At 29.3% G+C, this 105,259-nt stretch overlaps 3 protein-coding genes and 2 non-coding genes across 6 annotated transcripts; 1 reads left to right on the top strand and 4 right to left on the bottom strand.

Moving 5' to 3' along the window:
- Window positions 1-1,712: 1,712 nt before the first annotated feature.
- LOC129919843 (myosin-2 essential light chain) lies at window positions 1,713-14,214 on the bottom strand. 2 transcript variants are annotated; one of them, XM_056000931.1, is made up of 3 exons: window positions 14,072-14,214; window positions 13,980-14,007; window positions 1,713-2,198 (listed from the first exon to the last, which is right to left on the bottom strand). In XM_056000931.1, exons 1-3 carry the CDS (start codon window positions 14,072-14,074, stop codon window positions 1,786-1,788), a joined length of 444 nt encoding a protein of 147 aa, XP_055856906.1. In that variant the 5' UTR covers window positions 14,075-14,214; the 3' UTR covers window positions 1,713-1,785. The 2 variants fall into 2 exon arrangements, with proteins under 2 accessions (XP_055856906.1, XP_055856899.1); XM_056000924.1 differs by lacking the exons at window positions 13,980-14,007; window positions 14,072-14,214 and adding an exon at window positions 9,686-9,841.
- Window positions 14,215-17,030: 2,816 nt separating this feature from the next.
- Window positions 17,031-83,338, top strand: LOC129908969 (F-box/LRR-repeat protein 20). Its single transcript, XM_055985824.1, has 10 exons — window positions 17,031-18,054; window positions 37,740-38,867; window positions 58,749-58,865; window positions 77,093-77,176; window positions 77,254-77,348; window positions 77,414-77,591; window positions 81,853-82,041; window positions 82,106-82,399; window positions 82,453-82,665; window positions 82,742-83,338. Exons 2-10 carry the CDS (start codon window positions 38,478-38,480, stop codon window positions 82,847-82,849), a joined length of 1,668 nt encoding a protein of 555 aa, XP_055841799.1. The 5' UTR covers window positions 17,031-18,054; window positions 37,740-38,477; the 3' UTR covers window positions 82,850-83,338.
- Window positions 41,314-41,386, bottom strand: Trnar-acg (transfer RNA arginine (anticodon ACG)). The gene has a single exon. It is a non-coding gene; the product is annotated as a tRNA-Arg (tRNA).
- On the bottom strand, window positions 46,259-46,330 carry Trnaa-cgc (transfer RNA alanine (anticodon CGC)). Its single transcript has one exon. It is a non-coding gene; the product is annotated as a tRNA-Ala (tRNA).
- Window positions 83,339-93,284: 9,946 nt separating the features above from the next.
- LOC129905931 (uncharacterized) lies at window positions 93,285-94,679 on the bottom strand. Its single transcript, XM_055981559.1, has 2 exons — window positions 94,240-94,679; window positions 93,285-94,060 (listed from the first exon to the last, which is right to left on the bottom strand). Exons 1-2 carry the CDS (start codon window positions 94,406-94,408, stop codon window positions 93,294-93,296), a joined length of 936 nt encoding a protein of 311 aa, XP_055837534.1. The 5' UTR covers window positions 94,409-94,679; the 3' UTR covers window positions 93,285-93,293.
- Between the last annotated feature and the right edge of the window lie 10,580 nt (window positions 94,680-105,259).

Raw genomic sequence — 105,259 nt, 5'->3', positions numbered from 1 at the left:
TCAAAGTTTGTAACGGTCAATTACTAATAAATGTATCATAGTTTTAAAATGAAAAAGAAGGTTCCAAATAATTTTTCATTGACTTTTGGTTGTTCTTTCTAATTTGACCTGTTCAAAATAATAGTAGTTAAAGTTATTTTTGAAGAATTTAAAAGCGGTTTATAACATAGAATATTTATTTTTGGTTTAAAAGTAAGTACTCATATAATATGAACAATTTTTCAACAAAAAACGATTTGTTTCGGTTTTAATCTATTTAAAGTTCGAAGAGCAAAACACTGCAGTTCGGATAACGGAAACTTTTACGAAAGCTGCTTGAAGAAGGGAAAACCTACTTGGAAATTCAAGGTCTTATGAGGATGCTCCCCTGCAATGGTAGCCAATGCAATAAACTCAACGAAAAACCCCAAACGCGCGGTAGAAAAAGAAAAAAGACCGTCGTAGATGACAGGCGTACTGTCCAGATGAGCAAAGCTGAGCCTTCAGCATCGTCGTTTCGAATCCAGAAGGCTTTAAGCCTGGATTGCAGTGCAGTGAACATTCGGAGGCGACTGTTAGAGACTAATTTGTACGCTTGAAGTCCACGAAAAGTTCTGTGAAACATGTTAAAAAGCGTATCCAGTTTGTAAAAGATTACATAAACTGGCCAGCGAAGTAATAGCGTAACATATTGTTTACTGATGCGAGCAAATTTGTCCTCTTTGGTGGTACTGGATCTCCAGAATACGTCCGACGTCCACCCAATACGGAATATGTTCCAAAGTATACGACGGAAAAAGTTAAACATGGAGGGTCGAAAATTTTAGTATTTTAACATATTTCTTTGTTAACAGCGGTACTTTATGTGAACTTCAAGCGTACAAATTAGTCTCTAACAGTCGCCTCCGAATGTTCACTGCACTGCAATCCAGGCTTAAAGCCTTCTGGATTTGAAACGACGATGCAGAAGGCTCAACTTTGCTCATCTGGACAATACGCCTGTCATCTACGACGGTCTTTTTTCTTTTTCTACCGCACGTTTCGGGTTTTTCGTTGAGTTTATTGCATTGGCTACCATTGTAGGGGAGCATCCTTATATAACCTTGAATTTCCAAGTAGGTTTTCCCTTCTTCAAGCAGCTTTCGTAAAAGTTTCCGTTATCCGAACTGCAGTGTTTTGCTCTTCGAACTTTAAATAGATTAAAACCGAAACAAATCGTTTTTTGTTGAAAAATTGTTCATATTATATGAGTACTTACTTTTAAACCAAAAATAAATATTCTATATTATAAACCGCTTTTAAATTCTTCAAAAATAACTTTAACTACTATTATTTTGAACAGGTCAAATTAGAAAGAACAACCAAAAGTCAATGAAAAATTATTTGGAACCTTCTTTTTCATTTTGAAACTATGATACATTTATCAGTAATTGACCGTTACAAACTTTGACATCAAAGAAACTAAATTTTTAACCGTAGAAGCACCGTAATTATAAAAAATGTTTTTTTGATGCAGCCACTACTATTATTTTGAACACAACTGTATATTTTAAATGGTTTTTTATTTTATTTTTTAAATTGCATATTATTTGTTCATTGTCATTTAAAATATATATATTTAAAAAAAGACAAAATAATTTAAGTATAGGGATGATAATAATTATAATAATACCCAACGTCATTTAAAAATTTTACATACTTTTCAGTATAAAAGGAAAAAAAAAAAACGGAACAACTTTTTATTTTTTTTTGTAATTATTTACGTGGTAGAAAAATTATTTTGGTGCTTTTTGTTGTTTTTTTTTTCTAACCGCTCATCACCATTCGGACGAATTCCTCATAATTGACATTACCCTGTGAGTCCTCTTGATTGGCGAGCAATTGTTCGACCTCTTCGTCGGTGAGCTTCTCACCCAAAGTGGTCAATAAATGCCGAAGTTCAGCTGTCGAAATGAAACCACTAGCATCTTTGTCGAAATGACGTAGACCTTCGATGAAATCATCAGCGGTATCACCGGAACGTGCCTTCGATATGGCCTGGTAAATGGGTAAGAACACTTCGAATGAAATACGTTCGTCGGGCTTCAATTGATGAGTGCACTTCTTGACATCGGACTCAGTGGGATTTTGCCCCAAAGCACGTAGACATTCACCAACTTGGCTTAGTTGAATTTTACCATCTCCGCGATTGTCGAAGAGGTTGAAGGCTTCTTGGAATTCTGTAAATAAAAAATAATATGAAATTTAAAAAACATTTTTTTAAGAATTATATGTACTCAGCGTACTGAAAGAATACAAAATCACTATGTCCAATAAAATTTATATGTATTAACCTCTGATTATTCCCATCACCCAATTATTTATCAATATAACGGAAAAACTTCTAAACTCTTTGCAGAATTTTTAACTGCAAGCTACAAAAAGTTGTAGACATGTATATAAAAATATAAGGTGACACTAAAGTCTCAAGGCAGGTAACGCATGTTTAAAAACGGCATGACACCACCACATACGGGAACTTGAAAAATATCCTATAACTGACAAAAAGATCACAACAGATTTACTGCAGAAGATATAGGTACTTATATTCGAAAAAGCACAGTGAAAATAAAAGCAGGTTTTTTAAAATCATGAACAATTCTTTCTTTGGTGTGGCAAAATCGCATCGTCACCTCCTCGCGGTGCCCGCTGGATATCCAACTAACGACGAGCGTTGGATCCATTCGATCCACGAGCTGAGTCACCTGAGTTATCTTTTCAGGAACTAGGAGCAAAAGAACAGAAATATCGCTCTGAATGCACCAGCTCACAATTAAATCCAAGAGCGTCTGACACATATTGTGCGGCACACTGGTCAGCGTCTGTACCCTGTGGGGCGGCTGAATATAAACTATGGATAGAAGTAACTGAACTATTTATAGTACGAATACTAAGTTAAAAAAAATTATGGCAATGAACAAAACGACTAGATTAAGTACCCCAGGTGGCACTCCAGTGAAACTGGTAAATCCACCCTCTTACGAGGTCGGTCCTATGGATTCTGGGGAGGACCAATTATTGCTTATAAATATTGAGAGACGGAGTTCAAAGATGCAAAGAACTCCCCCAAATAAATTAACTTCAGGGGTTACATCATCGACAACCTCAAACAATACTACAGATGTTAAAAACATCAGCGAAAAAGGAACCAAGATCAATGAAGAGATCGACATCACAGATCAACAGAGTTCCATCGAAGAAAAAGAGAAAGACCAATCAAAAAACTACTTTGATGAATGGCAAATTGAAATAGCGGCAAGAAAACAACTTGAAGTTCTAGTCCAAAGTCTTCAGCTACAAGTGAAAAAACTCGAAGAGAAAGTTTCTTTGCTTAGCAAGAAAGATGCAGAGTCCACGCTTCAGTTAAGTCCAAGATATATGGAACCTGAATATCAAACTGATGAAGAAGAACTCTTGTTCGAAACTGAGAAAAAGAAAAATAAGCGTATCACAAAGAAACGTAAAGCAACAGGTAGTCCCGAGATTTGTTTAAGAAATCAGAAAAGCTCTGAAGCTGTAAATAATAAAGAGTTGATTACAGAAACTAAAAAAGTGAATAATGCAGTAGCTGATGCTAAATCAAAATCTCACGCTAAAGGCAGCAAAAAAATTACACCACCACCAATTATGATCTCAGGATTTCCAATTTTTGGAGATCTCAAGAAAATAATAGAAAAATGTACTAAAAAAGCTTGCAAATACACATCGTACAACAAAGACAACTGGAAAGTCATAGTCGAAGAAGCCGATGAGTATAGATCTGTCACTGAAGAACTGAGCAAACACAAAATTCAATGGCACTCATACGAGAACAAAGCTACAAGGCCAATAAAAGTAATAGCCAGAGGTCTTCATTCCTCGTGCTCTCCCGAGGAAGTAGTGGAAGATCTTGTACAAAAAGGCTTCCAAGCCCTAGATGCAGTCAATCTATTTAAGAATGAGACAATAAAAAACTCCTCTGGAGAATCGACGACAAGTAAGAGGTTACTACCTTTATTCATGCTAACTTTTGATAGTAAACAAAGTGTCGAGGAGATTTATAAAGTAAGATCAATCTTGGGCATAGCTGTTAAAATTGAACCACTCCGAAAATCTAAAGTTGTTCCGCAGTGCAAACGTTGCCAAGCTTTTGGTCATACCCAAAAATACTGCAACCGCGAGTTTGCTTGTGTAAAGTGCGAAGGAAAACATGCAACTAAAAATTGTCCGATGAGCAAAGATCAGAAAGCAAAATGTGTGAACTGCCAGGGTAATCACCCGGCGAGCTATAGAGGCTGCCCAGTTGCCAAAAAATTCCAAGAGTTCAGAAGCAAAAATACATCTGCTAGAGACAAAACCAGAAACACAGTAAATACCGTTTTAACTGCTGAAAACAATACTAAGAATGAACCGCCTAAAAAAGCTGTTCAAAGTAAAAGCGATGAAAATAAAGCCTATTCTCAGATTCTAAAAAATGTGCGGAAGAATGAAGAGACTTCCATAAAAGAAATGCTACACCTCATTCTTCAAAGAATTGATAAACAGGATTTGAATATCAAACAGTTAAGCGAAAAAGTCGCTATTAACAAACAATGATGGACAGAACACTTAAAATCGCTACATGGAATGCAAACGGTCTTTTACAACACTTATCCGAATTAAAAATCTTTTTAGATCTAGAACATATAGATATTTGCCTGGTGTCCGAAACTCACTTCTCCAATGGGCAAAGTCTAGATAATGTAATAGAAAACTATTCATGTTACCACGCTCCACATCCAGCTGACAAGGCAAGAGGTGGATCGGCGATTCTTATAAAAGAAAGCTTAAAACATTATGAAGAAACCAAGCTTACTAATGAGAATATGCAAGTAACAACTATTAGTATTGGTATGAAAAAGAAAGAGTTTAAGATAGCAGCTATATACTGCCCACCAAGGCGCTCCCCGACAGAAGATGACTATACAGATCTATTAAATCTTCTTGGGCATAACTTTCTTGTTGGTGGAGACTTCAATGCGAAACACACCCATTGGGGTTCAAGACTTATATCAACAAAAGGCAAAAGACTTTTCCAAGCAGGCCGTAAATACAATTGCGAATTCTATTCCTCCAGGTCGCCTACTTACTGGCCTTCCGATACTAACAAAATACCAGACCTTATTGACTTTTTCGTAGCTAAAGGAATCAAACGAAATCACATTAGTGTCGAAGGTAATTATGACTTGTCATCAGATCATACTCCAGTGATTCTAACACTAAGTGAATCGGAAGTAATAGAAAAAAGTAATCCAAAGCTTGTAAATAAGAAAACAAACTGGAGTGACTTTAGAGAAAGGCTTTTAAGTTTTATAAATTTAAGATCTCCCATGAATACAATCGAGCAAATTGACCATGAAGTGGAACAATTTATTGCTGATGTGCAACAGGCCGCTGAAGAAAGTACTCCAACATTTTCTAATAGAAGACAAAATGAAATAAAATATCCTTTAGAGATAAGAGAGTTGATAATAGAGAAAAGAAGAGCTCGAAGAAAATGGCAAAATACTAGATTTCCAGATGATAAAACAACGTTTAACCGTATAAGCAACAATCTTAAAAAACAAATTTATAAATTCAAAAATGATTCACTCAGTACATTCCTAAAGAATTTAACGACTGATGCTTCAACCGATTTTTCGCTATGGAAAGAAGCCAAGCTCCTGAAAAGACCGCAGTTACTAAACTCTCCCTTGAAATCTCAAGATGGGAAATGGATCGGTAACCCAAAAGAAAAAGCTAACCTTTTCGCGGAGCATCTTGCGAATGTTTTTAAGCCATACCCAACAAACGCGGCTGAAAATAGCTTACAGTTAGTTGATAAGATAGATGAAAGTGAAATACCAATTGTAAGATTAAAAGAAATAAAAAGTATGTGTTTACATCAACTATCAAATAAAAAATCACCAGGTTACGATCTAATTACTGCTCAGGTTATGAAAGAAATGCCTTTGAAAGCCTTCATAAAACTACAATATATAATAAATGCATGCCTTAAGCAACGGTATGTCCCACACCATTGGAAAATTGCTGAAGTTATTGTCATACCCAAGCAAGGTAAGCCACCTACAGAAGTGACGTCTTACAGACCAATATCGCTTATACCAATTATGGCAAAAGTTTTTGAAAAACTGCTTCTGAAGAGACTTAGCAAAATTATAGAAGAAAGAAGGTTAATCCCAAATCATCAGTTTGGCTTTAGAAATAAACATTCCACGATAGACCAAGTTCATAGAATAACGGATGTAATAGAAAAAGCATTAGAAGAAAAACAAGTCTGTTCAGCTATTTTCTTAGATGTTGCTCAAGCCTTTGACAAGGTTTGGCATGAGGGACTTGAGTACAAACTGCAAAGGGATCTTCCCAGACAGTACTATGAAATATTAAAATCGTACATCTCAGACCGATTGTTTAGAGTAAGGTACGATCAAGAATATTCGGAATTGAAGAAAATAGAAGCCGGTGTACCACAAGGAAGTGTCCTAGGTCCTACCCTGTATTTACTATACACAAGGGATATCCCAGTTGGGAATCACACCATAATGGCTACTTTTGCAGATGATACCGCAATTTTGGTACCCGACAAATGTGTCTCTAGGGGAGCAGTAAAGCTGCAATATGCCGTCGACACAGTCAGAGATTGGACCGAAAAATGGCGTATCAAACTCAATGAAACAAAATCTTCACATATAAACTTTACAAATAAAAAGATAAACAATATTCCAATATTCATTAATAATCAAGCTGTACCTTACGCCAATACGGCCAAATACCTTGGAATGACTTTGGATGCAAAGCTAAAGTGGAAAGAGCACATCAAAAAGAAAAGAGAAGAACTAAACTTGAAATATAGAAAAATGTACTGGTTACTTGGTAACAACTCTGATTTATCAACCCAAAACAAAATAATGCTGTATAATCAAGTACTAAAGCCTGTTTGGACCTATGGTATCCAATTATGGGGCTGTACAAAGAAAACAAATACCGAAATCATCCAAAAATTCCAAAACAAAGTCCTTCGTGGAATAGTTAATGCACCTTGGTACATAAGAAATAGCGATCTACATCGTGACCTACAAATAGAAACGGTTACAGAAGTTGTTAAAAAATACGCTGTATCGCATAATCAGAGACTGCAAAGTCATACCAATTCTGAAATGGTGTCCGTCTTGAATACAAGAAACCATGTTCGGAGATTAAGAAGAACCAAGCCTCATGAGCTTATGGTCTAAAAAAACATGGGAAAGTATTAAAAGTTTAAACTTCCCCCAAAGTGATTTTACAAAGTTAAGAAAGAAAAATCTGATGTCGATCTCTCAAGATTGGTCCTGATAAAGAGGTGGTTTTAGTGGTTAAGAGTCCCACACTACTTGGTGTCGAATACTGCCAAGTGTCTTTTGAAGATTTCCTCCCGTCAAAAAAAAAAAAAAAAAAAAAAAATGAACAATTCTTTAAACCAGCTGATAAATGGGAATTAACGTTCCATTTCGAAGTTAGGAAGAAGTCTGAATCCTTATAATAAGTCAAAGCTTCAACGAAATGCCTAAATTGAGATGAAGCCATAGAATGCTTAACCTGGAGAACCTAATGTTTGGTGATATGATAGATAGAACTAAATCACAAGGGGCCCTGTTATTTGTTTTGAAAACTTTCCAAATATAGAGCAGGCATTGTTAGTTTTTTTTTAAGCTTATATCTTGAGCGATTACATCACACCCCAAATCCTGGAGTTTTCTCATTGCCAAATCACTTGTGAACTTCTACATTGTTTGTGTTAAATATTTTTTTCTTCTGCAAACAAGGTTGGAGTTATACAGTTTGTTTTACTCTTTTCAAGATAATCGTGCAACATTTCGCATCCCAAAAAATGCTGTCATTATATACTTTCCGCCAGAGATGATCAACTTTGCTTTTATTGTAGCGATACCACTGGCTTCTATCCACTGCTGTTTTAATTTTAGTGGAGCCATGGCTCACCAATGGTTACAAATCGCCGCGCAATAGCAGTCATATCGTACTTTAAACGGTGCAAACGTTGATTTGAAATTCTTTTGCAAGCTAGCTCTTTTTAAGCATTAAGCAAATGGGTGCCGGGGGCAAACCAAAAATTTTAACACAATTAAAAGAAAATAACTTTTGTTGGGTAACCCTTATTGTCAATCACAGCATAAATCTGGCGGTTAATAGACGAAACAAGACTCCGAAATCGTTCAACAGGTACTGACTACCAAGCTCGTTGAAATTCCTGCCAAAGTTTGTCTAAATTTGAGGTATCAGATCTATTAATTGCTTTTTCCACGTCACTCTACAAGTTCTAAATAGGATTCAGATCTGGGGACTGGCCTGGCAATTCCATAACACCGATTTTTTGGGCGGATAGCCGTTGTTTCACAGACTTAGTCTTATATTTTGGAAAGTTATCCTGTTGACATGTACACTTTAAAGGCATTTCCTCCTCAATAAGCGGTAGAGTAGTGTCCCTTAAGATTTCCTTGGCCCCACACCATGCCAAGAAAAACATCCCCAAACAAGTATACTAGCCCCACCATTATTAACAGTCTTTATGTTATACTGCGGGTCACATTTCAATTGCCCCACGCGGGAAATTTCCATATGGGTCATTTTGAAATGCCTCTTATGTGAAGTTAAAAAAGTGCGAAAAACTTAGATTTTAGAAATTTGTGCTATTTATTTTGTCGCCACTGTATATCGGCAGGGCAGATTGAAGAAGACACTGTGTAAACGTCCCCAAAAACTTTTTTAGGTTTTTACGCCATCAGTGTACGAATTCATTTTTCAAAAAAATCATCAGGTTGCCAATAATTGGATCTTGACTTGGAAAATGCTCCCAAAAAAATAAAAGGATAGAGAATCGGACTGCTTTTGGATTTAGCAATCAATTCAATGAAGTTATGCTCTTGTTTTAAACGTACTCAAGCTGAAGCTGGAGAGATTTCCTTGTTATTCATCGTAAAATCCTATTGAACATTCTATTTTTCATTTCAAGTTGTATAACTCTAAAATTAATTTATATATTATGCAATTTATAGTTTTTGTTATTTTTTTATACAATCATCAAATATGGAGCTATCAAGATTGCAATCTAAAGGAGGTTGGGTTGGCACAAAGCAGCTTAAAGATGTCGATAAAAAAAACATCTATCATTGACAAAATCCATCTTAGGAAACCATGCGAATACAAAAGTCTCTAAACGATTATGCTTTACAAAAAAAAAAATCGAATGATAGAAAATATAGTATAAACTGAATGTGCAGCAATAGTTCAACCACCATTTTTCGTAACTAATCATTTATGGGCAAACTGGTCAGTCAATAATATTGCAAAGAGTAGAAGCCACATAAATATCTATAATTCAACTATGAGCAAAAAGGCAAAAAAATGCAATTTGAACTTGTAACAGTTAATAAGGAAAATTAAACACATCCCTTCTTTAGAGTGGAATGTCTTTTTGAAAACACAGTTTATTTTTTTTTTTTCAAATATTTTCCATTACAAAAGCGATGAGTTTTTCTATGAATTAATTTATAAAAATATTAGAAATGTAGATTCATTCACAAACGATTTGAACCCATCCCAGAAAAAACAAAAATTCAAATTAATAATCGTTATTTGGAAATAAGAAACACACCTTCAACAGTGGTAAAAGTATTTTTACTCGGTTGTTCGTACATATACATGATTCTTATTTATTATTCGATTCAACTACTATTTAATTCCTTGTTTAAGTTTAAATAGATTAACAATACAATTTTTGAGCAATAATTTGAATTATTATTTGATTTATTATCACTTGAGACAACCGACACGACACGATGCGACTACGACTGAATTGTGTCGCAGACAACTTTTCAATAAATTAAATTCCCAACAACTGTGTAACTCAAAGCGAGGTCTTACGTGAACAACCGCGAAAAATTCGCAACAAGAAAATAATAACAAAATACAAAAAAAAGGAGAAGAAAACAAAAAATAAACAAGAAAAGAATTAAATGTTAAATCGCATAAGTGCTGCTTGTTGCTGCTGCAACAGCAGCAGCACTGTGTGAATAGAGAGTAGTAAATAGACATAAAAAAGGTGTAACAACAAAAACAACACAAACTGAGAATTAAGATGTGAGAAATTGTGTGTGTTGACAAAGCTAATGTATACCAGCTGTTTTGAGCGATGAGCAAATTGTTAAAAATATTCATCAATTTAATTAATATGTATATCATCTACTCTCCGGTTGGAAGAAGCAGCATTTTATTAATTATCGAGTATAATCGGCAAATATAGAGCCATTTATTTACAGGAGTGCGATAGAAAAGCAATAAGATTTAAGTTTATTTTGAGGAAAAGCAATACGCATCTTATTTTAATAAGTATGAATATTATATTAAGCCTTTTAAATTTTATAAATTGTGACTAGAATTTAAAGGAACCCCTAGCTTCAATCATATCATAAGGAAATTGATCATGTTGGGACTTACGATATAAGTAAGTCCCAACTCAGAACTTCAATAGATTTGACATCTTAAAAAGCCGGGTCTCAGAGAAAGGGACTTGATATGATCAAATAATACAATATCGAGAAAAACTTCCAAACAAAGTTTAGTAGCAAGGCAGAGTGGGTAAATGAATCCACGAGTTAAACTCTTAATGCAAACGGTGTGATACGCTGATAGAACTGGAACAGAAATATTTGGGACTAGAACCATAAATTTCATTCCAATGGATCAATTTCTTAGCATATTTCGGAAATAAATGCGATAGAAAAATATGCAGAACGAAATTTAGAGAGAAAAAATTATAAAAACCCAAGTATTGCCATCATATCAGTTAGCCAAGCTTCACTTAAAGCAATAAACTCCTAAGCCATTAACTCCAAACTCCAATGGAAATGTGTGAGAAAACTAAACGAACCTGACAAGAAATAATAACATAACCCCTCTGCTGGGTTTCTGGAGTTCACAGAAACAAATCCAGAGCAAAGGCAGGTGCCACTTTGCGGCTTTGGAGTTAATAAGATCAAACAAATAATGATAAAAATTATGAGGAGTTCAAAAGAACAAGGATTTGAAATGACACTCAGACGGTCAAAGCTTTTACTTTGGAATTAAAACCAAAAAAAACGCATCCATCTTATCAAGAACAACCTAAGAATCATAACGGTTCCTCAAAGGCCACTCAAACTGAGAAAACACCTCTACAACCTTGGTCTGGCAATCTAGTAAAAGATTTATCGTTTCTTGAAATGCTCCAAATAATTAAATATGTACCAAAAAGGTATCAACTTGGAGGACTAACTTGCAGCTTAAAATTGGGGACGAAATAGACGGTCGCAGTGCAACTTCCCGACGTCCATTCATTCTTCTTCATTTTATCGATAGTAACTTGACTTGTATGTATAATGCAAAAACAGAGAGCACTATTGTTTAATTGGCTTTAGTTTGTTGACATATGAGACAAGTGTTGGTTGATCAAGAAGTTTTAATCCATAGAATTATGGTTGCGAATTGGCCTCTTGTTATCGGTCTCATCAACCTCGCGACTTTGGATGTGATTCTATGACATAATCATTAAAAAAAAAATTTTTATCAAAATCGTCTTTGAAATTTAAGTTATCTAACACCTTAATCTCGTCTTTTGTCATACTTATATTACATGCGTAAGACTTTTTTAAATAACAAGAATCAGATTTGAAATTCATTCCTTTTTGGATTTTGCATATCTGTAATCCCATGAAACCCATTGCGGCATGACGATTAATATACGGACCTCACAAAGATTAAACAAAATTCTTTGTTGTCGATTCGATAAAGCGCCATCGAGGCCGGAGAAATAGAAATAAAAATATCTGAAATTGGGATCAATAACTTGTTTGCAAAGCCTTTTGGGCAATCTTAAAAAAAGTATCAGAGCAGATTCAAAGCAACCATACATAAAGATACTTCGGAAGCAATTTCAAAGCTTGAGCGAATAAGAGGTACAACAAATTCAATAAAGTTTTTAGGGAGAAAAATAGGCGAAATTCGACACGACGACTAATCTGGTCAAAGACATCTGAATTTAGTTGACCTCAGAGCTGGGTTGGACTACCCATATAACTGATATGGCGATTGCCACCCGGGCCCTCAGCTATCCCATAGTTACATAATAAAAAGACATAAAGAACATGTAAAAAAACAGTAAAAATAAAATTATCAAACATTAAACAGTCTCTCAGAGTTCAAATTGGGGAAATGTAGGAATATGACAAAAAAAAATGAAAAAATAAACATTAAATTCATGTTTCAATAGGAAAATCAACATTTTTAATCGAATTGAGCTCGAAAACAAATGTATTGTTTTATTAAGATGCATTTTTGGAATAAATAATTTCAAAATAGAGAATTTATAAAAAAAAAAAAATGGGTGGAGCTCTGAGACGCACCAGTTTAGCTTGTGGATGTTGTTCAATCCAAATTGATCCCAATCAGTGAATAACCGATTTCAACGATCAGAGCAACAAGTACAAGTTGCGAAAGATTAAATTTTGTTGAAGGAAATGAACCGTCAATTCAAATTTCGACAAGAAGTTAGAATAATCAATTTTATTTGAAAAAAAAATCTTCATATCCTTATCACTTGCCTCAACGGTTTTTTTAAATTATTTTTGAATTAGAAAAATAAAAATAGAAAATATGACTTGATTCTTTAATATAAACTACCCTTTTTCTTCCACACACATACGCAGATGTCGAATCAATTGATTCAACACTTATCTAGATTAGAATCAAATCAGTTATTTACGTTCATTCCCTTATCTCTAACCAATCTATCGATTGGGTATATTATGAATTATAAAAGTATTGTAAAATTGAAAACAGAAATGTTTTCCAACAAATATTATCTACATTTCTCTATCAAGACTAGAATCGTACCCCATCGACTAAAGATAAACTTGTTGCAAACCAAATACTACATAATACCATATTGGGTAGTAAAACAAAACGAGGTTACACAATCGCAATATCCAATGCAAGGTAAAAAGAAAAAAAAATCGAAAATGAAGAAAAAAACTTAATCAACAACCAAACACATAGAAGACGAGATAGATTTATACAAAAAAAAAAAATTAAACAAACAAAAAAAAAAAAAGAAGTTTATTCCTAATTTAGAAACAAAATGTAAACATAGAATGGGCCGAGTGAAGTGATGTGTTAGCAAAAGAGATGTTGGAGACTTGGAAAAAATTACAAAAAAAAAAAAAAAAATACCAATAAGGCAAGTAGAGAACTCCTAGCTCTTCCATCCCAATCCTATCATCAGCAAGAGTTGTCTACTTGTACATTCGCATTCGAATTGCAAATACAAATCGGTTTTCTAGTTTATTTATCTCTGGTTTTTAATTTATCGCAATTTTTATAAATAGCTCCGATCAGAGTGGCAAGCAATTGCCTCTGACTCTTTGGCCAAGACCAACAGCAACACCAGACGCAGACGGCAACGATCTTTGTGTTGTTGGTATTAATTTTTTGTTTTTTTTTTTTTTTTTTGGATTCGTCATTTCGTTTTCTTGGAAAAGAAGTGTGAAATTTCACTTTGTTGAGTGGTATTGTGATTTGTTGGCACATTTGCATATTATATAGAGTTTGCCTTAATGCATTGCAAAAGATTCTTTGTTTTTTTTTTTTTTTTGGAGAAATGAAGGAATATCGACACACTCATCAAAAGACAACTAAAAAACGACCGACGTGTTTGCGAAGTGAGTCATCGTAAAAAAAACGATAAGATTTTAAGTTTTTAGCAGTTAATATTGAATAAATGGGTGTGGAAGTATATGAAATTAATTGAATTGTTTCAATTTATTAAGATAAAATACGCAAAATCAGAGAAAACAAGAAAAAAAACAAGAAATGAATAAAGTTGCAGATGTTTTTTTTGTTTCTTTCTTTCTTACCTGCAAGTTGATCCTCTGTGTAGTTACCCTAGAAAAAAAATACACAGTAATTAGAATTTAGCTTTAGGTTTTTTGTTTTATGGAATAATTACCATTTTATTTGATATGAATTAAGTGATTTTTTTTTAAATGATTTGTTGTAAAAAAAAAAGAAAATATCGTATCGTCGATGATGGTCGCTGGCTGAACTATACAAAAGAGTTCACCGTTTTCAATTTTGGGCAAGTCAGATTTTCGAAAATTGAGATGAATTTTCGATATCGAAAAAAATTTGCAGGGATGTTATAAGATAGTAAATGTCATACATGAAGGTGAGTGCACAAGGTTTATAGTGGAAGCGTTCATAAATAGAGCGAAAGAATTTGAGAGCGTTCATTAATTAGAACGTTGATTGTTGTAGACTTTGAATTCCTCTCCGAAACCATAGTATAAATAAACAAGGTATCATTAGCGTTTTCATTTTTGTTCTCTTCTGCGTATCAGCTCAAAATTTGCTAGATGGAGTTATAGGTTTATGACGTTTGATTTGTCAAAGTCAAAAGCAACAACAATTTAAAAGACAAACAACACAAATTTCAATAGGGCAACTGTCAAAAACTTAGGAAGCTACCTTTTTTTATTTCATCTGATACTTCATGTTAGTGACTAGATTAGATTAGACTTTATTGAAGCATAAAAAAAAATAAATTTATAAATACAATATTTAAATACAAGTCGATTACGACCTGGTATATAACCGTCGGTCAAGTTAGTGACTATTAAGGCTTGGCCACACCGGACGGTATGCGGTAGCGGTACGGGTAGAGGTAACGGTACTTGTATGAAAAAAATTCCAAACTGACATATCAACGTTCAGATGTGGAATTTTTTTCATACAAATATCGTTACCGCTACCCGTACCTCTACCGCATACCCTCCGGTGTGGCCAAGCCTTTAGCTCATGAAATTACCTCTTTCGAAACTGCGGTAGTTTTACCAGTGAAGGCTTGGCAACAATTATAAGGTATTCGGTAGCAGTACGGGTAATTGTATGAAAAAAATTCCAAACTGGAACATCATCAATGTGTGGATTTTTTTGTGGTCAAGCCTGGTACGCTGCTCGCGCTAAATTTTAGCTCCCATACAAATTATCGAAAAATTTTAGCCGAGCTAAAATGGATCCCATACAAATTATCGATAACTTGTTAACTTGGCTAAAATTTAGCTCGAGCAGCGTACCAGGCTTCAAGCCGCATATCGCAAATAGTTTTGAAACCGGTCTAAAATTTGGGGCTCGTGGATTATCGTGCATCAGAATAAACTGTTCGATATGTATCCTTTTGTTGTAACGCCGACTTTTTTACCAGTCGTTTTTAAGAGCTGAACAGAATGCGTCGCTCTGCGACTAGAATGACAGCTATCAAAAATGTGAAATTTGTATGGAAGTCGCCCATCGGCAACAGAAATGCAGGGGGTACATTCTATAAAAAACGAAACGAAAACGATCGTTCGTTTTTGAAAAACGAAAGAAAATTTGCGACAGATACAGAACAAATTCTTTCGTTTTTCAAGTTGTATGAATCAAACCTTTCGCACACACGAAAACTATTGTTCGTTTTCGCCATACAGAATCTCCCCAGTTGCTCGTCACTCAGCGATTCGCTCAGAAGATGAATTTTTTCAACTTCGACGCGCGACGAGTTTGATGCTTATGGTTATTTTTTCACTAGCTCCCTTTTGTTGACTGTTTCTTATTAAAAAAAACTAAATAAAAAAATCACAATGATTACTGAGTTTTCATCGAAGAAAAAAAAGATTTTGTATGCGTATTTTTTTTTATATGTAATTTGACAGCCTATGGCGCAACTGCATTCTGTTAACTCATTCTTCGGCGGTTTTGGAAAGCGAATTTTTCAACAGAAGTCATTTTAGTCGCTGAGCAACGCATTTCTGTTCAGCTCTTTAAGCCATGACTACAATGACCTAAAAAGTGAAAAAGTGGGAAATTTACAAAAGTAAAACATTTTTATTTCTTTTTAGCGCTATTTGTTTTAGGAAAAAACTAACAAAATTGTTTTTTTTTTTATTAAAAAATAAGCTTATTCTGCATCATTTTTTTTAATTTAACAACAAAATGAGTTTGAAAATTTTCACGTTTGACTTTTTGCAAAAAGTGGCCGTTTTGTAGTTATACCTTTAAGGCCAGTTGTACAAACGTGGTTCAGCCTCGGAATCTGAACCACGGATTAATATTTGTACAACTGAACTGGCCCTCAGTGCCAGTTGTACAAACGTGGGTCAGCCTTGGTTCAGGAATTTAACCCGATTTCGGCGGATTAGCTCTGCGGGTCAACAAGCATGAATGTGGCTATTTTTACATATATGGACCTTGAACCAGTGGTAAAAATCAGCTATGCTTTTGATTTCAGGAGATAAAAGTTGCTGATCCATGGTTTAAATATTTGTACAACTAGCCCTTAGCCGCACAATATGTCGCACCGCTAAAGTGGACTAGGATTCTTCTATGCGGGGATTATTGTCACTTTACTCACCACCGGCCTACGATTCTAAAATTCGATGACCCAAATTTCACCTAATTATCTCACTGAATTATTTGCATCAAAATTTCTGAAATTCGTGAAATTTCGCTGTTATACGGCGGCTGTAAAAATCGATTCGTGAAAAGTTGGCATAATTTTCACCTCCAATCGATGGGATCAAAAAACACCTGAAGATTTTCCTCTCAAAACTTTGTCTTCGTCAAAGTTGGTGCCTTGGCGGCATAGAGTAAACGCAAGACTTTTTCAAAATCTAGTCTACTAATTTGTTTGATCGTATATATAAGATCGTATCCCACAAATCGATCTCTTATATGTTTTTTTTTTTTTTTTTATCTGAAAATGCACAACATTTAACTCATAACACCCCTGTTCTTATACAAAAATGAATCAACCATCAAGTGCATGCGTTGATGAATTTTTTTTTCCCAATTGCAATGAATTCATCGCCCACTCAACAGAAGAAACCACAACAACAAAAATAAGATTGCTGAAAGAAGAAAAACACAGACGTTTTTTGTCCGTTCCGTCGTACCTGCTCGTCTCGTTGGAAAAAAATATAATAAAAAATTCTTTCTCCCTTGCAGCAGTAAGCCCCAAAAAACATGAATACTTTCTGAACCAATAAAATATAATAAACTTTTTCGAAAAGAAAAAAAAAACAAGTACAAAAAACCATGGTTTTACGGAAATATTGCAACTTTTAACATTTTTCTTTTCTTGCTAATCAGAATCGGAGAAAAATAAAAATTAACCATAAACTTGTTTCGATTTTGTGTTGAGTTTGAGAGAAAAAAAAAAAAACAAAAATAAGATAAAAAATCCATCGTCGTAGGTATTTTTTTTTTTATTTCTCAAAGAGAAACAAGAAAAAAAGTTTAGTTGCCAATGCAAAAACACAGAAATAATTTACAATCCCCGATAAAAGTCAAATGAAGTGACAAAAAAAAAAATAAATTATATATAATGAACTAAAAAGTGCAATAAGCGAATAAGAAAAAAAAATTAGATAAATCGCCTAGAAAAAATTGCAAAGTGCAGTGCAGCAGCAAAGACGGCGAAAAAAATATAAAGGCGAAAAGATTAAAATTTTATATTTATATTAGTGTCATTGAAAATATTCGCAAGAGCAAATCGAATAAAATTTAAAAAAGAAAATAAAATAAAATTTTATATTTTTAGTTCGAAATTCGGAAATATATTGTGTGTTTTTCTTCTTTTTGTTGGTATTTATTTTTTTTTTTTTTTTCTTTTGTATGGATAAATTTTTAAATGAAAAATTCATCCTTATCTATGTGGTGAGTGACAGACAACGGTGTTTTGTCAATAACAAGACGACGACAACAACGATTCACGGTGACGAAAACGATTATCGACAACGGTTACGGTAAATCTTAAAGGCTAGACCAGAAACCAGCAAGGATTCTTTTATTTCTTCTTTTCGAAGTAAATACAAAGAAAATTCTTTGTTTTTCTTTTTGTTTTTATTTTCGATAAATTTGGTGGAAATGACAAATTCAGGACGAAATCGATATGATGTAAGTATTTTTTTTCTGCATTGCATTCTGTTGCTATTTTTTTCTTTTACTTTGTTATATTTTTTTTTTTAAATTAAAAAAAAAATGAATTTACATTCACTCTTGGTATAAATCATTATTCATTGCACATTTTTGTTCGCTTCATCCAGAGACAGAGAATAAAGTCGATAATTTTTGTGTGAGTGCAAGTGCATTGTGAATATTGCATTTTGCCAACCATTAAGTGCAACAAAAAAGAAAGAAAAACTAATAATTATTATGAAAATGAAATAAAGAAAAAAAAAGTAAATAACAAGAAAATTGTTATTAATGGAGAAAGGGTAAAATATATTTTTTGTTAGAAAAGAGAAGGAGGGGATGGGGAAATGGATGATATTTTTTGTAAGAGAATTTGACGGACATGTCAAAGCTCAGCTGAATGGATGAACAAGAGGAAGGCAGGTTATATCGAGAGGTGGTGGGTGGTTTTTTTTTTGGGTGGTGGAATTTACATTGACGAAATTTTCAAAACAAAAACATACCCACTGTGTTTTTGTTTTTATTTAATTTTTTTTATATGTATATTATTGTTAGTTTTGCTTTATTCCGTTATTTCTTTTTTGAGTGGGAGTAGATGTGTGCGTGCGTGTTAATAAATTTGTCTCTGTTTTTATTTTTCTATTGAGAGATTTTTTTTTCGAAAATGAGAGAAAAGAAATATTCTCTTAAGAGACGGTTCTCTTATTTTTTAAGGGATGTTTATTTTGTGTTATTTTTTTTTTACCTCTAAATTCTAATAAAGCTGTTTATGTATTTGTTAGTTTTGCATCTGTGCACCTGTCATATTTTAACTTTTACCTGATTCATTGACGTCTTTTGGTTTTGATTTTTTTTTGTACATTTGGAATTTCCTACCTACATTACTCAAACTTTAATCGCATCTGGAAAACTTTAAATTCTGACTTAACACCTTAGTAGGCACCTGGGAGGAAGAGGGGGAATTAAAAGATCAAGAATTTTCAGCTAAATCAGTGTATGTAAATTGTTAAGTCACTATGGCGTATGCGTAACCTTTTTAATAGAAGAAAGCAAATTTGTACATATCAGTCCAAATCGTTTTTACATACGAAATAAAATGCACGACTGGAGCGCACGTACTTGCTCTTATGGTTAAAGTTGTTTAAAATACTTAAGCTTTTCAAAAATTCATAATTTAAATTAAAAGAAATTTTTACTAACTAAAAAATAAATAAATTATAAAAATTGTTTTTAAAATTTGAAAAACATCTTAGTTTGACCTTCAATAAAAGGATGCGATAAAATTTCTTGTTAACAAAGAATATTAATTTTTATTTTGAAAATCGTTTTGGTTTTTTAATAGTTTTCAAAATTTTCTCAAAAAACATTTATATGCCAATTAAAAAAATCTACATAATAAAAACAGAGTTTAAAAAAAATTCAAAAATTATGGTTTGAAAGTTTTTCGTTATAATCGGTCACGTTATTTAAAAAGAATTCAGAAATCAAGAAAACAGAACAACCTTTTACATTTTGGTCGTATGGAAAGTACTCCTGATTATGATCGTACAGACAAAAAAAAAAAAAAAAAAACAATTTCGCCTCTAGGATATCACCAAAGACATAATAATGTCATGCTTGATTGTTATCTGTAGTTCGTTTGTTTTACGAATCCTAATCTTGCTTAGTACCCACCCATAAAGTTCAGAGTTTCAATTTAATACAACTAGCCTACTTTTGTTTTATTTTAGTGTGACATAGAAAAATATTAACGGAACTTTTTGTCGCTCTTTAAAGTTCATCTACCCTCAAATTGTTTCATATTTTTTTTTTATTAACAAAAAAAAATTGAAGGAGAATGGAAAAAATTGTATGTTACCTACGAATTTTATTTCCGATTCGTCTTGCAATCGCCCGTCATGACGATCAATAAATCAAAAGCCCAATCCTTTCGGGTGCAAGACTCTTGACATTCATTTTAATCAAGTTAAAATGTTTTTAATTTTTCAAGTCACTGTGGTGTATGCGTAATATTTATTTTCTATAGAAAAACAAAAATCATTTGTAAAATTTCTAATTCTTTATTGTCATGTTTTGTTTTTTACTGACTTCCAAAAAGGAGGATGTCAAAAACGTGATGTGATAGAATTTTTCTGACTTCAGATTCGAGCTCAGCGCACAAAAAACCATTAGAAAAATATACTAGTGAAATTGAACAGGGCAGAAAAAATCGAATGCCTTGTTCGATTTCACTAGTCAAAAAGTTTTTTTTTTTTATAGAAATCAAAGTATATTTTTCTAATGGTTTTTTGTGCGCTGAGCTTGAATCTGAAGTCAGAAAAATTCTATCACATCACGTTTTTGACATATTACCATGCCAAAAATCAGAAAAATAGTGTTCGGGACGTTCAAAATTCAATATCTCAAAAACTTTGCACGTTAGAGCTAATCTAGTGCTTGATTCAAATTGAAAAGGTCAATGACCATTAGAAAAGTATAATTTGGTTTCTATGGAAAATTATTTCTCGCCAATATTACTGTCATTTACGGAAAAATCAATCTTAAAAATTGTTTTTTTGTTTTTTTTCCCATTTTTCTCAATATTTTCTAAAACAAAAGTATAGTTTTTCCACACAATCTTTAAAAAACGGTTTTAAGCTAAATAAAAAATTAAAAATTTTTTCGTTAACTTTTTTGATTGAAAAATAAGCTATTTTTTTCAAATTAAATTGGTCAAAAATCCAAAAATTTACTTTTTGCTCAAAAAACGTTTTTAATTGATAGAAAACATAACAAAGTAGTTTTTAACAAGTTTTGTTAAAATCCAACTGGGTTGGGGTCAAAATTCTGCCGGGGTCAAAATTCTTTTGTCAAAATTCTGCTTTCAAAATTCTGCTTTACAAAATTCTGCTTTCAAAATTCTGCTTTTCAAAATTCTGTTTTTCAAAATTCTGTTTTTCAAAATTCTGCTTTTCATAATTCTGCTTTTCAAAATTCTGCAAAAAATTAAAAAAGGGTTTGGAAAATGTTAAAAAGCGCGCGCTTTTAAACATTTTCCAAACCCTTTTTTAATTTTTTGCAGAATTCTGTAAAATCATCTTTTTGAAAAATTATCTGCTTATTTGATTACTTACCTATGTACATAATTTGTCATTTTTTAAATGCGAATTAATTTTTGTTTTATAAAAGAATAAATTTGAAAATATTAAGAAAAGGTTTTTAATATTAAACATTTCCGAAAATAACTAAAAAATTATTAATTTATCAAATAAAGATGAATATTCAAAAATTTGAATAAGAAAAGAAATATACAACATCGGTTCCAATTAGTATACATATTTTATTTGAAAGAAAGTCAGTATATGCATTTCAAAAAATATTTGCGACACTTAAATAAAAAAATTTAGGAAAGTACCAATGTTAAATTGCATTAATGAGGTGTATTTTTCTTTAGCCAGCGCATATGCTATAAAAAAAAAAACAGAATTAGCAGAATTTTTTTTGTTCAAATATAATGCTGGCAGAATTTTGAAAAGCAGAATTTTAAAAAGCAGAATTTTGAAAAACAGAATAGAAAAAAAGCAGAATTTTGAAAAACAGAATTTTCGCTGAAAAAGCAGAATTTTGAAAAGCAGAATTTTGAAGCCAGAATTTTGACCCGATCCCAATCCAACTATTTTTGTAAAAGATAAAAATAAAAATGAAAATCGTATTTTTGAGTTTTTTTTCAATATTTTTGAGGTTATAGAAAAAAATTGTATTGTCGTTGTTTTTGAATAAAAAACATACTTGAAAATTTTTACTACTGAAATTATGTACCTATGTATGTAAAAATCTGTTGAACTGAATAACTGAAATAAAAAAATCAGTACCTCTGCTTCGTTGCTGTGGCACAATCAAGTAGCTTTCGACTAATTTGGATTAAGTGCCTAATTTTCCAAAAAAAAAAATTACGAGATTTTCAAAAAAAAAAAAAAATACTCATTTTCTATACAAATCCATGTTCTGCAAACTTTCTCAAAAATTTCATTTTAATTCAAATCAGTGGAGATATTATTTTCGAATATAACAAAAAACATTTTTTTTTAAAATTATTTTTGGATTCGTTTTTTTTTTTTAATTATATTTTGCACCTAATCTAAATATAATACTAAACAATATTTTTATAAATTTTCTGGTAAAATAAAGTGTGAAAAATAATAAACGAATAAGAGACACATTAGAATAACCTTGTATAAAAATGTTTTTGTTTTAAATCTTAATCATTAATCTAATTAGTCAAATTAATGGTTACTTTTATAACCTTGATTAAAAATTACAAATAATCAAATAACGTATCGATTACTGTAATTAATTCATAACTGCCGAGGCTGCTTTAGATTATTTGAAAATAAAATCTAAAAAAATAATTGATTTTTTAATAACACTGCTTTACAGCCAAAATGGACACTCAATCCCACTATTTTTTTCTTACGTACTTTGACCTCAGGAACTCGGAAATCACTTTAAAAAAAAATTACGATAAATAAGTTTTCGAGATATAATTTTTCAAAGTTTCTTGTCGTTTTTTTTCAGCATACTTATAGTCGGAGAGGCGACCGTCGAGTTCAAGTAGTGTCAAATGAAAGATAGGTTGATACTAAAAATAAAAAAATAGGGTTGCCACATCTAAAATGGGGACTTCCATGTGGCAACCCTATTTTAAAGGTAAAATTGTCACATAACTAATACATTTATATCTTAGTTGTTTGGCCAGATAAAAAATTTTTTGAAATGTCAAACAAAAGTCAAAATAGTAAAAATAAATAATAAAATAATTCAAAGAACGTAACCCTACAAATGTGACAACCCCATCCAAATGAAAACAACACTGATAAAAAACTTCTTTGAACAAAACAGTATAACTTTTTATGCACTAGAAAGCTAAACTATACACCATATTTTAGATAACATTCTCTTCTATCTAAAAAATGTCGGGTGCCACCTCGCAAATGCCGACAAGTACTTGGCAACCCTACTCAAATGCAAAAAAAAAACACTAAAATCACTTGTTTTTTGGCCTGATCAAATAAGCAACAAACACTGGAATAACTTTTTTGGGTCACTCGAAAAGTTCAAGTGCATTGTATCAAAACACTTAAAAAAATTTTTGCAAAAAAAGAGTTTCTTACTGACATAAAAAATCTAAATCTTCCGAATCCTCATAGTTTTATATTTTTTATGTGTAGTACACTTTCTGGCAAAAATAGCAAGATAATTTTCTTCAAAATCTATGGATAAGTTATAAAGATATGATAATTTTTGTAACAATCAATATTTTTTGACTTTTTTTTGTTATTTTTTGTGTTTTCGTCTATAACTTGAAAAGGAAGCCGAATATGAAAATTTTTATTAAGTAATTTTTTGTAGATAATGTTTACTTATCGATATGTTTACTTTAAAAAAATTTAAAATTAATTTGAGCCATTTTTCTTTAATTTGATCAGCTTTCAGGAACCGGTTTTTCTGTTCATATTAGTTGTTTATTACTCAAGATATAGCCCGAATATAAAATATGCTGAAAAAAAACGACAAGAAACTTTGAAAAATCATATCTCGAAAACCTATCCATAAATATTTTTTTAGATAAGATTTTTGAGTTTTCTGGGCTCAAATCTATACGAAAAGTATAACAGCACTTGGTGTCCAAAAAATTTTTATTTTTTTTTGTAAACTAGTGTAATTTTCAGATTTCCTGACAAAATGGCTTAAGGGGGGAAATCCCTCCAGACGACACCTTTTTCACTATTTTTTTTATGAAAAACTGAAAGCACTTATTGAAATTTGGAAAAAGACAAGATATTACTGACATTATCAAGAATTGAAAAAAAATTTTTTGAAATGAAAAAATAACAAAATGGCGGCTCTGGAGCCTTTCAAAGTTGACGCCTCTAGTTTGCGCCGTGCAATGTAACTCAAAAACTAATGAAGCTATCGACTTGAAATTTGAAGCAAATTACTCCTTAAATCATTGGCCACAACATGAACCTAAAAGTTGAATAAAATTTGTACAATAAATATTTTTTTTTAACTACTTCTTTGTAAAAAAAAACACGTTTTTTTTCGTTTTTTTGATTTCTAATTTTAATTTTTCATTTAAAAAAAATAAATTTAGGTTCATGCAATGCGTACTAATATCATCTAACGGAAAAAAATTTCCTTTTTGATTTAAGATGATTTCCTGGACCTGTACATTGCACGGCGCAAACTAGAGGCGTCAACTTTGAAAGGCTCCAGAGCCGCCATTTTGTTATTTTTTCATTTCAAAAATTTTTTTTTCAATTCTTGATAATGTCAGTAATATCTGGTCTTTTTCCAAATTTCAATAAGTGCTTTCAGTTTTTCATAAAAAAATAGTGAAAAAGGTGTCGTCTGGAGGGATTTCCCCCCTTAATTCGGTTTTTTCTTGCAAAAAATTAAAAAATTTTCTTTTCCTGTATAATTACCTAGTAAACGATGTAATTTTGTTCAAAATTTGCCAATCAGTTGGCATTTATAGGTATTTCAAACGAATATTTTTTCACCCATTGACTTTTTTTTTTCCTTTTGCAAAAATTTCATTCAACCAAAAGCTCTGAAATCTTCAATTCTAAGTTTTATTTATTATAACCTTGAACTAGATAAAATGTTTTAAAATGTTCAAGGTTGTTTGAAAAAGAGATTTTATCACATACTCTATGGTACTAGTTCGTATTTATCAACTGCAATGGCAATACTTGACATTAGTATTAGCTACTTTCGTACGAGTTAGCAACATTGCTTATTTAAAAATGCACTTCAAACATTTTATGCACTTTCAATTTGCTTATGTGCACTTATATGATGATGCTCTTCTAATTAAACTATTATTTAGATAAAAAAAAAAAGGTGATTCAAGAGAGCAAAGAATTTTGTGTAGATTAAAATAAAATGATGGAAATTCTCTTCTTTTCTAAAAAGCTCTCAATTTTATGTGATATACGAGTATGTATAAAATGAGAATAAAATCACAAAAAAGACGTTTTAGATTGTAGAATAAAATTGGAGCTCTATTCTCTCTTTTTTGATTCTAGTCAAGTTTTACACTCTTTCTCTCAAAAACTGGTAAAGCCCCAACAAGCAAAATAATACAAACTTATAAACGAACAAACTTCCCATATTTGTGATGGTAAAACGAATGAGACGTAAGGGTTGTTGATATAAAAACATTGTGGTGACGAAGAGGGATGAAAATGATGATGGTGATGAAAATTATGTACAAAAAAAAAAAAGAAGAGATGTTCTTCTGTTGCGCGCTGGTGCTCTGTTGTTGATTATATTCTTTGTGTTGTTGTGTAGCTCTAGGCTCCGCTCCACTCTATCCAAATCTGTTTTGTGTATTCATTTCGTATTTGTCCGATAGTCAAAGTCGTCGTTCAGAGTCGACAGAGAATCGCAGAACTCTCCTCAGAACAGAAAGTTAACGTCGTCAAAATCGTCGCTCGCAACACCACCACCAAATGCGTTCTGCTGCTTGTTTTCTTTCTTTTTCATTGTTTTGATATATCTCGCAATTCCATTACCCGTTCATCGTTCTTTCTCCCAACACACACAAAATACACGGAATCAGAAAAAAAAAATACACAGAAATCCATTCCAATCAGCTGTTAATATAATCTATAAAACAAATTTTTCTGTTCCGTGCTTTGTTGGACAAATATAAAGTAGAAGAAAAAAAAAAAAACAAAAAAACAAGTGCGAAGTTACTAAAGTTCAACGTTTCGCGAGATACGGACGCATACAAATGAAAATTTAGAGCTAAATTGTTTAAACAAATAAACAATATTTTTTTTTTGTTGTTTTCGATTTGTTATTTAAAGTATTTTTAGATTTTTTCTCAGAAAAAATTAAAATTAAACAAACCGCAAATTTTGGTTTGGGTTTTGTTTTGTTTTTGACTTCGCAGAAATTTTTACAAAATTAAATTAACCTAACCAAAACCTGCCTACATTCGTGACGTTTAGTAAAAAATAGTTCATCTATAAAAAACAAAAAAAAAAAAAATGACTTGGAAGAAGCCTAATACAAAAGTGAGCTAAATTTATCTATTTGACATTTTTAATAAATTTGTTTAATTAAAAATTTATATCAAATTTAGCTTTTTTTTTTATTAAGTTTTCTATAATTTCTTTGGTATTCTTTTGTTTCCAAGTGTCATATGCATTCAACTATATACATTTGTGATTTTTGTTGTTGTAGATAGAGATGGTGGAGGAGTTCCAGTTCCATGCACTTGGAAGAGTGCATAAAGCTCTTAATTCATCTGGAACTGGAAATCCTTGTGTGATTTTTTCTTTTTTTATATTTTTTTTAGTAAAAGAAAAAAAAAAACTTCATGTTTAGTTTCGGTTGATTTACTGGGCTGCTCTTTGTTTGAATTTTTATTGGAATTAATTGTTAGGGGGAGAGAAAATCATGGGAAAAAATGCATGTTATTTAAGACCTTAGAAGAGAATTAGGTCATGGACAGAATGCATTGGGGATAAGTCCACCAACAGATTCAGTACTAGCAGACTAGCACCACAAGAATAACATTAAACTATATATGCAATCCCAGATTGAATCTCTCTTTTCTTCAACCCCTCTCTCATTATCATTCTCTTTCTATTTTTTCTCTATTCTGTCAACTTGATTGTCAAAATGATTTTGTGTTAAAAATTAAGGAAGTGTTATAAAAAAATATACATAAATCTGCTTTTGAAATGCATTTTCTGTAAAATGCATATTATGATGTTTTTGGAAAAATTGAATGTGTGTTATATTTTATATATCAGCAACAGACAGACACTATACTCTCTGACAGACAGAAATAGAACGTTAAGTAGGTTGTGTTTGGTTTTTTTTTTTTTTTTTTTTTCATTTTGTGTGGTGTAAGTTGAAATATGTATCTGTGGTAGTTACATTAAAAGTGCATGTTTCTTTTATGTTTTTTTTTTTTTATTGTAGAGAACAACAACAAGGAAGCAGAAACACAATAATGCTGAAAAATATTCATCCAAGAGAAGAAAAATAAAAAAAATCAGCTGTGTGAATGAATGGAAATGAAATGAAGTGTTGTTGTTTGAGGGTTTTTTGGTGAGCGCAAATTAAAAATTTGAATTTGAGTGTTGCCGTGAGGATGTTGCTTAATTTTTAACTGTATTGTATTTTATTTGTTGTAACATAAAAATCTGAAGAATATCAGCTTTTTTTGATCTCGGGGGTTAGGTAATAAAGTTTTGTTTTTTGTATTATGATTATATTCATTGAAAATGTCCTACTACTTTAATAACACTGGTTGTAAACTCTAAAAAAAAATTCGGGAGAAAAATCATATTTGTAGGACTTATTAGAATTAATTTGTTTTAAAAACCCTTTCCTGAATTAACTTAATTTTAATTTAACAAATATGAAAAAGCTTCTAGCTATTTAAAAATGTATATTTAAATATTGTAGGTGTTGCCGTTGTTTTCAAATTATTTTTTTTTTTGTGTTTGAAGTCAATTTGTGAGAAAATTGTATATATCGCCTAAACGATGGAAGATTGTCCTTCGTTCCCATATAATTTTTTTCCTTTAATTGTCTAGACAATCTTTTGGCATTAGTAAATTTATGAAATTTAAGCAAAATTTTTGGAACAAAATTTTTGTTTGTTCAGAAAAATCTTCAATTAAATTAAAAAATCAAAGCGGCAAATTTTAATCTATAGACTTTAAAGTATTTTTAATTACCGACGTTTGAAAAAAATATCATCAAAGTAAGAGCCGGGTTCCGTAATATTGCCATTTTTTGAGCTTTAGTTACTATTCTAAATTAATCAACTAAATTTTCAGTTTGTATTATGATAACAACGTAAACTTTGTACACCACCCGTGACGATAATGACAATGAAATGTCCCATTTACAAATTGTGGCATTTTTTATATCAGGTGAACAATTTTGTTAATTTCAAAATTCTGAGTTGAACCAGTTAAAATGACAGAAGACATTTCTGGCTTTTTTTCTGTTTAAAGTCAACTTAAACTGAGCGGATTTATTGTCCAGGAAAGAAAATTCTTTCTAAAAAATCGTAAAGTTCAAATTTCGACCTTTAATTAGAGTGTATACATATACACTGAGCGAAAAGCCACCATAAAACAACGTAAAATCAATGAAAACCACATTGATTTCACTAATATTCGGATTGATTTTGCGTTGAAGATGAAAATTTTAAAATCAACTAGGAAAAAAGGTTAATTTTTGATGGTTTCGTTTCTTAAAGTCACATAATTTTGATTTTTTTGACCCACCCTATTATACATATTAGGGTGGGTCAAAATATCTTTTAAACGGTTAAAGCAATCAATTTGATTCCAACAAAATTTTTGTAGAACGTTTAAGCCCTTACAAGAATATATCTTGCGAATTTGAAAATAATGAATTTTCAGTGAATTAGAAAATTTTGAAAAGAAAAAAATGTTTTTATAATTTTTTTTTAATTTTGACCTCGAATATCTTTAGAATGGTTGGAATAATGAAAGAAGTTAATAACACATTTTTTGTGGAGCAATCTATTTCCTAAAAGAATATGTCTTGCGCGTTTGATTATTATAATTTTTCAATTTGTTACAAAATTAAGGACAAAAAACGAATTTTTAACCACGCAAAATAATGCAATAACCAAACTTGGGGTTCGCGCGAACCCCAAAGCTTTTATGCACCTCTAATTGTTCATTACCAACAATTTGATGCATTGTCTCTTTCTGTTATTGATTAAGGTGACAGTTGCGGTGTCTTTTTATGATAAAAATTGTTGAAAATAGTCCATTTAAAGTCTTGGGGTTCGCATGAACCCCAAGTTTGGTTTGTGACTTTTTTTCAGAAAAAAATTCCAGAAAATTATATAAAACCGCTTTTATGGAAAAAAGACAAAAAAAACGTAAACAAAAATGAATATCGTTCACTGAGTTTTCATCCCAGGTCGAAAAAACGATTTAAAAAAAAGTTATAACCATTTAAAAATGCGTTGGGGCTCGCACGAACCCCAATTTGTAAACTAGGGTTAAAGATTTTCTCGATTTTTGGACCTCAAATATCTATTAAACGGTTAGATAAACGAAAAAAGTGTACAAGGCCTTTTTTGTAGAGCGTTCAATTTCCTACAAGAATATGTAAAGAAATTTGCTAAAAAGTCGAAGCTTGATGTAAAAATGGAAAATTGCAAAGCGGAGGACCTTCCCATTAATATTAAGAGCTCATATTTGGTGTGTATATTTTAGAGGTGTCTAGCAATCGATTTTTCGGAGTACCACATAAAAAAAAATCGAAATTCTTTTTTTTTTCAAATAAAAAAATTAGCCTTAAAATCAAATGGAAAAAAGGTCACTGTAACACGTTGCTGATCAGGACATCTTCTTTTTTTTAAATTAACGCGAAAAGTCAATATGGATTCAAGAAATATGGCTCTCACGATGAAAATCGAGAAAAGGTTTTGTGGTCCCTGAGGACCTTAGCGGTCCTGAAATCTATGTAATGTGAGATATTTTTCTGTTATACGTAACATTATAACTCTTACATTTCAAAAATAGTCCTGAAATATTCATAACGTAATAAAAATAACTTATAAAAATATAAAAATTAAAAAAAATAATACAAAACTCTAAAAATGGCAAAAAAGAAACATTAAAAAAACACCAAATAGACCAGGGTCGATAATTTTTGAAACCAAAAAAAATCATAGTAGAATGAAACCCATTGGAAAAGGAGGTGAATATGATAAAAATGAAAGGAAAAATAAATGACGGGCGAACCAAGTTCGGGAAGTGGGTGGGTTGAGTTTTTAATGGTAAAAAATGGTATATCTCGATTTCCGGAAAACCTACAAATCCTATAGAAAAAAGTTGTATGGCAAAATTGTAGGTAATAAAAAGATCTACAACTTTTGTATCAACAATTTTTTCACATAACCTCAAAATTTATGTGAAAAATTCAAAAAACCGAGTTTTTGGTTTTTTATTTTTATCTTATTCAAAAACAAAGATTTTTCTACGAAATTTGGTGAAAACTTACCTTATTATGTCCCAAATACACTGTAATTTATTTGATTTAAAATATTAATTTGTTAACCTTATTTTGACTTAATACCAAAAAAAACACCCTAATTTTCAATCGAAAATTCACGTGTCAAAATATCAGCTTTTTTCAAAAAGTAGTCTGATGGTGTAAAAAAAATTTACATTAGTATACTATAAAAGATGTTCTCGTAAAATTCAAAAAATGAAAAAAGCTTGAATTCGAAAAAAAAAATTTTATCATTGTTTACAATTTTGGCCTATTTATTCAAATTTACACTTTAATTACTCAAAAAACGTAAGATTTATCAATGTTACATGAAATCTTTCCAAAAAGCTATAGGACATTATAATGTGCTTTTGTTTTTTGTTTAATTTTTTTTTTCCCCAAATGTATATTCATATATGTATAATGCCTGTAACTCAAAAAAGGGATCAGGTACGATTTTGAAATTTACAAATTAGAAATCCTAAGATCGATCGTTTGGAACAAATCCGCATCATTACTTTTGGGTTCCATTTTTATAAAACCTGCCGCGTTTTCAAGACCACCGTGAGGGGTCTCCCTTAGTAATACAAGTTTTCTATAAAAAAGGTTAGTACGGTCTTTTAATGATTAAACCTTTTAGTAAACTTTTCCACTCACCGCAAACATTTAAATACAAATCACAAATAGAAGCCAATACACTTAAATAGTGATATTTGTTTTTTTTTTTGTTTTTGTTTTTAGAGGCTTTCAATCATTAAAATGTCAACTTTGAAACCAAAAGAAGTAGAAAAGTCTATATTTGTCCAACTTAATTTAAATATCTATACAATTATAGCCATACCTTATATTGTGTCCTTTGTTCGATTGACCTTTTAAAAAGACACTTCCCCGTTACTTTACAACGACATTGCATTAATGCTCTGTGATGTTGTTAATTAAACAGGTTTCTTATTACCCTCCAGCTGGATAAACCAACAGTAAATTAAAAGTTAATACCATTATACTAGTTTATTTATAATTCTGTCTTTATAAATAAAGTGTGCGGTAAAGTGGGCAGTCTGTCTGTCTGTCTGTGTGGCAGGATGGAATTGAGCAAGACACAATTTCCTAAACAAAAATTTATTCAAAAACCTACCCTCTGTGTGTTTGAAATTATATTCTCAAACAAACAAACATTGCCAGTGTTTGATTAAACAAAAATAAAAACACAAACAATGTATACAAAAATTAAAAATAAAAACAGAAGTAAGTGCTCGCAATTACCGTAAATATTGAGTTAAAGGTACAAAAAGTACCAGTTGGTATAGGTTATATCAACTTTTAAAACCAACTATTAAGTACCAACACATAGACTTCGTGGAGGTTGGTTGGTTCATTTGTTGGTTGTCTCTATATCTCTCTCTAGTAGCTAGCTGCTGCCTTGGCTTGGTTTGGTTTTGGTTTAACTTTGCTATGGCATGTTGCACGGGTTCTGTGCTTCAACAACAACAATTTCCTCTTTGGTTGCATTCCTCCGTGCTGTCTGTCTCGACAATTTATATGCTTTTTTTTTACTTCTCTGGTATCACAGTACCTACCCCCCGTCCAGCCAGCAGCAGCCATCAGCAAGCAAGACCAAGAACCCACACTCTGCATGAGGTTATGGTTATGAGGGAAGGTAGTAGTATAAAGTACACACAACATACACACAAGTACTGTGTAGTATTTTCAACTTAAGTAGTTTTTCTTCAACTTCACTGGCGTGTATTTATTTTTGTATTATTTGTTGTATTTCAGTATACACACCAGCCAGAGACGGTCACTCGCCACCGCCGTGATGTGTACACATCAGCACAACAAAGAAACTCACTGAAGTATAATAGTGATAGTGGTATTTTTGTACCCTATTCTCACTTGGGGTGAATTAGTTTTGTCACTTAATAAATGTTATTTTTAGTTTTTTTTTTTCTTTATCAAATAAAAAAAAAAAAATAATGAGCGAAAAAGGTCTTGAATAAAAGTTTAAAAATAGGCTAGATGTGATTACTGGTCTAATATAAACAAAGATACAAAACACATTATTGGATGTGATGATGGAATTGGAATTCAAAAAAAAAAAAAAAACATCCCTCAACAATCAATCTAGATGTTTCGTTGATCATGTAGAAGGTCAAGTATTTAGAATGACTTGAAACGTTTGTAATTGAGTTTTGAAAGATTTTGTAAAAAAAAAAAACTTTTCGGATTTCGCATTCCATGCTAGAAGCAATTAATTCTGTCATCCCATTTCCATCCATGTTGTTTTGCATTGAATTCTAATTTTTCTAATTTCTAATTTACAAATTCCGTGCGGTTCAGCTTAACGAACAATACTCACGGCATAATGCTTAACGAAAGTTAAATTAACCACGTATATAGGCGCATTATAGCCAGTCTTATGAAAATGTGGGTTTTCGTTAATTTTAACATGCTACATTTGACCTTTATGTCAAGTTTCAAAAATGGCGAGTTTCAAAAAATACCTTTTTTTCAAACTTGCCAAAAACTATCACAATTATCGACTCCACTGCACGCCGATTTTTTTTAGGATTGTTTTATTTTTATTGTATTTTAAATTCTGAAATTATCTATGTAAATAACTTTAACCAGTGTCAAATTAAATAATTTCTTAAGTCAAAATCAGGGAAATTTTGAAATTGTTAAAGGGTATACCGAAAAAAAAAACAATATCAATTTAACATTTTTTAAATATCATCCAAAAATGCTATAAAATGTGTGTTATGATAATTAAAATATCAAATCAATATTTTTATTGTCAGGATGATATTTAAATATCAAATTTTTGAAATTTTCTTTCTCATTCCACATATTGAAAAAATATTTAATATACCTAAAAATCTCTTAATGTGTACTAATTTAAATGCACTTTGTGTTTTTTCGGAGTAAAATGTATGATTTACTAAGAAAGTTTGATCGGCAATAAGATTTTACTTCACATAGTTTGGGAGAAAATAACAAAACAATAATTGTATCACCTATAACAGCAAAAATAATATCACCACTATTTTATAAAGAATATTCACTTTCAGTAATGTTTTGCAAAAAAAGAAAGAAATTAAAATAATAAAAATATTAAAAAAGAAAACGAAAGAAATATCAATACAATAAACTGAAACGTAAAATCTAGTCAAACATTGATATTTTAATTCTTTGATGCCGGGTACAAAGGGGTTAAGTAAAAAAAAAATCGATTTTGGGATTTTAGTTGGACTTCAGTCAGTTTTTGTTTTCTCTTTCGTTTGGTCCTATCGCCATAGCTGTAACGTATCTCTTTCCGTTAGAAATGATTCGGTACAAAGGGTTTAAGTCAATTTTTTTTAAAAATTGTATGGTACTAAGGGCGTAAGTTGACTTAACTCCTTTGTTTTTGCATTCATTTTTAATTTTTAAATACAAAAATTGATCCTAAAGCGTTAAGTCAAGAGGAAGAAAAAAAAAAACCAAAAGCGATTTTTCTAAAGTATTATATTATTTCAAAAAGAATTTTCACATTTAGTAATTAATTACATTAATATTTCCAACTTTCTTTTATAAATTAAACCTTGTTATCAATGTAAACAAAGATTTTTCTTGACTTAACACCTTTGGACCAAGTTTATTTTTGAAGATTAAATGGCTCTAAAGTGTTAATTCAACACAAATTTTTTTTTATAACGGTCATTTTCTGGTCAACAGCATATGGATATTAAAATAGATCTTATAAATGATGTTTCTGCATCATTACTTTTTTAAAATAATAGTATTCAGATTTACAAACAAAAATTGAAACTTCAATTTCATTTTCCTCAAAACTTCATTTTCTGACTTAACACCTTTGTACCCGGCGCCAAAGAATTGTCATAGTGAAATTTTCATAATCCACCTAAAATTAAAAAATGTCAAAATGATATGATTGATAATCATATCAAAATTGATGTTTTAAATGTTGGACGACTTTTGTCACTTAAAAATGTTAATTTGATTTAATTTGATAGCTGTTATTATCAACTTTTTTTTTTGGTATACAAAATGTATAGTAATTTTTGTCAATTTTAATATAAATTGATACGAACAAGCTCATGAATTATTTTATTTTTTTATTTTTAGCATTTTTTGAGAAAAAATAAAATATTGTTAGTACTCATTGGTTTTTAACATGCTTTTCTTTGTTCAATTTGCTTATATTATTTTAATTTATTTTTTTAGAAAACAAATTTTTTCACTATATCAAATCATTTTTGTATGGCTAAACTGCATGATCATAAATTCTCTAGCTTGATCAATCGTAATCTCCTACTTTAATCTTGCACTCACACCATGAGATTTTGGGGGACTTTAACATTAACAGTAGGTATTTAATGTATTAAATTTCATAAAGTGTTTAAATATATTTTTAAAATCATTTCTATACTTTTAATACCTATATAAAACAGATTAGTAAAAAATTATAGCACGTATACGACACAGTGTACGTGGACAACTTGCAAATATATAATATGAATAACACTCTTAATCGAAATTAACTAAACACCTTTACTCAATAATTGAACAAAATCTTTATCTTCCATTAATAAATAAATAATAGGCCATTGATTATGTCGAAAAAAACAGGGTAATAAGGAACTAAGACGTTCACGGGTTTTTATTGCAGGAATCGTTCAATGGGTTATAAAAGAAGATAAAACCGCGGAGCGCTATTAAATGAGAGGGTGGACACTGAAGATAGGGGTGCAAAAGCCCCCTTTTTGGTTTTTTCAATATACCTCGTAAACCAAGCAAAATTTTGATATATTGCACATAAAACTTTTTGTAGAGAATTAAATTTCCAATTGGAATAATGTTTTTTAAAAATTGAAAAAAAATTTCCATACCAAAATAGTCGAAAAAATCATAAAAAAAATATCAAAAAAATCCATATTTTGAGTTTTTTTGCTTTTTTAGGTGTACATTTTGTTTGGGTTGAGATAGACATAAACGTTGCTCCAAACAAAAAAAGAAGATCAAATTTCCTTCAAAATGCTGTACTCACTAAATTTTTTCATTGAAAATTGACCGAAGTATGGCCATTTTAATCTATCTTTTTTTTTCGCATTTTTAGTTTTACTCAGTAAAACAGAAACATTTGAGGGGAAAGTATGATTACTTAAGCACCAAGAACTGATAATGAGATTTTGTAGAGGAGTTAAATACAATCATTGTTTACTATGGGAGGGAGGGTCAATGTCCCCCCGTTTTGGAGGGAGGGGCAATTTTCTAAAAAAAATACTTAAAATTAAAAAAAATTATTAAAAAACAACGGCAACACTTACAGTTTTGATTGATACTTTTTTCAAAAGCTAGAATTATAAACTTAATATTAATTTTAAAATGAATTTATAAGTAGAAAAACAAAATCCTTATAAAAATGAATAAAAATATAAAAATATTTTCTTAATCTAGTATATAAACAAATACAAATCTAACACAAAACAAAACTAAAGAGATATAAAAATCATTTTTTGATTATAGTTTTGGTTATTTAGTAACCAAAAAGTCCTCTTCATGAAATTTTGGCTGTTAAGCAAGCAACCCATTCAAGCGACTACGGCGCCACATCTCATTCGTAGCGGTGTAGGTAACCTCCATAGTTGAATGATTCTTAAATCTGTAATTACAAAGTATCTACAGAAATTTTCAAAACTCAGCCTTTAAGAAAAACTAACAGAAAGTATCGGCAAGAAAAGGGATTCAAATCTAAAAAAACAAAATTAAAGTTCGTTGCACTCGATTTTCGACATAAATCAAAATACTTATAAAAACATCCCCAAAACAAAAATTTTATACACAAACATGTTGACAAAAATCAGTTAAAAATATTTATTCCAGTCATGCCCACAAAGCATTACGAGATACACCATAACTTATTTCAAATTCATCAAATAGACAATAATTTTTGCTCTTAAAATTGTCTTAAAATTGTCTGATTTAGCAAAAAATCCTTTGTTTTGTTTGACAAAATTACATCCAAACCACCAAAAATATATGTAATACCCGCAATCAAAACGCAGCAATATAGTCTATAAAAATCTTTTAACTTTCAAAGAGAGTATCGTCGTCTAGCAATTTGAAGTTATATATAGCTCTAAGCAGTAAGCACTTTATTATTTCCATCACCATTTTCCTTCTAAATATCTTTAAGTCACATAAAATTCCTTTGTCCATATTTTTTATTCTTCACATTCAATAACATAAAAACAAAAAATAAAAAAAAAACAAGGAATAGAGTAGAGTTACTCAATCTTTGCACACTCTCTGTTGTCTGCTGTCTACTCTTTCATCGTTTTAATTTCCTACTACTTCACAAAGAACTTTAAGGTATTTCCCCATAATATTTATTACAAAAATAAATTAAGGAACTCCAAAACCAAAAGAATACAAAAATAGAATAAAAAAAAGAAAAAAAGTATACAAATTCTCATGTCTATCTCCACACTCTCCCAACTTCTATCTTTTTCAACTCTGTTTGTTATTAGGAACAACAACAAAAAAAAAAATAAAAAAAAAAAGATAGAAATGGCATTGAACTCAATATACTATATAGAATTTATACAAGTCGTTGCTTTTTGGTTCCTTCTTTTGCAAATATACTTATATTGCAAATCTATATACATGTGAAAGAAAAGAACCAGTGTCTCTAGTGTGAGACGACCAACAAGACCAAAACCAACGACAAACGAGAAAGTCTCCAGTAAGTCGTTTCGTCGTTTTCAAGTCAACAACAACACGACAAGTGTATAAAAACTTCTAAGCTAAAAGCCAACCTAACCAACCACCAAGAAAGGAGGGTGTTGTTGGGTGCACTTTCTATAGATATTATTACCTCTCGCCTAATCTATCTTTAAGATTTGTTGTATTTTTTGCAACACTGTAAAAAGGCACACAAAGGCAACAAATACCTATCTAGAATGTGAGTATAATATACATTCCCTTGTTGTCGCTTTTAGCTTATAAAAGATACTTTCGATAACGATATTATACTACGACTTGAAGCTTTAAGTGCATACCATTTGACTCTCGCGTAATAATAACTCTTGTGTCGTTTAATTTTAGAGAAGATTTTTTTTTTTATTTTTATTCTCTCAAATCTTCATCCGTATTTTCGTCTCTTTTTTTGTTTTTTTTTTTTTGGTTAGTTCATTCACTTTTTCGGAATATTATATTATACAGAGAAAATGTGTGTGATTTGGGTTTCGTTTCGGCAACAAACGTGAATGAGTTCAATCCTCCCTGGCCGTTTGGGGGTAATAACTTTAACTCAATCGAGACAATTTTGTTGGGTGTTTTTTTTTTTTTTTTAATTTATGTAATTTTTTGTGTGTGGCGACCAGCAGAACTTTTGTCTTCTCTTCCTCATCAATAAAAAAAAAAAAAATCATCAAGCAACATCATCATTACCATCATCATCGTTATCAACATCGTCATTACCATCATCATTATGATCTTCATAAAAATTAAAACGAAATCAATCATCAAATCAAATTAAAAAAAAAAAAAAAAAACACCAGAGAATAATTTAGTGAATTATCTCCTTTTTCTCTTTTTCTTGAAACCTTAAGGGGCATTCACATTGCTGCAACAGATAACAACAACAACAGCAGCGCCATCATTGTCGTCGTTGTTGAGCAACATCAGAGCCAACAGAGTCCATCATTATCAAATAAATCGCCATCCAACAACCAACCAACAAGGACAACTCTATTTTACTCTTTCTCTTCAAGATAAAAAATTTTAAATCAATGAAGATTCAAAAGAAAAGGCATATAAATTTAACAAAAGGATTAAATTAAATTGTGTAAAGAAAATAAAAAACATTTAATTAAATAAAAGAAAAAATAAAAAAAAAAAAGAAAAAAAGTGTGTGCGGGGTGTAAAAATCTTATTCGCAATTGCAAATTGGTCTCGGTCGTGTAGTTGTCATAGTCGCCGTTGCACGTCGCCACCGGCTTCTTGGTTTGTGGAAACAAAGCTTAAGTGTCAGTTTCGATTTCACTTACCGGCATTTCGCATCGAATCCTCTCTTCTTGTTCTTCTCTGTCTCTTATTTGTCTATCGAGTGTGTTATCGATAATTTTTGTAAGATATCAAGAAAAAAAAAAGAGAAGTCATTTTGTGATAAAAAAATATAAACAAATTACGATTTTTTTTTGTGATATATAATTCACGGTTTGTTTTATTCTTCTTCTTAATCTTCATAATTTTTGTATCATCATCTTCTCTCTTTCTCTCTCTTACTCTCTTTGACTCGTGGTGGTCTTTGTGTTGTAAAAAAACATACAGAAAAAAAATATAAATAAATGTTTATCAAAAATAATTCACACCTTGATAGCGAGCTGTTTTGCGGCAGCAGTGGCAGCAGCAGCAATAACAGCAGCAGCAACAATACTAACGGTACAACAAATAACAACGGCAACAATAATAACACAAACAACAATAAAATTGAAAAATATTTGCGACAGACAACAATAGGAACACCATCATCCACAGCAACAACAACAACAAATTTAATAAAATCATCAGCACAACGAGCTGCTGCAATACCAATAGCAACATTAAATATCACAAGTGCAGCGCTAGTAGCTACATCATCATCATTTGCTTCGGCGGCAAAGCAAAGAAACAGCAGCACCTCATTAATAAAATCAACAAAAATGGATGACGATTCAATGGAGGAGGAAATAGTACCTGTAAATATACTTAATTTTTTTTTTTAAATTTTTTTAAATTAAAATAATTTTCATATAAATTTTTTTTTGATTGGTTAGTTTGTGTGTGTGAATTTCTTTTGTAGTATAATTTTGTTACCGGTGGTTATGGCGATGGTGCACAGTGGTGCCTTTGGTGGGTTTTTGGTGTCAAAAATTATTTGCATGGGCCATTGCTTGATGGAAAGTTAGGAAATTTGGTACACTGAAGTGTATAGAGAATACGAAAAAACAGCCAACTTTTTTGTATTCAAAATGACAGCTCCAAATTGGCGGACAGAAAAAACGTTTAAATAGAATTTTCTTTTTTCAAAACAGTTTAAAAGCTAAAAATTTGGCCTAAATTCATGCCAGAAAGGTGTTTAGTTAAGTTTTTGTTTATTTAGTTTTAGTACAATTTTGACATCTTTCTTCTTTAAAATTTTAGGGTTATATGGTTGCCAACTATGTTTTAAAGTAATTATTATAAAAAAAAAAACATGATAAATGAACAAATATAATGTTCAACAAAACTGAGTATTTATTATATTTTTCTAATTGATTTTTATATTCTTAGTTCAAATATGAAGTCGAAAAAAATCTATGACTCACGTTTTTTGAGATACATATAAGAAGTTCAAGTTATTTCACAACGTGACGTCATAGATTTTTTTTACTTTGAATTTGAATTAAGAATATAAAAATTAATTAGAAAATTATATTTTGGTTCACCGAAAAAATAAATACTCAATTTTATTGAATATTGTAATTTTTCGTTTATCATGGTTTTTAATATTTCCTAGTTGGCAACGATATAACCACAAAATTTTCATTTTTTTTTTGTGCAAAATAAAAAAGAGAGATGTCTAAAACTAAATACACTAAAATAAAGTATATTTCTTAGTTTGATGATTATTCTATATTTTCGTCGACGTTTTGAAATTTCGATATTTGAAAACGTCTTTTTCAAGACATTTTTATTGAAGTTTTAAAATATTTAAGCCACCAAAAAACCATTATAAGAATTTAACTGAGAATCATAAGAAACCTCTTACTAAAGAAGATAAGTATTTATTTCATATTTATTAGCATTTTTTAATTATTTTAATTAATATTAATAAAACGTCGACGAAAATATAGAAAAATCATCAAACTTATACCTATAGCCTGCTTAGAAGAAATTTATTTAATCTTAAAAAAGGTCACAAAGATAGGAACAATAATTTAAAATACAGAAAATTAAATATTTACTTTGAAACATAGTTGGCAACCATACACCAAAAATTTTGAAAAAAATATACATATGAATAAAATGTCAAAATTGTGCAAATTTAAAAAAAAAAAACATGAAATAGAATATTAAGAGGTCTAAAAGCTTGTTTTACTTATTTGGGACTTTTTGGTCTTTGTTTTTAAAATTATCGATTTTTTGTCATTGATGTGAACAGTTTAACCTAAATCAAACTTTTAACAATTTTTTAACATGAATTTAGTCAATGTTAAGCTTATATACTGTTTTGAAAAGAAAATTCTGTCAAAACTCTTATTCTGTCTGCCATTGAGAAGTCGCCATTTTGAATAAATAAGGGTTGGCAGCATTTTCGTATTCTTTTTCATGACATTTCGTCAAGAAGTGGCCATTCAAAAGATTTTAACGCCAAAAACTAACAAAGGCTCCACTGTGTGGCGATGGCGGTGTGTTATATGTGCATTTCCTGTTGTGAAAAGAAATGTCTGCCATATCCACCCTCTTCTTTTTTTTTCTTCTGTGTAAGAGAGAATTTTTCTTTGTTCTCTCCTTTCTTTGTGTTTTTTGTTGAACAACGGTATTATACCTATACCATATGTGTTCCTGTTTTTTTTTACAACTCTACTACAATCAGTTATCTCTTATTATTTTATTTATAATATTAATCTCTTTTTTTTTTTGTTTATCATCATTTTTAATCTTGTTTTTACAACCCTTTTGATGAGAATATTGTACAATTTAAAAAGAGATAATGAACTGTGAACGAGTATTAACCGGAAAAAAAAAATAGGAAATTTGACACTGGTTGGTCAAATCAACACACAATATTTTATTTATTCTATTTTATTATCAGTTTTTTTTTACTTTTTAATATGATCTCTATAAAAATATAAATGTTTACACAGAAAATTTCACGGTGATATCAAATTGTAAACAAAAAATGCATTTAAATTGTTTTTTTTTTTTTTTTTATTTTGTGGACGTGAACAAGAAAAAAAATGAAACTATTTATTTTGTGGTTGTGGTTAGATTTATTAATACGATACCTATAAATCTAAGCATGTATAAATATGACGATAGTGCAGGCAGAGATAAGGTTTTTTTTTTCTTAGACGAACTGATGGAAGTTGAAAATATTTACTCAACATTTTGTGTAAAAAAAAAATAATAACCGTGAATAAAAAAAAAAAAACTTTGTTTCGATCTTGCCAGGAGTCGAACCTGGAATCTTCTGATCCGTAGTCAGACGCGTTATCCATTGCGCCACAAGACCGTTGAAATTATTCATGTCAATGGGGATACATAGTTATAGGTGATGGAGTGATGATTGATGAATACAAAAATAATCTTTGTTGTTTGAAAGAAGAATTATAAATTAATAAAAAAAATAAATTAATTTAATTGAAAAAGAAAATTTGAAAAGTTTTGAAAATATTTTTTGAAGCACTAGACAAAGTTATTATAATATTACACTCCCTTCTTATACTGGTGAAGCTTTCATTCTTAGACTCTATACATATGAAGCTAGTCTTCGTTGGTTGTGATTTATATGTACTTCTCCGAAGCACAATAGATACCTACATATATTTATCTACTGAAACAAGTTTCTTTATTTTTGGTGTAGAATGTTATCCCTCGACTGAGCAAGGGTGTTTTTTTTGTTGCATATTTTGATATTTTAGAGCCAATTAAATATTAGTTAAGTACCCAAAAATTAAATTAAGTAGTCCAGCACTTAATTATTCTAGACGAATTGTTTTGAAAAAAGATGACATTCAACAAAGTTAAACAAAATAGTATATAAAGTTATGGTTTGTTATAGTACTCCGTAGATTTCTGGGTTTTAAAAAGTTTTAAAAAACCATTTGTTTGAATAATAAATTTGCCTTTCATTAAAAATAAAACAAATAGGTATTTATCAAATAAATAAAATTTGCATTGAAAAAAAAAATGTTATTTGCAAATGAAAAAAAATTGCATTAAAATAATAATTTAATTGCAAATAAAAAAATATTGTATAAAAAAAAAAAAAAAATACATAAAATATGTGCATAAAATATTTTATGATATTCTTCGATTTTGTAGGTATTGATTTTTTCTTCAATAAAAAAAATTTATTTCATTTCAAAAAGCGTCTCACGGGTCGTTTGAACGCGACACTACTCTAAGTGTCTTGCACTCCAGATTTTTTGATGCAGAAATGTTCCTTGGGGTCTAAATAGTAGGAAAAAAGCTTTTTTAAAATTTTCTATCGAGCTATTGGTTTTTTTACGAGCTTAATTAATTATAAAAAAAACGTATTTTTACGTACTTTCACTCACGTTTTTGTTAATAACTCTGTTAAAAATAATGGTAGAAACTCAAATAATGGCTCTGTTTTTAGAAAAAATATGCCTCTTTTTAACGTCGTTTAAATCAAATTGCCATCATTTTTATATCTTCAGATATTCAAATCTAAATCCATTCATTTTTTCTGCCCAGTTCGAAATCGAAAAGTTTTTTTTTTAGAGAAGTCAGAGTATACTTTTCTAATAATAAAATCTGTTTAAATCTTTTTGATATCGCTTTTCTTCTCCGAGAAATCCATGAATTCAACATGTTTGGTGAATATTCTCTATGCAAAAAAAATCTAATGTTCGTTTGGGTTTCATGGAAAATCGCAAAAAATATTTGCATTCCTTTAAGTTTTTTGGTAAGTTTATTGGTAAGGAAATTTTTGAAATTTTTCGATTAGTGTAATCGAATTGGGCAGAAAAAATTAATGGATTTAGATTTGAATATCTGAAGATATAAAAATGATGGCAATTTGATTTGAGCCATTATTTGAGTTTCTACCATATTTACAGAGTTATTAACAAAAACGTGAGTGAAAGTACGTAAAAGTACGTTTTTTCATAACTAATTATGCTCGTAAAAAACGAATAGCTCGATAGAAAATTTAAAAAAAGCTTTTTTCCTACTATTTAGACCCCAAGGAACATTTCTGCATCAAAAAATCTGGAGTGCAAGACACTTCGAGTAGTGTCGCGTTCAAACGACCCGTGGTCTCTCATCTGTTATTTTAATATGTAATTTTCAGCATTTCCCATGAGTTGTGGTTCAAAATGAAAGCAGGGAAGTCTTTCAGAATTTTGAAAATTTTTCATGTCGACTTGATTTAAAATAAAAAAAAAAAAAATTATATATAATAATAATAGTGTTTTTTGTTTAAGAAAAAATTCAAAAAAGTTAATGGTTTGACTGTTGTTTTTAGATAAGTTATTAAAGGTAGGTAGGTTTTATCCAAAAACAGTTCTTTGTAATTACTGACTTTTTCCAATATGTTTATCTAACTCTATTTCAACGATAATTTAATTTGTATGTACAAAAGCGTGGGAATACAATTAAAATAAAATATTATTTTCATACAAAAAATGGTTTGAACGTTTTCAAAGTAAAAAAAACTAATTTTTTTCACAAAATGATCCAATTAAAAAAAGTTTACCAACAAAATTCGTCTTAATATTATGAAATATATTTTATATACAGGGTGTCCCACAGTCACCGCCCCAAACGAAAACCATGGATTCCTGAGGTCATTTTAAGTATAAAAACTTAAGAGGTAATTTTCTCGTTTTCGTCCCGTTTTCGAGTTACCACGGTTTTTATGATTTTTGTTCTCTTTTCCCTTATCTGGCTTTATCTTTGCCAAACTATGTTTGATTTGAAAATTTTTTTTTACAACCAATCAAGAATTTATTACAGTTTTAGTTTGTCTCAAAACTTTTTTTCTGCGGACAACCGTTTCTCAACAATTTTGCATCAAACACAATTTTCTTCGTTTCTTAAGTTGTTCTTTACACTTTCATATCATTTAAGTAAAAAAAAAACATGTTAATGAGTATTAATTTTTTGTGCTTTTTATTAAAGCCCAGTTTATTTTCATAAAAAAAAAATAAGTTTTATTTCATAAAAAAGGCTACTGAAAGTAATTAAAAAAATAAACAAACTGAGTGAATTAAAAAAAAAAAATAATTTTTAAATAAAAATTAATTTAAATGAACTAAAAACTTTTTCTGAGCTATTGTGGTTAAGAAAAGAACAAATAGATAAAGCTCAGAAAAAGTTTCAATTCATTTAAATTGATTTTGTATTTAAAAATTATTTTTTTTTTAAATTCACTCAGTTGGTTTATTTTTTTTAAATTACATTCAGCAGCCTTTTTTATGAAATAAAACTTATTTTTTTTTATGAAAATAAACTAGGCTTTAATAAAAAGCACAAAAAATTAATACTTATTAACGTGTTTTTTTTACTTAAATAATATGAAAGTGTAAAAAACAACTTAAGAATCGAAGAAAATTTAGTTTGATTCAAAATTTTGGAGAAGCGGTTGTCCGCAGAGAAAAAAGTTTTGAGACAAACTAAAACTGTAATAAATTCTTGATTTTTTGTAAAAAAAAATCTTTCAAATTAAATGTAATTTGCCAAAGATAAAGCCAGTTAAAGGACAAGAGAGCAAAAATCATAAAAACCGTGGTTACTCGAAAACGGGACGAAAACGAGAAAACTACCTCTTAAGTTTTTCGACTTAAAATGACCTCAGGAATGCATGGTTTTCGTTTGGGGCGGTGACTGTGGGACACCCTGTATATAATGAAATTAAAAGAAATATGAGAAATATTGAGCTTTTCAAAACTTTAGATTCAAAAAATCTTGAGATTATCTGATGTTATTTGCATAATGTAAGTTTTCTTTTCTTTTTAAAAAAATCATGCAAATTAAAAGATGACATTCTAACTTTGACCATACGAGATTTTTGTTGTAATTTGTTGGTTTTGACGTTCTTTCAAACATTCAGACTAAGAGAATTGTTCTCCACATTATGATTGAATCATACGGTTGGGCCAGCTTTTTATCTATGAATTATAAGTAATGAATAAAAAATACCTAATAAAAAAAAACACATCACAAAATATTCAAGCATGAAATTTATATTCAATATGCGAAACACAACAAATAGCTTTACGCTCTGAATATTCATTCATTCAAACAAATAAAAAATAAAAATAAAGCGAAATAAAACAAATCAAAGTGTGAAAAATGGCAAAAAGTAAAACGATTATCACTCATTGATCATCTACGAGTAGGTACTTATAAATAATGTTTACACTGTTAACCGATAAGACTTTGAGAAAAAAAAAAGACTACAACTTTTTTTAAGTCAACTAAAGACATGAATTAGAGAAATAATTTGTTAAAGTAAATTACATTAACATAATTAACTAGCTTGACGATATTCATAAATTTTTTTTAAGAATATGTAGTTGTCAAAACTTTGATTTAAGTGAATGTGAACTAAAATCACCGAAATGAAAAAATCGTATGAAAATTTTTAATTTTGTAATTTTTATTGTAAACGAATAAATAATATTTACAAGTGCAAGGATTTTTTTGCAAAACTAAATTTACTGCAACTAGGGAAATATTTTGTTTGATTAAATCACGAAAAATTATTCTTGTATCATGATATTTTGTAGAAAAAAAAACATGACAGGAAATCAATAATAGGTACACATACGAGAATATAGGTAATCAAGAAACTACTTAATCACAGAGATTTTAATTAGTTTTTGCCAATTTTCTCACGTCGCGTTGTCGTATCGTTTTCATTCTTTTCGCCTTCGGACATAACACTCGTAAATCAAGGGTTGTTAATAGTGCAGGCAGCATAATGAAGGGTAAATCGGCGTATCGATTTCAACCACAAAGAAAAAAAAAACTAATTATTAAGTTGCTTTGCTATTATTTGAAATGTCATCGGCATTATATTTGCTGACTGTTATTGGTAATATTGTATATCTACGTATTTTTTTTTTTGATAACAGTTAAATTAGTTATTTGCTTGTTTATTGAAAAATTTTATTAATTAGAATGATAAGTTGAATGAAAGAAAACTTATACACTTTTTGATAGCTTACTGCAAATGAGCATAACTATAGTTTTGATTGACGATCGAATGAAACTTGTTGTGGGTGTTTGATGGAAAGTTTTGTTTATTTTTATAATTGATAGATAGATATCAATCGTATTGAAATATATCAATGGAAGTATTTTTATTTAATAAAATAAATAAAAAAAAAAATACATACGACACTTCTACTATTGGAGATGCCGGGGTTTGAACCCGGGACTTCTCACATGCGAAGCGAGCGCTCTACCACTGAGCTACATCCCCAACGAAATGTTGCCTTGTTGGCAGTTTAATGTTTTTTTGCTTTATTCTTGCCTTCGTCCTTATATAAATAGGGCCAAAAAACAAACAAACTATGGAAACAAATGGGGGACTTTTAAGGAATGTTTTATCTTATTTTTCGTAGGGAAAAAGTAGTCCTAGAACTTCTTGTCGGGAATTTTGAACGAGTTTAATTTTTGTTTTGACAACTATGGTAATTTAGTGTTACAAAAAAAAAAAACAATATTTCTAATTTTGATGAATTACTAAAAAAATCATATTTGGAAATAAAAAGAAAATACATGTATTCTAAAAATAAATATTTGATAATCAAACTTAAATTATGTTTTCGACAATTTATGTTTTTTTTAAATAAAAATATCTCTTTAAATATCAGTTGGAGGAAAGTCTCAGCATAAAAAACTTGATAAAATTTGTCGATAGCTTTTACCTGCAGCAAATTAGTACAATTAGGCTACAATAAGTCATTACAAAAAATTAAAAGATATAATATAAGTACATAAATCTACATATTACACTGGTCTACAATATTTAATTTTTTTTTTGTGCGGACACTAAAATATACTTTTCTATAGGTTTTTTATCAGCTCCCGTTTTTGAAATATTACCTACCGTTAGAAAGTTTAAAAAAAAAATCGTTTTTTTGACTTATTTTGAAGTTAACAAGATTTTCCCCACATGAACCAAAATATACTTTTCTGAAAGTTTTCGGTGTACTGAACTCGAATCCGAAGTCAAAAATATCCTATCAGCTTCCGTTTTTGAAATATTTATTCATGTGGGCTATGTAGTAGGTTTGTACAAACTTTTACTTTGTACCGTATCAAACTCCGGAAACCCTACGTCCCAATTTCTTTTCTTTTTCACGTTCAACTTCTTTTATAGTATATGATGACTACTATGGCAACTTTCTTGCACCCATATTCAACTTTTAAGGCAAGGTTAGGTTAGGTAAGATAAGGGTAGGTTAGGTACTGTATCTCCCATATATCTATAAAGATTTCGAAAAATTGTAAAATTCTCGAAACCAACTCTGACGATTTTGATTAAATTTAGCGTGTGTAATGCTCTAATTTAACCAAAACTGCTCGGCAAACTCAAATTCATGGATGCTTTATTTTGCGAAAATTTGCATGTGTTTCGACTATTCGTGAATATCTCGCGGAACTGATTTCCTTCAAAACTTACCTTTCTAATATAAAAGGATAGTGCATATTTAAATTTCCAAAAAAAATTTTATTTGAAAAAATAAATTTTTTTTAAACCCCCTAATAACTCCAGTCAAAGCGTCGGAAAAAAGGGCCTAACCTTGCGCACAGAGGCAATGTCATTTTTTATTTCATGGATCGATAGGGGTATATTTAAAAGGCTTAAACACAATTTCTCACCACCTGATCATTCTTTTTAGCGGAGTTATTCACAAAAATGCATTTTTTTTGGGATATTTTACTTCTAAGCTTATATCTTTGCTCCAGATTGTCGTAGACCAAAAAATAAACATACATTCTCTTCCTTATAATATTTTCTATCGTTGTATGTAATTTCATTGTATTTGAGTGAGTAAATACAAAATGGCAGCCATTTAAAGTCAAATTCTTGTTGTTAAAAAACACATTTTTGTCATTATTTCGAAAAAAGCTTATATCATGTTTGACATTTTTCTAACCTATTTTGTAGCCCTATTCATGTCTTGCTCTTAGCTCTTTATCACCAAAGATAGCCGAGCAATTGATAAATGAACGCACGAAAAAACGGTGCGAAAACACCAAAAAATATCGTTTTTTAGGAATAACTATTGATTGTTCGTTACAACATTTTCTATCGATTTGGTGCACATTATTTTTGTTTTGAAACAAATAAAAAATAAGTAATATTAACACAAAGACGTTTTTTTGTTTAGCAAACTCTTGCCTTATTATTTTGTAAACGGTGCAAGTATTGGCTAACAAAATATAATACTGTTGTAGTCCTTTAAATTATCTACAATTTAAAAAAAAAATTTAGCTCTCTACGACGACTCGATATTCAAACAAAATAAGAAGTTTCCGATATGTTCAAGATGTATATTCTGGGTATGGTAGTCATGAATAGGTCAAAATTGTGTATTAGTTTGACAGTTTAACACATTAACGATTTTAGTTTTTTTTTGTACCTTAATTATTCATATGTGAGTTTTAAAATTATTTTCGTCTAGACCTTCCAATCTAATCACAGATCATCGGATTTGCCAACTTTCGTCAGACAATATATCGTTCATAAGTGATTTGAGTTACTAATAAATGTGCGGTGTTTAATATAATGATTATATTTTCTAATATTGATAGATGATGGATGAGTTAAACAAAGTATAATTTTTTCTCTATCCTAAACCATATTTATCTCTAAGGCAAATAATGTATCCCCAAAATCGATTAACTTTAATGAGAAAAGTTTACAAATAGGTACTTTTTTTTTCAATTCTTAGCTTCAATAAAAATATATATTCAAGGTTATCAAATAAATCTATAAGATTAATAAGAGTACCCGTCTCGTAGCTACTCAAATATTGTCACCAACTCTCTTCGTCAATCGTCTCGTCTGTCTTTCACAAAATACACTGAACAAGCTTTTGTCTCTTAAATACAAATAAAATGATTGATGCGAATGCAATTTCATTTGTGCTTTTTTTTTTTTTAATTTGTTTCACTTTAAGTTATAATATGGGAAAGCAAGTATCACAGCTGCTATATTGCTGTTGACTGCCTGTTGGGCTATGTAAGACTCGCCTCAATCATTCAAATAAAATAAAGTTAAACAAATAGGCCAATTTGCACATATCGATTTTTATCTATTTGATGTTGTCTACTGCTAGAAAATGAAGGCAGAAGCTCTAATTACAAATCGATTCTACGGGTTAAATGTATAAACACACAACATATATAGCCACTTTTACCGCCCATAGTTCCTCAAATTATCTATGTTTAGGAATAGGAAAAAATATACACTATGGCTTGTTTGATTAGGTTTAGTGATAATTGCATTTTGTTTGTTAAAAATGTATCACAGGTATTGTATGTATGTTTGGTGATAATTTTTGCCCAGATAACCATTTGCCATGTTTGGGAACTATTTAACCTACAAAAAATGAAAGAAAAATATAAAAAAATTAATAAAATGAATAAAAAAAAAATAAAAAAAAAATATAATAAATAATAAAATGAATAAAAAAAAATAAAAAAATATATAATAAATAATAAAATGAATAAAAAAAAAAAAAATAAAAAAAAATATAATAAATAATAAAATAAAAAAAAATAAATAAAAATAAATACTAAATATAATTAAAAAAAAAAAATATATAGGTAAAAAAAGTATTTGTGAACATTTGCTTAGAATGTTAAGACTTTTTAGGCAAAAATAAAAAAAAATTATTTAATCTTAAATAAAAATTTAAAAAAACCATAAAATTTAATGGAAACTCAAAAAATGTATGATGATTTATGATTTTATGATGATTTATTTTTTGTTATATACAAAATAAGTTTTTTTGAAAATTTTAGATTTTAATATTTTGGGTTCTCAAACTGTTCTGTACTGTTTTAAGTTGAAGTTAAGTCATTTAGAAAAAAATCTAAAAAATGTTATTTTAAAAATAAAAATATTATCTGTGGTATTACACACATTTGTTTAAAAACATGATCATAAGAATGGTTTTTGAGAAGAATCACCTTTTTCATATTGGTGACATGCATATACCGTTAGTTTTAATCCTAAAAAAATAATTTCTCCTCACTTTTTTTGGTTTGGTATGTAGCTCGAGATAGAGCGAGACCCACAAATATATACTGTAATGCGAGAACCACTTTTTTTTCGCATTTTCTTTCTCGACTCTTTTACGAATCTTAAATGTTCCCTCAAGTTCCCATATCACAGATAAAAAAAACGGAAGAAAACTATTATTAAAAAAAAAAAAATTAAAGATTAAAAAAATAAAATACAGTACATCGAAAAAAATTAAAAATCAATGAAAAATAATAATATAATAAAAATAATAAATAAAAAAAAAAAAATAATTAAAATAAAAGTAAATAAATAAATAAATACCAAATAACTTAACAAATAAATAAATAATAAAAATAAAAGAATAAAACAAAAAAAGTTAACAAAAAATAAATAAACAGGAAATAGGAAATAAAAAAAAAAAACAGTAAATTTAGAATAAGAGAAAATGAAAATAAAAAAAAAAAACTAAAGAAAACAGCAAAAAATATTAAATAAACATAAACAAAAATTAAAAACAAGTAGGTAATACAAAAAAAAAAATTGCTTAAAATGTGAAAAATAAAAAAAATTAAAATTAACATAAAAATAAATAAACAAAAAATTAACTGAAAAACAAAAAAATGTAAAAACCATATAGAAACTACAATACATTGACACAGTTAAATAAAAAACAGATTAATAAAAAAATTAATAAAAAATGAGATTATGGGAAATTAGTAATTTAAATCACATTTTTCGCGGGACAAAATTTTTTTCATGGAATGTGTTCGGGTGGTTGTCCTTATCATAAAAGTCAATTTGTTGGGAAAATTGGAGGTTGGGAACAGCCGCCATCTTGGAAAAGAGATTGGTATCGTTTTTATTGAATAGCTCCATTGTTATTCATTTTAACAAAAAATGACAAAGGTAAGACTTATCAACAATAAGATTATCTAAAAAATGATATACAAAACAATTCCGTAAGTTGATTAAATAAAATTTTACAGTTGGTCAAAGTGCGGGTTTCTATCGCAAGGTTGGGACAAAATGACATTTGTTCATATATCTGACGAACTTTTGATCTGTTTGGATAATTCTTCAAGAATGAATTATAGTACTTATAATTACCTATAAAATGAGCCCACAATCGTTATTGTAACCATCGTATTGTAGAAGTAATCCAACTCCGAAACTCTCCATGTACTAGTCCAAAGTTAGAAAAAAACTAGTTTTTTGCTAGTAGGCCGAGAAAATTTTGGGAGTAGAGGTACAACCATAATATAAGTACGCAGTTTTGTACCCATGCTCGTCTTTATATCGAATTCAAAGGTTTGAAAGTTCTAATTTTGTGCTTTATACGGTTTTCGGGGGGTTAAACAACGTAAGTTTTCCAGTTAATGTGAATGAGCTAAATTTACATTATTTCAAATTATGAATATAAAAACTGATGCTCTGTCATTTTTCCTAAATTTGGACACCTCAATCTTGGGGATGTGACCAATAGAACTCAAGATATAAGCCGTTTATACGATTATGTTTTAGAGGCTTTTTTGTTTCGATTTTTCTTTGTTTATTTGAATTGAAAAGCCTGATATGGTTAGTTAAAAAAGCTTATATCGTGAGTTCTATTAACCCCATAGCCAAGATTGAGGTGTCCAGATTTAGGAAAAATGATAGAGCATCAGCTTGTATATTTATAATTTCAAATAGTATAAATTTAGCACATTCACGTTAACTGGAAAACTTACGTTATTTAACCCCCCAAAAACCGTATAAAGCACAAAATTAGAGTTGTCAGACCTTTGAAATCGACATTAACACGCGTATGGCTGCAAAACTGCGTACTTGTATTTTGGTTAATGCACCTCTACTCCCAAAATTTTCTCGGCCTACTAGCAAAAAACTAGCTTTTTTCTCACTTTGGACTAGTACATGGAGAGTTTCGGAGTTGGATTACTTCTACAATACGATGGTTACAATAACGATTGTGGGCTCATTTTATAGGTAATTATAAGTACTATAATTCATTCTTGAAGAATTATCCAAACAGATCAAAAGTTCGTCAGATATATGAACAAATGTCATTTTGTCCCAACCTTGCGATAGAAACCCGCACTTTGACCAACTGTAAAATTTTATTTAATCAACTTACGGAATTGTTTTGTATATCATTTTTTAGATAATCTTATTGTTGATAAGTCTTACCTTTGTCATTTTTTCTTAAAATGAATAACAATGGAGCTATTCAATAAAAACGATACCAATCTCTTTTCCAAGATGGCGGCTGTTCCCAACCTCCAATTTTCCCAACAAATTGACTTTTATGATAAGGACAACCACCCGAACACATTGCATGAAAAAAATTTTGTCCCGCGAAAAATGCGATTTCATGCCCATATTTTGACTAATTTCCCTGAGCTAAGAGAGAAAACTAAAGTTTGGAACAACAACAGCCCTTATTAACATATTGAAGGTAAAAATTGAAAAAAATAAACAGGAAATAGGAAAATAAAAACAAACTTTAAATTTAAAATCAGAGAAAATGAAAAAAAAACTAAAGAAAACATCAAAAAATATTAAATAAACATAAACAAAATTAAAAAACAAGTAGGTAATATAAAAAAAATTGCTTAAAATGTGAAAAAAAAAAAAATAAAAATTAACATAAAAATAAATAAACAAAAAATTAACTGAAAAACAAAAAAATGTATAAAAACATATAGAAACTAAAATAAATTGACACAGTTATAAAAAACATAGATTAATAAAAAAATGAATAAAAAAGAAAACAGCCCTTATTAACATATTGAAGGTACAAATTGAAAAAAGCTTAAGTATAAATCGAGTTGAAATAAAAAAAAACAAAATTTTTATTAATAATTCTATTAAGATACAAAATTAAAACTTTATACTTATATAACTTTCATCAATGTCATAACAGTAAAAACTTTTAGAAGTGCTGATGAGAACAATAGGACGACCATATAAAGGTTTCCAACTCATAGAATCCGTCGCCTGCGCAACGTTGAAGTTTTAAAGTTGCAAATCGAGGATAACTCCAGCTTAATGGATGGATTGGTCTTGTAAAATAATTGAATCAACGAGTTAATAAAAGAAACTATATTTAAGCTAACTGAAATCCATTCAAACAAGTGGACCGCAGTGTCGTGTTCATGCCTTATTTCTTGGCTTACACAAGACCTTTGACGACATCGTATAGTCGGTCGTGTGGTGTTGTTGTTGTAATTTTCTGGTGCTCTCAAACAATTTATTCATCAATCGACAACCCAAGTACTTGAAGCACATGAAATCGAATCTACTGTTTATATGATGAAGCAAAATGCGGGTTCAAGGCTCACCTTATAAAAACGCTGGTTTCATTTTGCCATACGGTGGCACTGCTGTGGTGTCGTGTTCTATACTGCATGTACTTTACTCTCTCTCGGATCTCGGTTTTATTCTCGGATCACATGTACACTCAATTGAGGTCTGCCTTCTGCCATTCCATCCCAACCAAGTTGTTCTATTGTGTAACGAGTAGGTATAGTCGTAGTCTCCATATCTGCCTCCCTGCCTTCTTGCATGTCTCGAGTATAACGAACGAGAATAATATGCCCCTTTTTTTTGAAGTTAAGTGCACAATTTAAGTCCAGGTGTAGACTTAAAAGTCTCACACTCTACATACTTTGCGCGTGATTGTGTGCGTGTTCTAGTAGATAATTGAGGACTAATTAGTTTTTCCACTCTGATGAGGTATTTTATTATACCACCAGTATTTTCATTCATTCCTTTTTCTCTAACTAAAACCAACCCAACACTAAATGCGTGAAGAAAATATAATAAGTTTGCCCAGGTAAATTTTAAATGGAGAACAAAAAAAAAAAAAAGAAATCGTTGGAAGTAGAAGAAGAGAAAAGAAAAACCCATGAGTAGATTAGAATGCCAGTGAAGTGAAGTGAATAAAAAACCCTTAACTTTTTTTTTGTTACAATGAGAAAAGCCAGTTAAAACAAAGTTCCGCCAGAGGGAGACACATTTATACTCACAGCAGTGCAGAACAATGTTTAGTTAGAGTGCACGATTACTGTGCATAATGAATTAACGACTTGAAATGCTGAATGCTGAAATGCAATGTTCTGTTGCATGCCATTGTACTCAACTTGTCAGTCGTCTATATGTTATTAAATAAATGAATCTTGTCTGTTTTTTTTAATTTTTTTTTATGAAAAGGGATATTAACCCTGCAAATAATGAATTTTTGATTAAAGAAGACACACATAAAACTAGAATAGACATAATGTTTGGTTCCGTAGACAAATTAAAAGACTTACTTTGAGTCATATGATTCTGAATTTTTAATTGTGAAAGATAGAAAGAGCCCTTCATCATATCCGGTAATTGTGATTTTTCGCTGACTTAATTTTATGAAGTTGGTGAAGTTGAGTCTTAGTTAAACATAACACTGTTAACCAAAATTGCAATAAATCCATTTTTACCTTTAACTTAATTTTCTACAGTTTATAAATAAAACTGTTCCAAATTTGTTAATAACCTAATTATTGCTTTAAATGGTCACAACCATGCCCATATTGATCTTTAGAAAAATCAGATATTCGTGGCATTGATTCTTAGCTGAAAAGCCTGCTCTAAAGATTAAATATTGACTCTGAATATTTTGAACACTATTCAGAAGGCAATGCTTCTCGATATAGAAAATAAGAGTGAAATTAAAACCAGTTCTTCTTGAAAATTGGGCTTTAGCCAAATCCGCCATCTTGGATTTAGGGAAAAACAAGTTTTAGTTAATAACTCGGCCATTTTTGATTTTTGACAGAAATGATTGAAAACATTTTATATATTTAAATCTAAACAAAATAAAATGAGTTTAAGGCCCGATTTATCCAACCTCCATTAAAATTAAATATAATGGAGAGTGAATTAATTAATAAATATTTCTTTTCGAATCGGAGATATTTCAAAATCAGCGTGAATTTGTCCTTTTCTCATTTAAAACAGTGCATTTCCAAATGATCTTATATTTTTAGTTTTCTGAAAAAAATCAAACTTTTCTTTTAAAAGCTGAAAATTATTTGCTTTTTTGCAGTCACTTGATTAAAGCAGAAATGGGACGTTAAAATAAAAAAAAATAATATGCGAATTTCTATGTGGCAGGCCTAGTTTAAAGAAATATCTTTAAATAGTAAAACAAAATTAATAAAATAATTGGAGGAATGCGGTCTACAAATAAAGCAACAATATTCAAATGAAATAACACTAAAAAAAATAAAAAAGTATGATTTTTTTATACACTCAAATGTTAAAATATACATTAAACTTTTGCTGACATGGTATTATTGGCTGGAGAAGCTGAATGAATATTTCCTCAAAGCCTTCAGAACAAAGGCTTGGAATACATTCTAATCTCAGAGTTGTATTCATACTGTAATGGATATCACTGAGGAAAAAAACAACTTAAAATCAACAGAAACCATGTTGATTCAAATATTTTTCGGAATGATTTTGCGTTGAAAACAAAATTTTATGTTAAACCAAAGTAGAACATCGTTATATTAAAGTGGTTTGCAGTTAGAAAACATCCCTAAAATAAAGTTGTTTCAACTTAAAAAAAAACATGAATTTAAATTAAAAAAAAAAGAAAAAATTGGTAGCGGCTGCTGGGGATCAAACCTACAACTCTTGGGTCACTTTTACTAGGCGAACGCTTAACAAACGTGCTATCTCACTGTTCGATAAAGATTAAAAATGTTTTACGTTGTTTCAATTTTAATTTAAAGATGTTTTTAGTTTTTTTTTTTAGTTTTTTCAACATTAAATCAACGTTGACCATATTAGATTTTACGTTGCGTTTTTTTCCTCAGTGTATTAATTTTTCCTTTTCGCTGGAGCAATTTAGTGTTCTGCACAAATTAAGTCATATCAAGGATCTTTCTCCGACATAATCTTCATAATTCTTTGCATAGTTTGGCAAGCGTAACTTTTCTTCTGTGTTACTTGCACTTGACGCTATATTCATATTTAAGCTTTTTAATTAATTCAGTACTTGGTTTATTGACTTGTCTATTGAACAATGTGAATGTGTGTATTCAAAGAAATTGGCGAAAATGTATCTACTTATCGCTCAAAGATTTTTGCATCTGCCTACTTATCTTATTTGAGGAGTGATTTTTCAAAAGGAAATCAAATCACTGCGCTCTTTTTTCAAACGAAGTATAAAATTCTGTTCTCAACATTCCAACTCTTAATTTAACCAGTCCAACTAAATAAAAACAGCAAATTTATCCTACAAATCGGTCTCTGAAAAAAAAAAATGGTGAAGACCGAAAATCGTATGAAAAATTGAAATTTTTTGTGTTAGTTTTTTTTCGATTTTCTGAACAATGACAAAAAGTGTTTTTATCCCCTTTTGAAAAGTCAGTCGTTATTTGATTCTGAAGAAAGTACCAGTACTTAAGATACAAAAATCAGTCTTATTATAACAATACAATAGCCAAGCACTGAATGTACCTAATGTGTGTTTGTTATATGGGTCAAAATCATGGAGGTGGAATATATATATTTGTCTCGGTTAGAAAAGTTTAAATTTCTTTTTTATTGCATCTAATATACCCAAAAATAGCGTTCCCGGACATGTCCATAACTCAAAAACTGATGACTTAAAAACACATTAAGGCCAATTATTTATTTTTAAGTATTTCTTTTCTAAATACAACTTATGCACAATACTTTTTATAAATTGGTACATCTCTTACAAAAAAAAATTAAGTTTTGTTATTTTTTTATACATAAATAAAAGTTGTCCCAAGAAAAATGATGCATAAAACCAACATTTCTTAATGTATCAGTATTTTAATCATCTAACGTACAAATTTTCCTGCAAGCAGTTTTTAAAGTTGAATTTATATAGATTTATCATTCCAAGCTTATTTTTATGGATAAATATATAAAATGTATGTAAGAAGCTAGTTTTAGTATCATTTTTAAGTAGCGTACATCAATTAACCGTCATTCCGGGAACGCTTGTTTTTGGGTATATTATGATCAAAAATCGAGGCCACTACAATATAATCTCAAAAATATTTCGTTTTACTTTGTGACATAAAAAATAAAAATAAATTAAGGTCAAAACTTCATTTCCGGGAACGCTCTTCGAATCTGAATAAATAATGTAGTTTACACTCATAATTTTGCATTTTCTGGGTATTTTTACTCAGTATCCTATGTAAGTATGGCTGTAATATACACTTTTATCAAAAAAGTTACAAAAAAACAAAAAGAAAAAATTACTTATGCCCTAAGTGTTTCGGGCGTGCATATCAGCATTTTTTTTTTTTTTTATCGGTCTCTGCCCCAAGAAATAAAGTTATATTTCATTTATTTAAGACCCACTATCTTAATAAAATAATATATCATTCACATTGAGCGGTACGATTGATCGCAAACTAAAATCTCTTATAACAAAATCTCGCATTTTTGCAAAAATCACGCAAAGCAAAATTTCGCATTTTTAACATCTCACATAACAAAATCTCGCATTTTCAAAATCCTGCTTAAATGAAAAGAGAAGGTCGAATACGACAAGTTCACATGCATTAAGTCCTTTTGACTCCAACATTCAACAGTTGACCCTGAACACTTTAAAAAACGGGCATAGGCGCCTGACAGTTAACAAACCTTTTCCTTTTCTATTTATCTCTTCAAAACAAAACGAAAAAAAAAAACAGAAGGAGGATGTTCTGGGCTTTCCTAAGCTAGCATTCGCGCGCGCGAATTAATAAATATTTTATTTCAATGCGAGATTATAAATTTCGAGATTTTAGTTTGCAAGATTTTAATGTTGCGAGATTTTGGTAAACGAGATTTTGAAATTGCGAGATTTCGATAAAAAAAGATTTCATAATGCGAGATTTTAAGATGCGAGGTTTTAAGAACAAGATTTTAAAATGCGGTCAATCGTACCCAACCCTCATTCACATTGATACTATTTCTAGACTCCTAAATTCGTTTTGAAGAGAATACCACCATTTCTAGGAACGTTTTTCTAGTACTAATTTTTGGGGTTTTAGTAAATTGAAAAATATACATTTTTGTGCTCTGTCCGTTCATGAACCGATCGAATGGCTAAAGCGAACATTTGAGCATTAAATTTTTATCATGAAACAAAGTTGATTTTTTAAGAATCCGGTCATCGAAATTTTCCACCTGTGCAGTGATTTCAGATCTGCGAGTGTAGTTTCCTATTTGTTTTAGTGCTGTTTTCACGATAGTGTAAGAGGCGTGGAGTTATAATGCGTTTTCTCAACTGTCAATATTTTAACTTTTCTCTAAGACCTAGATTCCGTTAAAACCTCACTTCAAAGGCTTTTTTTTTTGTTATTGATGAAATGTTTCTATCATCACTATCAATCCTTAAATAGACCACTCTATGAGAAGACCATAAATATTCACACGATCTTATTCCCCGAAATGAATATCTCAGCATTTTCAGTTCAAATACCTACAACACAATAATCTAACATCATCTTGCATTGTTTGTATATTTCTTTTTAATTTAAACATTTTCTATATTTTGCCTTCTGGTCGTTGTTCCTAATGATATTTATAAATTTTCTTTGTTTGTTTATCTTTATTTTTTTTCTAGCAAACATTCCTCAGTTCACCTGAATCGGATGATGAACCTATAAAGCAACTGCCAAAGGAAATCCTACTTCGCATTTTTTCATACTTAGACGTTGTTTCGTTATGCAGATGCGCCCAGGTAAGCTATATTATATAAACCTAGTGTCTAACATCTTCTATACTATATTAAAACTGCTTAAACAAAAAACAACAATAAAAATTGTTGGTATATCCAAGATGAGTTAACTAGTGCATAAGTTATAATCGTTTATGTGGGCCATTTGTACACTACACATTTTGCATTTTTTTATATTTGCACAACAACAACAAACTTAGAAAATGTTTTCGTTGTTGTTGTTGCTTCCATAAGTTGTTATATCGTTGCAACAAAGCAGAAAATTGTCTTTGTATGCAGAACGTGTAGATTAACACACATACATATTTATATGATGAATGCAAATTCAAAACGCATTGACATTTGAAAAAAACAAAATGGTAGACAAAGCAGCATTGAGCAACATCCTTGCAAGTCTTATAGGAGTCTTATACGAGTCTTAGTGGATATATAGTTTATGTGTGACAGATGAATCGGAAAGACAATACAAGTATTTCCGTAGAATTAGCTTCCTCGCATCATCCTCATAATGATGCAAAATTTTCTCTGAAAAGCTAAAAACAAAACTCCTTGAAATGTCAAAAGTAAAAGCTAACAATTTACTGTGTTGCCTGTCATTTTGACATTCATGTTAACAACATGTTGCCACTTACAATTAGAATAAAAATAAAATTGACACTTTTTCTCAATTTTTCAGTTTGAATGACACATTTTTATTTGTTTGAAGTGTGCCTCTGTTCCATTTAGTAGTTGGCGGTGGCGGCAGCACGCATCGTATTCATGTGGCACAATTACAATGCTTCTGTATAAATAAATGGACAAAGAATGCTTGATATCTTTTATTTTTTTTAAGTGATAATAACCGTTGAGTTCTTCAACTATAAAAATGTAGTTGATAGATAGATTGAGGGTTATTGTTTGAAACTCATTCTCGCATAGTGACACTAATTTTTTTGTTGATGTTGTTTTTTTTACCTACTTTTCAAATGTGTGACCTCAAAATAATTTGCAGATAATAAGAAAGAATTAAGATTAGATGGATAAATGCGAAAAATATATAATTTAATTCTAAGCCATTAAAATTATTAGAATTTTAAATAGAAATTTCAGATTAAGTGGAAACCCCTGATGAATACTTTTCCAGAAAAAAAAACTATTTTTTTATAAATCTGTTATATTTTAAGGAATAATACACAAATAACTGCCTTTTGGTTCAAACAATTGAATATAACACTTGGAAGGCACTTTAACATCTGGGTCCGAACAATAACACAGCCACACAAAAAAATATAAAAGTTCTGACCTGGGGTTGCGACTAGGTTTTTCATATAGTTTTTGGGTCGCTGAAACCGAATCAAACAATTTTTTTCTCTGATCTGGATGTGCGAATATGTTAATCATATAGTTTTTGGATCTCTGAATCCAAATTCGGAGTCAATTTCGCCCTATCACGTTAGGTTTCTGAGATATCCTCAAAAAAATGTCAAAACCAAAAAAACAAAAGTTCTTATCTGGAGTTGCGACTAGGTTTTTCATATAGTTTTTGGGTCGCTTAAACCGAATCCGAAGTTTATTTTGCCAGGTTTTTGAAAAATCCTCAAAAAATGTCTAAACTCAAAAAAAAAAAGTTCTTATCTGACATTTTTTGAGGATATCTCAACAACCTGACGTGATACGGCAAAAAAGACTTCGGATTCGGTTTAAGCAACCCAAAAACTATATGAAAAACCTAGTCACAACTCCAGATAACAATTTTTGTTCTTTTGGTTTTGACATTTTTTTGAGAATATCTCAGAAACCTGACGTGATAAGGCAAAATTGACTTCGAATCTGGATTCAGCGATCCAAAAACTATATGATTAACATATTCGCACATCCAGATCAGAGAACAAAATTTTTTTTTTCGTGACATTTTTTGAGGTTATCTCGAAAACCTGACGTGATGGGGCAAAACGGAATTCGGATTCGGTTTCAGTGACCTAAAAACTATATGAAAAACATAGTCGCAACCCTAGGTTAAGACTTTTATTTTTTTTTGTGTGGCTGTGTAATCAAAATCAAACGTTCTTAGCAAAAATTACAAATGTAGTTAGAAAAAGTATATGAATTCGTTTATATTCATATAGAGCACCTGCTCAGAAAGGCCTAATAAACTCTAATATGCGCCGTTTTGATAAACAGCAAATGTATCTAGTATGATATACATAATTTAATTTTAAATCAAACTGTCCAGCTTATATAAGAGTTAACTCATAGAAACAGTAATATTAATCTTTTTTTTTTTGTTCTATAAGTTAAAGTTGTTACAAAAAAACAGAATTGCAACAATTTGTTTTTAGACCTTTGCCTACTTCTCTTCAAAATATAATAAAGGTCAAAATATAATAAATTCATAATATAAATTAAAAAAAAAAATTAAATTGAAAATGGTCATACAAATTAATTGGTTTGGTTTGATAGCGATAGAAATTTTGAAACAGTTAAACATTATAGTTGTAGCTATCATTTGGATTTTTTCAGATTTCTAAGTATTATAATTTCGGAGATTCAGCTTGGTAAAAAAACATTTTTTTTTCTATTTTTTTTTTTAAAAGTCGTTCTTTTCATATTTAATGTCAAAAAAATAAAACTTTAAGTTTGAATATCGTCAGTACGATTCACTAAGATTTTTTTGTAGAGCGACCAATTTACAATGCATTATTGTAAAACTACAAAAATTAGAAAAATAAAAATAATTTTTTTTCCAATGTTATTTTATTTATATGGAAAATTGACAATCAGAAATAGGCAGTCAGAAATAGAATTAACAGAGCTCTGAAACAATCTGTTTTTTCAACTAATCTATCCTCAAGCATATACTTGATTTTCAAAATGTTAAATTCATCTTCGATAGAAATTGAATAAACTTTTTTTATTGATACAAATGTTACGCATACACCACAGTGACCTAACTTCACATAAAAAGAAGTACATATTTAAAAAAGTTTCTTCAACAATAAAGATATCCCAACTGAATTAGTTTATGCTTTAAAATTGAATACATTTTACATAATATTGTATTTTGAAAAGGATGTTTGTATGTCTTTTTATAAGAACAGTGAGACTATTTTACTTTATTTTGACAAATTCTCAAGAAGAAAACAACCCAACTTAAAATTTTGCTTGTTAAGCTTTACTGAAGTTTCACAGTATCATCTGTGAATCTTAAAAAAGTAACAGGGTATTTGCATTAAATTTAAAGTAAAAAATGTTGTGTATACGTACAGCGACCATATTTTTAGGGGCAAAATTCGGGACAGATACAAAATTCGTTGGATTGTTTTGAAAACATTGGGTTTTCCAAAAAAAAAAAGTTTGTTTTAATTTTTTAATTTTTTTTTATTTAATTTTTGAAGTTTGTTTTAAATTTTTAATTTTTTTTTATTTAATTTTTGAAGTTTGTTTTAATTTTTTTATAAATCCAAAATCGAATTTATTATGAAAACGTGATAAAACTTATCACTTCACAGTTTCACAGATCGGAAATTGACCCCCCTGATATTTGAGCTTTATTGATCATTTTCATTGGGTTTCGAAATTATACCTACAGTTGTTCATTTGAAATATTACTAATGATTTGTAAAGTTTTGTACCCACTATTCCATGTGCAAAGTAAATCATTAAACAAAATAATTGAAATTGAAGGAACGAATGTCAACAACTTGAATTTAAAAATACCGAAAAATTATAGTTCCTTTGTCAAAAGTTAATCAATGTTTGCTTATCTTACAGTTGGCTTTTGTATCTCATACTCATTGTTAAAAAAAATTGTTTTGTTTAGCAAACAGAAAATGAATTCACTTATCATCACAAAAACTAAAAACGATAAAAAAAAACATAAAAACGAAGTTTTCATTCAATTAAAACGTATCTACATATATGTCTTATAACCTGTTTCGACTAGAGCAAATGAGATGATTTTGATCATATTAGCTTCTAAATAAAATAATTTTCTATATACGATTTGACATTCGAAATGAGATAATTTGCGAAATTACCTCATTTGGGCTCTAGTCGAAACAATCAATAGCTCTGAAATGATGATCAAACTTTTAAAATCGTTTATCCACCGATTTTTTTTCCAACTTTATTTAAAAAAAAATCCTCCCGAAAAGGTTTACAAATTTAATAATTAAAACTTAAAGCATTCAAGTATATTGACCGCAATGTCATTAAGCAAAAATAGTCCTTTGTTGAGCAGTTGACTAAAAATACAAAATTTTATGATACTTAATTTAACATCACAAAAAAGTCAAATACACAAAATTTAATCTTAGTTATAAAAAATCCAATTAATATTACAATGTCAAGAGACCTAATGACACTAAGAAATGAAGTCATTAGAAAAGATGTTAGGGTTAAGATGCTCTATTATCAATTTATAAGTCTCTACGTAATAAAGGATAATTAATAAAACCTTAACGCATCTTATACTACACACATCAAATTTTATTACAAAGAGATACTTTATATACAACAAACAAAGAGATTGTTCCCACATAATACTCGTACTTAAATAAAATAAAACAAAAAAAAACGAAAACAAATTAATAAAAGTCAAAAGCTAATGTCCTGTCGTTCATAAAAATTGTATAATAGCACTTTTTTTCTGGGAAAGTTCATTGGATGTGTTTATTACTCTCTCTAATAAAAAAAAAAAAAAACAGTAATTCCCACCCCCCTTCATAAATTCATTAAAAATGAAACCTAATACTGATATAGCAAACTGTTTAATGTTCCGTACATGACACATTCCCTATAGATACTTTAGAGATACATAATGTACCCGATAGAGTACAATATCCGTAGACAACCGACAGCAAAAAGAAGTTTGTTACTCCCTAATAAACGGAAATTCCAGACCAATGACCCATTATACACTCTTTTATAGACTCTCGTACACAAATCTTTAGAGTGTCTTCTTTTGCAAAGTGTGATCCAAAGCTAAACAAAGGAAAACATTTACATTTTTCTCCATGGAAGCAATAAATTTCACCCTCCTATATCCGAGCTATACCTCTGACGTTTCTTTGTGTATCTTTTTTTTTTTTTTTTTTTTTTCTAAACGTGAAAGGTTTATATTTACCACACATACACCATGTAATGGACACATGACAGTCGTGACAGCTTTAAAGCGCTTTGCACACAATACGGGCTGCTTCACAAGATCCACAATGCTGGTATAGTTTGCACCCTTAAAAATGTTTCCACATAATCAACAAAGGAATTTTCTCTAAACTAAACTCAAAAAAGGAAAAGGAACTATTGAAATTAGTTCTATACTCTAGCTTGGGAAGAAGCTTGAAACTTTTCAGAATGATATTGCACGCTTGCATGTTACTCAGTAGTTGGCAATTATTATAGAGAGAAGGGGGGAGAAGTGTTGAAATGTTATCTTGTAACAAAGGGAGTAATGTGCAGTCAACTGCTGTTACAAAGTCTCCAGGTTTTTTTTTTTACTTCTTTACTGTTTTTTTTTTTTGTTTGAAATCATACTTAGACGACAGTCTGACTGGGATAAAGGTTTAACTATTCCCGACAAGAAAATAAGAGGAAAATATTAAAGACTGGCAAAGTATCATGAAAGAAGGCAACCATCAGAGTAGGAAGTAAAGTTACAAAAAAAAAAAAAGGAAATCATGGAAAGTACAAGTATACTAAACTTTGTTGTTCAAGTTGTGTTGTTGTCGAGGTCAAGCGAGGACACAATATACTCAACCTCCGACAGTCTCCGTCTCAGGCTGTAATTAAACTTTTGTATGTTTTCTCAATTAATTTTGAACAGCAGACATTGAATAAACATGGAAGATTTTTTTGGGTCTGACAAAAGTAATTTATATGCATCTCATACTCTTTGTATTATTAAAATCGCAGACTTTTTTTTGTTTCTACAAAATTTTGATAAACTTGTATGAGTTTTTGCTGACAGATTGGACAGACGAAATAATTATGATATAAGCATTAAATTTGATTCGATGAAAAGCGACGTTTGAAAGAAATAAGGTTCATTGGACAAAAAATAATGAAGGCAAATTTAAGTCAATAAGGATTTAATAATAAATAGAAGAAGGTAATTCAAGAAGTCCAATACTGGTTATGCCATGGAAATCTATGAATAAAATAATAGTCCAGCTAAAGAAATATGTATGTAGGTACGAGTATGTCACTCATTGGTGATATGCATAAAAAATAGTAAATACTTTTACTAGAGAATTTTCAAGTATATACTGTTTTTCATATGCATAAAAATCAAGTAAATGCTGAAAATTAAGTATTTACTATCATTCATAGTAACTACTTTTTTGGATGAACTTTTTCAGTAAATATTTTATTCCATATGCATAAAAACTAGTAAGTACTTTTTTTCTTTAGGAATTACTAGATTTTTTCAAGGTTACAAAATACCAACTTGTAAAGTTGATAGTATATACTTTTTTGTGTTAAAACCGCAATTATGAAGCCATGAAACTTACATTTTGACACAATCTTTTCATGGTATTTGTATTTCTTAAAAATGGATGGTTGTTAATATTTGTCGAAATGGCAGAATTTTTATGTATCAATTACCAAAAAGTTTAGAATGATCGATTATCGGGCTCAGAGTTAAATTTAAAAAAACTTTATCAATATAGCCCAGGGAAATTAGTAATTTAAATCGCATTTTTCGCGGGACAAAATTTTTTTCATGAAATGTGTTCGGGTGGTTGTCCTTATCATAAAAGTCAATTTGTTGGGATAATTGGAGGTTGGGAACAGCCGCCATCTTGGAAAAGAGATTGGTATCGTTTTTATTGAATAGCTCCATTGTTATTCATTTTAACAAAAAATGACAAAGGTAAGACAATAAAATTATCTAAGAAATGATATACAAAACAATTCCATGAGTTGATTAAATAAAATTTTATAGTTGGTCAAAGTGCGGGTTTGTATCGCAAGGTTGCGACAAAATGACATTTTTTCATATATCTGACGAACTTTTGATTTGTTTGGATAATTCTTCATGAATGAATTGTTGTACTTATAATTACCTATAAAATGAGCCCACAATCGTTATTGTCACCATCGTATTGTAGAAGTAATCTAACTCCGAATCTCTCCATGTACTAGTCAAAAGTAAGAAAAAAGCTGTTTTTTTGCTAGTAGGCCGAGAAAATTTTGGGAGTAGAGGTACAACCAAAATATAAGTACGCAGTTTTGCAGCCATACGCGTGTTAATGTCGATTTCGAAGGTCTGACAACTCTAATTTTGTGCTTTATACGGTTTTTGGGGGGTTAAATAACGTAAGTTTTCCAGTTAATGTGAATGGGCTAAAGGAGATGGGGCAAAATTATATGGGACTTGGGCCATGAGCGTACATTAATGAGACTAGTCTCGAATTGAAGCTGGAGCTTAGTATATTCAATATATGAAGTTTTTTTTTAAATCGAAAGTCAGGGTCCTGAGATATAAGGCTCCAAAGTTCGTTCTGATAACCATTTTCTGTCCCTTTTATATGCAAATATCATTAGAACTATAAGAGCTATATGTAAGTTTTTGATGTCAAATGAAAGGTTTTTTTTGTGCCTTTTCAACAATATATAACACATATTACACATAAAAAAGAAACGGCGAAAAAATAAAGAAAAAGTAAAATATTTATGAAAAAGAGAGTAATCCTGAACAAGTTTAAGGTTGACCTGAAAAAACGACAAAAACTAAGGATGAGGCTTTGTTCCTGAAAGCCTCTGCAATAATAATCCGCTTTTACCAAAATCGGATTAGATATTTTTTCGAGATATCCCCGTAAAAGGGTTTTTTTTTTGTGAAAAATTCATACCAAAGCAAGGCACGAGTACGATAACTTAGGCGCCGAGAATTGACAACGGCTATTTCTAGAGGTGTTCAAAACAAATATTTTTTCTTACGGGAGGGGGGGGGGGGTCAATGTCCCTCCCTTTAGGCGGGAGGGGCAATTTTCAAAAGAAATACTTGAAATCATAAAAAAATTATTAAAAAACAACGGCAACACTTACAGTTATCAATTATACTTTTTTCAAAAGCTAGAGTTATACACTTGATTTTAATTTTTAAATCAAGATATTTCAATCAATCGTTTTTGAAATAATCGATTTCAAAATCAACATTTGGGAAAAATAAGATTAAAAAAATACATTGGATACTATTTTTGTCAAGTTTTTCAATGAGAAATTGATTGATGAGTAAATTGTCTCAATAATTTCCTAATCAAACACTGAAAACCATATCTTCTTATGCCTTGCTTCTAGTTTTTGAGAAAAATGAAAAATAGAAAAACTAATTTCTTAATCAGATTTTTATTTTCTTGGCTGTTTACCATTATCAAAAATCAGAAAAGATCGATATTCATACATAGAGTCAGTAAAGAGCTTTGTTCTTCTTAAAAAAAAACAACATTTGGGAAAAATAAGATTACAAAAATACATTGGATACTATTTTTGTCAAGTTTTTCAATGAGAAATTGATTGATGAGTAAATTGTCTCAATAATTTCCTAATCAAATACTGAAAACCATATCTTCTTATGCTTTCTAGTTTTTGAGAAAATTGTAAAATAAGAAAACTTTTTTCAAATCCTTCAGTGGATTAAGTTTTTGGGGACTATTCTCTGCACCATCAGGGCTCGCCTGTGGTGAGCGTACAATGGGAATCTAGTTTTTTTTTTTAAGAAGAACAAAGCTCTTTACTGACTCTATGTATGAATATCGATCTTTTCTGATTTTTGATAATGGTAAACAGCCAAGAAAATAAAAATCTGATTAAGAAATTAGTTTTTCTATTTTTCATTTTTCTCAAAAACTAGAAGCAAGGCATAAGAAGATATGGTTTTCAGTGTTTGATTAGGAAATTATTGAGACAATTTACTCATCAATCAATTTCTCATTGAAAAACTTGACAAAAATAGTATCCAATGTATTTTTTTAATCTTATTTTTCCCAAATGTTGATTTTGAAATCGATTATTTCAAAAACGATTGATTGAAATATCTTGATTTAAAAATTAAAATCAAGTGTATAACTCTAGCTTTTGAAAAAAGTATAATTGATAACTGTAAGTGTTGCCGTTGTTTTTTAATAATTTTTTTATGATTTCAAGTATTTCTTTTGAAAATTGCCCCTCCCGCCTAAAGGGAGGGACATTGACCCCCCCCCCCCCCTCCCGTAAGAAAAAATATTTGTTTTGAACACCTCTAGAAATAGCCGTTGTCAATTCTCGGCGCCTAAGTTATCGTACTCGTGCCTTGCTTTGGTATGAATTTTTCACAAAAAAAAAACCCTTTTACGGGGATATCTCGAAAAAATATCTAATCCGATTTTGGTAAAAGCGGATTATTATTGCAGAGGCTTTCAGGAACAAAGCCTCATCCTTAGTTTTTGTCGTTTTTTCAGGTCAACCTTAAACTTGTTCAGGATTACTCTCTTTTTCATAAATATTTTACTTTTTCTTTATTTTTTCGCCGTTTCTTTTTTATGTGTAATATGTGTTATATATTGTTGAAAAGGCACAAAAAAAACCTTTCATTTGACATCAAAAACTTACATATAGCTCTTATAGTTCTAATGATATTTGCATATAAAAGGGACAGAAAATGGTTATCAGAACGAACTTTGGAGCCTTATATCTCAGGACCCTGACTTTCGATTTAAAAAAAAACTTCATATATTGAATATACTAAGCTCCAGCTTCAATTCGAGACTAGTCTCATTAATGTACGCTCATGGCCCAAAAACGCCCCATCTCCTTTATACTATTTGAAATTATAAATATACAAGCTGATGCTCTATTATTTTTCCTAAATCTATTTAATTTATAAAATTTATTTAATCAACTCATGGAATTGTTTTGTATATCATTTCTTAGATAATTTTATTGTCTTACCTTTGTCATTTTTTGTTAAAATGAATAACAATGGAGCTATTCAATAAAAACGATACCAATCTCTTTTCCAAGATGGCGGCTGTTCCCAACCTCCAATTATCCCAACAAATTGACTTTTATGATAAGGACAACCACCCGAACACATTTCATGAAAAAAATTTTGTCCCGCGAAAAATGCGATTTCATGCCCATATTTTGACTAATTTCCCTGAGCTAATAAGTCATTATTGTAAATGAATAGTAATTTTTTTTCAATAAGTTTTTATTTTAAGTAATATCAAGTTTCAAAACTGTCGAGATAATTTCAACTCTGAATCATATTTGAATTGCCAACAGTATATTAACCCTCTGTCGGCACACGGGTGCGAATTTGGCACCCTACAGAGGGTTAACTTTACTAGGCATGAATAATATATTTAAAGGCATTCGCAATAAATTCGCACGTACTTGCTCTTATGTCAAAAGTTGCTTGAAATATTAAAGCTTTTTACAAATTCATAAAAGATTATTTTTAAAAAATATAAAAAAAAACTTTAAAATAATATAAAATTTGGTTTAAAGTTAAACAACGTTTTTTTTAATGCATCACAAAGAATTGGAAATCTAGAGCCGCTTTTTTAAAAAGAATTTTTTTTTTCATATAAAAATGTTCACAACATTTTTTAAAAATAAAAATGGTATTCCATTAAAGATGATATATTAATTGATAAATAAAAATAAAGTTTCAATAAAATCATTGAGTCGTTTTCAAAATAGATTTTTCATGCAAAATTTGGATCTTTTTTTAATCCAAAAATGATTTTATTGAAATTTTTTTTTTTTTTTTAATATTAATATTAAATTTAATATTAATATATAAAAAGTTTTTGTTAATATTTTTTTATTGAAATTGGTGGTGTCGTTTACTAGAAAACGGTTTTATGGGAAATACCGTTAATTACGGTCCATATTTTCAATATTAAATTTCTTAAAGAAAATCGTTAGAGCCATCATGTAATATCTGATTGTTATCTCAAGTTCAATTTATTTATGCTGCTGTTAAGTTCAATTTTGACTCACAAAAAAAGCACTAAGAATTTAAGAAACAGTAAAAATTTGTATTGGATTACACGGTAAAATTTTCAGAACAATTTATTTGTAAGCCCTAGCACGATCATTTTTCTAGGTCTCCAAAGCCAAAAAACTCTTTTTTTAGCAAGTAAAATGACCTGGACAATTAAATGCTTTTAATTTTTCCAAATGTGCGGGCATAGCTAAGAATTTCGTTGGCTAAACTGAAAATAATTTTTCGTTCAATTTAGTTGTGCTTTTTTTTTTTAAGAAAATTTTCGTATCGCTTCAGCAGCATACGTACCAGGCTTCAATTCGAAACGAATACCAATCATCTAAAAAAAAAGTATTTACTATCATTTTTGGGTGAATTCTAGTATTTACTTGGATGAATTTAGTATCTACTTAAAGTATTTGCCTGCTAGCAGGTACTTTTTTTATGCATACGAAATTAAGTAAATACTATGAATTTTACCTTTTACTAGAATTTATAGTATTTACTTTCACCTTTTACTTTAAGTAAGTACTACTTTTTTATGCATATCACCCATTGAACCAGGGTTGTAAAATTATCAATTAAAAAAAAAATGCATTTGAAATTAAAAAAAAATATTTATTGCAACTGAAAATATTTTGCATTGAAAAAAAAAAAATATTTATTGCAACTTAAATTATTTTGCATTAAAAAAAATTTATTGCAAATGAAAAAAGAAATGCATTGAAAATAAAAAATTTTTATTGCAAATAAAAATATAATGGATTGAAAAAAATGTATGGCCAAATAGCCAAAATTTTAAGAAATTCTAGGAGTATCTACTTACGAGTATTAAAAAAAAATATTTAATGCACACATTTTGCATTGATTTTTTTTTTCAATGCAGAAAATTTTTTATTTGCAATAAAATTTGTTTTTCAATGCAAAATATTTTTATTTGCAATAAAAATTCTATTTTCAATGCAAATATTTTTCAGTTGCAGTAAATTTTTTTTTTTTAATGCAAATATTTTTTAAGTTGCAATAAATATTTATTTTTTTTCAATGCAAATTTTTTTTACTTGCAATAAATATGTTTTTAAAAATTTTTATCGACTTCCAAAAAGGAGGAGGTATTCAATTCGTCTGCATTTTTTTTTTGTGTTTGTTACCTCATAACTGAGTGAATCAATTTTGATAATTCTTTTTGTATTAGATAGCTGGTGGCTGCGATGTGGTCCCATTTCAATTTCGTTCGGTTTTAGCCATGGGAACTATAAGAAAAACCATAAAACCCTCTTTTGATCCATGGAAGTCGGTTTTGTTTTTTGATAAAAAAGATTATTAATGGAGAGCAAATGCATTAAAAATAAAATTATTTTTTACAACCCTGAATTGAACACGACTATAAATTACAAAAATCTAATTCATATAACTTGCATAGTAGTAAGTTAAATCTAGGGTTTTTTTTTATTTTGTGGATATTATTTTTTTTATATCACAAAACTATTTCGTTCTACAATGTGGGATATAAAATATTAAATATCTATGGTCAAAAGGTTATTAGCGGGAACGCTTTGGAACTCTGAATAAATAATGTAATTTTAACCAAAAAATTCTACCTCTTTTTGGAATTTTTAATCAGAACTGTGAACATTTTTTTTGTTTCCAAACTTGGCCGTTATAAGTTTTGTGAGACTTCCCAGAGGCGAAATTGAAATTTTATTTGTAAGGGCCAAAATTAATGGTACCTGCCATATGATCATAATGGAAAAACTTGCTATTGGATATGCTTATTGAGAATCAAAGATTGATGAAACATTTTTTAAAACCTACATCTTTTATGCTAAGTTGGTTCACTATGGCGTATGCGTAACATTTTTCCTATAGTAAAGCAATTGTTACAATTTCTATCGCTGATCAATTAATCAAACCAATTGTTTTGATACGATCATTATTATTTAATATTTAACAAATCATATCAAAATAATTTGATTTTTTTTTTGTCATTTTATTAAGGTTTGAAGATGTTTTTTTTTTCTTTAAATATTTTGTTTAAGGGCCAATTTTTCAATAGTCAGTTAAACAGTCATTAAGTACTTATTCCTAAGGATAGAGAAAAAATCAATTTTTCAACAAGCAGATATAGCTTATTCCTTAGAATAAAACTATCTGCTTCTTTCAGAGACGAATAAAAATTATTCTAAGGAATAATCTCAACAAAAATATTGTGTCAGTTGTCAAAGCTGTTTTGAAAGAATTTTGAAAAAAATACAGTGGAACACAAGAAAACAAAAACAATCATGAATAAAAATGACGTTTAATTTTAAATATTTTTGAATTTGACAATTTTTTTTTTGTTATTTTGTAGAATAAATTATTCTTGATTGAAAAATTTAATGTTTTTATCTGATTGTTTATGAGCCTAATAACTTTATTCGTCTAACAGTTAACTGACTGTTTATTAGAAGATTGAAAAATTGACTCTAAATTGAAAAAAAAAACTAATCTATAAAAATGTTGATTTATTGACAGTAAAAAGTTCGAAAAGGTTAATAGGTGGTATTTGAATTTTTTTTTTGCCCCACCCATTCCTCGAACATACTTCCTCCTCAACTAAAAGTTCAACCACTTCTTTAAAGATTAATTTATATTTACTTCAATCTCTGTAATTTCCTGTGAAATAATTTCATTTTAATGAATTGCTTGTTTTCGTTTTTTTTTTTATAATTTGTTCTTAATCTCCATGCAAGGAATTAAAATGCAAAGCATGAATACCATTTAATATACATACATTCAACAAAAAAAAAATTATAAATAGAATAATTATTTTATATGTACAGTAGATTATACATAAGAAAAGACGTTAAGTCTACTTTGAGGCGCTTAAATTTATGCAAAGCACGAAAACATAATACTCGTCTATACACATACGCTACTTAATCTTCTTTCGCATTGTATTCTCTGCTTTGTATGGCTGAGGTAGCAGCATTCAAATAAATATTATTCAATATGCAAAAACAAGCATAATTAAATTACAAACATGTTTGCAATAAAATTCATGTACCAAGTGCGTAATTTTTTCTTAGAGTGTAGGAAATGTTAAAAAAAGATTTTAAAAATTCCGAGGAAAACGAAAATCTGTCTTCACTTTTTATTAACCTCGAATAATATTGAAAGTGTGTGACAGAATAAAAACCTTAACATTCCTACAAGAATGTAACCTTTATTTTTTTCTTTTTTGTCAGAATGCCAACGAAACGATGGCTTACATAATTACCTTGTACTTATCCTATTAACAACAAATAAAAATCTAAAACAAAAAAAAGAAGAATGCGTCCACGCGACATGCTCAATTGAAAAGGTCTGGGATGTAAAGTTGTAAATATAAAATTTTAAAAATTTATATAATTAAGTGGAGAAAATTTATAGGGTCTAAAAATAAACAAACTATAAAATTGACTTATAATTTCCCTATAATCGATATTTATTGTATCGGTTGGATTTAATAGCTATCGATTTTAGTTTCCTTATCAACCCTACTTTCGCGACTATTAGGCTTTTACTGGTTCAAGTTCATGTGCCTAATTCATAATAAAAACAAAAATATACCATAAATCATGTGAGACGTGCCAAATTATCCCTCAAAAATAATTTCAAATTGTTATTTTCTTTCTTATTTATTTTTGGGGTATTTCAAGCGCACAAAAATATAAAAACAAAAATTCCAATGATTCACATAACATTTTTGAAAAAAAAAAAACAACAACAATAAAAATCAACTTGTGCGCCCTCTGCTTTTGTACTTTTAAGTGTGGGTGATGTGCATCGAGCTAGAGAGATTGTAACAAAGTGTCACATTTTGTAAGAACAGGAAGATAAACGACATTTGAAAATTGGGGACTTTGACTTTTTGTGTTGTTTTGTTTGGCTCCATCCCCAAAAAAAAAAAAAACAACACACATAACTAGGGGTGTTTTTTGAACTCAAGCGTCACAATGTGCATTCAGGGTATATGAGCGGGTCAATAAACAGCTTGCACACAAATATGTGAATGTTTTATGTAAGCTTGTTAAAAAAATATGACCGAGAGTTCAGAGCACCTTAAATGAGTTCATTGAAGCAAATGTGTTTACGTTTAAAAAAATATTTCATTTAAAATAGGTATTTTTGGAGACATTTAATTTTTTAACAGTTTTAACAGTTAATTGTAATTAAAAAAGCAGGAAATGTATTCTGGTGAACTGATTTTACAGACAATTAATCTCTATAAATAACTGATGAAATGATTCTTCAAACAGGATTTTTCGGTACACAGTGGTTCATATTGTGAATTTTGATGTCAAAAATTATTTTTGGCCATGAATTTTGGTACCTACATCGAAATTCAAATATTCAAACATTCTCAATATGTACAGCTTGGAGTCAAATAAACCAATTCTCGTCCAGAATTCGAGACGTAAGTGATTTTTAATTTTTGGTTCACGGATCTGTTCGAAGTCTTTAGAATTTAGATCAACAAAAAAAGTCCACTTGTTTTATTAGTTTCTCTTTCTTGACAATTTTGAAGGATATAGCTGAATTGGTCACTGTGGTGTATGTGGAACATTTCTTTCTTTAGGAAAAAAATATTTATTTAAAACAAATTTTGGGTTGGCGTTGAAAAATTGTTTCTGCTGGCTGAGAATTAGAAGGTTGCATTTCTGCAAGCTTTTCCATTAAACATACAACCCTATAATTCACAGCCAACGAATTTATATCAGATCATAATATTGTTCAAATTGCTGTGTTTTAAAAATAAACTTGCACAGTAAATATATTGTTTTCAATAACAATGCAACACAAACGTAGTACGCGTAAGAACTTAAGTATAAACATTCAATTTCTCATCGAAACGAAAAATAAAATGAACTTTTGGATTAAAGGGTGTTTTTTTGGTTGCAGGAAACATAAGTAGTTATTGCCAAAACTCAGCTTTAAAACTGGTAGCCTACGGAAATCTAGTAATGATGTAATATAAAGAAAGAAGTTTAGTATTTATGGAACCCATCATAGAATAGTTTTGGATAAAAGGGTATTTTTTTTTCGAGCAAGGGAAATTTAGAGATTTGGATTTATTCGGAGATATTTGTGCCCTTTACTAAAAAATACCCCTTTACTGGAAGGCTCATTATTTCAATATTAGTACAAATAAAACATCTATACACTTAAGTTCCAAGCGAATCATTGGTTTCTTTCAACTTATTACAGAATTTACTACCTCCTCGAAAAAAAAACACCCTCTCATTCAAAATTATTTTAAGAGTTCTCTTTATTCTTTTTTCCTATTCCAAATATAACGTTTCTACCAAATTTTATCAGGGTAACATATCAATTTTTTTTTTTTTTTTAATAAAAAATTCCTAAACTGAGGGAAAAAATAAATTGAAGTTGAAACGTCGTTGTTTCAAAAATGAACTACTTTGATTTATATGACTTTAAGATCCGAAACCATCAAAAATTAACCTTTTTTCCACGTTGATTTTAAAATGTTCATCTTCAACGCAAAATCATTCCAAATAATAGTTAAATCAATGTGGTTTCCATTGATTTTACGTTGTTTTATGGTGGCTTTTCCATCAGTGTATGGCAGAGGCCACATTTTTAATAAAGTTCGTAAGAGCTTACCTTTTTAAAATTGATTTTATGGAACTTATCACGGATTTTCCTTATTTTCGATAAAGTACCTTTTTACCTAAAATATTTTTATAAACTGCTAAGACTCTTTGTTCCTATCTTAAATGAAACATTTTTTTCCAATTTTCATTAGGGTTACAATTTTTATTGTTCTAATTCTGAATTTCATCTTTTCTTAAAAAAAAAAAAAACACCAAAAAACCCAAGTGATGCAATGGATAAAACTAGAAATATAAACTCTTATTTCATGATTGTGTGATGAGATTTTAAATTCTTAAAAATCAGATCGATATAATTAGCTTATTCCTTGAGTTCTATCCATTCATTTTGTGTCGCGCTGGTTTAAATTAGACCGCCAAAATTGATGTCTTCAGACTAAAGGAATATGATAGAGCATCAGTTCCTGAACTTAAAAGAGTTAATTGACAAATTCAAGCATTTGACTTCCATTAGATGAATTTGATTTGCAAAAAGATGAACTTAAATTTGATACTTTATAACCATTTAATTGTTTTTGTATCATCATGGAAATAGATTTGCTTTCTTATTTTTTTTTTTCGCCAAGAATCAAATTCAAGAGTGAACAAGAAAAAAGCTTTTCGCTGCAACCTGGACCCTTGGTTTGCAAAGGAATGAATATAAGTTGCAAAAGGGTTACTTAAATTTCTAAAAACCTTTAAATAGTTTTCTAAAATTTATAAATTGTACAAACTGTGGATACATAAAAGTAAAGATTTTTTCAAAGATGAATTAACCAATGTCAGTTTTTTTCGAATTTCTATTCATATTCAGTAAAAACAAATAAAAAACTCTTCACAAAAATTTGTCATATTAACTTTGTTATTTTTTATTAAACCTCGTTTGACATTCGTAACACAACATTTTACAGAAAAATACAAATATTCGTATGTTTGCTTTTCTTTTCTCTCTGACAATTTAATATCCCCCATAGAATCAATGTTTTATTAACAAGGCGTTTCTAATAATTTTTCATATTATTTGTTGACAAAATTGTAGATATTGCTTGTTGAATATGTATTCTCCTCTATGCATGCATAAAAATACAAACTCAAACCAAAACACCATATCGATCGATTTTTTATTGCAAAAAAATTCTATGACCTACATTTTTATGTTCATCATAAATCCTGACTATATCCAACAAAAACAAAAAAAAAATTGAAAATTTTCCCTTTCAACCGTTTTCATTTTCTCCTATTGTTCTATTGAATCCCCAGGAAAAAAGGGAACTTTTCAGGTCATATCTACATACTTTTTGTGTGTTTCTAACCAGACAATTTCCTTTTCATCATTCCTCTATATATGAAGGTGCACGAGAGCATGTACAAGAACGCATATACAATGCACTAAATTTATATGTCCTACAAATCATCATGTAATGAGGTCGCCGCGAATTTTCGTTGACCCACATTTTTGGGGCACACACAAAAAAGCTTTTTGAACTCGCCGATTTAAGCTATAAAAACCAGACTAGTTTATATGTACATATGTATTATTAACACACAATATGTCTCATCACAAAACATATACATACTCTTATATATTCAACTTCAATGATACATATATATAAAATTGTTCTATTTAAATTTGTTAACAGGTCTGCAAATATTGGAATGTCCTTGCCCTGGACGGTTCGAGTTGGCAAAAAATCAATTTGTTTGACTTTCAACGGGACATCGAGGTAATATCTCTCTCCTTCGATTTATTATTCATCAACATACTTGTAAAAACTTTTTATTCTGTCTGTTTACTTTCCAGGGTCCTGTCATTGAAAATATATCCCAGAGATGCGGTGGTTTTTTGAAATTTCTCTCGCTGCGAGGTTGCCAATCAGTTGGAGATGTATCAATACGGTATAATGAAAATAATTACATAGTCCTTAAATTTTTTTAATTTTTTTCTATTTTTTTTTTTCTAGAACCCTAGCTAACCACTGCCATTATATCGAGCATCTAGATCTATCTGAGTGCAAAAAGATAACCGACCTATCGACGCAATCAATAAGTCGCTACTGTTCGAAATTAACATCCATAAATTTAGACTCGTGCGCTAATATAACCGACAATAGTTTAAAATACATCTCCGATGGATGTCCTGTAAGTTGCATATACATATGTGTGTGTATGATTATGATGATGAGGTTGAATGAAAGAAAACCCTCATTTTCAGGTCATGTCCTTGAGAGATCCTGAACTGAATACAAAAGAAAATAGCAAAATGAATGAAAGAAAGATTCTACTTTTGCTCTTTCAGCTGTTTTGTCGTTGCCTTCAAGCGACTTTGATATAAAAAAAATAGCAAAAAAAACCTTAAAATCCATTTAAAAAGGATGAAGAAGAAGAAAAAAAACGTTTCTCTCTTCCGTCCAAAACATGTATCCATTCCAACCCTCCATTTGTATCCATTTATATCTACTCTCTTGCACTGCTCTTTCTTCGAGCCATGAAAGATATACTTTGTTACACTGTTTTTATATTTTAATTCCTCTCTTCACAACCTTGTGCCATAGTTGGTTGGTTGGGTTTTGGTATAGTTGGTAGTTATCGTCGTTGTCGATTTAGCAAGCAACTCAAGCTTCACTTCCTGACTGCCTTGCCTTGCCTTGCCTCTGCCAGTGTTGGCATCCTCGTCCTTATTGCTGCTTTTTGCAACTAGCAGCAACCACATTCATTCAGTTTTTTTTTGTATGTGTGTGATGTGCTGTTTTTAGGCCAAAATGAGGTCAAACGATTATGATGGTACAAAAGTTTTGGCCTACATTCCTTCCAAAAAGCAAAAAAAAAAGTACATAAAAACAAAAACAGAATCACATCACACCACAGTTTTAGTGCAGTAAAAGTCGTCCGTCCGTCAGTCAACAGTCTTCTTCAATCCTTGTATGTTTTTACTTTTTTTTTTTTCTTCTTACTTTGCCTTGTGTGTGGGTTGTTTTTTTTTTCATGATATTATACCCAAACTGTCTTAAAGGCATGTATGAGCTTGAGTGTAGTTTTTTGTTGTTGTTGAAAAAGGATGTTTGGAAGAGAAAAGGGCAGAAAGCACTGAGTAAGTGTTGTTGAGTGGGTGACGACGAGGACGATGAAGACGATTGCCAGAGTGCACACACAAACACACAAAGTATCCATCAGCAGGCTCTGTGTTAACCATCCACCACCTATTTGCCACCCCTCCACCTGTTTACTATGTGATGTGTCCTTTAATAGCTTTCTGTGTGTTTTTGCTTTTCACACGCTCTCTCAGCTGCTCTGCACAAGGACACAGGATCAATAATTTTATGGTTGTTGTTTTAAGTATTTTCAAAAGGGGATAACAATAATAATAACGGAGGTTGAAAATGATCTATTTAAAGTGGTCATTGCCAAAAAAAAAAATCACCCATTTGGAGTTTCTTTATTTAATTCGATTTGATTTTGTATGATTTTTAAAGTTTTATTGTACCTTTGACGGATTGAAATATTCGTTTAGGGATATAATTTGAGATATAATGCGATTTGTAATGATGTTGAAGGTTTATTTGCTAGTTTTCAAACAATTACTTTGACATTTAGGAATAATTTTTTTGGAAAATAGTAAATCTTGGTCCTTTACTAAGTATTTGTCTGTAGAAATTTATCACCCTAAACTACGTTTTATTTTCAGCATTTATTTGCTTCAAACTTAAAGCAGACGTTCGAATATTGCTGACGTCTTTATAGCTTTAATGAATACCTATTGTATCGCTAATCTCTCATTTTGCTACTTAAGTCGCTTTTGGCACATGATGTAGGTACGACGAACTTGACCAAAAACTTGGGCAGTCTAATTTCTAATTAGTTCGTACACTTTAATTCGGTTAAGATCTATTTTTTTGGTACTTGAATGTTGCATCCAAAGCTAATCTGAGATTTTTCACTGCTTGATTGTCTACCATTGATGTAATTGAAAAATAGTTAAGTTCTTCGTTTGATTTTATTTCCCACGCTCCTGATGAAAATCATTTGAAGGGCTTTTTTGTTAACAAAAAGCCCTGCACGATTTTATCCGCCGCTTCTATCCTTAATGAGACACGATCGCGACGATTATGGAATGGTAATCAAACAAAAACAAACGCCTTTTTTTTTGTTAAAAAATATGAAATTGGTAAGGAGAATGTTCCACATACGCCACAGTGGACGTTTCAAAATCATTTAAAAAAAATCAATCGATATGGTGAATCTTTTCCGACTTCAGGGTCGATAGTTAGCTTCGAAGCACCAATCAAAGGAGTTTTTTTTTCACAGATGCCATTAATTAGTGTGCATGTGGTTTTTTTGACCTATACTCAACTGCTCGATATCCAGGCATGTATGAAGTTAAGGTTGAGTACTTTGCTTCTTAACCTGACCAAAGAAGTAGTTCCTTTTTGCAAGATTATGGTTAAGCCTATTGTACGTTGTTCTGAACAAGTACAACGCCACTTCTGCTGCATATTCTGCTCTAAACTTCTAATCTAAATCTTCTACAATTTATTACATAAGAGCCTTACTGTGCGATTCATTTTCAGCATTTAGATTAATTTAAATTGCATCTTTTTGCCAGACACGACCACTTACCTTACCAATTGTTTTGGTCTTGCACAGCTTTGAACAATTGACTATCCACTGCACTCCTGATAGTGAAAATGTTTTCTATTGTGGAGGATCCTGGTGTAAAGCTAGCTTGAAACTCAACAAGTTCTGAGCTGCCATTCACATTCTACAAAGAATGTTGTGAATATCTTATGTGTCATGCTTCCAACAAGAATCCTTTTTATGTATCGGGAATATTATAGCACCCCCTAATTTCTTTGTGAGAAATTGATGCGTAAATCCTTATGACTAATAAAAAATAAATATGTGGTACGACATCACATGAAAGGTCTAGGCCTACTGAATGACAACTCTCATACTATTTTTGTGTGTGTAGTTAATTTTCGAGAATGGAAAGGGTCTACCATTTACCACCGAGTCGATCTCAGAGCTCTTGCGTACTTGTCGTATTAACCTTTGCGCCTCGGGGTACTACAAAATCCCTTTAAATTATAAAAATAGAATGACTCTTTGAGTATTTTCTCATTCTCTCGGATTTAATTCTTTTTTAATCTCGCAATGTATTTAATTCGTTAAATTTTTTTCGCCCATTTTCATCATAATTATTTCCACTAAATGATCTCAATCCCTTTTACTAAAATAATGAAAGTTATTAATTAAAGTTAAAATATTTATAACGAAAGTTCAAGATTTTTTAATTAGTCTTCCTCTAAGATCTAATCAACATCTATTTTGATAACAGGTAGCGCAATTATTTTACTTGTAATCGTCCGGTTTATCTCACTTCCTTGGGGTTGTAACATCTTTTTAAACTTAAGCTAGGACTTCGGCAAGCGTTTCCACTCTCAGCGTGTTCATGTTAATCTGATTTTGTTTAGAGAGGTCTAATTTCTATTTCTAACATCAATAGATAAAAGTTTAGTGGACATTGAAAAACTCTTTTAAATTGAATCATAGAATCACGGGTCAGTAGTACATTACACTGTCCAATTTTGAACTTATTAAAATTTTCCAGAAAGATTTATATCAAATTTTATACATTTGGGTTCAGTAAGCTCAAAGAAACCAATATTAATTGGTTTCTTTCTAACAGCTCTAGTTTTTGAAATAATTAATTTTTCATTTTTGGGGGAAAAATTCATACTAATTTTTAAGCTTTTCTTATTTTGAGCGTTTATCAAATTTTCCAGAAAAATTTGTATTAAATTCAATGTATTTTGGGTCAGTAAACCTAAAAATCACATTCATTTTTTTCTAGGACCTCTATTTTTTGAAATATTTTAGTTTTTCACATTTTGGGGGGTAGTTTTGTACTTATTTTTAAGCTATGCTTATTTTAACTGTTTGTTAACATTTTCCAGAATTTTTTTACATTTTTGGGTTAATTTCATGATATTTTTTTTATATTTCATTATTACAAGCGTTTTTAAAGTTTTATTAGAAACATTTATTTCGAATGTAATGTGTTTCGGTTCAGTAAGTAAAGTAAAAATACAAAAAAAAATTTTTAAGTAAGAACAAATTTAACAAAAAAAAAATTGTATGAATTTCTATGCCTTTTCATGTATGAATAATTTAAAAACTAGAGCTGCTAGAAAAAAAACTAATGTTAATGCACCCTAAATTTAGTAAGAAATGATAAACAACGGCCTGGAAAATTTTTGTGTGTTGGGCAGTGTTATCTAATGAAGCTAAAATTAAGAATTAAAAAAAAAAAATAATAAAACCTCTCCAATTAAGTGTATATTTAAATAAAAATACGAAATAACAATCATTTCTATAACTATTTTAATTTATTTCCATCATTTAGAACCTTCTAGAGATTAATGTATCATGGTGTCATCTCATATCGGAAAATGGAGTCGAAGCCCTATCACGCGGTTGTGTTAAATTAAGAAAGTTCAGCAGTAAAGGTTGTAAACAAGTAAATGACAACGCACTGCAATGTTTAGCTAAATACTGTCCCGACTTAATGGTGCTTAATTTTCATAGTTGTGAGGTAAAACACCAATCTTATCTTTTAATTCGAATGAAATTTAATATATTTTTGTATGCTTTTTTAGAATATCACCGATTCTTCAATACGACTTATTGCATCAAATTGCCGTAAATTACAAAAGCTATGCGTATCAAAGTGTGGCGAATTGACGGACGTTTCACTAATAGCTTTATCGCAAAATAACCCACTTTTGAATACCTTAGAGGTATCCGGATGCAGGAATTTTTCCGACATTGGATTCCAAGCACTTGGTAAAAATTGTAAATATTTAGAACGAATGGACTTGGAAGAATGCAACCAGATAACTGATTTGACGTTGGCCCATTTGGCAACTGGTTGTCCGAGCTTAGAGAAATTGGTAACAAAGAAATTATTAACTTTCTTACGTCTTTCTAACTTTAGTCTTTGTAGACTTTATCACATTGTGAGCTTATAACCGACGATGGAATACGTCAGCTGGCCGCCGGTAGTTGTGCAGCTGAAAGTCTATCCGTCCTAGAATTGGATAATTGTCCACTAATAACCGATCGAACCTTAGAGCATTTAGTATCGTGTCACAATCTACAGAGAATTGAGCTATTCGACTGCCAAATGATTACACGAGCGGCAATACGAAAATTAAAAGTAAGTGTTTTTTTTTTTCAATTTTATTAAATATAAGAAATATCAAGACAAGAACCTATTTTTTTTTTTCCTGTAGAATCATTTACCAAATATTAAAGTTCATGCATACTTTGCTCCGGTGACCCCACCACCAGTTACAACTGGCCACCGACCTAGGTATTGTCGCTGCTGTGAGATTCTCTGAGATCAGGCCATAGGCTTGGCCAGAAAAATTTTGTGCAAAAGCCGTGATGACTGATATATTACAATAGTTTTTATTTTCATAATAATTCTATTATTGTTGTTAGTTTATCTTATGTTTCTCGCAGTTAGTTATTATTTACTTAATGATTATTATTATTATTATGACTTTGGGTACTCTGCTGCCACTAATAATATATGTAAAGATACAATATTCTTCTAAACAAAAATATTACCATCATCTAAATGAAGAGAGAACAAAAAACGAGAGATAAACTCTTATTTCGTTATTACACTCTTTCTGTTAAGTTTAAAAAAAAAAAAAAAACTATAACAAATAACAACAACAAAACAAAAAAGGAAATATTTTTATCTCTTTCTCTAATGTATTATTGAATTAATTGTAGTTATATAATATATTTTTTTTTTTTTACTTTAAGATATTTAGGTTCATTATTCAAATTTATTAAACAAAACAAAAAAAAAAACGGGACACTAATGCAAATAGCATTATAAAAAAAATTTTTTTAAATGTGTTCGAGTGTATTTATGAATATATGCGCCGAAAAAGTGATTGACTTACTATAATATTGTTTATGTGTATGAGATATGACAATTTATTAAAAATTTAACAATAAAATGTAAAAAATATTTAAGTTATAATTTTAAAACAAACAAATATGTTTTTTGTTTATAGTTAGGTACACAAATTTAATGTTTCTATTAATATTTTAAATTTTATTATTATTAATTGTTTTTATTTTTATTAATTTTGTATATATTGGTTTTTATATTAAAAAAAAAAAAAAATAAATCATCTTATACGATGATTTTATTTTCATGAGAGATTCCAACTATTATTCATTTGGTCTCATTTTTAACAAAAAAAAAAAATAAAACTGTTTTTTATTTCATTTTACAAAGTTTTGATAAACATACAATAGTAAACGCGAGAGGATTCCAATGATGAGCATTAGATAGGTTAATTCGGAGAAATGGCGGCTGCCTCTGGAATACCTGTTGCGCCGTTTTGATACCATGGCTCTTGTAAGGCATTAACTGCTATCACTAATTGTTTTGGTCATTTTTGTCAATTTCGATCTGAATGAGCATAAGCTTATTACCTATTGTGATGGTGTGTTTAGTGGGAAGAAGGATGTTGAATTTTGGCCTTGCCTAGTAAAACAGTCGTCCATATAACGACCTATCATCCCTTTCAGCAACGCAGAGCCCTAAGCCAAGTTGACCTTAGGGGAGACCTTGTCAGCAATTTTTTTGCTCGAAAGCGTACTTGTCGGTAACTTTTGGCCTTATTGCTTAGTTAAAGTTATTGGACCTATTGCTGAAATAGCTTTGGTACTTGGAAACTACTACCCTGACACGCTTCGGTACCTCCTAAGTAATGCTAAATGTGCAAGTTTCTTAATAAATCGCGTTATCGTAGATGTCACTCGCTTGTGGCCGTTTTGCTTTTGCTTGTTTTTATAGAGCTTGATTGCTTTGGGCTAGGGATAGGATTTACTAATATCAAGAAATTTTATCCGCTGTTGGATTTAGATTCTATTTTTATATCGGAAGATGTGTTTTGTCTATTTTAATATTATGCGGATACGGATAGCTACATCGAAAATACACATCTAATATGCGGAACAAAGAAAATAATGGCAAAAATTGAGTTCAAAATTTCGCAAATATTTCCAGGTCGTATGCCAGTAAATGTTAAAAACCTGATTTTCATCCATTGTTGAGTAATGGACCCTATCGTATATCTCCAGGGAAATTATTGTCTTTTTTTTTTAATATTCTGTTACCCCGGAATTTATTGTGGGATTGATATTCTTTTACCCCGGAATTTATTGTGGGATTGAGAATTTGCTAAAGTATCAGCAAAATTTTCCTAGTAAATTTATTGTCGACACCAATTCAATTTGAGGAAAATTTATAACGAATAGAATCAAACGTCTAAGGTCCAGTTGCAAAAATTACTGTTGTACGAATCTTCAAATGTTAGAAGACAATGAAAAAAAAAAAAACGGAATCAAAAAATTTATTTATATTAAAAACAAAAATTGCAATGGATAAAATAATGTTTCCTCAAGTCTCATGGTCTCATTTAAAAGCTTGAATTTTTTACTCTGAAATGTTGGTAAAAACATAAAAATGCATACGATAGTATCATCGCTCTCCGTCAGTAAATTGCACTTATTTTTTTTTTTTTTAATGTTAAATTTTCTTCATACTCTCTGCTTCAATTTCAGTCTTTTTTCCTTACATACTTATCTTATGTTGATTGGATCTTTATAAAATGAACGGGTTTTTAAGTTCCTGGTATTGAATTAAAGCTTTTGTTTCAAGCTTTTTAATTGAACAACTAACATTCATGTATATCAATTACATCCTGACCAATTATCGTGTTAACTTTTAACAGAACGCAATGTTTGATTCCATTTTTTTGCTCCTAAGTGTATATAAAAATATGAGTGCCAAAGAATGAATTTGAGTTTTTCTTGCCGACCGATCGGACAATATTGTCAGATCTGGCACTCTTCTGTTCTAATCTTAAAATTATGTTCTGCACGACTTGAGTTTTTGAATTTTCAAATTTAAAAGGTAAACAAAATTAAGGCTTTGCTTTTCCATGTCGTATACGATTTCGTTCGACACCTTATATCAAAAATGTCAGCACTAAACAGTTAAGCAGTCAAAGGTTTAATACAGGGGTCCGTAATCTTCCCTAGAATAGCAAGGCGCGCCTAACTGGTTGCAAAGTCATGATTTGGTTTGTGAATTATAAGGGCAAATTTAAGTCAAGTCATGGCTCCTGAAAAGTATTATCAAAGATTCGAAAAAATTAAGAAATTTTGAATATTTAAGGAAGTTTGAAATTTTTGTGTTTATTTGGCGATATTTTTGCCAATGGGACAAAAAAACGAAATGGGTGATTGGGATTAGTGATTGATGATTGTTAAGAAAGGTACCTAAAATAAGTTTTCATTTTGCTGAGTGATCCAGTATTATTGTTGCTTAAATTTTCTTATTGTAATAAATTTTGTATCTTTCTTTCCTATTTTTTCTTTGTATTCGAAAATATATCTTTTTTTTATTAAATTAAAAACGTCTATCTCATATACAAAATAAAATAAAGTAAAAGATACCAGGAACAAAATCCAAACAAAATATTTTCTTCTTAAAAAAAATAAATAAATAAATAAATAAACATTAAAAAACAGATAAAAAAACGACAAAAAATTGGAATTCACGAAATAATTGAATCGGAGGTGTTGTAAAAATGATATAAAACAAAAAAACACAATTAATATTAAGTAGATGTGATAAAAGCTTTTTGATTTGCGACTTAGCTATAAGTATTAAACTAAAATAATAAAACTTAATACAATTTAAAAATAAAAATAATATAACAAAACTCGAATTATGTAATTGAAAATAAAAAAAAAAAAAAAAAACAATAAAAACGATAAAGAAAAAATTAATTAAAATCCAAAAACAAAAACAAAACTGTGTATCATCGCAGAGTAATATTATACAACAAATTAAATAACTTTAGCAAAAGAATGAGAATAAAAAACGATACAATTTATTATTATTATTAAAACAAAACTACAAAACACATTTTTTTTTACATAGAACAAATACCATAACCACATTACATACATTATACATAAAACATACATGATTACATAGCAATAGCGTTAGGTTAAAGTGTTTTATTTTTTTAAAATAAATTCATTATGTTGTCAATGTTAACGTTAAAATACAAGTAAAACAAAAAATAGAATAAAACATAACATAAATACAAAAACCCAAACTGTAAAAGTAATAATATAATAATAAAAAAAATATTTTTCTATACAAGAAAACACATTTTACTATAATTCTTTTTTTCATATACCTATAACTCTATTGTGATTCTTAAGTCAAATCTTTATAATTATAATTAAACAAAAATGTAATAATAAACAAAATATATTAATTATTTAAATTGAAATACAATTTTTCTGTTTTTATTTTTCATTTAATTTACCTACAATTTTTCTTTTTATGTAGGTATTTAAAGACTATACATTTTTTCTCTAAATAGTTTTTTTTTAGGTTATTTTTTTTAGAAACCTTCAATGTTTTGCTCTTGATTTGAAAATTATGCTTTAAAAGTACCCAAAACAATACGAATTCTTTAGAAATATGGAGATAGAAACAAGTATGTAAAATTACAAGCTGGAATTCCTAATTTTTGTACTAAATTTTTTTATTTTATCACTTTTAATATTAATATAACAAACTTTTTTTTAAATTTTAATGTAAGTAAATACAAGATACTGAAACCTGAACATATTTTTGTTAACATGCGTTTTCTCTTTAATCAGCATAATCAAAATAATTTTAAAATGGTAAAAAGGAAAGGACGTTTACTTGGGAGGAGCCTCTAAACTACAAGTTCTTTTTTTGAGTGAATTTTTTTTTTCTTCCACTCTATTTTCCTTTTGTTCAACCGAAATTAAAAATATTGTGTAGGAGTAGAAATAATTCTATTATAAAATCCTGATTATTAGTTTTGGTGATATTAAAAGTAAAATTTTAGTATAAACTTTTTATTATTTTATTAATAATGTTATCATCTCATCCATGGCTTAATGCAAAATGTGTGGAAATCGGTTTTGAAATTGGTTCCCGATGACTGAATGTTTGTTTGAAGTTTCAAACACTTGACACATTTATGCACTAATCCAATGATTTAATACTACACATATTTATAAATTTACCATTTAATCATCTTATGTTATTTATCAAAATATTTTTTTGTCATTTCTCATCTTTAATCAAATAATTTTGTATCAGTCATCATTTATGTTTCATCAATTATTTGTAATCATTTATGAATTACACTGTGTTACAAAATAAAAATCATGTTAATTACTTTGGAAATGACCTAGCAGAGGTTGTAGGTATTACTGAGTACATCATATTTCGGCACTTGAAATTTTTCGTAGACCCTCACAATTTCAAGTTATCGTCAAAAAACAGTTTTTCAATGTTTTCAGATTTCAACGATTTTTTACTCAGCTATTTTTCGGTCAATTTCTGATTTTTTTTTTTTTTTCTAAACAGAAGACTACTTTTTCTTTTTGAAAATATTTTTTTATTATGCTCAAGCACCAAATTGGGTGTAGATTTTATGGGCTGAATCTCAAAGTACAACATTTTTCACCATTTTTTAGAGTTCGGAGACCGTTTTAAGCTTCATTTTGTGTTTTGAAACACAAAATTCTTTTAAAAATTCGTAAAAAATATTAAATTAAACAATTTTTTAGGTTTTGATGGCTTAATTGAAAGATAATAACACAAGTCAACAAAAAAAAAAGTGTCAATACTTTTGACCGGATCTGCCTATCTTTATGGATTTTGACGTGCTGAATCCGAATCTTGAGTCAATTTTGCCCAAAACACCCTCAAAATTTTGATAAAATTTCAAAAAATCATGAAAATTGGGGATTTTTGCAATAAATTGAAATTTCCTTCTCAAGTAAAAAAACCATAACTTCCTAAAATTCTAACTGTTTTTAATGAGTAAAAGCTTTCTTGATTCAGCATAAATAGAACAATAAAACTGTTTATAAAAAAAAATTTCAAAACACAAAATAAGCTTATAACGGTCTCCGAACTCTAAAAAATGGTGAAAAAATGTTGTACTTTGAATTCATATAAAGAAAAAAATTAAAGATATTTAGTTAATTTGAAAAACAATATATACATATATTTTCCTCAATTTTAAATAAACTCTTCAAGGTATTGTTTCTTTAAACATTTAACTTATTTATTGTATATGTAAGAATTTTACCTTAATTGTGACTCTTTAGATATATAAACACCTTATTCTAATGTGAAGAAAGTAAAGAATAAAAATAATAACTTGCCTTGGCAACATAAAATTAAAAAAAAAAATTGGTATTAAATTTAATCTGTGATGTTTACTAAAATTTAAATCAAAAAAGACACGAAGAAATTGTCATTTAAGTATCATACTTTTTATAAAAAAAAAAACTGATCTGAACTGAAAACTTGAATTAAAATTAGAAAATTATTCTTATTAATTATTCGCTTATTAACTGATATAAAATTTAAAAAAAATAACTTTTTTATTTAAAAATATATTTAGTTTTAATTAAATTAAAAATAATTTCATACGTATCCAAAACAATTGAATGACAATTTCCAGAAAAAAAAATACTTTGATTCAAAATTATTAATGGAAAAAAACGCAGAAAATTCACAATTTATTAATCAATAAAAAAAAATTCAGGTACAAAATACATAAATGCAAAACAAAAAAATAAGTGTAAATTAAAAGAAAAAACAAAAAAAAAACATTTTCAACATACAATATAGAACAATAAGTTTTAACAAAACAACAACAAAAAAAAATCCCATTATTTTCTAATCCCTCTTTCGATAAAAAAAAATAAAATAACAAATATGTAAAGATATATTCAATTATTTATACAACAAAAAAAAATTCAAAGTAAAAAATAAAATATTTTTTTTAAGTACAACAGAAAAAAAAATAAGAAAATATTTAAAATTTATATTTTTCGAATAAAACATACATAGACGTAAAAACACATAAAATATTTTGGCAAAACATACATATAAAACCCAAATAAACAGAAAATATAATTAAAAAAAAAGCTTATATAATCTTTCACTCCGATCCAAAATCTCTGTTTTTTTTTAAGATAAAATGAAAAGTTTTAAAGTAAAAAATCTGTAAAACAAAAACAAAAAAAAAAAGCTAAATTGATAGATTCTTCTTTAGTCAACCAGAATCTTGGTATTTTGACAAGAAAGAGAAATAATAAATAAATAATGAACAAAGATTTGGAAATAAACATAAAAGTTGCAAGGTGCTAGTCTTTAATTAAACGTAATAAAATAATAATATTAAACACTCACGAATATAACATAACAATTTACTCTTAAATTTGATGGACTTAAATGGTAGAAATTAAATTAAATTAAACAAAAATTTAAAAAAGAAATAAAAACAACTTAACGAAGAAAAATTAAAAAAACAAAAAAAAAATTAGTGACCGACATCGTTTAGATTTTAGCAGTTGCATATACAATACATAAACAAAATATATAAATTAATTATAAATTTAAATTAAAACACGTATAAAACAAAAATAAATTCGATTTTTTTATTCAAATATATTAAAATAAAATGTACTCAAACTATCGTGTAGTGTATATATAAAAAATATTAATACAAAAACAAGAAATTAAATTTAAATTATACTATACAGGAAAACCGATTGTTTTCGAAAGAAAAAAAAAATTGTGTAGCTATAAAATTTGTAAAAATAGAAAAAAAAACAACAAAACATTCAAATTGATTGGATTTACATATATATAAAAAAATTAAAGTAAATTACAACGTTTGCATTAATTATATATATATATATATATAAGTGTATATGTATCGAACGCAAGGGGTTTCAACTTTTAAACTATAGTTTTATATAAATATTTATGTTTTATCCTTGTTTTCTTTTGTTTTTTTTTATATAATATTTTTTTAATATTTTATCTATAAATAATAATGTTATTTTTATATAATTATTATTAAAATTTATGTTTATTATTATTCATATATGTGATCTAAAGTTAAAATTTACATAAATATAATTAAAATTAAACTTAAGCTTTTAAAATATTATTTAAAGTAATGGAAAACACTTAAAAAACAGAGAAACAAAAAAGAAAAAAATATGTGAACATTTTTAAGTTAATCCACATGAATAATTATATTATACACAATATATTATGTTCAAAGGAATGATATGAAATTGACAAAAAAGAAAAATAAAAAAAATGGGGACTACACCTTAAAATTAATACTAAAAAAACAAAAAAAAAAAAAAAATGGATAAATATTTCAATATTTACACAAGCTTTTTATATACATTATTAATGACAAATAAATATTTGAAATGAAAAATTAAACCTGCATTTTTTTATTACGATTTTGATTAAAAATTTTCTATGTAATTTTGCAAATAAGGTGGTACTTTTCTGCTTAAAGGAAATGTCAATTTAAGGTTTGGTTGCTGAGTTATTTGGAGTCCAATTTTTTTTTTTTAATCTTACATTCATTCAGAAACAAATATCTGATGGGGACCGAAGTTTCGATCGCAAAAAGTTTAGGTTTAAAGAAATGAGTTCACAGGGAACTGGCCTATGAACACAAACAAAACTTTTTAACAGGTATTGATATATCGGTAAAAAGTAATAATTTAATTCAATAGTTAAACTTTATTTTAATATTAAATAGTATGAGAACAAAAAGTAAAAAATGTAAAGTTCGTGTCTTTCTTCTAACTGCACGATAACTGTCAGATTATACAAACAAGAAATAACATTTTATGATGATGTGTATGTAAAGAGATATTAGTATATAGGTTTATATAATTAAAGTACAGTGATGTCTATCGGTGGACACAACAGGTATATATTTTTGAGAATTTTCGCAAAAAATGCATTTTGAAAAGTTTCATTCAAATCCATCAAGTAAGACATCAAAAGAAAGGTCTTTTAAAGATCTATGCTGTCTTGAGTTATTTGCAATCGAAATACATTAGCCCATAAAATTAAAGGAACAAAAACCAGGCTGTATCTTAGTAAAAAATGATCGTACATATCATGACAAAACAAAAACATGTGAAAGCTACATTCTTCTAGTTTTAGGATTTAAGTACTAAATGTTTTATTTCAAATGGTGAAACAGCAAAATCATCGGAGCTATCCTAAAACAAAAATTTTTATTTTTTATGATAAAATGATTATTATTCAATTTATTTAGCTTTGAGTTTCTTTTTGTTTCAAAATTCTACGATTTTTTTAGACTGCAATAATATCATTCATCAAACCAAAAACTCCTGAAAACTCCATACTCCTGACTTTGACTATCTATCAATTTTTCTATCAAAATTTTCTACAAACAAATCAAGTTTACCTTCTTTAAAAAATGTTTTCTTAGGCCGTGTGTGAATTGCGTTAAATAGTTAACACCGTGTAAAATTTTTGACATACTATTGAGGTTAATAAAAAAAATTTCAGCTGTATGAATTATTGTTTAAATTTTTTTCTGCCTTTTTTCTGTCATGATACTCCTTTTTAATAAAAAAAAAAAAAAAAAAACAAAACCATCAGCAAAAAAAATTTAACCCAAATTTAACCAGGTCCCAGAGCCCAATAAATTTTTTTCTGTTCTAAGGGATTGAACTTTCGAGATGAATAAAATAACTCATTTTGCAGCTTTAAATGACTTATAGATACTTTAAATCACTATTTTATGAGCCAAATCAAATTCTTTTGAGTTTATTTGAACATTGTATTAATAAATATAGTTTAAATTTTAGAAAAACCCAAAAGTTAAATTTTGGAAAAAAACTTTCATACCATTTTCCGATACTTTTCTTTATTTTGAAAATATTTAAATTTTTTTTGGTTTATCTAGAGGTAATTAATTGAAACGATATATGTAGTAAACTTCCTCTATGCTTATAATATTGCAAAATACCTACTGCAGTAAAATATACTTTAAGATTTTTTATTACGCTATTCTGAAAAAAAATTGACTTACTTTGGCGTAACATTGTTGCCAACCAAGTTTTAAGTTAAACATAAAAAAAAAGTAATAATAAAGAATTACTATATTCAATAAAACTGAATTTACTTTTTCGTTGAATAATATACATTTTTAGTAAATTCGAATACGAAGTAAAAAAAAAAAAAAACTATACTGTGTCGAAGATGAAAATTCATCTTTAAGTTCTTATAATCTCTAAAACGTGACGTCATAGATTTTTTTGACATCAGATTTCTTGATTTGAATTTAAAATATCAAAATCTATTAGAAAGGTACCTTCTAATATGTAGGTAGCTCCCTACTATATTTAAGTTCAACAAAAAATTGAAGAATTTTGTATTATGCTTTACATATTTTTTTAAAAACGTATTTGGCAATAATATAGCTCGAAAATAATTAATTTTACTCAACTAAAACTGATACTAAAATTGTTGATAATTTAAAGGAATCCAAAAAGCTCATATTTAGCTCACTTCTTGCTAAATTGGACTTAAAAAAAAATTTTTTGTTTTCACTGAATACCTTGTTATTTCTTAATCCAAAATCGATCAGCTTTTTAATATCAAGTTATCTAAATTTCTAACTTTTAGCAATACTTTAACCCTTCTGGCAACTATTTTGAATAAAAAAAAAGTCGATCGTATTCCTCTTAAAAATGTCCTCCTGTGGGGCTTATTTCACGACATTTCGTGAAATGATTGCTGGTGTTACTTTGCTAGGATACCTACAAAATTTGAATAAAATAAAACGCATTTTACACCTATGTACTTGTTATGTACTTTGTTTAATTTTTATTTGCATTCTGATAAACTTTAGATTCAACTTCATTAAAAGCCATAAAAACTTTACATTTAGCTTCGGCAACATATTGTGGTGGAAATGTTTTAACTGCTGCAGCCATACTTTCAAAGAAAAGATCAATTGCCTTTTCATGCAACATTGTTGCAGATGCACTATCTCGATCTGTTTGTTTACTTGTTTGTTCAAAAGTTGTTGTATTTTCATTGTCATTATTAGTCTCAATAACATTGTGTTCTATTTGTGCTTCTTCTGCATCAATTTCTTCAATAGTTCTGGCAAAATCTTCTGGTTCCGCAACTGACGATTCATCAATGTAATCTTCTTTAAATACAAAATCATCAGATTTGTCATCATTTATCTCTGCATCATGTTGCTGGGAGTTATCATCGCCATCTGTGATATTAGATGGCGTTGTGGTCGCATATTTTTGTTCATTACCAAGACGTTCCACTGTGATTTTTTCAAAAGTTGGATCATCTAAAAAATCATAATCAATTTCTTCATCAGAATCCACATAATCAACTTCGATCTTATCAACATTCTTTGTAACGTTAATTTTATTAGTTTTTAATTTTATTTGATTCATTGAATCAGAATTGAGGGGAAATTTCTTTGAACAAACTTTAATTTTATTGAGAAATTGTAAACTGTAATATTTTCCATCACGTTGTGGTGTGCTATCTGGATGTCTGCGTCTCTTATGAATGTAATAATCGCGGACAAAACGCCATTTACGTCGAACTTCAAAAACTGAAAATATAGTTGGAAAAAATATTTAAAAATAACCGTCATTTTGATAAATTCACCACAGCAACAAATATGGCAGGTTGGATAACTTTCACCACATATCATTTCCCCTACTCCCCTACCAAACAAAACACTATCTTTTTCTCTTTCATTGCGGAATTCAATGCCTCCATCAAACTTACCTGTTTTGTTCAATTGTTTTGCTAGCATTTGCCAGTATAATTTTCGTATATCAGAATTTCCATATTCACTATGGCTAGCGTCCCAAAGTGCCGGATGTTTTTTTATAAATTCAATTAATTTGTATTCTTCATCGTTTGAGAATGATAATCTTTTATAACAAGTTGTCATTATTTATGTATTATTTTTTAATACAAACAACACCAAAGTAATCACTTCCCAAACAACCATTAGTTTTATACTGAATACATTTGGATTTCCACTCCGGATTTTTGTTTGGCATAAGAGAGGAATTATGCGTTGCGCGTATGGAATTTTGTTGGAAAGAGAGGGGGTGACATTTAAATGACAGTGAATGAATATCATTGCCAGGCAAGAAATTTAATTTTCAATTATGATGGTCGCATCAAATTGCTTATAATTTTGTTGATGCTAAAATTTTAAATTTTTATGTTTTTTAATGGGGAAGTGGGGCAGGACCGTTTTTGTACTACATAGTGTTGTATGGAAAAAATAATATGGACTACACTTGTAATATAAAAGAAGTGCATTTTGGTATGATCGATCTTTTAGTACACTCAGAGAAAAAATAGTTAATATCGAGATAACTATGAAAATAGTTTTAAAAAAAATGGTTATTTGTGACTATTTTAATAGTCATTCTCCAAATTAAGGCTTGGTACGCAGATCGAACTAAATTTTAGCTCCCATACAAATTTTATCGAAAAAAATTAGCTGAGCTAAAAACTTTTCCATACAAATGATAGATAACTTGTATGGGAATTTTATCTCGGCTAAATTTTAGCTCGATCTGCGTACAATTTTAACTAATAAAATAGTTAAATGTGACTATTTAAATAGTCAATAATATATAGCATTCGCACTTTTATTTAAACTAAACACAAATTAGTTTCACCTTTCACAAATATATTTCACCTTTTAGCAAATATATTTCACCTTTTAGCAAATATAATTAAACTAAAAGCAATCATAATTAAACTAAAGCAAACTATCTAAACTTTTCGCAAATCTATTAGGTAAACCTAAACGCAAAATGATTTAACCTTCTTTAGAAAAGGCTTTTGATATCGTGCTATGAAGAATTGATAAGAATTTAGAAGGTGAAATAAGTTTGTGTTTTGGTTAAATAGAATTGCTAAAAGTTTAAATAGTTTGCTTTAGTTTAATTATAATTGGAAAAATGGAAATCCATTTTTTTTTACTTATTACTGCTATTACAATTTTTCTGTTTTTTTTTTCAAAAACGGCAAATTTTTGCAAATTTCGTCAACACGTTTGATATGTAATGTTTAAATAATGTTGCATATTAAAAATTTTCATAAATGTTTTAATTTCTTTGTAATTTAAATAGTTTTCTTTTTGAAATTTCATTTTTGAACGGATTGACTGTTTCAATTACTCAGAACATACTAAAATACGAATTCTTATAGCCTGTTTTCACTATAGCCCAAATGAGATAATGAGGTCAGTTCAGATTTCAAATTCAATTTTTTTTTCTATAGAACTTGACATTCGAAATTAGATAATTTGTGTAATTATCTCATTGGGGGTCTAGTGAAAAGAGGCTATTAATGCCCTAGTTTTAATATCCACAAAATGTGAATGGAAAAAGTTTAAACTTTACAATTTTTCTTAGTCTGCAGATTTACCTTAGAGTATATAGTATATGGAGTGCTTGTTCCTATACCTAAAACATTGTAACGCCATATGCATGGATAGGGGTCGCTGCCTTCGTTTTTCAGTGCGAGTCCGGATCCGCAGCTGTAAATAAACACGCTTGTTGATGACAGTCATCTAATGAAAATAAAATGGAGGCATGCACTCATCGAAAAACTTAAAGAAACTAGAGCCCTCTCTAAAAGCTTCACGGAACTAACAGCACAAGCACTCCATATATTAGGTGTGTTTTTTATTACCACCGGGCTAAACTGGTTAAAAAAACGCCTCGGGGCTTAGCGAGAAAAGTTGGCAGCACTGCATATTAAATGTTCCAAAATCAGCTGACACAAAAAATATAAAGTTGTCATATTTTTCGCTTTTGGCTTTTCTTGTGTGTTTTTGAAAAAAAAAGTTTAACTAACTATTAAATAAATATTTAGAATAATAATTGTCATTCCAAACATCAGTTTTGATGTTTTTAAACAAATTCTAAACAATTTACGAACAAGTTAATTTGGTAGCACAGATTTAAATCTGTTGAAAAAGTTAAGCCCAGAGAATTCTCCGCGCTAAACAACTAAGCCCAAGGGGCTAAAGTGTTGTTGCATTTAACATGTAAATTCCTTAGCCCCGACTGCGTTTTTTTTGTCCAGTTAAGACCGGTGGTAATAAAAAACACACCTATTATATCCTCTAAGAGATTTACAGAAACTTTGTTATTTTACCATAAAGTGTAACACAGAAGCTAAATGCTTCTGAGATTCGTAACGAATAGACAGGTAAGGGAGAGGAATGTGTTATTCTTTTTCTCACAAAAATGGAAAATATTTGTACAGCAATTTATTATTATAACCAAATACTTACATCTGAATCTTTTCTTTAGTCTACTTGGTTATTCATTTATTTTTTTCAATTTATTCTTACTTTTATTGAAATTTTCTAACTTTTTTTTAATATTAATTATTTTCAAAAATTAGAACTTATGTTTTATTTAATAAAACCAATACATGACCATAATGTTGGAAGAAAAAGAGCAGCTGTTATAGCAATATACTCGAAAAGTGGTGTCTCTCTTTCTCTTGCTATTTCGATTTTTAAATTTTATAATTATTATAAAAATGCACCCTATCTGTCTCTTTTCTTCAAATAAAAATTAAAATTCTATCTCTTTTCTTAAACCAATCAGCTGTTAATTGTTTTCGAAAATAATCTACAGAAAAAGGGGTTTTTTGATTTTTCTAATTGGATTTTCACCACGAAGGGGTAGTAATTTTATTTATTTTCTCTTATTAATTTGGAGAGTGACAAAGACAATAAAGAGTATCGAAAACAATATCCATAAAAGGACATGAAGGTTCATTTTCATTCTTTTAGTTTTTGGAAAAGCTTAAACGAACTTTTTTATCCTATTTGCATAAAAATAATAAACAAATGAAACTGTCAACTATTTCTGTATGAGTAATGTATGTATGTAATTTTGCCTTCATCATTCAAATACCATTATTTTGTCGTCCTTTAAAAAAAAAAATTGTTGGGAAAACAAAGGAAACCTAAAATTATTCACCACATAGATTTTTCTTACTTCTCTTTTAATCGAATTAAAGACATGCATTTTGAAAACAACCTAAAAATGCATAAATAAAGAGATTGTGCAATTACACACATATACATATACACAAAAGGCAGACTTTACAAAAGCCTCTGCCAAGTAGGGTGAATTTTTATTCGAACTTCGAATCCGTTAAGCTTCCAGCAGTTCCAGAATCCAACCAAAGGCAGAGGCTTTCGTACAGACAAAACGAAGAGACAGTAGACAGATGAAAAACGGACACAGTATTGTGCAGTTGTTTTCGCAAAAAAAAAAAGTTCAGTCGGTACCGCGGACGAAATTTCCAAAGCAAAGTTAAGAGAGAGTGAGAGAAAGAGGCACTTGTTTTAATTTTCAGTTCCCCGTTTTTTTGATAATTGTCTTTGTTGTCTTCTCTGTATCTTGGTTTGATTTTTTATTACAAAAACGGGATTCTCATTTCCAAATCGATTTTATATTCTTCACAAAGTCGTGAAGTGAAGACAAAGAAAGAAACTATAAAATAAAGTTCGAATAAGGTGAAAATATATGAAAAAAACATTTTCCCATTTATGCAAATTATGAATAGATTATTATTTCTCCCATTATCATAATCGTGTTTTTATGTGTGTGGGTTGGTTTCTGTGGTGAAAAAAAAGACAATTTACGTCATTTGTGTAAATTTTGCAAGACTTGCAACATATGAGAAAAAGAGATAGAAATTTGCCAACTGTGCTGCAATTTAATTTGTAAAGAAGAGACAACTCTATTAAACATTTTTTGACGTCTATACTCCGTTTGTATGTGTGTGTGGTAAAAAAGAAAATTTCAATTTAGGGTGGCTATTTTGCAATTTTGCTCAGTTGTCTGTCTTCGTACAAACGAACTACCAGTAAAAATTTTCTTCTTCCCAATTTGAGAGAAAGAAAAAAAGAAAATTTGTTTTTTCATTTAACAGAAAAAAGAACAATACAAAATATAGAAAAAATGCAATCTATAAATAGTTGGAGTAAACCGATGCAAGTGCGACGGACATTTATAAAAAATGATCTTTGACAAATTGTGAAAACGTCAATTATAATAAAAATAATTGTATTAGGTGAATTTCTAGAAATGTTGGAAAAAAAACTTAGTAAAATTTTCTTCATAATTTATCAATTTTCCTGCAGCAGCTTTTAGTATCTAGTAGACAATAAAAAAAAGAGTTGATTTGCAGGGAAATTCCGTTTCTTCTTCTCTCCCAAACACAACCCCAAATAAGCATCTACACCTTGTGATAATTTCTATTTGTGTGGGGAGAATCGATTAAAGTTGTCATTTTTTTAGTTCAAGTCTATTCAGAAATAATAAAAAAAAAATTGATTTGTTTTATCCTAATTTTTTGGTTTAATTTTTTTTCTCTCTTCTGTTACTCTTTTTTTTAATCGTGGACAATATTGCAATATTACCGTTGTTTGTACAGTGTTTTAAACAATAAAACCCTGAGTGTGGGGAATATAAAGACAAATTGACATTTCGCCCCATATAATTGCATTAAATTGATTTTCCGTTGCAAAAGGAACGAACAAAAAAACGGATTTGTGAATTTATAGAGAAAAGTGAGTGATGAGCTCTATTATGCGGGACTTTTGTTGTCTGGAAGAAATAAAAACTGTAATATGAACTTTTTGACAATACAGAGACTGCCGTTGGGTGCCATTTAAGAGTGCCAAGTCAACAACTGTGCAAAGTGATGAGATGAAAAATGAAAATCGTGAATAGATTTTCTTATTTTTGCTTTTAAAATTATTTTTTTTTTTTTATTGTTGTTATTCCTGTGGGATTTTATATCATCATCAGAAAGCAGCTAAAGATTAAAAAAAAAAATTAAGGTGAAGAGAAGGACATTTTGAGGTAAGTTGTTTCTATGCTATTACGTCATTTGAAATGTCAGTTTTGTGGAAAAACACTGTTACAGAAGGGGGTTAGATGGGTGGTAATTGTGGTATGGGTTGGCTATTACCTTTTTTCATATTACTTTTCTTCCATTTCTATTACATATCTTCGTCTTTTTTGTTGTTGTTGTTTGTGCCCCCCTTGTGTGATGACGGCTGACGAGAAACCAGTCAGCTGTTTTTGTACAATGTGGATGTGTGTGTGTTGAATTTGTTTTGTTTGCGCATTTATAAGAGTGTGTGAGGAGAAATAGAGAAAAAAGAGAGTGTGGGCAAGTGCATTTCATTTTTAGAAGGAAGAAAAAGATGATACTATAAAACTCTTGAAAAATGTTGAATAATTGAAAAAGAGGAGAAATAGAGAGAGGGGGCTATTTTATTATTTATTATTAAACTTGTTTAATAAAAAAAAAATGTTGTTAATTAAATTCATGGGTGCATTTTGTTTGTTCATGGGTTAGATTTGTGTGTGTTGGAATAATTTTGTATTGGTTCTATTTAGTTTTTTCTTTTTTTTAAATCACCATAATGTGCTAAGTGACGTCAAAAACTAACAAAGTGTGGGGAGTATAAAGTAGCCTAGATATATTTTAATTTTTTCTTTCATTCTTTTTGTTTTATTTTTTCATGACCCATTATGTGTATCTATCTATACCTTATTGTTTGTTTGTTTATTTTGTTTTCCTTGGCATATTATTTATTGTGATTGTTCTTATTTTTTAAATTAATTTATTGTGCAATTTGCAATTAGGTAGGTAGTGGCTACTTTGTAGGTTAGGTAGGTTTTTTTTTTTGGCTTTGAAGCCAAGGACCTTGGATGTCATTGAACTAAATAATGTAAATAAGTAGGAATGTATAGTAGGTACCTATATCTAATCTTTGATAAGTGGTTATAAGATGCTTTTTATAAATATCCTATCTTATTCTTATCTTTGTTTGTATGTGTCTATACTTGTATACATTGAGCAATGACCTTTTTATTAAAGTTGCATATTTATGGATTCATCATTTATTAATGGTGGTAGATAGGTATTTCGTAAGGGGGACAAACCGGAAGTGAATACAAAAAGACAACGGTTTCATTTAGGGTGATAAATTAATATTCCTAGCAGTACCAATGGCGTAAGAACATGAGCTCTTGGATATGCCTATCAGATTTTAAAAGTTTGTTGAAAATAAAAGGTACATACATTCATAATGAACATGTTTTTTTTTTATTGATTTTATTTATATTTTGTTATATCAACACTGTTGGAGGTGAGCTCAGTGAATTCAGAATTGCGACCTCCAAATTTTTGAACCAAACTTGTCTAATTCGTTTGTCCGCCGTTTGTCCATGTTTGTCCACCAAAAATTTTCGTCTGTCTACCCTTCAAAAAAACTTTAGAGCGAATTCCTTTTTTTGATGGGAAGTCTGAAGCGTTCAAATTTTGAGATAGACGTATAGAACTAAATGCAATTGTTTGTCTATCTCGAGTTCTATATGCGTACCAAATTTTATCATTTATCAGCCCTGCGTTTAGGAGATATTGAAAAAAAAAAACAATTTTTGCATACTGAACAATTGAAATTCCTCTAAAATCCCCCAAAAATCAATTTTTTTTTTTCAAAAATTCAAACTGTTGTCGTTTGTCCAACTTTAGTTCTTTGCGTATACCAAAAATCATCGTTTGTCCACCCTGCATTTAGGAGATTTTTCAAAAAGATTTTTTTTTATAGCAACTCTCATATACACAATACCTCTATAATTTTTTCTAAAATCCTCAAAAAATATTTTTTTTGTCCACCTCGAGAAATGAATACATACCAAAAATCATTCTTTGTCCACTCTACGTTTAGGAGATATTAAAAAAACAAAATTTTAAAATTACAAAAAAATGTTACGCATACACCACAGTGTACCTACCTATTAAAAATTTCAAAGTCCCTAAAATCCCTCAATTTTTTTTTTTCAAAATTCAAACGACTATCGTTTGTCCACCTCGAGAAATGGATACAGATCAAAAATCATCGTTTGTTCCTACTTATGAGATAATCAATGCAAACTTCTATCGGTTTTTCGAGTTCTTTACGTATAACAAATTTCGTCGTTTGGACAAACGACGACGTTTAGAAGATATTTAAAAAACAAATTTTGTTCTGAAAAAGTGAAAGTCCCATTAAATCCCCAAAAAATTTGTTTCCATACATTTTAGCGCTAAATCTTATTAAAAAAAACTTGGCACTTCCATCACTAGACTAATTTAAACTATTTATATAAACTAAATACAGTAGCCCGATTAAATAAGAGAATCAAAGAAATTCGTGATTTTTTTAGTGATTTTCCTTAAGCTGTGTCGGTCGTAGTTAAAAATAATCGTATCATGACAATACAAAGAGCATGTGAAAGCTTCATTCTTCTTGTTCTACGATTTCGTTTTGTTTGATTTTTCCACAGTTTTTTTTAGACTGCATGACTGCTACACCAATCAAAAAACCAAGCTCTTGACTATTATAATAACTATCCATATCTAAACAACGTATAACTTTACAGTGAATTCATGTATACATTTGAAATCTTAATTTAATTTTCTGCATACAAATAAAAACGATTTTAATAGAATTGACTAAAAACTGTATCGATTCCTTTGAAAATAAAAAAACAAGTTGATTTTGTACCCATTTACTGATTTCAGTAAAGCCTTCCTCAAGCTCTGAAACATCGAGTTCTGTTTTTTTAAAAATAAATGAAATTAGGATTCAGCAATTGTTTTGTACGATGAATTTAATTTTATTAATTAGATAAATCTTTTATTTAATACGAGTAGTTGCAAAGCAAATAAGTTTAAAATTAATTCTGGAATACCACAAGGGAGACATTTAGGTCCTCTTCTTTTTTATTTCGTTTATAAAAGAAGAACCATCTGTGTTTAAGACTTCAAGTGTCTGATTTACGCTGATTATTTGACTATGGTCAAAAACAAAGTAGAAAAACCATTTTTTTTTTTTTTCAAAAACGACTCTAACGATTTTGGCAATAAGACTCATATTCAAAAATAAAAAAAAAAAAAAACAAATCAAAATTTTATAAGATTTTCAATAAAAAAAAAAGCATTTTGGGATATTTTGAAAATAGTTTAATTTATTTTTAAACCTCAATTATTTGAAAACGGAATTTTTTTTTCGAAATTAAAGTTGAATAATAATTATTCTTCTAGTTTTTGAGAAAATTGAAAAATAAAAACAAATAAAAACAAAAAAATATTTTGAAAAAAGAAAAATCTGATAAAATAATTTTTCAATTTTCTCAAAAACTAGAAGACATAGAATCATTATAGTTTTCACTTTTCGATAAGAAATCAATTGAGGCAGTTTTTTGTGTGTGTAATTTTTTTTTATTAAAATTTACAGAAAATAGTATAAAATGAGTTTTAAAAAAAATTTGTTCACCTATTTTTAACTTTGAAATCGATTATTTCAAAAACTATTGGTTATAATATATTGATTTAAAAATTAAAATTAAATGTACAATTTTGCCTTTCGGAATGGTATCATTTATTACTGTAAGTGTTGCCGTTGTTTTTAAATATTTTTTTTTTATTTTGATAATTTTTTTTTTAGAAAACTGCCCCTCACACCTAAACAGGGGGAGATAGACCCCCCTCCCAAAGAAAAAAAAAATTGTTTGAATTGAACTCCTCTACAAAAACCCGTTATCAAATCCTGGCGCCCAAGTTATCCTACTACGTGCCAAAACAACATTTTTGTTCTATACCTAAATGTTTGAATTTTTGTATCTGGGTTGAAATCGTAAAATTTTTTTTTTCCAAGCCAATTTCAAACTGATTTTCATAAAAAAATACTTCGTTTGATTTGGAAATAAATATTATTTTAGAATATATTTTTAAAACAGCATGTTGTTGTGAAAATATATACTTTAATTTGATGTCGAAGTTGGGTAAAGAACTTTGACAGCTTATAAATTCTAGGTGGTTTAACCGATTTACATGTTTTATACATTGTTGAAAAGGTATATTTATCTCCTATCAGAAACTGTAAAATCGAAAATGGGTAAAAATTTGACGAAGCTAGATTTTTTTCAATGGGTGAAGGTCAAAAAAACCGTTTTTTGCCCCTAACTTCAGATTTTAGGGGTGTTAGGGACTTTTTAAATACCGTTTCGTAATCAGTGCGACTAGCTCTACAAAACGTTATAGTTCTCCGCCCGCGTATATTTTAAAACCTCATTTTTGTAACACCGTGTGATTTCCTAATAATGGCATATCAACTTTTTTTTTTAATCTTTTCAAATCGTACACCTATTACAAAAAAAAAAAAACTATTTCAATGTAAATTGAGAACAAAACTTTAGTAATCAATTATATTATTTTTTCCATCTCTTTCAAAGTTACTCTGAGAAATTATTCAGAAACATTTTACAAAACCACCTACGTATATTCTGTTTTCCCGAAGGTGTTTTACATCAATCAAGAACCACAAATTGAAAGACTTGTCATAGATTAATATTCAATCAAGATAAAATAATAATAATAATTCCAGAGATTGATTGAGACAGACAGTTGTTTTAAAGTGAAATTTTAAAATAACTGGGTCATTCTTTTATTTTGTTTCGATTTATTTTTCGTTTATGGATGTAGATTTTCAATTTCCAATAAAATTTCGACTTCATTTTGTGTCAAAAAAAGACACAATCTACCTAAACCTACATAAAAAGGTAAATTGTATATTTCTCCAAGAAGAAAAGCCCTTAAGCTATATTCAATCGTACCTACATTGTTTATTTAAATTTTATTTTTATAAAATGGAATGAGTTAAAAATAACTCTCTGCATCGATATGATGAAAATATACGAAGCAGCACAAAAACTAAAGATTCGATGCCAACAGAGAAGAGATTTGTTCTGCTGATGCACGGCATTTTGCGGATGTTTTTTTTGTTTTTTTTTTTATACAAAAAACTAAACTAAAACTCCACACGCACACTAATGTGTGTCTTGAGATTAAAATAAATGCTCCATTCAGTCGCTTTAGGTTTTTTGTAAATAAAAAAAAAAAATAAATTAAAACGAAAACTCCGACGACGCATAAATATTCCTTCGAAGTAAGTAAAAAAAAAAAATAAAATTTAAAATTAAATCAAACAAAAAGTTATGGTTGAATTTTCAATTTAATTCTTTTTTTTTTGCTGTAAAAGATATAAATTTTGGGTTTTGTACAAAATTCAAACCCTCCTCGATGATTGGAAAGAGGACAGAGTGGGAGCTGAAAACGCAGAACCAAATTGGTAACCCTTCCCCATAACCTTTTTCGTAATGATAAAGTATATTTAAATTTGAATTATGATTTCCTTTTATAAACCAAATCAAAGCTCCATTAAAATAAATCGACTTTTTTTTAAGAGTTGATTTAGGATGGTTGGAGCTGGTTGAGGGCAAACAGATAACTCCCAATTCAACATATTTTTTTTTGTAGAGCTTAGACAACAAACAAGTTAAAAGGAATCATAAAAACGATGAAAAGATACATACTCTTTTTTGTCCTTTGTAGGAACACCAAAAGAAAAATGACTTTTACTGTTTTTTTGTTTTCATCAAGGTTATGCGCAGCAGTAGGTATTTCTTTATCTATGTACTTACAATCTTACATACACGCAGAGTTGGGTAATCGAATCGTTAATTACATTACATGTAATTACAGGGTAATTGCATTGTAATCGAATTACTTTCCCATTACAATGGAAATGTAATTCGAAATGCAATTACAATTAAATTACCGTGTAATTTTATTGTAATTACATTATGAAATTACAAAAGTAATTGCATTGTAATTAAATATTTTGGAA

This window comes from Episyrphus balteatus, chromosome 1 (assembly GCF_945859705.1).
Source record: "Episyrphus balteatus chromosome 1, idEpiBalt1.1, whole genome shotgun sequence".
Lineage (NCBI taxonomy): Eukaryota > Metazoa > Arthropoda > Insecta > Diptera > Syrphidae > Episyrphus > Episyrphus balteatus.
This window is presented reverse-complemented; position numbering and strand designations above follow the sequence as displayed.

Bases quoted from the DNA above. Each gene is read 5' to 3' on its own strand.
- LOC129919843 (XM_056000924.1), bottom strand. From the start codon at position 9,734: ATGTATATGTACGAACAACCGAGTAAAAATACTTTTACCACTGTTGAA. The intron at 2,199-9,685 runs GTGTGTTTCTTA...TTTTATTTACAG, and splicing joins TACTTTTACCACTGTTGAAG to AATTCCAAGAAGCCTTCAAC.
- LOC129908969 (XM_055985824.1), top strand. From the start codon at position 38,478: ATGTTTATCAAAAATAATTCACACCTTGATAGCGAGCTGTTTTGCGGC. The intron at 77,177-77,253 runs GTAATATCTCTC...TTTACTTTCCAG, and splicing joins ACTTTCAACGGGACATCGAG to GGTCCTGTCATTGAAAATAT. The intron at 82,042-82,105 runs GTAAAACACCAA...ATGCTTTTTTAG, and splicing joins TTAATTTTCATAGTTGTGAG to AATATCACCGATTCTTCAAT.
- LOC129905931 (XM_055981559.1), bottom strand. From the start codon at position 94,408: ATGACAACTTGTTATAAAAGATTATCATTCTCAAACGATGAAGAATAC. The intron at 94,061-94,239 runs GTAAGTTTGATG...CTATATTTTCAG, and splicing joins AAAACAATTGAACAAAACAG to TTTTTGAAGTTCGACGTAAA.